The sequence below is a fragment of the Centropristis striata genome, chromosome 3 (genome assembly GCF_030273125.1).
Source record: "Centropristis striata isolate RG_2023a ecotype Rhode Island chromosome 3, C.striata_1.0, whole genome shotgun sequence".
Taxonomy (NCBI): Eukaryota; Metazoa; Chordata; class Actinopteri; order Perciformes; family Serranidae; genus Centropristis; species Centropristis striata.
The window spans coordinates 16,868,178-16,993,770 of record NC_081519.1 but is presented as its reverse complement, the minus strand read 5'-3'; the positions used below and the strand labels follow the sequence as shown (position 1 = coordinate 16,993,770).

Below are 125,593 nucleotides of genomic sequence, written 5' to 3'. Positions count from 1 at the left end.
GCAGTTTAGCAGTACAGTGATAATGAATACAGTGTAAATATAGATACACTATGTGTGAGATAATAAATAATAATCATTCTTTTAATAATTATTGCTAATAATGAATAATTCTTCTCAAAATATATACATTTATATATTCAAAATGAAAATGACAACAGGGCGGATTGCGTTTCATTTAAAATATACATCACAGATAAGATCTCTGGAGTAAACGCATCTTGTCAGGACAAGCTGAGATGGTGCTTAGCATATTACAAAATAAATCCGTTTGACAGTTTTGTGATGCATTCTACTGTAAAAACCATTATGTAGTGCAGTGATATGTAGTAGGCGGATCACAAAAGACATAGAAATCTCCCCTTTTACAATATGAAGATTTTAGTTCATGGGAATATATATCTGAGGAGGAGGTAATGCATGTTAGTGAATTATGTTCAGCATTATATGAATTAAGCTTCATTGAGTGTCATAAAAATGTCACACAAACTAAACTCTATCATCTGAAAACCTAAGTGTATCACAGCTGATTTATGGCAATGGCTTGACACCTACTTAGCCAACATCTTTAAGATTTAAGTGTGGTGGTTAGTGTGTTGGCAGTTATTCTTTGATTTGATTTCTCTTTTAATTAAACCCTTAAAGCAAGTATAAGAGCTAAAATCACTGCTTGTCAAGTGATGTGTTTTGCTAAGTATTATGGTCTTGCAAATATTTTCTTTTCCATTTTTTTCTAATTCTGTGAACATCTGTGGAAGCAATTATAGCCTTTTTAGATGAGATAAAATAAAGATATAGGGAATATTAACTTCTTTTTAAAGTGCCTATTGAAATCCAAAATGTGTCATGAATTTAAGATGGTTAGTAAACAAAGAATAAGAGCACTAGTTGCTTTGTATTCTAGGAGAATAATGACATGATTGCTATCACTGCAGACAAAAACACAGTTTTTGTTCTGCGAGACAGGACAACATCTCAAATGAGAAAAGTTGAATTGCATTAGTAAGGGCCATTGATATTCTGACAGTCCTGTCTGAATATCAATTCCCTCGAGAGCAGAAAATGTCCCTGGTGAGACAAAGAAAAAAAGAAACATAAGCCTGAAAATGTTCAAGTGAATCATCTTTTAGTCATTCTGCTTGTCTTTGGCTCTTAGTGAATTTTTAGACTTTAAGTTGAGCGCTCCTCTTCCCTGACACAAAGAGACAGGACAGCCGTTTTATGTATTCAGAAGGATTTGTTGACACGCCCAAATATTATGCCAGTGCAGCACTTTTCACTTCATTTGTGCTCTTAACCGTCAAAGAATATTTCACTGTGTGGAATATGGATCACTGACTATCAAAAGCTCTCACCCAAAAAGAAAGGGGTTAAGAGCCAAAATATCAAATAAACATGAGATAGATTCCCTCCCAGTTGACGTTAAAGTGGTTTACATTTGCACATTTTAAAAGTTTGCCACAGTTTTACAATGTAGATTCAGTTTTTTGACCATAACAGGGCTTTAAAAAAAAGGATCTCCTGGTTGTAGCTGTTCATCATCATCTCCTCCCCTCTGTCTTGTCCTCCCGAGCTTGCTGACACTGATGGTTTCTAAGTGAGTATCTCATCCCTCTCTCTCTCCCTCTGTCATAATCACTGCTCTTTATGATCGGTTTGCCCTCTCTGCCCTTTCAAGATGCAGCATGTAATGAGGGCTCTGGAGGGCTGTGTGAGTGGGCTATTTAGCTATTCAGACAAGATCAGCTCACACATCCCACGCTCTCTAACTCGACTCCCTACCAATACGTCTCAGCTGAGCACGGTGATTGTTTGTCCCGCTCACAAGGTCACATGCTGGATAAAGCTGGAGCGGTTCAGATATTCAAAATTAATGCCGAGCCTTTTAGTGTGTGCTCAGATCTATCACATGATTATAATGAATCATTTGATTATTAAACTCTGGCCCATTGGAAAATATAGAGATTTATTCTGACTGTTTTACTGAGTTGGCCACAAAGACAACTTAAGTATTTTTCCAACTTACAAAATGATCTTTTTTCTAAAAAAAATTACAGGCTTCTCTTTTAAATTAATGGATGAGCTACTATTTAAAAAACAAAACAGATAATACTTTTTTCAAGTGAGATGGGTCATTTATATGAAACATTAATCATTTCCTTAGTAATATGTTTTTATAAATATATTAATACGTAATAATTGTATAACTACAAAGAGATAACAACACAAAAGCACATTATTCATTCTTGTGCAGCACAGCCTGAATTTGAGATTAAGACATTGTGAATTTTTTATTGGACTGAGTGAACTGCTATTTTCCCACTTTAAGTATAGAGTATACTGTCATTAATATGGACACATTCATATAAATGGGAGCATTATGCACACATAATTGTATCCATCTTATATGGATTTATTCAGAAACATTAATCAACATCAAACCCAAATTACTATATGTATACCCATCAACATCGTACAGCACAACTTCTAAGAAAAACATATTGGTCTCATTAATGTTTAAACAGAAAACATATTAATCCAAAAGATCTTTACATTGGTATTCAAATAAATACATACAAACATCTTGACATGACTCCAACAAGACCAAACCAAAACATACAAAAAGCAAAGCCTATGTTTGCCAGTTAATCTTAGTTATTATTTACATATACATTATGGTATATACATACCTATTAGGGTATAAGAATAATTCATGTCATACACAAGTACGATTATAACCCTCTTAAATTATGAATCATTTATTTGTTATAATTCAGTTCATCCTCTAGTTCCAAGCTTCAGAGCCTTCAGTGGAAAATAAAATGATTTATTGTAATCATGTCTGTTCATTGTCCCGAGTAATCAGGACATTTTCTCTGGAAGAACACACTGTTGTTGGGTTTTCAAATGCCATTTTCAAATAACAAAATTTAATCAGACAGACATTTTCTTTATTAATTAAATTGTTTAAATGCACTTTCTGCCAATTTCCATCTCCCTTAATATTGCTTTAAAGTGTTTTCCACAGTGTTAAAAATATTCAATTTGTGCTTTTGGTCTAATACAGACAAATGTAAGAATTTCATTACAACCAGGCTTTAAAGACTGCCTACGTATGTTTGAAATGGCTGTAATTCATACATAGGAATATGACCTAGATGAACCCTGCAGGAGAGGGCTTTTCTTTTTAATTTGGATGAATAATGAATAATGATAATGAAAAAAAATCCTTATGAAATATAAAATAAAACAATTGAACATTTAAAAAAATAAGAAACTGACTAAATTGACTTTTCTAAGAGAACTCGATAGTTTCAATAAATATGAAGCTTTTTAGAACTTATTTACTTACCATAGGTGACTGAGAACAAATGACACATAGACTGACCACTTTACATACATAGCCTACTGTATATACATACTAACATACTTTTCATGCCAATTGCATTCTGTATGCATACTAACAAACTTTACATGCATACTACATACTGTACATGCATAGTAAAATACATGCATGCTACACTGTAAGCAAGGATAAGTTGAGTTTACTTCAATATTTTGAGAAAACTGCAAAAATGGATGCCGAATTATTTGTGCTTAAAGTCTGCAGTAAAACCAACTCCTCATCAACTTAGCATTTTCAGTTATAACGACTTAATATAATATCTGTAATTTAGTTTTCTTTATTATTCACTTTAGTCTTATATTTAACTTGAGTGTCCTGTTCGATAAAAAAAATAAACACACACACAGTGCACTGGATTTTCTATTCAAAATGATCTATGAGCAATAATACAGGGTTTATTGTTGACCTATACATACAAAATTAATGCCTACGTGCTTATTAACATGTACATGTATGCTCAAATGCTGTTTATTGTATGTTTCATATGTCTGCATTTTCAGCAATAATCAGTTCAGCTGTCAGCATTCAATAATCATCATAGTAATTATCTAGCTTTATTTCAGTCTCTGCTGCTGTGCACTTTAACTGCAGTAACTGTACAGCTCTTCAATATCGTCACACTGTCAAAATAATCGCCTATGTCATTTTTTGGTCAAAATTGTTTTTTTTGCCTCAATCATCTCCTCATGACGCCGGCCACCTATGGTAAAATCGCTTACATCCTCAGTTGATCAGATCATGTGATTTTACCCCTTTAAGATAATGGCCTATGTCAAGTGTGTGACTTAAGCGGATTTATTATGCCCACGTCAAAATAAAATGTGACTTAGGGAATTTTTGAACATGCCTTTGTGACTTAAGCAAGATATGGTAACACTTTATTTTGAAGGTGTCTACATAAGAGTGACATGAGCGTGTCATAAACATGACATGGGATGTGTCATGAACATTAATGACACTTTGAAGTAACATTAATGCTCATGATACTTGTCATGTCATGTTTCTGACAGGCTTGTGTGACTCTTATGTAGACACCTTCAAAATAAAGTGCTACCATATTTTGCTTTAGTCACAAAGGCATGTTCAAAAAATTGCCTAAGTCATTTATTTCTCTTGAGTTACATAATCTACACACAGTGTTATTACTATGCCAATAGCCATCCTTTGTTATATCCTTTTTGAGTGAATTGATCAATAAATGTCATATGTTACACTTTTGGTGAAGTTTTTTTTGTTTGCTGCAAAACTTGAACAAATTAGTTAGGTGAGTGTTTTAACAGGGTGACATATGACTGCACACTCACTGAACTTGGGACTTGGTGCACATTAGAGCTGTTGATTAATGAACGGCTCTGGTGCACATGTGTGCCTCCTTCGTTCGGAAGCCCCGCCTCTCTCTCCCGGTTGACCTATGAACGGCTCCCGTTTAACTCGCACATGCTCCCGACGTCATCTCTCTTTGGTCTTCCGTGTCAACATGGCGGCATCCATGGCATCCCAGGCTGCAGCAAGAGGACTGAGGACAGCAACCTCAAAGCACATACTTTTGGACAAACTCAAGGTACTATAACAGCTTACGTTACTGACAGTGCGGTGTACAGCACGTGCGGGTGGGCTCTGCTGTCGTGTGTCTGTTGTCATGGTCTCAGGGAGCTGTTAGTGGAGCTACGTGGCTAGCTGGTTAGCATGCCTGAGCAGAGGCAGCTTTGACACATCGAACTTGAAGAGTTTGACAGCCTGCTGCAACACTCTCTTAACTGCGACTAAACCTTTTTAATAATGTAATGGTACAGGTTGTGTATTGACGGTTGTTCTTTAAAATGACAGGAAGTTGTTTCTGAGGGAAACTTAACTAAACTATTTACTAATATCTGTTGCAAAATACTGATTTGCTAGTTACAGAGACTATTCGTCACTTTAACATTGACCTGTTACGTACGTACGTACGTACGTATAGGTGTGTGTTTCTGTATATACTACACAATTTTAAAAGGCTGTTACATAAGCACATAATTGAATAATTTTCTATCTTTCTATATTCTCTGTCTTTACAATAATTTCTTAAGTTTTAGCGCTTATACAGTGGGTTGCGTGAGCACCGGATTCATTATTAACAGCACATAGGGCACATAGGGCACATGTTCACAGCTTAGCTATAAAGCCATCATACCTGAACACTGCTAGCATGACATAGCTTACAGCAGCCACGTTTAAGATAAGAGCAGTGAAAAGGTTAACTCTCGCACTTTGATCCTCCTGTGTGTTTGAGTTGTGATCAATTCCTGGAATCTGTCCGGTTACGTTTGTCTACATGCACAATGGCAAATCACCACAGTTACATTGTTATCTGTTTTGTAAACAAAGCTTTAATCCTAATGATTAAAAACGAAATTAAACAAAATGCAAGGCCAGTTCTCAGAGATATAGCTTTGTATGACTAACAAACAAATGCACTCTTCAGAGAAGCATGCAGAGTTGTGTTTTCGTAATAAAGCTTCAGGAGAACTGGAGGAATATATCAGCATGTTTAACTACAAGCAGCGCCTCTGTTTAATATTTTTCTTCTCTGTCAGCATCAGAGATCCGGTCTTTATTTAAATTGTGTCCAAATATTTGTGCAGATATCCTAACTGAAAGGACAAAGCAGGACGTGTTGATACTGTAAACACAGGTCCAGTCAAGTTGGTGTTTGCAGTACAGTTCAGTCTCATGTTATATTTGTATTCATGTAGCTTTTGCTGTCTTCCCTTGATATATTTTGGTCTTGATGAAAGACTTATAGCCTACTTGAAACAAGTTCTAAATTGAGTAGAATAGAGTGTTTTTTTTAATGGCTGGGTATGCTGGGGTTTACGATAGGATTTAAAAGTGGCATGTGCTTTATATTGTGAATATCAATACATTTAAAACATTTTTTCATCCTGATTCTCCAGATTAGCATGGGATATCCCACGCAAAAAGGCTACAGTATCATGATGCAACCTTGAGCTTCTATTGATTATTTTGGTTATTGATAAATGTTTTTATCATTCTGACCATTAATCAATCACATTTTTTAAATTTTTTAAATTTTAGAAAAAAATGACTTGATAAAATGAATGATTATAGGAACTTCCAGGACGCTGTACTGGGTACTAACAAATTAAGAACAAAATGTGGATATGAAAGAAAATAAGTTTGTATTTTTCTGTATACTGCTTCCTGTATGTGGCCCATTGCCACATTCAAACAGAAGTAAACCATTATAACTGAAGTAAATAATAATAAACACATAAGCATATCATATTTTTGTGATATCAGGCATGGGGAAAATATCAGTTCAAGTCTGGCATATTTCAATTTCTCGATTAATTATGTCTCCATTCATAATTAAAATAATTCCCTCTAAGCTGCATGCTTTACAGCTGCGAAAAAGTTTTAGAAGTAAAACGATATGAGTCAGATATAGATTGCTGTTTTTTGTTTGCTTTCAAAGAGTTTTTATTCACTTGCTGGGCTCATTTTCTCCATTCTGAGGCAACGCAACCGGGTCTATAGATCTGTTTTCAAAGGCCCGAGGTGCAGTAGACTCACAGCTCCTGCCATGAGATTTAAAGCAGCCCCTGTTCTAACCTCAAAGTTGGCCGTGGACTGTCAACCAGGGCTGACTCTTTTGTGGGCCAGCCTTTTTTGTGTCATCACTTTTCATGTGTTTACAGGAGCACAAGGGTCTTCATAGATCTAGCCTTACTGTATCCTGTATTTATTTTTGAAATTGCGTTTATATGCATGTGATCTCGTTTGACTGGACTTATTTTATTTGGAATATATTATATAAGCAATACTCCTACCTTTCAGTTAAAAAAAATAGTATATATTTTTTTTTTTTAATAAATTATCTATCTATCTATCTATCTATCTATCTATCTATCTATCTATCTATCTATCTATCTATCTATCTATCTATCTATCTATCTATCTATCTATCTATCTATCTATCTATCTATCTATCGTTTTTAAGCTCAATAAACAGGATAATATTTGACTATAATTACTCAAATTTTTATTGACAGTAAAATCTTCCAGGACACGTTGACCAATACCAATTTTTGGGAAATGGAAACCTTGTGTCTAAGATGTAATTCTCAATTTTTCTTTGCTTACTTACTCTGTTCAATGTTTATATACATCACCTACATACATGCAATAAATGAAATTGCAGGAATTTGGAGCGCCGGTGTTTTACTCAGTGGTGTATCTCTCTCTGTCTCAGGCCAGGTGATAAGAGTAATGATCAGAGGTTCTCTCTGGTCTGTATCACAGTATGAGAGCCTGAACTGATTGACAGCCAGATATCTGTACTATAGAATCAGCTTTGGCAGTATGTCAGCTAAGCTGAGGAATTCAATTTGCGATGATTTGTCAACAACAGTGCAAAGGACATAACAATATTCAGATGGTTGGGCTCCAGTATACTCTTAAAGGGGGAGTGGGATGTTGTCTCTCTCTCTCTCTCTCTCTCTCTCACATAAATCAAATCTCCTGAATTCTTGTCTGCACAGCGAGATAATCCTCAGGCTGTTTTTCACTGTCGCTGCACAGTGGTGAATTTGTAAACGTTTGCTAAGTTTTTATTTTTTGTAAGGTGTTCCTGCTTAGCAATAACCCAACAGTTTCGAAGCCCAGCATGGTTTGAAGGGAACACTGGGAAGAGAGGTGGCTCAATGAGACTTGGTCCTGAATATTTTACAGAGGGGGGTGGAGAGCCCTCTGCTTGCAACGACTTCTTTTGCTGGAACTTCAAACGACGGGCGGCTTCCCCATCTGTCTCAGCAAGAACACATTTACATTTCCTCCCCGCAAGGAATACTGGAGGACGAAGTTAGCTCTAACTGGATTTGAATATCGCTTCACCAAGGTTAATAGCCATTTCTGTAGCTGGTGAGGTGCTTAAGCTTTTTCAATAATTTAGAAGGGCTGCAGTCATTAGGAAATGTTGGCAGCCTCTGAAATGGGGGAATGCAATGAGTGAATGCACTCCTATTAGCTTAACTTCTGCTGTTGTTCCAGTGTAGATAATGAGGAAGAAGTGGGAGTGATGCTGAAAATTAGTTGAGAAAACAATGTCAGTGATTGCTGACAGCTGTAATTCATTAAAAGTGCAGTATGTTGAAGATTATGTTTGGCTACCATACTAGCTTATCCATCATCTTTGAAATGAGACCTTCAAACATATCGTAAGTGTGATTTGGATATCATAATTGAGTTTGCCACTCCCTATAATTTTTTTTTAAGATGTGAAGACCCTAGTTGCCCTTATCAGTGTAGTATGTTTTTTTTCAGTGTCAGTATAGTGGCAATAAAGACACCAATAAAGAAGATACCCTAAAAGTTGTAAATTGTCTCCACACAACTGGCAGCAGGCAGACAGCCCCAGACGCTTTGGCTGGATGTCAAAATTTGACCAGCTCGTTTGTTTGTCCTAGAAACAGATGCCATGATAATTGTTAAAGTGGTGCAAACATATTACGTCAAACTTTGTTTGATGTTTTGATGGATCCAACCTTAACCAGTCAGGGCACGTGATAAAATCCGATGGTCACTCTTGTAATGCAAGGTTATTAAATAAAGTCTCAGACAGGTTCCCTGACCCCATGGGAGTTGGGGGCAACGGATCAGAAAATTCACGGTTCAGATCAGTGTCACGGTTTTGATTCATGGATTGGATCATTTTTTGGATCAGCAAAAGAAAAATACAAAAATAAAATATATCTTTGCTTTAATGTATTTGATCAAAATAAAAAACTCATAATGTCCATCCAGTGTTTGAATTAAAGTATATAAAAAACAAATTAAAGTGCAATAAAAACATGGACAATAAATGAAGAAAATAGCCAGTGTACATACTTTTAAAATACTGTAAAAGAGAAAAAAGAATGAAAGAAAGCACAACAGAACTTGGATAATAGTTTTAAATTATTATTCAGAAAGATAGGGATGTCTGCATTCTCTAGGGAGAGTGTAGACCTCAGTATGTCGTCTACTGTGAAGAACACTCTCTCGCTAGGAACAGAAGAGCCAGGCACAGCAACTCAGCATCTGTAACAGCAGCAGTAAAACTGTATTCAAATTTTTGCAATTGATCCGCGGTTCACATGCTTGCTGAACCGTGGGGGGTGATCTGTGTGTTGCACCCCTAATGGGAGCTATTGGATATGATACGTGGGTAAAGTAACTAAGAGATGGTTAAGGTTAGGCATTGACCTTGAGTGGTTAAGGTTAGGGGGCTTACCTTGTGTGGTTTAGGTTAGACATTGACCTCAAATGGTTGAGGTAAGGGATTGACCTTGAATGCTCAAGGTTAGGGGGTTTACCTCATGTGGTTGAGGTTCTGCATTGACCTCAAATGGTTGAGGTAAAGGATTGACCTAGAGTGGTAAAGGTTAGGATAGGTCGTTGGGCATGAAGTCTTGCAAGAGTATTTGCCAATTTTTGCAAATCAAGAGTAACCCTCTTGATAGGACCATGATTCATAAATGTGGCTCCAGGTTATATTCCTGCAACCTAGTGCATGCATGGTCGGATGCATATGGGGGTGAACTTTGCCACAGTTGCGCATCCTTGCATTGCCTTCTCCTCATTACTCCGTTATCTTCCCCTTTGACTCGACACCTTTGAATATGACTCTGTACACCCTCTCTTATTAACTATGCTAATTACTGAAATCCCTATCTGTAGAGACACAACAGTCAGGTTTTCCTTTCTTAAGCCTGTCTGCAGGAGATTAGACCTGCCATGCCTAAAGACCTGCCAATGATGCAAATCTCACTGATCTAAATCCTGGAGCCATGCTCTACTGCTCCCGCCTCTGTCTCTGCTCTACTGTTCTATTCCCGGCTCTCTAACAGACAGATGTCATTTTTCTCTCCATACTCTAATTGTCTGGGCACAACCTCGGCTTTAAAGAGGCAAGGACATGGGAAGCTACAAGTGGGTGGTAGCAGTAATAAGAGCAAAAAGTACATTTTTTGCCACATACATTCCACCATAAATAATTTGCCTCTTCTTTTTCTTTGCAGCTGAAAGGTCAACGGGATTTTTGATATCATGAAAAATATCCTGGGCATTATGAGGTTTACAAAGAAGTGTACTAGAAATTAAAATACCTTCTTGTAGCAGCTTAAATGGAAAGTAAAAGCTAATGATTGTGAATGCCAAGATGTACTTAACAGTGTAAATGCAGTCGATTAACATGCAGTGTTATGTTTGTGGGGATGAGTCATTATGTTTTTGTTAAACCTAATGGTTTTACCAGTATTAAAACCCTGGTGTCTTTGCCATTACTCCTCATCCAAATCTATGGAGGCGGTGCCAAAGCTGAGGACAGAGAGAGGAACTTCTGCCATCAATACTCAAGTACTTTAGTAATTAAAGGAGACCAGGCTAGATGGCTTTCTAAATTAGCCCCCTAATGCTTCATGAGGCATGCTCTTGTTACATGGCCGACTTTAAGTGGAAATTTGCCTGTGATTCACACTGGCCTGTTTATGCAGAAAATCCACATCAGCTCTGCTTCTTTGCCTCCTCCATTTCCTTTACTGTGTGTGTTGCTTCTCTCACAGCCTTCTACATAGTGCTTGTCTAACTGCAAGACAGCCTCTATTTATGAGTTGCAACTAAGTAGCAAACTGCCACCTCATTAGCAGAAAAACATTCTACTGCAATCAGTATGGCAATGATTTTGATAGTCGCTCAGAGTACTGCTCTCTCTGATTCAGCCTGTGCTTATGGAAGTGGACACTATAAAGTTCCCCTTTAAATTTTTCCCGGATGGTTAGCTTAATGGATGGGGAAAAGAGACGAGTTCATAACCTGAATGGGAACAAATCAATTACATAGAATTGGTGAACTGGCAATCTGTTAATTTCTTAAACATTTGATAATGCCCCTTAAGGAGCATTCTGGTTAATTAACTCTGCAGTCATTTGTCGTCACTAATAAGGCAGTGTCATTTCAAAGGGGGGTAGGGTCTGGCCATGACAAGTAATGAGGATTTTAACCTCACCAGACATCTGGGGATACCACTGTATAATATGAGATACTCAGTGCCTCTGAAAGCTCCAGTGGTCCACTCGCTGTGGTAAGCAGTACGGAACAAAATGTTCTGTTTTATGCTGCCTCTACTATCCGATCAATTGTTCCATTGTTCCCTATTTCGTGGCAATCTATGTAGTATCAGTAGTGATATTTCACTTAAAACTACAAATATAAAACGACAATGAAAAGGTAAATTTCTCTCAACGTCTCATTTCCAATGTTTGGCTTTACTCAACTCGACTCAAATCATATTGGAACCAGTTCTTTTTCTCTATTTTGTTTTCCACTGCTGACAGAACCCCCACAGTGTAGGTGTTATTCTCTGCCGTAGCGATGCTGTGTGAAACTGCTGTGACATCCTCTTCAACGTGACACACGCTGAATGCTTTCATCGGCAACCAAACAGAGTAACGTCTTCAACTTCTTTTGCTTATGGAAAACCAAAACAGAGTGAGTTGAGGTGAGCCGTGCTGTAAGAAAGCTGTTTTAAATGCAACATAAATGTCCTGGAAATCCATCCACATAGAAGTTGAGATATTTCAGTGGACCCATAAATGCACCGACATCCCGTACAATCCTCAAGCAAGAGACTCAATTGTCACTGATGGGCTTTTACAGTGCAAAAGACCCACATCAGGTTTTAAGTTTGCTAAAAGGTCAGCTTTGTCTTGGTCTTACTCTTACTTTGATTTTCATGCTGCACTATTTTCTGTGATGCTTGTCCTTTCCACCCCCCATTTTTCCCCCTTGCAATTGAGGAAAAAACTCACAAAGGGGAGCCATCTCAGGTTTTTGATAGGAGAGCCAAACCCTGTGGTCATTAGAAGGACAGTCACTCGGAGGACGTTCAGAATCCTAAAACAGTCTCAAAGACCACTTTGAACCCCTCGCTGATTGGACTCCCGTAATCTTCTTTTCCTGCTTCTAAAAGGAGTGTTATGTGGGCCACATCAATACAGATTTGCAATTTCCTCATGAATATGCCTGCTTAAAATTATGCCTTAGCCTCAGTAGCTACAAAAGCAACAGCCTTTTGTTATTTTTGCATGGACTCTCTTAAGAAATGACCCTGGATTGACATATTGAGAGTTTCCTCTAATGGAGCTGCACTTTGTCTGGCCGCTGAGACTTGTTAATGATGATAGCCTCTGCATGAGTGAAATGGTGTCTTGTGCTCAAGGTATATTTTGAGTCCCTGCTGTTATTTACTACCTCAATGCAGCTCTTCATAGTGCTATATATATATATATATATATATATATATATATATATATATATATATATATTCATAATTTATAAGCTGTTGGAAAAAAAACTCATTATAATAATTCACTTTTTTTTTTTTTTTTTTTTTTTACTTCTGAGGGGTGGTGAGCGATGAAGGCTGTTGTTCAGGTGTCCTATAAGGTATTGATTGGCTCATGCAGCAGCAACCACTTTGCATGTGTCTTCCACATCATCAATCAACGCAGTCTTTCCAACATGTCCACTGCTGTACATGTGTACTGTAGGTTCTAAACCTAGAATACGCAGCCTGATGAAGCACAGGCTTGGCATGTATTCAGAGAGATAAAAATTGACAGCATGAACACAGTGTACAGTTTATTGTAGTAAATTTGGAGTTCAAAATATTTGGCAGATCCTACATTCCAATCAAGTACAGCAAACACTTTTTTCTTGTAAATTCAGAGTTGATTCAACAGTACAGTTAGAATCACAAATGTTATGGTTTTATAGTTTTTGCAGGTCTGTTTTATTTGTCGACATACATGTTAATTACCTTGACGGTGGCTGGGGGCTTTCAATATCACAACATTATGCGGGCATTTCGGGATCACATGATCGCAAAACCATCTTGTCAGGCTTCAGGTGTTCAAACAACCAGAGGCACTGATGGCATGGAGAGGTGACTGTTCAAAACAACAATGGCGACTTCTAAAGAGGTCAGCATATTTGAGGCTGTTATATCAGATGTGGACAGTATTTCTTCATTGAAAGAAGAGAAAAGAATGGCACTGAAGGCTTTCGCTTTCCTCCCGACTTTGGCACAGACATTGTGTGACAGTGATCGATAGATGGTTGATCCAATCACCTGCCTTTTGAATTTTTTTTTTTTTTTCTACAGTGCCTGACCTTTTCCAAACTGTTTCCAATGACAGATAGTTCTGTGTAACAAACCATTTGGCAGCATCGGATTTGGCAGCATAACATGTCGATAGAGCTTCAACTAATAATTATTTTCATTATGGATGGATCTGCTAATTATTTTCGTGGTTAATCAAATAATTGCTGTCTATAAAATAACAGCAAATAGTGATAAATGCCCAGAGCCCATAATGACATATTCAAATGTCTTGTTTTGTCCCAAACCACAAAAAATATTCCATTTACTATGATAAAAGAAACCAAAAATCATTATCATTCCAGTTCTACATTTAGGTGTAACACCATGTAACATAGTTGAAATTAAGATCACAGGCTTTATTTTATTAAACATATCTATGGCAAAGTGCCTTTATATATCAATATTCACATGCTGAGTAATCAAATTAATCATACTTGAAATCGTATGATTAGATGTATTCATAATGAATTACTATTGAAAATTAACATAATCATGTATGAATTTTATGGCAACACTAAAAGATAGGGTGGGCTGGTTGTTGAACCACAGTGCTGACGTCCTGTGTTAGATAAATAGCCTGTGTTCACAGATAATGTTCCCTTAGTGTTACCAACTGCCAGGGCAGAATCACACCTTCACTCACTATTGGCTGGATCCTGTCTGGCTTCACTTTCATTCAAGAAACAAATGCGTTTTTTGACCTGGGATGTCAACCCTTTGAATTTTTGAGTGACAGATTAACGAGCAGCGCAGCATTGACTGGCTGCTGTTTATGGGCCTGATCAAAGGTGATTGCCTGCTTTGTAACCTTCCCCTGTAAATTAAGGCTTATGGCGCTAATAAATTTCCAAGGGAGCCAGAACTAGTCTGTCAGATGGTGACTTTTTGACATTGTTCCACTCTCTCATAGTGATAAAGACAACTGCTTTAAATTAGCCCTAGGATATTGACTCCTTAAGTTTAACGGAAGGGCAAACGACAAAGTAGTGGCATATCTTGAAATGACTTTGGAAAGTGCCATGATGAGACATCCCCTCGTTGTGATGACACTTCTCACAACAAGTGCAGTTTGACATTGTGCATGCTCCTCTCAACCAAACATGAGACTGCACAATTTTGTGCCTCTTAGGAGAAGTCCTGATGTTGTATGATGCTGAGCTGAATACCATATGGACCAGCGGAAGAAGTGTTTGGGGAGTTGCTTTGACTATACCAAGATTTTGTCCTTCAGTGCCACTCGTGGATCAGTACAGCTGCGACAAGGACTTTACAATCTGATGCAGCTGCTGCCGTAGCACTGTCTGTCCTCTCTGTGCCTTTGTGTGAGGGCACAGCCACTCTTGAGTGCTGTGTGAAGACGAGGACGTATGGTGACATAGTATATTCAGCACATTTCACTGTTCCATTCCTTTGTTCTTTTCTCTTTTACTTATGTCAACACAATTTAGTTTTACCAATTGTCTTGGTAGTTGTCTTTAGGTTTGCTACTTTTTACTTTTCAACATTCCACCACAGTTTGTGGACAAATTATGTTAATTTGCATGATTGTTTTTAATGTTTTTTGTTAACATTTTTGCAGAAGGCCCTGCACAAGGGACATTAATTGGTGCCTTTTTTCTTTTCTGAAATGTTTTTGTTGTGTCAAAAGTTCACCTCAACAGAGTTCTGAATTTTACTAAGACACTTCCCAGGGCTACATTAGTGTGTGATTTAAACACAATTTAGCATACTAAATGTGTAATTTTAAAGCTGGTTCACCTTTCAATGGCATTATTGCCTTCTTCTAAAGCAGTGCTAAAGAACACCAGGAGCAAATGCAAGGAATACGTTTTCATCCAACAAAATTATGACTGGTGTTTTAACTGTGTACCAAATTAATCAGAGCACACAAGGCCAAATTGCCTCCTAAGTTACCGTATGATTGGTTGCTCACAAGCAATGTAGCATTTCAAAAGTTTTTTTTCAAAAGAGTCTGGTTCAGTGCTTACTAGGGATGGCCATCGATTTTGGAATATTTGAATAGTCAATAAATCATAAAAAATCGAATAGTTCCTCATATCCTCATTTCTCATATTACTGGTGCCTTCTGCACGGGGGCAGCGTAGCATTTGATGTTACACAGTGTGGCGGGCTAGATGCCAAGCTGTAGAAGAAGAAACCAACAGAAGTGTAGTGTAGAACAAAAGTTGCCACCAGGAAAGTCTCAGGCCACACTCTCTCAAAAGTCCGCTCACTCTGCGTGTCTCCATTACAAGTTACCCCGCAGAGGGATTTACGAGATGACGTATGGTTTTCGCCGTCGCTAACTGTGCACAACGTCAGCAGCTGAAATAAACCTAGTGATTGTGAATTAACCGGCATCGCTAACTGTGCACAGTGTCCGGTGCTTGTTGTAAACAAACGGAGATCGCTAAGTGTACACCTCCTGTAGCAGCAGCACATACATACTGTACTGCTACAGAGCTAACTGTAGCTAACTGCAGCTAACGGCGGCTCGGGGGGGTGTTATTATCAAATATTCAAATATTAATCGAATAGTACCCCACGACTGTCGAATAGTACTTTTGCCTGAAATGCACATTCCTAGTGCTTACTCCACATAAAACACACTGGCGCTACTGCAGAACAGGTTCTGTTGTAACTGAATATTCTCTGAAGCCATTAGTTTGATATTAACTACCGGGCCTTTTTGTAACCAGCAGGCTACCAACAGTTATATTTATTTCACCTGTTTAATTGAGTTCAGTTGTTCAGTTTACGTAACAGATACTCAGCTGTCCTGCTGTCATTTCATTCATTCATTTCCTTTTTTTTTTTGGCCTGGTGGGGCTTCCCTTTGGTGTGGTGGCCAACCAGGCCTGTACAGTTATAGGGGAAACACTTGAATCAGACTACAAAAAATAGATCGCTTGAATTATAGAAAAAATTTTTGAAAATATTTTTGCATGTCTTTGGATCTAAGACATTGTTTCATAATCCATATTTGTAAGCCGCTAACTGTTAAAGTGTTGCCAAAGTTAAACACTTTGATCTGTATAAGATCTGAATGAAAGTAGGACTTTTGCTTTTTGGCTTTAACTAAAAAGCCCCTCTTCTAAAAAAAGAAAAAAAAAAGTTAGTATCCACCTCAGCTACAGTGTATTTCCGTGACATTTTGTGATCACTTGCTGAATGTCAAGACTCTTGCTGCAAGCCTGCTGAAAGCAAAATTCTTTCAGGGAATAAGTGTTTCCTCAGCTTCTTTCTCCTCTTCCTAATTTGAATGTTGTAGTAAAGCTTTTTGCTGTGCGCTTGCATCAAATGTGAGATGCAGTTGCAGCGTAAAACACAATGGAGACGGCAATGCTATCGGAGCAGTGTCACGTTAATACTGCATGTCTTCATGGGTTTAGTGTTGGCATGTCTTTACCCCCTGGAAATGAATGTGTCCCTGACCTAAAAGGAAAGGCAGGTACATGTTTTGTTAGCCTTTTTAGAAACTGCCTCTGGTGTTTTAATGGTGGGCCAAGTATTTTGTCAGAATGGCTGATTTTAACGAAAACTAAAAAGTGAAAGGAGACAGGGCTTTGCTTATTGAATTATTACTAATGTGAACACTTGCATTTCCAATTCACGCCTCACTTTTTTTTCCTATTTGTGTTCTGTGGCATTAGTGCTACTGAGAAATCATGTCTTTTTTGATTTGCAGAATGAACGCTACCTGTTCCTTAAGTGTCTTTTTGCCTTGTTTCTCATCATCTCCATATATTAAAAGAGAATATGGATGTTTATCATTGTCACCATTCACCACTCTCTCCTGCCACTGTGTCCCACTTTTCGCCACTTGGATGCACTCATGACAAAGATCTTGAGTGCTTTTGTGTGTTAGAGGAGTTTGCTGTGAATATTTATGCCATCCAGGGCCCATATAAGAGCATACGATTTGTTTGTGCCATAGTGTGTCTTCACCAGTGCGCACAGCACATCCCCTGTGCGTGTGTGTTTAAGAATAAGTACAACAGTAGCTGGGTAGAAGGACTGGGTAGGATTTTCTCTAGAGTGCTGCTGATGATAATTACTGTAGAGAGAGTGTCTCATGGGAGTGCAGGCCAGCTGCCTGCCTTGCTGCCATACTGCCATTCACCACTTACTGTGCTGTTTTCTTTCAGGGCGGAAATGTAACAGATATGGATGTTCTTTAGCCAATAACCGATAATCACCTACTTTTCATTTTTGTATTTTAAAATGAAGTTATAACTAGGGATGGGTACCGAATTCGGTACTTTTATAGGTACCGACCGAATTCCGTCGGTACTACCGAGTACCGATTCATGTAAAATCAAACGGTACCATGTTTCGGTACCTAAACGGCGTTAACTTTAAACTGATCATTGATTTCAACCCGTTTTCATTTGACGTCTTTGATTAACAAGCGTGCTGACGATCGCACTATTTTTTTAAATGTATTTACCTCCTCGTCTGGTCCTGTCTGCTCACCGCGTCCGCTAACTGCTGCCCTGTTCCACCGCGGTACAGAGACCAACAGCCGGCTCTAGGTCTTCTAGCCGCCAGCTACTATCTCTCCAATGTCTCTACCCGGGCTTGGCCTTCGTCTGCCTCCAGATTAGACCTTCCTTACTCCGTTTGCTCTCTCCATTCATCCGTAGACTTTTCATTAGCAGCTAGAAGCTAGCTGCTGCATCTCTGGTCCTCCGCTAATACTCCGCTCTTCAACTCAGGAATATTACCTGCCACTTTACTCCAAACTGCCTCGCTGAAATTAAATCCCTCGGACTCCTGCGTCATCCTCGATATGTGCACAGAGCAGCCCGACTCAACTTTGTTTATTCCATCATGCTATGCCCACAATACTGTCTGACCGGTGCTGCGCCGCACAGCTACGACGTCATCACAACAAATCACACGTGCACTTGCAACTTTTTTTTTTTCTCCTCCGTGCTTTGCCACCTGAGAGCGCTCCTCTGCATTCTTTGATAAGACTGCAACCTTCATGTTACAAAATGTACGTTCACTCAACAATAAAGCACTGCTCATCCTGGATTTTATATTGTTTTGATATATTTTTTAAAGTTTATATTTTGAGAAATAAATATGTTACGCAAAAGTACCGAAAATTGGTACCGTTGAGTACCGGTACCGATTCCCAGGTACCGGGTATCGGTACCGTATCGATTCAAATGTGAAAGGTACCCATCCCTAGTTATAACCTGTACTTTATGCTCACCTGAGCCTCATCTCTTTGCATAACATAGTGTTTTTCCTGCATGCACATTGTACACACACACATACACATACACACACATTGTAAAGCGTTCGACAGCCAATCACCAGCATTGTTAGTTCTTGGTACAGACATGCTGCATGCTTATAGCTCATGAGATTTGCTCCTTAGATATTGAAATTACTTATTGAATGACAAAGCATATTTCAATGCTATGGAGGCAATTCATTCGGTGCCTAAAAGTATCAAAGTTCGATACCCAACCCTATCAATAAAGAATAAATTGAATAGATCCATTACAATTAGAATGCTGAATCAAGCTACATCCCACATGACACCAGCAGGAGGTGTTAACTGTGTACTTTGCTTTAGGCAGTAACCTGCTGGGTAATAAAAAAATGATACAAATCTAAAATAAATTCATTCCAGTAAGTAAGCAAGCATGCAGTCCTTTGGCTCAGACAGTGCAGAGGTGTTGGGCTGCACATGTGTGGGGAGAATGCACTGTGTATGCAGAAGGATGCTGACAAATGAACTACCGTATTCCCTCAATTTAAAGCCGGGCCCCTATTAATGACCGGACTCATTTAGTAACCGGGTGTAAAAACAATTTTTAGTAAATAAAAGCCGGCCTCTTATAAGCCGGGTGTCTTACCGGTGTTATGTCAAAGTCTGTTCCCCCGTCGATATGTGTACCTCTTACCTTAACCTGCACCAACCTGACCCCTGACCCCAACCAGTCGTCCTTTAAGTCGCTTAACATGACCCCAAGTTTACCTTAACCCCAAACAGTTATCTCTACAAGGCCTAACCTTAAACTTAAATCCTAACTCCAACCGCAGAGGTGATGCTACGGAGAACACCATTCAGGAAACATCCTTTGACGGGGTAACAGATTTCGACAAAACACCTGTATTTTGAAGTCTCACCACACGAGTTAGGACTGTAGGTAAATATGGTTGTTTCTCCCGCTGTCCTAGTCATTCTCTGTAAATTCGAGCCGTTTACGCACATTCTTCTCAGCTTTTTGGTAGTTTAGACATTTTAAATCCTGCTTCAAATGAACATTTAGCGTGCTTTTCATTGTTTGTTTACATCCGAGTACTTCCAATATGGCTGACATACAGGTAACTGGCTACAATGCGCTGTGTAAAACACTCTAAAAAGTGCCGGTCAGAGCTGCTCTGATTTTATTTTTTTTAATAAAAGCCTCCTTTAAATAATAGCCTGCCCCAATTATTAGACGGGTCCCAAACTGATTTTTTATTAATAGAAGCCCCGGCTACTATTTGAGGAAATACGGTATACATGCCAGGAAGGAGTGCATACTGTGCAACTAAAATATGTGCAAGGGCTGGTTGAACATTTTCCAACCCTTTGCCACCCTAGAGGGGAGCGATGCAGGTAAAGTCCCCAGCCAGAATGGAAGCCAAGGATGTGGTGATTAGTACTGAATGTGTCCCAACCAATTACCCATCATAAAGACCTCTCAGAACTAGAGATTTTCTAACAGAGTTGTTCCTCAATTTTACTGATTATTTCACTTCAGCTGCCAGAAAAAGACTTTTCCTTTTGACACCTGGAAACCTGAAAAAAAATCCTTACGCTTTGCAACTTTATTGTAATCTAAACATTTCTGTACTTTTCGTGTTATTTTACGGAAGATTTATTTTAATTAACGAAGTGTCGTGTTGCTGAGTTTACAGATAATGAGAAGATCTCTAAGAGAGTGTGTTGGCAGGTAAAGCAACAGATTGCCTCCTGTTTACTTACACAGTGTTTACCTCTGGATGGTGTCAAGCCAGATGTGCATGCATGCAGGTCGCATTACAGCATAGCTTGACTTTGCAATGACAGATTTCACAAACAGCTGCAGTAACACCAAGCCTCTTTTTAATTATGAATTCAAGCAGTCAAGAATTTGTGCACGTCAAAAAGTCAAAGCACAACAAGAAAGTAGTTAACAATAGAAGGATAGACTCGCTGTTGCAGCTCACCGCTCGTTAATAACTGTGACTTTGGCTTCAGGCCATCGTCAGAGCGTAATGAAGAATGCAACATTCACACAGCGGTCATGACTCATAAAGTTCAAAAAGTTCATTAATACAACTCCTCAGTCATGTCTTATCTGTCAGATCATCAATAATGGCAACCAGTTAAGAAACAACCTCAACGTCATCCTTTGAGTCTCTAATATCAGTCAACAGCTACAGTGTTTACAATAAAGCTCACAAAATCACTTATTATAGTAAATCACAGTAACTTGATAAGTCATCACTTATGAATATCACTTTATCAATCATGTATGTGTGATGAGTGAATATGTCAGCCAAATGCTATTTTATGCACTTTGAACATAGTAAAAAAACAAAACAACAATTACATGTCTGTAATATGCTGACTAAAATATTAAGGAGTTATTGTGGCATGTTAAAAATCATTAAGTGAAAGATTGCATTTTGTTACTGATAAAGCTAAATCCCCCAGTGAATTCTCATTGCAGCTGCTAGCCTAGTGTGGCAGGTTTGCTATAGTTGGTTAGTCGGGGGAGCTCAGTTGTCCACAATGTGGAAAATTGTCTTCAGCTTCAGTGCTCACATTATAAATTAAAAACTTGGAAATATTAGAAAATCTAACACCATTAAAACATGGTGATATTAAGAACTCAGCGGCTAATAATAATTAAAGAGGTTTCTATAAAATATAGCAGACCAAAGTTACAGTTTATTTCTGAGCCAATAATATTACTAATTGAATTTGGCAGAGTCTCATACATGTTATTCTTTATATTTAATGCATTACTTGCTTGGCTGCCAGTGGCTTCTCCATATTTCTGTACTAATGATAAACACAAAGTGGTAGATTGGAGATGATGGCACGAAACAAAAGTTGTGTGTTTGTCGCAAGTAAACAACTCCCCGGGGGTGGCGGGGTTTTTTAGGGGAGTGCAAAAGCCCCCTACATGTCAAGTACAACAAGTACTACATCTGTCAAGTATGTTTGAAGAAATCCATAGAATAACGGCTGAAATAATTTACCAGTTGTTGGCAATGACACCAGATTGTGTTAAATGTTTTCTCTTTGCTGCAAATTTCTCCCAAATTCACTTTTCTTATTTTACTATAAAGTACTTGGTTACTGTGTTTAGAAGTTTGCTGTTTAAGTAAAGTTCATGATTATCAATATATTACATCCTACTAGCGACTTCATAGATAAGACATCAGCAGACAGCTTTAAAGGAAAAATGGTTCACTGGATGACTGGTTCCATGCAGGCTGCATTAGGAGGTAAATTGTTGTTAGAATGCCATCTTTGATACAAAATGACTATGGGTCTGGTACATACTGAAAAGTGCCCTAGGTACCTTTCCATTCTCTGGTGTTTTGCCCAAGGAAACTGTCAGTGCCTGGAGGGACACCTCCAGCCTCACTTGACTTCTCTGGTAAGCAGCAGCTGTTATTTTGGGAAGTCTGTAGCTCTTTTTCTTCATTCTTCCCTTTTCTGGGTGATAGGGGAGCCACTTTAATTGATATTTGTTTGATTGTCCTAGTTAGCTGGTTGGATGGGAATGCTAATAGCACATTTACAGGATTGCTATATCTTTACCTACAAAGGTATGCCCTAATTTTTGCAGGAACTGGTATTTTAGATGTTTCCTGTCCTTTTAGAGTATGACAATGGCTTTCAGGTCACATTACTGTCATCTACCAGTTTTTGGATATGTTCCTGTGTTTTTTTTGGTTTGTATACAGAAACTATGTTCCTCTATCGGAGAGGCAGTAAAGGTTTTCTGTATTCTCAACCTTACTCCTTTCCTGTATTGGCTAAAATGTTTTCCCTTCTTTATGTGATGGATCTTATAATATCAAAGGAAATGGGATTACCAAACTATTGTACTTATTTCATTTTAACTCTGTGTTTAGATCACATTTCCAAGAAATGTTATTAATAATTGTTGGACAAAATTAGGAATGCATGAACTTGTGGTGCTGGAGCCTGCAGACAGCAGGGGATTAATGCTGCTGAAGTTATATTGAATTTCTCTCAAGTGTCTCTAAAAATTAAGCCAAAAGTGATAATTATGTCTTGCCACAGATTGTTGTTCTTTATCAAGAAGTTGCTTTATGAGTTTCTTATTGCAAAGCTTCTACTAGAATTGCTGATATAACCACCAGTGTCTCTGTATTGAGCTAAGAGTGTTATTGTCCAAACCTTGCCAACATGTTATTGCAATGCCAGCTTGATCATATTTTAATGTGTTTTGGGTTCAAAATCTGATCCCAGTGGTTAGACCTTTTGGTTAATATGTTTGTGTGATCTAATGATCCTTCCTGCTGAAAGTAGGTGTGCTGTGACAGGCTCTCTCATCTGTCACTTTTTTAGGCAAATGGAGACCAAAAGATAAACTGACAGATGGAGACATGCACCCAGGCAGCAGGGCTGATCCTCCCAAGGCAAACCGTTTGAATGGCAAGGGAAGTGTATCTTTTAAGAGAGGAGGCCCTGCGGGTACCTGACAGCAGTCAAATGAGTCCACAAAACAGAGAAAAGTTGTTCTGCAGCTAGGCTTGTTAAGGCTGTTGGGATATGTTCCGCTAAAGTGGACATGCAGGAATGAGCAACAGGCAGAAAGACAGAACGTTTAAAGTCATACACACACCAGGTTTGATGACAGGTGGACATAGACTTATGTATTTCTATCCAAATCTATTTTCCTGAATTATGTAAGTTTGTACCATTGTTTTCTTTTGCTGTACATTATTACAATGTAGATCTTTACGCATTTCTGCGGTTAATTTCTTGCCCTGCCTTTGAACCCCTCCAGACTCCTCTGAGAGTCGCATCATCAATACTGGCTGCGTAGAGTGCTGTGGGGAATAGACTTTAAAGCATAGTTCCGCATGCACATATATAAACTGCAATAACTGAAATATATGAATAGTATGGTACTGTAGACGAGACTGCAGAGGTGACCTGCCGATGCCCCTCATTACTGTATTCAGTTATGCGAGAGAAGAGGCCAGTATGGATCAACATGTACTGTTCTTCTAGAAAACAACTCATTTTGGCTCTAATGAAGTCTCCCGACAGGCTCTCCCGAGAGTTGGAATGGAAAAAGCATGCTAATACAGTGTGCTGTGGCAGAGAGAGCGTTGGTTTTGGCATGAATTGTGAATTACCAGTCGTTTTTCAGTTGAGCCGGATGGATAATTGTGCTTCGTTCAAGATTGAAAAAAGGTTTGGCTTGCCTGTGCCTTATCAGAGTGACCATGTCAAGCTCGTTTGCTTTTAATCTCTAACAACCATTAAGGGTTTGTTCGGGTTACATTAAGATTTCTCTGTCACTTAACGGTTAAGGTTAAGAGGTGTTGAACAAATACACTCCATTACAGCCCCCCCGCCCCCCCACCTCCTGATATTTTCCCTCATGAATGCAGTGACTGATGAGAAGGCACAGAGTAGCCTTGTCATGCCCCATGCATCACTACATCATATCACAGCCTAAAATGCACACATGTCCACAAAAAATATCTTGATTGACAGTTTTTGTTACTTCTGTATATAGTCTCAAAAAAGCTGCTTTGTTTGGATCAGCTCCTCCATCTTGAATCCATCCCTCTTTAATCTTTTATTACTTCTGCCAGGAAGTTTTCGGTTGGGTCTGGTTTGTTTGTTTGTCAGGAGGATTATGGAAAAAACTACTTGACCAACTTTCATGAAACGTGTTGGAAGAGTGCAGCATGGGCCATGGAAGAACCCAGTACATTTTCGGGTTAGTCTTGCTGGAGGTTTGCTCCTCAGAGTGCCATTCTTGTTTTATACGCAGTGGTTTTAAAGGTAAAGTTTCCACTGCTCACAAACATTTTTTCGGTTATCTTGGGGCATATCAATTCTGAATTAATAAAACTGCATGACAACACATTTTTTTCTTAAGCCCAAAAGCCTAAAAAGTGTTATATGCAACAAAAAATTACACATATTGGATTTTGGAAACAGAAGAGAAACAGATAGGAATGGTTAACCAGATGGGTGCATTATGTCAATTATACATTGAAAATGAAATAAAATAAGTAAATATCAAAATCAAAAGCAGCACCCTGGATTTATATAAATTATTTAAATTGACAATATATCTCTAGTGTGGTACACTGGCAGCCTGAAGTTTAAAATATGAAAACCAACAATCTGCTGATCTCTACGAATCAAGACTTGGTAGTCTAACAATGAGATAGCCATCAGTGATGAGAAAAAAATGTTTTAATCAAAATTGAATCTTGACCCAATTGAAACAATTGAAAGTCTAATCAAATTATAGATTTTGAGAATCGTGACAGCCTTAGTCAACTGTGAGCCCAGATGATTTAATTTAAGCTTATATATGAAGCTGTTAGCAGTCAAATTACTTTCCATAAAACCAGTTAGTCATCCATGGAACATGCTTTGCTATACAGGCATTAATAAACAGAATCCAAAATGAAAGGAGTCCAATGTTTCCTCTAGGAGTTTTTTCAGCAGCGGGGGTAAAGGGTTATTTTTATTAAAAAAATTACACTTCACAGCAAAACAAGCTTTACAACCGGTGTTCCAGGTGTTTCCCACAGGATTTTATGGGACTATGATGGGGGACCCAAAGCAACTTGCCTCTCGCACATTCTAATGCCACTATTCCATCAGATACGCTGATTTTAATCATTGCATATTTTAATGTATTATTTTAAAGGAGAATAAGGGTTCTTCTTTGTTTCATTTAAGGCATCATATTTTGACAGTCGTCTTGTAAATTCTGTGGTGGATTCCGACAGTAAGTCATTCTTACGGTTAGCGAGTAACGCTAACCGTGTACAGAGTTTTGATTTTTGGGATTAAAATGTGCACGTCTTTCTTTTGTTTTTTTCTTAACAACTAGTCGACTTCACATCTTGCAGCTGTATTGCTGAGAGAACCCAAGAAAGTGCAGTGTTGAGTGCAATCTCCCGAGATCTATGGGACATATTTATTAGTAGTGTGTTATGTACCAAACCATCCGGAAGCAAAATCTCCTTGGCAGAGGTCATAACTCTTTAATATTGTAAATAACACTTTTTCTCATAGCAATAATGACAATTACTTTTGGCTTTGTGTCCCAAAACACCCACTGTAGTCCAAACGACCCACCTGAGACACTATTTTATGTGTGACAGTTCTTGAGTTATAAATACTAGTGCAGTGCCCATATAGACTTACAGATGAGATGAGTCAGGCGTGGAAATCCAGAGCGAATTGTGTTACTGACCAGGTGTAGGCCTATCACACAATGGGGCAGAGCTCCCCTAAAAGGCGTCCGATCGGAAACAGTGCAATGCCGCAACATGTCCTACGTAAATAATGATATTTTGAAAAATGAATTCAAAAATCTTCAAAATCGAGGATGCACACCTCCCTGCCGTGCGCAAGCCACATACGAAATCTTAGGTCAGTCTGACTAACGGTCAGAGAGATATGCCCTAGACACACACACACATACACATACACATACACAGACAGGCGCTTCTTGCTTTTATAGATGGATATTTTTTTAGAAAACTTCTATTTGTATTTTATATCACAATACTCTAGATACTACTAAGGTTATCTTAATATTCACACTACAGTTATTTTTCATCTTGTAACATGTTGATGTCGGCTGGTCCATTTTTGTCCACTCTTTCAAAAATGATTTCACTTGACTGCCATATTTTTATATATATATTTTAGAAGTACGCAGATTCAATTTCGAGGTGTGGTGTGCTGCTTGATGCTATTGCCATATTTTAGGTGGTGTGTTTTTCCAAGTGTTATTAAGCTCAGACCCCACCTGGTGCATTTGGCTACTTCCTGTAAAAACGAATGATTGTTGTTAAAAACAGAATATCGACTGTGCAGACTTGAGCACAGTTGGTGTGATGGAGCTTTTGATGTTGCTGCATTGATGCAGTATTGACAATTACTAACAGTATTCAGGTGGTACGTATAATACAATAAAATACTGTGCCTTGTGTTCATGCAGTTCTCCTCAAATAAAAGAGTAATAGTGGATACCACGTTAGGTCGGTTTGACTTAGTTACCAACATAATGCAGTGCAAGGGCAATCCGAATGTTGTTATCATGTTAGTTTAATCTTCACTGGCTAAGGCAATACACACGCTGAAGAATCATTTATATGCTGTGCCATAATTTACCTCACAATCCTTGTTTTCCTTTTACTTTAATGGCCTTTCTCTTTTTAACGACTCCCTGAAGACTTTCCTGTGAAAACATTTGCATGCACGCACACTTTCCCATATGTGCACTCATACACACAACCATGCACATAGTAGTGTTTGCTGCTGTGGAGGGATTGTAACTCTAATACAGCCTGTGTCTCTCCGTCACATTAAAAAGCCAATTTCCTTTTAATAGCAACAACAGCTGGAGCTGACACGGCCTGTGTCTGCTGATGGAGCAAACAGCTCCAGAGCTGTCCTGCAGCTTAGGCCCGGGTGCCGGCCTCATTACAGGAATAGGAGGGAGAGAGAAATGTTAGGAGGGGGGAGATGGGATGGAGGGGAGAGAATGGATGGAGCCCGAGCATGCAAAGACAGGTGTTGAAAATGTTTGTGATTTTGGAGACATGTAGAGCTGAAGAGGAAATATTGTTAATATTAGGCATAATGTAACACTGGAAATGGGTACCTTTCATAACACTACAGCAATGTGTTAACTATCTTACAACTCACCCTCACTCATTCTTCCTCCCTCCTTCCCTCCTTTTCCTCCAGTGCACCTGGTTGAGTCCCAGGAGATGGCTGAATCTGCAAGAGTACCAGAGCAAGAAGCTGATGCAAGAGAGTGGCGTGGCTGTCCAGCGCTTCTTTGTGGCTGACACCGCTTCTGATGCTCTGGAGGCTGCAAAAAAACTCAGTGAGTAGAGGGGACGTTCTCAAACAAACCACTGTATTATAGCTGGGTTTATTTGACATTATCTATGTGATAACTAACCAGCATGCTAACGATTGTTTCTATTTTGGGCTCAACTGCATGACATTTATTTCAAAATATTCTGAAATGGCCTGTTTAGGCCTGAATACCACGTTTGTTGGACGATATATTGTCCCAGATGTAATTGCAATGAACAATATTATTCTCTTTTAAGACAATTTAATGTCATTGCTATAATGGTTAGATAATCACAGAAAATGTACATGTACATTTTGTGATTCCTTTAAAATATTCAATGTCTTTAAAAAAAATAAAAGTACACAATTAACACAGACTAAAAGTTCTGGGCTTAAGAAGGAGATACAGTGAATATATTCATATGGAACTTCTACTGTATTTTAATATTTCTGCATAATGGGTCCCTAAATGGTGTTGGAATTGCATAAATTGGGTATTGCTGGACAGCTGAGACTCTTAAATGTTAGTCCCTGTAGTAGCCATTTCATTGCAGTGAGAGCATTTCTTTGAAACCTGACCTCACTGTACAAAATTACCTGCTGTGACCTCTAGAATAATCACAGCCTCATGAAACTTTACAACCTCAAACTAGAGGAGTCATGTCTTTTGATGACATGATAATGTCATTGAAAATAAGTAGAAGTGTTTTCATTATTTTGTGATGCACTTTACTCCAGAAACATACAGAGCTTGTTAAAATGTACTCCAGGTGGCCACAATATTGCTTGCTAAGTATTTTCATGTTGTTATATAGATTTAGACATAGGATAATTCTATATTACTTAGTGTCCATAATGAGATAGTCTTTGGGTTTTGTAAACTGTGATTTGGTTGCAATTACTGTGTAATTTTACGGCTGTACACTGTGAAACCCTAACAGTCCTATTTGTGCTGCATGGCTCTGCAGACCTGCTACAGGACGTGCAAATAGCCGTGGTTAATCAGGGTTGAAGTTTTATCAAGTTTAATCTCGTCTTTATGCTGTTTGCTTATGTGCGGAAGCCTGTGTTTTTTGAGCTTAGTGGTTGTGCCTGCTCGGTTTTTCATCACACACTCATCTGGGCTAATTTGTTTCACAACCTCTCGTGTTCAGTTTCTCCCATTCTGCATATTCTGCTTTTTTATGTATTTATTTTAATCCTTGGTTACAATTTGGATTATTGCCCATATAGACTCACACAAATCCATGCAAGGAAGTGACTGAAACTTGCATTTTATTCTTGTAACAAACATCTTCACAAATACATTATACTTGCATGAACAAAGGTAGTTTAACACACATTTGTATGCACCCACACAAAGCTCGCTCTTCTATCCCATACCTTCCCTGTTCCACTTTTCTTCCTACACACCAAACTGCCCACCACATACAGCGCATATTTCCACCCTTGGCATTATATTTTATTCAGCGTCCTCTCCAACTACAGCAGTGGCTTTCAGATAATGCATCCAGGTTGGTTGTCAGCCAGTGAGGTGCCACTCTTGCTGCCTTTGGGCTCCAGTGCCTGGGGCGCTGCTTTTACAGTGGCCCTGGTTACAATGCAGACAAAGATAAACTGAATAGGAGGAAGAGGACATATATTTTCATGACAGTACCCATATTGCTTGGTATGGGAAGAAATAGAGAGACAGAAAAGTCAGGACGAAGGAGTTAGAGGGGAACAGACAGCTTAATAAAACCCAGGCCATACTCGAAGATTGATTTACTTATAACTCTTTGCCGTGCTTTTTTTAGATGCTAACAAGTCAGACAGCATTTGTCCCAAGTTATGACATAATTATGGAGCTGCTTTGAAGTTTTCTCAAGGCAACTAAAAAATGGCAAAATTGCATTTCTAGGTTATTATAAAACATGTTTTAGGACATTTCTATGTTGAACTGCAAACTGTTCTATGTACAGAGGGACAGGAACTTCATCCAAATGGTGGCTGGAAGAGATTTATCACTGCTGATTGTCCACAGCAGTAGAGGTAATTGCATGACTGCAGTTCAGAAATGTTTTTATTGGTTTCTTCAACCAATATTTCAAGCTCAGAAGCAGGGAGCTTCTACTTTCTTTTGCACTTTACTAATTTTCAGAACGGGACGAAACATATGTTAAATAGCCCGGCATCAGTTCTTAATTAGCACGAGTGCACTCAAATGAAGTTGACTGTGGGTGTGACCACTCACATCATGAGTGTTAGTAAATTCACAGCTAAATTGAAAACATGCACCAACGCAAAATATAGCAGCACTGGCAGTAATTTTCGGTTGGCTTATCGAATCAACCCCTACATTCCCACGGCATACTTCAGAGCTGCTTTATCTTCTCATCTCTATCATGCACTAAGCTTTGGTCAATGTCCTAGAACACGTGTGTGTGTGTGTGTGTGTGTGTGTTGTGTGTGTGTGTCACACTTTGTGTATCCTGTGACTGTTGCTGGCTACCTATTAAAGCACACAAGCGAGCATCTACTGACGCTTCATTTCTTCAGATACACACTGTCACTGTGCCTTTTAATGCTCTCACATGGCTGTGTACGGCTCACTCCGGGGCCATGTTAGGCCATACATGAATGCGATGGAGAATGAGAGAAATGGGGAGATCAGTTACCTCTTTGGTTGAGATCTGTTGGGCAGAAATGCAAAAAGAGACTACGAAGGGATGAGCGGGAGGCAGGGTTTTGAAGCCAGCCCTGGACGGAGCTCTGTTTCATGGCTATCCACTGTAGAGACATGGGATATGGCTCTGTACAGGGGATATGGATGGTTTGGGTATCTGAGCTGACCAGGAGCGACTCAAATGGATTTCTGTGTGGTGCTGATATCCTGCTGTGAGCCCCTGGTTCCTCGCATACACAAAAGAATGAGCCAGTCAAGCATGGAAGCACATCCGCAGATGAATGACATGCGTAGGGTAAGCTTGCCCATATGCAACCCACAGTCACTCACCCACACATTCACACCAACCAGCATTCTCCTCTCCGCTACACTCACTTAACCATGAAGTGGTTAAGTTGACAGTTCAATTGCAGCTATGCTATATAGAAACTCTTCTCACTCCTCTCGTGTACTGTAGAGTGGGCCCAACTCTCCTAAAGTGGACACAGATTGATTTGTTCTATTACCACTGAGGACAAATAGCTTAAAATCTTTCTCCTTCTCCATCAAAACATAAAAAAAAAATATCCGACATGGACCATTGATTCCCTTTTACTTGAATGACAACTCAGGGGAGAGTTTACATTGTGGCAGATGGGTGACTCACAACCAGCTAATGGCTCATGGAAAGTAGGGCCCCATACTGGGGGATCCGTGCAGGGAGTTATCAGAAAGTCCAAAGTTTCTGTAATGTGTGCTCCACTGGGACGCTGGGAGAATGGCATTCTAACTCTTGTTGTCTGTCCGAAACCAATGACCCAGAGCCATGAGTTTCATACACAAGCTTTTAATTTTTGTGGTGTATGCGTGTATATGTGTGTGTCTGTGTGACAGCCCAAGGACCAAGCTGTGTTTTTTCAAAAATAAACTTTTGGACCTTGGAGTTCCATAACTTTAATATCTAAATATTTGGATCAAATGTGTTAAATATACTTGTGCTTTCTGTTAAGTTGTCACATTTGTCTCTCAAATGGTATCCATTCCCTTTGTCTGGCTATACAGAGACAATACTAATTTATGTCTGCAAAAAAAGGGCTATGCCTTCAGAAGTTAATGTCTCTCTTGCAGAATCAGTAATTGATGCTTGTAATGCGATGCTACTATGACATGTTGCAGTTAACTTTTTATTCCCATGCTTCCTAAAATGTGACCTAAAAGATGTCTCCAGAAAATATTTCACTCAGTGCTTTATCAGGCTCCAGAAACAACCAAGGACTTTAGTAAGAGAGCACTTAAGTAAGAGTACCTAAGTTTATACACTTATTATTAATAGTAGCCATTAGGTGAATTACCAACATAATTTGAAGGCACATAAATCCCTCCCAATGAGACAACAAATATTAAGCCCTTTGTGTAGCAATACATGCACATCTGTTGATGCAGGTTTGGGGTGCTTATTTGGACCTTTTTTATTTTTGACCGATAGCCAATTTACTTCTTTAGCATTTACTCACTGTGATCTTGTTTGTCATTGCTGTATACAATTCCTGCATGGAAACAGCTCAATCATAGCTAGAAGAAAGGGGAACTCCTTAAAAATGTCATTTGTGCATTATAACACACTTAAAATGTCATAAATCAAATATATATTTTTTAATCTATATATATATATATCCTGTTGTTTTCAGTGGGATCTGGCTAGTGCAAGTGGTTTATTTTTAGGAAAATGGTAAATGAGACCTGTAGAATGAAGTGATTTGGATTAAAGTATTTTTTTTGGTTAGTTTTTCTGAAAGAAGTGTTCGTCACACAACAGCTGTTCAAGGACTGTCAGAAAGTTGCAAATTTAACAATGGCTATTATTACAGTTTCTCAATGATGAACTATGCATTTTAAATATTTTATTTTGGTTTAAAAGCCGCCATCAAGTTTTGAGCTGCAGAAAATAACCCTTAAATGAGAAGCATGTGACTGAATCCCACTTCACCTGTCTGAGACAGTTCAGGCTCGAACTTCCTTTCCACAGACGGCAGCAGACAAGTGCTGGTCCCACAGCCATGATGTTGCATGATGTTCCTTATTGATATTGTGGCATATGCATTTTAAGCTAACACAGCTAAATTATGCCCGCCGCTACTTCAGAATATGGGATTGTTTTATTTTTTAAATTCTGTAGCAGTGACCACAGCAAGAGTTTTCGCGCAACAGTCTTCCGCTCTCGCTGCAGGGACGAGTGAGTGGAACACTGCCGTCAAACACTTGAGATGTCATGACAATGGTAACGGCGCGAGCACTCTGTTAGCATTACTGGAGTTTCTGAGTGAGGTTAGACTGCCTGATAGAGCAGATGGCTAGCTAACGTTACTGAAAGAGAACACAGCACACTTCAGCCAGTCAGCCTCCACTTGTTTTCCCGGTGTTTGTATTTAGTAAGAGCATTTACTTTAAATAATGTTTTAATGGTAGTTTCAATCGGTCAAAATTCATATTGTCAGTTAAATTATTAATTATTAACATCCATTATGCAAGTGTATACCTACCTTGAGGCGTTCAAGATGGTATTGTACTGGTTAGGAGATGTAGCTAGTACCTCTTCCAGTAAATCAGCTGAAAGAGTCACTTCATACATGACTAGTACTTGCTGACACTATTCAAATAATCCCATCTTTGAATACCATCGATAATGGTATATGGCTTCAGTCAATGCAAGACTGAATTGCCTTCCTTTTATAGATATGTGAGCACACTCTTATATACACACACATATATAACATGTTTTTCACAAAGACCTGGTTGCTATCTAGCCGTTTCGGGATATCAAAGCAAGTCCTGTAATGAATATAGATTTCGTCTTTGCTTTCGAAGCACATATGCACGGCCGTGCATACGCACACAAGTATACACATACCTGTGCTCTGCTACAGCCAAAGAGAATGCGATTATGCAGTCCACTTTGTGTGTCGCCACTCGCTTGACAGATGCATCTGTTGAGCAAATCTTGATGGATTTTCAGTCTGAATTTTAAATCAAAACCACATTTTCCCTCCCTTTCCTTGCTGCAAGAGCCCTTCATGTCTGTCATGCCTCCTGCCTCCCCCAGCAATCATTCATTGACAAAGCGGCGATGGAAGAAAACATTGGTTTGGATTCTTATCTTCACCGCATGTTGAGCTTGTGTGATGAATGGGAGCAACATATATGTGTACACCTCATATCAGGTGACTTCGGAATATGTTGTCTTTCTTTACCATTGTCATCTTGCTGACTTTTACTTTGACAAATTGTGTTGAGATTACACTTTCTGTTTTTTCCTCTTCTTTCTCTCTGTTCAGTTTGTAAAGTTACCTTAATATCTCTCACTCCTCATTCACCTCAGTCTACCTCTGCTTCCCGTTTTCACTTTGTGCTTAGCACAGCCTCACTGCCAGAATGACGATTAACAGAGGTGGGAAGCATTTTAATTTATTTCACTCTGCCATGAATATTCAGTGTAAACAGAGCAGTTTTTATGCACGGCTGTCAAATCTCATGTGTGCTTATTAGAGGGATAGTTAGTTTGATATGTCAGCTTACTGAATAATAGCGAGCTACCTCGACATGAGCCAACTCATTGATGAAGCAGGTGTGTGTATGAAGGCGTGTTTTTTTTTTTTTGGTGGTGTATGAGGAAGAGGGGGGAAAAAAGATCTACAGGATTTACTCATCTGACAAATGCATCTCCCATCAGTTTCAATCTGCCACGCATTACTGTCTCAAGTCAGCATGCTTACTCAAAATGTAGTTGGCTGAGGTAAACATCTGTTTCTGCATTGAAAACATAAAACATGTTGTTAGCCATGCTATATATAGTAGTTTATCTTTTCCAAAAAAAGATAAGAGCTTCTTTTTGGCTACTGGGGATCTTCAAGAGCCCTTAAAATCAAGTCAATGAGGCTCACACTGTGCCTCCGATGGTGTGTAAATAAAAGTAGCTCAAGGCCAAGGACACTGTTGTGTGTTTCTTAAAGTGATTGTTTTCAGTCTGCTCATTTAGTTGTCTGCTCTCTGTGGCAGCTCAGACCCCCTCAATGCCTCTGGCCTGTGATCAGCAAATTGAGAAGGATCTCATTGTAAACCAGGAGCAAACATCTTTCTACACAATACTGGCTTAAAGTGCATTGTGCCACGTCTGCTGTTGGTGTTCGTTCCAGGCTTCAGCATTAAGTGGTTAGTTTTAGACGGCACATGAAAAAAATAAAAATAAAAAAAGGCCCATTCAGATGATGTATCGATGAAAGTATTTTGTATGTCATGGCAGCCAGACAGGGAGCTGAGCTGAGTCTCCCTTTATTTCTGATAGACACCATGGTGGAATTTCCGCCTGCATGCATAAGGCTTGGGAGCAGATTCCAAGCCAGTTTGGGCACCACCTAAGCCGAATAATGTAAAATCAATGTTGAGACTACTAAACTAACTATAGGACTTTTTCCATATATATATATATATATATATATATATATATATATATATATATATATATATATATATATATATATATATATATATAACATTGTACTGATAAGTATTCCACAAACTCAGAGCCCTTTTCTCTCTGCTCCGCACCACTTAAAAATGATACTGACTCTGCCAGAGACCAGAAAAATACATGGATAACAATAAACTCTGGCTGTCAGGATGAATGATATAGAACCAGAGTTTTGAATGCATCGTAGGTCCTATAATTGCTAGACTGACAGAGATCATTGTCATCCAGGTATTTCATAGCCTCTGGTGGTCGTGAAGAATTAAATGGCATTTACTGTATTTATTTTTCCCCCTGAAATAAATTGAGCATCGAGAATCCCACTGTACATTTAATAAAAAAAACGACATAGGATCTTCGTCTAAAAAGAAATTATCAAAAGGTGCTGCGTCATCCAGTTTCGAGATAAACGATGCACGGTGAACTGTATCTACTCAGAGAAAAGCATGAGGAGATTGCAACAAACAAACCTGAGACCGAACTGCAGAGGAGTGGAAGCTTGCAGCAGCAGACCTAGGGATGGGTGAGATAATATGATCTCTCCTTTCATAGAATCCAGTAGCATGGGTTTCCCATTGTGCACTGAGGTGCAGAGGAGACTCCCTGCACAGCAGCCTCTGCTGTATGGGCTCCCAGATACATCTGCTGCGTTTCCCCATCACTAACAGTGTGAAGAGACTCGGGATATACCAGACACAGAGCCAAGGGCATGTTGGAAGGACTCAGTGGTGTACAGGGCCAGGGCAGCTGTAACTGTGACAGCAACTGGGAGGACAGGCAGGAAGTACCCTGCAATAAAATCATGTATCTGTCTGCTTTGGTGTGTTGGGGAAGGCTTTTTTTTTCTTTACTTACTTCAGGTAGAGTGAAGTTCACATACAGTGTCAGCTGTAAACATTAATGTACTGCAGTTGCAGTTCTCTTTTAACCACACCTGTATGGAGATAATCCACCAAGCACAAATATATGGTCAAACTGCATTCAAAGTGTATTAAAAGGCAAACGATGCACATCAGTAACTTTCTGCAGTGGCGAAAAGGGTAGATTACAGTTTGTTGAACACTTTCTGACTGGTCAATTATGGCATTGTACAGTCTGTAATTAATAAAGAGCAGATTATTGCTAATGACGAAGGTCAGATCATGACCTCTGGTGGACCAAAAAAAGGTTTCTGTTACTCCTTCAGAAAACATTATAAAAATGTTTCAAACTCTTATGCCATTTAACCTCTGATCCATTGTTTATGGCTAAACTGTCTCCTGCAAAGAGAAGAGAGAGAGAAGAAAAACAAGGTAAACATTGTTAAAAAGACACAAAGAACTGTACGACACAGTAATTGACAAAACTACAGGAAAAAGTGCTGTGGTCATTTTATGCATCTGTTCAAAATGAGAAGGTATTTTCCAATGACAACTGTAGAATCCAGGGGATTATTTTTAAGGTGAAGCAATTTAACCATTGTAAAAGAATAAATACACTCTAAATTAATATTCTGTGTTGATTAAATTCCCCTGTAAGTAATCATAGGCTTACAATGTAAGCAAAAGAGTCATTATTGCATAAAGGACCCCAACAAGGTGATTCAAATCCTGCATCAACCTGTTAGCAGTACATTATCCCTCACCTATCTTGTATGCATGTTATGGTGAATGTGACTGATGCTACTGTGTATATATAAAAAAAAAAAAAATGTTTTTGATCCACTATTTTATGTTGTGTTTGCTTCTATTTATAAAGAGCTGATACATTAGAGTGGTTTATTAAAGTCTCATAAGAAACAGCCAACCACACGATGCTCTCACTTGTAGTGCCACTGCATTTATTTTGCTGGTGATATCAACGGCTCTGCTGTCTCTGGCAGGGTGCTGAGAAGCATTTACACCTCCGACTGGGCCTGGTGCTGGTTTATGAGATCATCTAGAGAGTACCATATGCTTCTTCACTAACCCAGCAACACACTGTCTAGCCTGTGCCATCTGTCATAGAAACGCTCCTCCCCCACACGGGCATCGCCACAAGCCACTCGGAGGACTTCCTTATGCATGCATGACCTCCCTCACACAGTACACCCCTCTCCCCCAACATGACCAGCCTATGTGTCAGTGGAGATGCTGTGTTTGGCTTTCACATTTTTATTCAGTCAGCACTCCACCAGTTTGTTGTTGTGGGTGGAGACATTTTTAAACACTGACGTCTATGACTATTTCATGGTAGAGTTGTTACGGATTTGTTATAGAGCTGCTACTTTTAAAATGAAAGTTACCATTTGAACATGGGAAAACCCTATTAGATGAGGTGGTGGTCACTCAAATAAACAGAAATGACCACTTGCTCAATTTAGTGCCCACTTTACTTCCTGTCCAGTACACAGTAATGTTAGCTAATGTTGGCAAAAGAGTGTTCTACTTCCATTTAAAGTTGGTTTCTTCATTTTTTACATTTTGTGTCATCGCGAGTAATACGTGGCCAATATAGTCAATGTATCAACCTTCACTTGCTCCGTAGTGCTCCGTTTCAGGCGCGTCACGTCATAAAAGGTATGAAACAACAATAAACACAAGTTAAATCACACAAAGCCTACTTACCCATGGTAGAAGAGCAAATATCAATGAAAACAATCAAATCAGCAAGTTGACACTGTCGGACAAAAGGTAAACACTGTCGTACGTGAGGTAAACACTGTGGCGCACGCAAGATGGCCGCTTTTTAAACGCTCCAGGTGGTTGTGGACGCTGTGTGGAGGACGGACCAAATACGCGATGCTCAAGCAACGCGCCGCCGACGGGCCCGGTGGATTTTCAGTGTAAGATAACCATGAGCAACGATAGCTAATCATTCAGTGTAGCACCAATGTTAGCCTTATTTTCACAGCTTAGCTAACATTAGGTTATTCTGTCTCAGCATCAGCTGGAAAGGATTGAAAACTCACAAGGAGAAATAAAAGCTGACTGATGAAAAGCAAAGAGGGACCTAGCTAAATTCAGTATTTTAAGTCACAGAGGTGACTATAAAAATAATCTAAAATGATAAAAAATGCGTGATATCAAATAAACAGTATAGACTATATGTATAAAGGTAACTGAAAAGTGAAGTAACAAACTTAAGGATAAAAAGCACTGTAGTGATCACTGGATGGTTGGATAATTTCACTGTATACTGGACAGGTAATACACAGGACAGGAAGTTAAGTATTGTCAATCTCTACCAGAGGTCTCATTTTTGCTGTCGCACATTAAAAAAAATCATATTGCCAAACTCCAGTAGAAGGTCTTCACATGTTTTCTGAAGCCCTGTTGTGAGCATCGTTACTGCGTCGCATTAGCATCATTCATGCTTCACTTCCTTTTTTATGCCTTTTCGTCCCAACACTTGTTCAGTGATAGAGCCATTATCTGGATAATACTGGCCCTAAATTGCATGTTTTATTAAGGCTATTCCATCCTTCATTGAGCAGTGAATTTGTAAGAAGCAATACAGTGATATTTTTTTCTTATTGCTTTCTCTCTCTCTCTGCCGTTTCTTTGTATGCACTCAGGTTATATTCCAATTTTTGCCTACCTGGATTTGGATAACGGTGTTGTACAAGGCCTAGGTCTTTTGTCATCAAATTCTATTATGCTCAGCTCTCTTTGTGCAATGCAATCCCATCTCACCATTCAGTAAAAAAAATGTTTGGACATTTATATAATGTGTTGTGTGAGAACAAATGAACGCCATAGCTGTACTATACACCTTATGGAAACAAGGGACCCACTTCCTTTTCAACCAGGGACAGAAAAATATATCTCGCTGTCAAACATGTTTAAAACATGGAACATGGTCAGACCTCTCCTAGCTGCACATCCCCTCCCTTCTCATTCACAGTCCCCACTAGGGCCGCCTCATGCACTTCAACACTTCAAGCGCCTTTTAAGACCACTTTCATCTTCCCCCTTCAGAAAATGAGGCAGAGTCTCTGGTGAAAAGCGCTGACAGTAGCAGTTAGCGCTGAGTAGAGTTGGCTCAACCATGGCCCTTTCACTTCTGTCTTTGTCTGAAGAAGTGTGGGATAAGACGACCCTCTTAAAGCTTTGTGCGTTTCTGCGCTATGGACACCAGCTGGAACCAGTGTCGTGTCCTCTTCTTGTTTGCCTACCGGACATAGGCCACTGTAGCAGCTGCTCAGCTATTGATCATACAATGGGTTCTTGAACTTCAAAAGAATATGCAGCCTCTGTCCTACAGGATATTGCACTTGAACTGTTGCCACTTGTCATTTAATTTCCCTCAGTGAATGCATACGATTGCCACTTCTGCTGTTTCCAAGGTGAACACGGGCTGCAATGGCAACAATGACCAGGAGAAAGAGGTTCTGTTTAATGATGTCCGTTTCTAATGGGTGAACTCATGAGCGATTGTGGGAGGGGAAGTTGACGGAGAACCTGAGGCCCAATGGACTTTTGTGTATTACTGAGTTATACAACTATGCGAGACAGGATAAGTTAGCAAGCTCTTTTTATAATGAGGTAACCTGCAACAGTTTCAGTCATTGTGTCAGAGAAAGATAAGGAAGTGAAAGTGCAACTTTATAATAAAAAGGTGCTTGCAAACTTCTGTTCCAAATCCAGCTGGCTCTATGATTCAGTGGACGTCTTAAATGCAAAACACCGCAACAATGTCCTCATGCCTCCTGCGATGCTGCTAGAAATCATCAACAGACTTGTCCAGCATTTGGAGCTTAGGACATCATAAGTAAATTTTGAGTGCTCATTATTACACAACTGAAACATCATCTCCTAAGTAACAGTTTGTCAGCCAGTTTTCCTTCATATTATCTTAATAATGCCAGGGTGGAGGGTCATGAATATCTGGAATTTATTATTGCTCAACAACACAATTTTCTCTTTCCATTATGACAGCTCTAAGATCTTAGATGTGCTCTCATTTGACCAGAGATGTCAAGATACAGCAGTAGGAATGTAGCAGTTAAAGGGTCAAGAAAACAATTAGCATCTACTGGCATCAACGCTGGAAATTTTGACAGTGATATCGGCAATGCTCTCTGTGCTAGAGTTTTTGTGAAAAGCTCAGAATCCATTTATTTATTTATTTTTTTAATGTATTTTTTTGGGCTTTTTCATGCCTTTAATGGACAGGATAGTTGAAGAGAGACAGGAAACAGGGGGCAGAGAGAGGGGAATGACATGCAGTAAAGGGCCGTCTGGTGCGGGACTCGAACCGGGGCCAGCTGCAGCGAGGACTGTAGCCTCTACACATGGGGGCCGGCGTAACCCACTACGCTACCGACCACCCCTCCATTTATTAGTTGACAGGTATTTTGAAATTGACTATTACGTGTTGTTATTATAAGCCATTTATAAAAAAAAAATACTTAAATGTAAAGTCTTACAAAATGGCACAATCTTGGCAAATCTTGAAGTACTGTTTTAACAAACAAAAAAACACAATCGTTTTCACTCAAGTTAAATCCTAGTGAATCTTAAAACATTGATGATCACATTTAAAAGTAAAATAAATATACATAAATAAAAAAGTGGCCAAGGGGTAAAACCAGGGGCACAGATGGGATTTTTGAACTGGGCGGGAAGAAGCTGTTGGCAAATTATTTCAACTCAATTAGTTATTTTTCCACTCCATTCCTTAACCCAAATATGTTTAATTTAAAAATAAATAAATAAATGAACTGTAGTGTAAACAACAACCAACATATTACATAAATAAAAAAATAAAAAGAAGTTTGTACATGAAATTCCCAGTGCAGCCAAACAAATTTACTGACTTGAAGCTGAGGACCCAAAACATCTCTAATCATTTCATTACCCTGAACATACTGCTGGGCAATTCTGTCAAGTCTTTAGAACCTGTGTTTCCCCCAGGATTTTCTGAGCCTATGATGGGGGGAGTCAAACAAAGTAGGGGGGTTCAGGGGCATCCTCCAACATTTTTGCCCAAAAAGCCTCTGGTGTCTCTTGCACTTTCTAATGTCACTATTCCATCTTAATCATTGCATATTTTAATGAATTATTGTAAAGGACAATAAGGATCATTCTATGTTTTATTTAAGGCATCATATTTTGACAGTCTTCTTGTAAATTCTGTGGTGGACTCTGCTAACACATCCATGTCCTCTTATTTTGAAAGCTACATGTGTTTGATTTATTTTTAAGGCGGGTCTAACACGTTCTTATCGTATCGCCTTATGGTGTGTTTAATTTACCCTGAAAGACTGTGCTTGGAGCTCGGAATAACGTCTAAAATTCTGACATTCGTGTAGACCTTGAACGCACCATTAGCTGCCTCTCTGTGTGCGCGGCAATGTAAATAATCTAACTAACGGAACATTAAATAACCATCCGCTAAATTTGAGGTCAGCTAACCATTATGGATTCGCTGGTTCGATGTTTACCATCGCGGCTCGCAGTGGGCTGCTCCGACAACGTGCTAGCATCCGTGCTAACTCGCGCTGGCTCTGCCTCATCATCGAGCCGCGACTCGGTCAGCTCGCCGGGGATGCACTCCCTGGCCTGGGGGTGAACGAGCGGGCTCATCGTCTCCTCCAGTGCTCCACCGACTTCGAAAAAATAAAGTGTAAACGTTTTTGACCCTTTCTCCGTGACATGTCGCGTAAAAGTTGTTAGCGTGTAGACAGGGCGGCCTGTCTACCCTGATGCATATCTGTGCCAATACTTCCTCTACCATGCGCTGGTCATTGATTTTGGTCAGATTACCAATTTAAGGTGTGAGCTGCAGTTGTGAGATGACTAATAAAAAGCTAAAATCACTGTTAGTGGATGGGTTCAAAATTACATTTCGGTCAATTCCATTTTTGGTCTCTGTATAGACCGTTTACCTGCATGCAAACAAAGCCCACTCAAAGGTGATAAGTCAATACTACTCAAACTACAAACAGAAATGAGAACGCTTCAGATACCAAAATCTTGTCCTGTTGCCTACATATTCTGCATACATATACAGATGTCAGTCTGGTTAGTTTTAGCAAAATAAATACTTTTAAATACTAATATTTTAATTTTATCTCTTAGCAACATGTGAGAACATTGCAGCACACAAGCCTCCCTGTGGAAGAGGTGTTACTGAGGTGTTGATTAGTTTATATCGTGAGTCTTTTGCTTCCACTTACATTGAGATTTTTTTTTTTTTACATTACTGACATTTGACCATTTTGTGTTCGACCACTTTCCACTCCGTACATATTAAGTACTTTGTGTCTTTGAGTCAACTGTACACTGCAAATGTGCAATTTGCAAAAGACCAAAATGACATAATTATAGAATAATAGATTGTTTGAATTCACATTGCTGTTCCGTGTTCATTTGTGTGGAATATTTGTTAATTATACTACTTATGTACACTTATGAGCCTGATCTGGTCTGTGCACACTAATAAAAGAAAATCACTTGACAAATATGCAACCATTACCCATGCTGCTGCTGCTGTTCATCTGGCCAGAGTTTGAAACAAATATTATGTTAATAACTTCCACGTAAATAGGTTGAGGTCCATTTACATAGCTATTAACTGGTAATGTCAAGCCAAAACAACATTGCTCTTTCTTCTGCATTTTACCCACACATTCTGACCTTTCTCTTCTCCCTCCCGCCCTTCTCTTTTTAGCCCTCTTGTCTTTTATCTCTTCTCTACTCCCTCGGATTTGTTCTTTCACTCACTTTTTTTGTTTTTCATTCTCCCATACTTCAGTCTGTTGTTGCTCTCTTTTACTTACCCGATGTGTCGCTCTGTTTCTGTCTATAGTGTCTAACGCCCCGCAATTTATGCCGCACCCTCCTGTAAGATGAACGTACCACTATAGCAGTAACTCGGTGTCCTCGTTTGCCACTTTGATCACATTGTAGGGGAACTAAATGAGTGCAGGGAGTTAGCTGGAGTGAGCTGCAGGTATATCTGCTTCGCCACCCCATTCCCTGCGGGGCTGCCGTTGATGGACGGAACAGCTCTCGTCCCTTCAGAGGGCCGGCCTGTCACACAGGAAGACAGATGTTAGTCTGCAGTTTTCCTGTCTCTAGTACCTGCCAAGATAACACACACACACGGTGAGGAGCGAGGATGGGGAGGGGCTGGTTTGAAACATAAGGTTATTAACACGTGCACATCGGCCTACGGACGGACACTTCACCAGCTTTATTCAGAGACACGTTTTCAGAATCTGCAAAAACACATTAGAGCACATAGACAACAGTCGAACACAGACACAAATCAGGCTGGCCTCTCCAAGGACCTGTTGTCATCCCATACATTAGCTGGCTCTTCGTTCTCTCCTTCAGTAAGAAAAAGCCATGCATCTGAAATTGTCTTAACAGCTGTAAATAGGCTTTGCAGGGTAAAGCGGCCTGTCTCTCAAAGAGCTGATTTCTGTAAGCAGCTTAGTGTTTCCACCTCCTCATTACGCACCCTAACCTATTCATGTTGTGGGTGAGACGTGGAATTATTTCTCACACATCCCCTCTATCGTATTAGGATGATACTAATGTGCCAGTGGAAGTGAACATGTCGCCTATTATTTGTTGGCAGGGTGCTTTGCATAAATGTGGGCTACCTAGTCGTGTTGGTATTAGTTGGAGCTAAGTCAGGTTCAGAAATAGGAATTGTACTAGTGGAGTAGAACTGTACAAAACATCATTATGCTTTGTTGTAGGGACCTCCAACCATTAGGCAAGCTTCATTACTCGTCAATGGAAATGGCATAGCAAGCAGTGCTGTTGCCATCAGTGCATTAGCATCAGCAGCAGATGTTGGTAGCTTTTAAAATGGTTTTATCTGCTATTGTTCATGCTGAACTGATGAAAAATGTTGAGTCAATAATGAGAAGTGAGCAGCTCATGTCCGCGCAGACTCTTGGTCGCTTATTTAAAATATTTGTATGGAGATTTCCTAGAACACTGTTTTGTTGTCTGCAACCAAGAGTTAGTATTTCGCTAGTTTACTGTCATGATGCGGCTTGATCCGACTCGTTGTGAAACAAAGTGATTCTCCCTGCTGAGATCCCTGTGGTCATTTAGCACCCATCGTTCCACAACACCATTATCATTACCGTCACCCCCTCTGGTTGTATGGTGGTGAAAAACTCTCAGCCGGGGATTTGAACTGCACCTCTCTGTCGCTGAGAGGATACCAGGGCCATCTCAGGATGTCATTAGATGTGCTGTCTATGTCTGAAAGCCAGGTGGACTTGTCCTCTAATGAGGACTCGGCCGTCATGCAAGCGGTGACTGGAGGAGGTGTCACACAGAGGTGCCACTGTCGGTCCGGGACGCTGATATTCTCCTCCACTGAGATAGCATCATTAGAGGCAGAGACGGACACAGGGACGGTGGGCTTAACCAGACAAGACAGTGAGATGGTAATGATATATTTAGTTGTAGCGAACAAAGAGGTCAAATTGTTATCTTTTACTTTTTTTGTGTGTCTAAATCTTTGTTTGTCCCTTGTTATACAAGTCCAAACATTTGGTCTCACAGACATGCCAGTAGCAACATGATTTTGTAGAGCGCGTTTGGGATTTATGAATGTTTGTTGACTTTTCAACCCCAACTGAACAGGAATACATATTTAGCTTTCCAAGGCCATTATTTGTCAAGGAAGATGAAAAACTGAAGGATTTATTTTCTTATCTTTCCTTTTGGTTCATCTGTCATCAGTGCATGAATGGAGAGCCATATTCCGTTTGACATTTTCACAGTCTGGCAGAATTTAAAACAGTAAAAGTTTATGGAAAGATGAACTGGTCCAAGGCGATGCCAACATTACCACTGTGGTTAAAGGAAATCATCACTCAAGGACTCTAAACATTGAGCACAACCTATTCCATTTATTGGCCCTGCTGGTGCCAAAGTGTAATTAAAACATAATGTGTTGGCATGGCTATTACACTGAACACGGTAAAGCAAGAAGTGTAAGTTGGCCTTTTTAAACACTTTATATGCACATATTCAGTTTTCTGCTTGTGCAAGCAGTAAAGCTAATCAGATCGTTGCCCTGTTTATGCCATTAATATCCTGCATTGCCTATGGTACACTTTGCTATAGTGGGTTATGAGTTCATTGTTCCTAATATCAGTGAGCCATGGATGTGACACAGCAAAGAGCCCTATGGCGAAGTGAGTCAAAAGCCAGAGCCGCTCCAGTAGCTCTCTGTAGCTATCAATATGCAGTTGACAACATAATTGAAGTTATTTAAAGATGTGCCATGTGCCACTAGATGGAAGCAAATGGAAGCACAGATTGTTGTTCTTTCTACTTATAGAGCTGGAATACTCCTGAATTATGAATTATATTTCAGCTGCTTCGAATTTATTCCAAAAAAGACTAGGAAAAGAATAATTACATCTCCATTATTTGTTTCAACGATGTTGTGGACTGACATTTCCGACCTTTGCTTTTTGTAAAGACAAAATTTGGCAGCAATCAACACTCTCCTGCATCATAACCAGGAGGTGCACTGCCATGATGAGGACAGATGCTGAAGGTTAAGAAGTCTTTTTTTCCCTCTAGTGTTAATGGCATTTATCCGTAAGAAGGCTGGGGCCCTCTGTATTCTTTGATTGTAGCTGTGTGCGCTCGTGTTTGTTTTCTCCTCTCTCCCAAGAGTTTGATTAGTCTCCTCCATTTAGCCGCCACATTACTTTCATTACAGCACACATGCACGCTGGGGAGGGCCGTCCTGATCCTTTTCTCCCTCCATGCAGATGGTAGCCACATCTTACTCTCTCTGGATTGGCTCACAGCCTACATCTGTCCCTTACCAGCCAGCATCCCCCTCATGGCACAGCCCTCGAAGGCTTAATTAAATATCAGACCAAAGCTAACGCTGCTGCTGGCCACCCATGGGCTACATGGAAAGGGAGGAGGGTGGAAGAGAATAGGCCTTTCAAAAGTGCACAGAAAAGAACGAGGGCGAAAGAGACACTGATTGTAGGAGTAGCATCCTCTTTGCCAGCTGCTGTCACTGGCAAGCAGACTGGGAGTTGATTTGCACTCATTACTGGGAAATGAGTAAGGCCTGAGGATGATGACCGCATTACTCCGATTGCATGTGATGTGATTGGAGATGTTGTGCGATGTTAATCTCCTCCCCGTGTGTCCCCAAGATATTGAAAATAAATGGAGATGAAAATCTTACTCTGCATCTTCACAGTGGGCCATGTATGATACAAATGGAAGTGGAGAACTGATTATGCAACCGTGGTCCCTTCCCCCCAAGGAAAGGGCTTTCATTCAACCAATAATATAATAACCAAAACACTTTCTGCAGGAGGTATTTCTAATTACTGCGGCTGCAACAAGTAAAGAAATGATTTATAGTGCCTATACACTCTGCACAATTACAGTAATGAAAACACACTTTCAAGGAAGCAACTTGGACAGAATGTATAATATAAATATATATATATTGTCTGATAGGACATAATCAGAATGCGATGTGCATCACCTTTCATTAGTGTGACCTCTCAGTATACAGATTTAATGCTGCATTTTCTCACTGCATGAACACCTTGAAGCTCTGACTCTTTAACAGTGCTAGCTGGTGTCTTTGCTGATTTACCTCAGACATGTGCTCTTTTTCCCCCTTGCACACTGCAGTGTGTGGGTTCAACATATAAAGGCATGACTTCTCTCAGATTTTACATGCTACTACTCCTTTTCCTTCCACATTCTGATCTGCACTCATTAGGGGCCAACCTTTGTCTGAGTGTTAGAGGCCACCTCATGTCTGTCATACTACCAGATAATGGCCGCCCTGCTCTTTACCATGCACCATGTTCACTGTGATCTTTGAGGACATCGTTATCCTCTCCCTGTGTTCCATCAGAGTGTGATGTTTCAAAGTCAACCAGAGAATTCTGTATGATTCAACAGAGATGTTTTTTTCTGGTAGAATGGTATAATTTTTTTTATCTTCAGTGCATTTCAGCAGTGGTAGACTCCACTTTTGCTTCGTAAATGCTGCATAATCTGGAGGCAAAGTAAGGCACAAGGAGCAAAGGGGTTGATTTTAGTCTCATATTTAGTCAGAGATCTGCTTAACGTGAATTAAACCAATCAGAGTGTCATCTCCCATTTCGTTTAAAAGCCAGTTGTGCATGTACCTGGAGAGTTGCTATTTGTATGGCAGATTCTGTACACTTGAGAAGTGAGCAGTTTTCTGCTAAGTGAACTAATCTGCTTGTGCAGGAATAGGTGACTTGGACGGCAACTTGGAGTACATAGGAACGGCTGCCATTAGACTCCAAATCTTTTGACAGGAGAATACAGTCTGTTATTGTTCGGCAGGATAACCAAGTTTACAGCAGCATTCTTCTTCATTGACGGGTATGAGGTCCTTTGTCGGTGGAACCTCTAGGTCAGCAAACTCGTCGGAAACCCAAAATGGCACACTGAGTCAATTCGCACCAGGCTTGGAACATTTTTTATTCTTTGTAGACTGGGCTTGGGCTGGACATTTATGCAAATAGTACAGCAGCTTAATTTCATTGATTTTCAAATCTCCAGACACAGACAGTATCTGTCGGGATCTATTGTTAATTAAAGTTCTGTGTTCTTCTACACATCCAAAAAGTGACACACACTGTGTCCAGGTTCATACCGTGAGGCGTGTGTGTATTTTTGCTTGTATAGAGCGCACATCAGAAAGAGAGTGCATTGGATTGATTTATCTGAATAATACTGCCTTAAAAATAGCAGAGCATTTCTGCGCCATTGACTTTAGACCAGGCTTTTGCAAAGCAATATGCCAACACTGTGCCTGGCCACTCATTGTTTTAAATAAGATTGTGCCAATCTCTGCATGTGTTGGTCTTAAAATTATGTGGGTGCTGGGTGTGAAAATGACCACTGTGTCAGTCTGAAACTAGAAAGAGATAGATGTGCTGTGCTGTGTGCTGCTTTGTGAGGGATGTAAGGTAGTGCCCACTATCTCACAGCAACATTTTTATCTTGTGTTCTTCTTGTGTTGTCTCTTCTTTAATAAAATGTCCTCTTATTTTTAGCATATTGCTCTTTCAGTGCCCATTCGTAATTGCTGATATTGCTACATATCTTGTTGTGTGCCACATAATAAGCAGGTTTGCTGTCAAGTACTAGTGCAGCAGGAATGAACACCTGCCTCGTTCTCACTCCATTACCTTCCCTGGCACATTACATGCCTTTTTAATATATTTAAAATATCTTCACTTTTTAAAACCATATCTTGGCTTTTTTGAGGTCCTCATCAATATGTCAATACTCTTACCTTTCGTCACACGTTAGACAATGCAATCTCCCTATTGGGCTAGATCTTTGTTCTTCCACTTGTTTCTTTTTTTTCTATGAAGCAAAAGTCATTTCCTCTGTGCCGTCCCTCTCTGCTGCACATGCCCACAGGACACTCTATTTCATCTTGCTTTGAACTCTTTTTAATTTTGCGCAGTAGCAGTTTTTTATTAACATATTTATTCATTTATGACTCCTCTCAAAGCCCTTTGCATATGAGCATACCTTTATTCTCTCATTCTCCCTTTTTCTTTCTCCCCTCTCAGCTCTCTTCTCTCCACAGAGAACGGTCCTCACTAATGCAGTGTTGGTTTAATCCCTGCCATCCTGTCAGAGGCTATTTTCTCTGGTTCTCTTTCTCACTACAGCAGCACTGAGCACGCTCAGAGTTTTCAGGCTCTCTCTGCTCAGCAGCTCCTGTCCAGACATTTTCAACCCTGCTAGTGGAGTTTAGTTTTTTTTTCACGCAGTCCAGGGAGGAACCTGTCTCCAGCCTTCAAGGTCAAGGTGTCTTTCTAGCCATTGCACGGCAGATCTTCCCCTTCCACTCTCCCTAACACCCACTTCCCACCCTGATGGCAGCCACCTGTCAATGGCTGAACTCTCCTACCTAGATAATAATAACCTCGCCGGAAACCATCTTTCATCAAGTGTCCTCGCTCCATTTGAATAGAGGGAGATTCTGGGCAGGATGCTGAACAGACAGCTGAGGGGCGTCCTCCTGATGTGCGAGTTCTTGCAAGGTGGCAGTGACAGCGAAGGGGATGCAGCGTGGTTGTATAATTGGAGCAAGGTCATGTGAAAGTTTTCAACAGTTGTGCCAATGCTTATTTCTCCTCTTGCACTGTGATTGTAGTCAGCATAGCCAGACCTATCACCTATCACCTATCCCAGGATGCAGTGTCCGTGCCACTGCTAAATAGAAAGGGAAAGTGGATGGGGAGGAAAAATGCCCATTGAAAACATTGCCTATGCCAGGCTTATACCCAGAGTCTACATCTAATCATTTTTGGTGATCCCCAACTTTTCACGTTATGCCACAAGCAGGCCAAAGTTTCCTCTTCAATATCTCTACAAACAATTTTCTACATTGGCTAGATGGACTGGCACCAAATTTATCAATCGATCAATTTCAATCAATTTCATTTGTCAAAAGAAATCGTACAAGGTGCAATTGCAGTGAAATACTATCCCGCCAGGTTCAACTTTTGCATTGTTCAGCATAATAAAAGCTTTCAGATACCAAAATAATAGGGCTAATAATAGACTTTAATTTTGATGAGTTTATAGGAACTAAAATGTATCTGTCACGGAATTAGTGGAGCTTTTTTAGCAGCTATTTTTCAGTAGACAAATCTATTTAGACTGCAGAGATGAAGAGTACAAGCAGAAACAACCACGGAGAAAAGTTAGATAAAGAGCTGTAGACAACAGGGGACTTTTATGTGAATAATTTTCGGAAATGAAATGTGTTTGTCCACTGTTTTGCAGTCGCTCCACCAGTCAGTTAAAGACGCACCTTCAAGCAGGTAGCCCTGTTGTATAGAGGTGTAGGTTATGTTTGATATATCATCTGTACTATGGCCACAAGCTGTCAACACGTAGATCCAAACTCAATTTGAGCCGGTCTGGCCGATCAGATCTAAATGCAAGCACCATCCATTCATGGAGCATTTCAGACAGTAAATGCATCCTGGTATGATCAGATGACAAAAGTCTTAGTGAAAAGACAAGTGTAACCTTGGGTAGAGTTCTTGATTTTCTCTACCCATCTGCATTCATATATTGAGAAGATATTGTATGTGCATATACCATGGATGCATAAAGAGGACTGGATGACATGTTGGATGCTTGGCTCTCTTAATTCCCTAGGATAGTTGCCCATGAAGTCAAAAAAGTCTGACATCCGTACATTAAAAATACCCCAATCTTCCACTGCTCTTCCACATCTATTGGGCCCATGGAACATCAGGGCTGAAGACTTCCACTGACCGAGCCAGTTCGGCGTTCCACAAACTTGAATGTAGATAAAGTGATTTAATCTGCCAATTCTTCCAGGCTTTGCAAATGGTTCTAACTAAATGGATCCAATTCTGACAGTGAGGCGGGTCATTTTGCGTGGGTTGTGAAAAAAAATGATCTAATGATTTACATTGACATTTCTTTACAAATGTAAGTCTATTAGAAAAGTCTCTTTGGGCCCAATGGTATCACATGACGGATCCAGAAATTGTAATTCCATCGTTTCACCACTATGTCAAATTGGCGTCAAAGCCCAGTGCTCTTTCTGGGGATTTGGCACAGACATTCGAAAAGCTTCAGAAAATATCATCCTATTTCAAGAATCAAGCATTCGTCTTGTTTAAATGATATTTCATGTCCATTTCAATATGGGTACAGTAATTCCTGTATTAATTGTAATAACTAGTGCTCAGGTTTTTAATTCCTTTCTTTGCACGTATCACACTCATCCCTTTATCCACCTCTTCCCCTGCTTCCTTCAATCAGATGGAGAGATAAGTGGCAAACCCAAGGGGGCATTCAAGTTGCTGATCCTATATCTTAAATTCTTTCTGTCTCTCTTTCTCTCTCCATCTCTCACTGTCTTTCAGATGCCAAGGAGATCGTGTTGAAAGCTCAGATTCTGGCCGGTGGCAGAGGCAAGGGTGTGTTTGACAGTGGCCTTAAAGGTGGAGTGCACTTAACAAAGGAGTAAGTGCCCCTTTCTACATTTCCCACTGTTAGTTACTGTAGGAGATAGATTCATATTATTTCTCCTGTGACAGAGACTTGTAGAGTGAGGAGGCTTAAAGAGCTCTCTGAAGATGCTCCCTAGGCACAAAGACACAGTCAGGATTACTTGTGCTGAAAATAAACAGTTTTTCTCCCTTCAAGTGTCTCGTTTTCCAACAACTACCCTCAATTAAATGTTGAAAAAGTGATTCTAAGGTCGGCAGAAGTGTTTTGCACCCCATACTGAGTTTCCCTTCTCAGGTTGATTGGGTTTTGTGCCGCTGCTGAGGTTTATTTTGTTCTAGGTTAGAAATACAAAGTGAGTGCCAATGAAGGCTCACTCTGAAATCTTGTGCATTTTTCAAAAGGCTAAACAACAACTTGAAAGAGTTTTTGTTCACCTAGGCACTGCATTTCCCTCTGCCAAGTCTCCATGTACTAAAGCTGTGCTATCGTTTTAGTAAAGGCGCCTAACACTAACTGCCACCTTAAAGGCAAAAAAGGTGATTTATGACGATTGTCCCAGATATGTATCATCGTCACCCTACTTCAGGGTTCGGAATGGCCGGAAACTTTTTCAAAGTGAGATACGCTGAAGTTCATTGTCCCCAGATAGTGACATGAGTGCACAGTTCACCTTCCTCTCATCTATCAAAGGATGAGTACAACTCCAGCTTCATTTTTATTCACCAACAAAACCAGAGCAGGCTGCCATGTAGGCTTCGTTTAAATAGAGAATATAAATGGAGGTTCATTCACAGCGGTGTGAATATGAAGCAAAGTGTGTTCAAAAACTGCACTTTTTCAGAAATATTACATAAAAGAATAAAAAGTGCTGAGGCACATCTCTCTTGAACTGAATACAACTCTGGGGAGATAAAGAAATAGTTATGTATCTCTCACTTCACCTGATTTTCTCATCTTTCATTTCACAGGTGTATGCTTTTTGTTGATTTCTGTATTGAAATTAATTGTTTAAAAAAGGATTCTGACTCACTAGTGACAATTCTCCTCCAGCCCTGCTGTGGTCGGTGAACTGGCCAATAAGATGCTTGGTTTTAACCTGACTACAAAGCAGACACCGAAAGATGGAGTGAAAGTGAAAACGGTGAGAAAGATGTACTTCTGTTTTTTTTTTCTGACCTCATTTCAAGGCATTTGAGTCCAGTAATGCAGTTCTGTAAAATTAATGACTGTGAAGGCAGACTGGCTCTATGTTTTTTGTTTTTTCTTCCACTAGGTTTAAATAGTAGCCCTTCACTGTTGTTTACTGTGGGTTTGCGCTGGCTGGTGCTATGGCTCATTGCATAAATTGAACCGAGCCCACTGTGAATTTAAAGTGTTTGGTAAACAACTGTTTCTATGTGCCACTAACAAGCAGGAATATCATTTTCTCTACTTGCATGCTGCATGCAGTACCTCCTCAAAACAGACATTTCCAGGTGATGAAGCCTTCTCAGCCTGTGGCTTGTGTGTGGGTCCTGCTTTCTTTCTTTGTCTCTTCCCGTCTCTGTTTACCTGCTCTCCCTTATTCCATCCAACGTCTGCTCCTACTCCTACTGCAGAGTTTAGGTGGAGTCAAATGAGTGTCACACTTGTCATTTTTATAGAAAACACCTGCGGGCTAGGAAGTTCACAAGCTCAGAATTAACTTCATGTCTCAGAGGCAGAGGGAAAGGTAAACAAACAACAAAAACTTGAATTAGATGTGAGTAAGAAGACATCTGACGTCAATCAGCTATCTAATTGTTGTACCAAGAACATCCTCTTCTGCCTCAGGCTATGCAATCAGACCAGACAAGAGCAGACTCTGACTGACCTGAAGGATCGAGTACTGTAATGGTGTAGTCACAACCTGGTCTGTCAGGTGACAGCCAGAGCTGAGCTGTCAACCTGCCAATGGAGCTCCATCAACACCCAACCTGTATGGCACCACAGAGCAAAGAACACCACAGGAAAAGGGGACAGCACTTCTGCAACTACAATGATTTGCTGTCATTGCTCTGATAGAGGGATGAGGAGGGAAGATAAGGGAAGATGAGACAGGAGGTGTAAAATAGGGTGTGAAAGAAGACCGCAGGACTTTAAAAGGTTTTAACAGGAAAGAATATGTCAGTTTCAGAATACAGGGCTTGAAATATCACATGCCTATGCACATTAGTGCAAGTAAAAGCTGTACATGCAAATCAATTCATTACACATTAAAAAAACAAAGATTTTCTGTCAACATGACTTAAAATTGTGATTATAAAATTATTCTAAATAGATTTTTTTTACTACTGCTGTGTAGTATATTTTTAATAGAAAATGATGGCAGTTTTTTTTCAATTATCATTAACTCAAATTTAACACCAATGTGTCACTACACTGGGCACAAAGGATACACGTCTTCATATCGGATTTTAGTGCCTGTTTTATAGAATTATATTAAATTTGTATGACGTTTTTTTAAATTTATTTCCAACATTTCCATGCAATGCGTCCCAGTCTCTCATATTATTACTAAAATCAATCGCTACACAGCTCACACCTTCACATGGGATTTTAATGCATTTTCTCAATCCTTTAACCATATAGAAAAATGGTGCAGGCAATTTTAATCCTATACACCAGTACAAGTATACAGAAAAAAAAATGTGAGCTTTGGAGTAGAATGTTAAGTCTAAGTGAAGAATCCGTCTACAAGTTGAACAACAGGTAACCTAAGAGAAGGTTTGAGTGACTGGAGACGACAACATTTGGACAAGGAGACAGGGGCGCTGTCTGTGAACATGGAGGGTAGAGAAGGCCATCCATCCTCATTTGCTGGGCGATAGTGTGGAAGCAGAACATAAGGGCTGCGCATGTTCAAACAAACACTTCATCTGAAAGCCTGCAGCCCATTAAGCACCACACAACTGATAGTTTCCTATCTGTTTTTTTTCTCTCTCTCTCTTTCTCTTTTCAAATGAGTGTCTTGCTTGCTTCCTCTCTCTGCCTATGTGTTGGACTCTCAGCAATAGGTTCCTCTCCATTTGTCTGCTCTCCTCTCATTTACAGCACATGAGATATTCTCACAGCTATGCTTCATAGAGTTGGCCAGTCTATGGACCCTGCTTATTTGCCTGTGCTTGTTCTGTGTTCTAGGGCTTTTGCCAATGTCTACTCTTTTTTTTTTTTTTTTAAAGCTTATATTGAGGTTTTTTTAAACAGGGCTTCAGATGTCATCATAATGTGGAGTGGTGCATTAACCATTTGCAAACTCTCTGCTTTTTTAGTCTAATAAATAAACAAAATTAACTCACAAAGTAAGGAAACATTTCTACACCTGTTTTCCTTATTAAACATAAAAATACAACCTTGTGTGCTTTCTGAATTCAGAGACTTGCTTAATTACCTAAAATAAAACTCACCCAAACAATCTTTGTTAGTCTTTTCACTGTTCCAATAATCACCAACACTGGTTTGGTCAAAGTAAACTTAATTCAATGAGCTAGATGTAAAAAATAAGCTAGCTCTACATGCCGTTTTACCCCACTGTTTAGCTCTGGCCTCTTTGTGTTAATCAGTGAGAGTCATGGATTTTCGAAATATAATTTTCCAGGCCTGGAAATGTAAAGGTATTAGTTAAATCCTTGAACATTCTTGAATAGTCATGGAATTTTGTTGTGTATCGTGAAATGAATTAATAAATTCCTCTGGATAACATTCCATGCAATATAACATAACAGAAATGTTTTTTCTGTAGCTGCTGATGTAAGTTAACATAGCTCAGCTCTAAAATGTGTTTAACGTTTACAGTCACATATTTAGCGTTCTTTTTCCTGCATTCTGTCTCTCTCCTTTTTCAGTTGACATGCATCAGGAATTAATGTATCTGATGCTTGAAAAAAAATGTTGAAATACTTTTAGTCTGAGTTCAAGCCTACATACATATTTTGACACATTGTTTTTGAAGACTGTGTCAACTCTAATGGAAATCTTATTTATTTGAAAAGTCATGGAAAAGTTTTGGAATTTTATAAATGATGTGTGGGAACCCTGTGATTGAGAAGTGTCAACTTTACGAATGAAGCTTTGAATTATACAATATAGCCACTATGTGCAGTCTACTATTGAATATTGGGAACAAGTTTAAATGTATAAAGAAAGATTTGACAAATACTATGAGAAACTCAAGAAAAACAAATGAGATTTTATTAAGTAGACCCCCTTTATGTCATCATGAATTCACATTCCTCCATTAGCCAATGTTTCTCTGCTGTGGTTATCCAGGTGATGGTTGCTGAGGCCCTGGACATAACCAGGGAGACCTACTTTGCCATCCTGATGGACCGCGCCTGTAACGGTCCTGTCATGGTAGGCAGCCCCCAGGGAGGTATGGATATTGAGGAGGTAGCCGAAAACACCCCAGAACTCATCTTTAAGGTAAATGATTTGTAGCTTATACCTAATACTACAATATCAAAGGAGAAGAATAAGAAAATTAAATGTATCTGCTTTAAAAACACCACAGAAATTGAATTTGATTGATCTTCGGCACAGTGGAGCAACAAAAGTTTTATTTAAAATCATATCAGGTCTGGATAGCCCAGTGGGATCTACAGATGGAAGAGATGTGCAATATTTTTCTGCAAATTCGATTAAATATATGGTTGTGTCTGCATGTGCACTGCATCAACAACATGATGCACACATACAGCAATACACGAAGCTAACCATGAACAAATGCAGAGCCTTCTGTGTTTTATATTCAAATTAATAAGACACCATTTGCCAAACTTAATCCCCTGTCATCACTTGCCGACTTGGCAACAAGTCCCTGTCGTTGTTAACAGATGTACAGTTTAAGCATTACAGATGGAGTTTGCCTCCATTTTCTGTTGTTGTATATCTTTCTTTTGCTATCGTCTACAGATGTTCGAGCAGATTGTAAAGATCCAGCTGAGATTTATGTCATTATTTCCACCGTAGATTTCAGATTGTATGTGCGGAACACAGCTGTAGTGTTGCTATCTAACACACGATAGCCCTTCTCACATCTCATTAAAATCTATATGGTCCAGACCTGGTTTATTCAGAATTGTTTTTCACCAGCTAACGACAGCTGCAGCCCTACGCTTTATTTTTCTCACCACTGTGCACTCTGAAACCACTCTGAAATCCTTCATCCATTTTTATAACTTTGAAAAAAGTTGATAAGCGAGCGTCTCTTGATCTGAAAGTCAAAGATACGAGGGTCTGGTGATCATAAATCAGCCCCAAGTCACCCTTTTCTCCATGTCTGGCAGCTTGCTACTACTTAATTATGATGTCGGCAGTTTAATATGAACATCCACTTTGTGTCAAATTATAGCCCTGTGTTCTAGCCTCTTATTCTCTCTCTCTCTCATTCCCTTTCTCCATTTGTTTTCCTCCCTTTCTCCTTCCACTTTCACTGCAAATCTTACAGGAAGTCATAGATATATTTGAAGGCGTGCGAGACGACCAGGCACTGCACATGGCAGCTAATTTGGGTTTCAAAGGACCTCTGCAAAGACAGGTAATTGGTTGCACTGAAGGCTTTAAAGACAATGCAAAGAAGAGGCAGAAAGATGCACACACACACATATGCACATACAGATGTATCCTCATTGGCATACAGGCCAAACTTAGGCTATTATTAGTTTTCCAGAGACAAGTTGTGAAGTGTCATTACACTAGACTCCCTTGCCAGGTGGTCTATTGTCATCTGGCAGTGATGCTCAGCATTGTGCCAAGCTGAGGAAGCTGACATCACTCACAGAACCATTATTTCATAGAGCAGGCCGCACATTGATTTTGTGAGCGAATCAAGCGGGAAGAGACAAAACTCATCACAACGCGCAGCCTATAATTTTGAGGACAGTGAAACAAACATTTTTTTCTTGTCACCTCCGTTTTACACATCTCGCTCAGGCAGCGTTGGCGAGTAAAATGAGGCCAAGGAAGAACAGTCCAGAAACACCCAAAGTTCACATTCAGAACAAGTGTGTGTGCTTGGATATATAGTTTATTTCAAAGCCGTGCGTCTCTTGGCATCAGATCACTAATTTGTTTTCTTTTCCACAGGCAATGTGGCATGAGAAATCAAATTAGCTCTGAATCTTACCACATGGAATTCGTATAAATCAGCCAAGTGAATGTGCTTCTGAGGAGCGCACAGAGAGTCAAGGATGTTTTGAGCTTTGGTTGCATCGAATTGTATGCAACCCTTTTTTCCGCAGGATACTGAATGGGCATTGATTTTAAACAGTCAAGGAGAGAAATAGAAAGTGATTGGTTAAGTTTCTGCATTGTCAGTATGCTTTTCCTTGGTTGCTTTGAGTCAGCTGCCAGACTGTTTAATTCAGCGATAATTACAGCTCGTCTTCGAAAATACCTTTAGTGTATTGAATGAGCGATGGGATGACAGGATCTTTGTGTAGATGCAAGTGTGTGTGTGTGTGTGTGTTTATACCGGTAGCTGTGTACTGTGTCTGGAACTCTGCATTCAGAAGTTTTTCAATGCCATGTCAAACTGTCTTCATTACCAAACAACAGAACAGTTTTTAGCAATAGAGAGATCAACTGAAATGCTTTTTAAAACGAGGATCTTGACAGTGATGATTTAAGTGTCATGGCATTTCAATGTTATATTCACTGTCTGTATTCATCTTCTGCCCATACACTTTATAAACATCCATTGAAAAAGCTGCAGCAAAGTGGAATCTATAGAAAAGTTCAATCAAATGTTACATATGTATATAAAGGACATTAGTATGGGCTGTAATCTCTGTCCTATTTGCCAGTTGTTACACCATTTGAAAAACATTTCCCTTTCCCACAGAGAAACATACATATTCATGCAAAACAAACTCAGACAGCGTGATGTCGAAGGTGATTTTCCATGTTTAATGTAGCCTGTGTGGGAAGCTGAGCAGCCTTGGCGGGGCCGGCTGCTCAGAGCCGAACCATCAGGTAATTACTGTCCTATGTGTACCGTGCAGGCAGCAGATCAGATTAAGAGGCTCTATGATCTGTTCCTGAAAGTCGACGCCACTCAAGTCGAAGTCAATCCTCTCGGAGAGACTCCCGAAGGACAAGGTAACGTGTATCATGGAGAGTGCCTGTGTGTCGACTTGTCCCATCTTTGTGTGAGTCTGTTTATGGTCTGCTTGTGTGCGTATTTTCCTGTCAATAAATGTCCCTAAATCATATTAAACATCTGCAGTATTTCTAAGATTTCAAACGAGGAGTATTTTTGCATGAACATGCAGCCACCTATTAATCACCGACTGTGGCATACAGGCACATTTATCTCCTCGGGTCTGAATGCATTTAAGAATGTGAAGTGTAATTGCAACACATTGACGTCAGTTTCTTGTCAGCATGACTTTGTCTGGATCAAAATCCAAATGGCTTCAGGGAGCAGAGATTTCCATATTCATAGCATGTTGATGTTTGTTGATGAGTCCTAGTTGCTAATGATTAACTAAAGGCGTAGAGTCTATCATCAACTAGTAATGAGGGACTGCAATGAGGAATTACAGCTGCAGCAACATCCTTCATTTACTTGATGATCGTCAAAGAGGAACCACTCAGGGATAGTCTTTGAATATGTAAAAAAAAAAATTTAATAAGCAGAATTTTGAAATTAATTTTGCTTACATTTGAATTGGTTTTAATGTAGTTAAAATATACGTATTTTTCTTAGAATTGGTTCAACTCTTCAGAGCAAAGTTAATGTAAAAAGAATTGATAGCTTGTAAAACCTTAAGCTTTTTGCTTAACCTCTATTCTAAAAGGTGCATTATGTAACATTTTGCATTGAAATATCTCAAATTGACGAGACCTATTTTGTTGAGTCGTGTACTTACATTATCCCAAATGTTTCTAACAACATACCCGGATAAACCTGTACATTTTTATTTATTAATTTCTCTATAATTATGCATGATATCTGGTTACCTGTTACCAGCGTCATGTCCCCTTTACGCCCGCTAGTTGACACCAGATGATTCATTAAAGAGTAACTGAAAATCGTACAGTGTCACAGAAATATACTCAATTACAGTTTTACAGCATTTCTTTCTTCCACAAAGCATCATTTTTCATTAATTGCATGCCATTTTGCAACACAATAATCCAGTGGAGACTTATTTTATTTATTTCATTATCAATCCAGCTGTGTTATTACGACAAGTGGCTCATGCCAGCCACCAAACTAAATTAAAGTAAACAGCAACGTTATAATAATAGTAATAATGTTACAGCAAAGAAATAAATTGCATATCTTGAATAAAAGTAACTAAACCTATGGTGAATAAAACTTTATTTCTGCCCAAGTCACATCAGACAGATTTTCATCAGCAATGGTTGTTAAACACTGAAGACAACAACTCCCATTATCCCTCTGAAGTCTATAGATTCTAGTTTTGACCGACACCCCCTGGTCACATGCTATACATCTAAACTTATTTGCTGCAACTGTTTGAAAATTAGCTGTTCTAGTTCTAGATAAACCCAGCTATTCTATCTTTAAAAAAATAAATCTGGTAAATCCTAGTACTACCCTGTTTAAAAGTCAATCTTTGATCAAGGTATCATACTTTTACCTTACATTGTTCTGTCCAAAAGGAACTGTTTTCTCAACTCTTCTTCCCCCTCTGATAATTCACAATGAACTGAACCAAAGAAAACTTGGATACACTAACCTCTTCTGTAAGTGAATTGAGGATCGTCATTTCTTAACCTCTTAATTGATTTTCTCTGTCCTGTCTTTAACATTGGCACACGCCTATTACATGGTCAACCTACTGAATTTAACTTAAGTAATTAGATTCATGACAGATTTATTGTGCATTGGAGCAATAAATAATGTCTCTTTTGTAAGTCAAGTCTTAGTACTTCAAATAGAAATTGTCACCATGAGACTGAAGTCTAAATTCAGACCTTGAGCTTGCTGCTGTTATGCTGTTAAGGCTCTGCAGAGTAGTGTTGGAATGTAAGATTAATGAGGTATAAATCGATGGTTGGCCTTTCTCAACAAGTGATAGTCTCTCAGTTGCACTGCATTAAAAACAATCACAGAATTGCCCCTTTTCTTGTCAACGTGAGCTGTCCCACATTATTTGGTCAAAACAAATTATCATATTGTTATTGCATTTGCTTTCCGAAATCATCTTCATTTCTGCAATGGCTTCTACTGTGTCAAATGATAGTTTGCATAGAGATTTGGATCAGTGTTCACCACAGCTAAAGTTCCAGCTTCATTTCACACTCAAAGGCTGCCTCGGTCCAGTTTCTATAGTCACTGCATGTGTTTCTCTCTCTTCCTGTCTTAAGTGTTCCCTGATAGATGAAAACACTTGTATTTCCAAAGAAAAATGTGTAAATTTCAGTCCCTCGTTGTCACTTAACACAATAAATTGCACAACATGACACGAATGGAGGTTAGCAGGTAAACATTTCAAGTGCTCATCATTCAGATGAGAAATACATTATACATAGTCACGAAGCATATTCTAGCTGTTGTGTTGCTGCTTTCATTGAACTTGTGTTGAACTTTGTTTTCCTCGCAAAGAAATAAGAGTGATTGTCTTGCCTGTGAACACAGATTGACTGTGATGTGTCCTATCGAGACGCATTACAACACGCTGAAGATGCATCACTTCTTTGATGTTATTTAGTCTGCCCAAAAACAGATTCTTGTTCAAAGTATGCTTTATCAAAGATTGACAAGAGAAGTTTGTTGTTTCATGATATCTTATGAATATTAATGAATAAAATGACTCCTTTCAAACGGTGAATTTTCTCTGAGAGGTATGAGTTTCCTTTTCTACCAGCAAGAAGAAGCAGTGGCTGTGATTGAGGCAGGCTTTGTAGACAAGCTTCACATTAAAATCAACTCATTCTTTGGTTTCGATTTGTTCACATGTCACAAGGGAGCGCTGCTATTTTCCGGCAGGCATTCTGCAGACATCTATTGGATAGGAAAATTTCTCAAGGATGGAAAATTTGTATTTTTTTGTCTCATTTGGTAATAGCTGAATTCATTTTGTAGATGGACTGCAATAACGGATGTGTCAAAACAAAAACAATGGGAATCGTGTAGTGGGAGTGCAACTTTACCTGGAGGACACAGTAGTATGTCTGCTCCTCAGTCCCAGGAGAGTGTGTCTGCTGCATGCTCTGCGTGTCTACGCACGTGTTCTGTTTTTGTTTCTCTTTGTATTTATGTCAATCCTAAGGCCAATCCCCATGTCTACATATTTTGTTTCCCTTTCCTCACTGTTACATCTGGGTTATCTGGCTGTCTGTTTACCTGCAATGTGCTATTCCTTAGACAGTTGATGCTGAAGGTCCATAGGGAAATACATAATGATTTCTTAAAACCACAACAGTTTTTTATTGTTGAAGGTTTATCAGATTGCTGATGTCTAAAACAGAACTCAGTCACTCAAACTTCTTTGAAACAATGGCCACTTTATTTCACAAAGTGGTAGATTTTATCAGCTCTATGTAGCTAGTTAATTTAATTCTTCACAACCAGACTTGGAATTGCCCCCTGCTGGCCTAATATGCCTTGTCCAGGTAGAGTGATTTCCTGAAGTCTCTTCTGGTTGCCTGGCAATCTCACAGCATGACGAGATGAACATTCAACTGTTTGTTCCCACAAATTAAACCAATGCGATATGAAACATAAGTAAGATCGCTTTAAAGATGCTGTTAGGCTGATTTTCTTACCTTTCTACAGATCTAAGGTCGGTGTGTCTTTATCCTAAGCTAAAGGGACATTCACCTGAGCTGTTCGGTCCATTTGAAACGAACCCTGGTGTGTTTTGTCAGGTAGTCCAATTTGTTTTTGAACTCTGGTGTGGATCAACAAACTGAACTATGGGGTCTCTGTTCACTACCAATTCACAGCATTCTGGGTTGAATTTGGGCAAATTTGAGAATCAACATGCAGCAAGGTAGTAACAGGCTTAAAAAATGTCTCGTGGACAGATTTGGTCCACTGAAGTAAAAGCCCTTATCCAAATATGGTCAGATGATCACAGAACACGGAAAAAAAGAATTCTTCAAATTATTTAGCAACAGAATGGTGGCTAATGGATTCAATAGCACAGTGGACCAATGCCGCAGAAGAGTGAAAAAACTCCAACAATAGTAAAAAGTGTCAGCTGTGTCCCTCACACTTTCTGTCCAATAGACAAAGGACATCCCCATCAGTGTGCTATTTGACAGTGGTATCAATCTTCTAATGTAAATGTACTTTCCCAAAATGTCACAGTCGCATACTATAAGTGTTGTTGTGCATACTGAAAGCCCTTCGACGATGCGATTACATTTTTTCTAGGGCTATTTTTGCAGGTGACTTCATGAATGTGGTCTCTTTGAAATACACTCTCTTTGAAGTGTAAAGGAAATGTCCATTTACTATAATGTGCTACCCCTCAGAGGCGGTGTCAAAAACACATGCCTTAGTGAGCCAACCTCTGAAATAATTAAGACCAGTATGCCGAGGGGAGACCCCCTCAGTTCATTAATTTCAGGTTTCAGAAATAATAATTAGTTGGCTTTTTATGTCCTCATTCTCTCCTTCTCCCCTTGCCTGCCATCTCCCGCTTCTCATTTGTGTGCTTCCTCTGTTGTTCTCTTTATTCCTAACTCTGTCTTTGTCATCTCCTCATTCCTCCAGTGGTTTGCTTTGATGCTAAGATCAACTTTGATGACAATGCTGAGTTCCGTCAGAAAGCCGTGTTTGCGATGGACGACATGACTGAGAGCGACCCCACGGAGACGGAGGCAGCCAAATGGGACCTCAAATATATCGGACTGGAGGGGAATATTGCCTGCTTTGGTATGGAAACAAAACACTGCAACAGAACTCATTCCTGCACACACACACTCACACAAAAACCATTAAATGAATTCTTCCATAAGCGAACCCCTCCTGGCATAAGCCTTTAATGCGTCTCTCAAGTCACATAAGTGAAAAGCTCGGACACAGTTAAAACTTAGTCAAAGTAAAGGCAGCCTGGGCTCTCCTCCAGTCCACATTACAAGCAGCTTTCTGAGGACTCCAGAAGGAATGCTGCCGTAACCAATGCGTTCTAATTAGCTATAATCCGCCCAGAAAGTCTCCAGTGAGCCAGATTGTTAGCATTCTCATTAAAGGCCCCCTCTCTTGTCATAAATCAAAGCTTTTACAGTGTACAGCAGCACTAACAGGTGCTCTCGCGTCTTACCCCGTAGCCTCATAAACACATTGGATGTCTGTTAGCGCTACCCTCACCCCCCCACCCCACACGCACATGCACACACACATACACACCTATTCTGCATCCCCAGCTCCCAGCCTCTCTTAAAGTAACAACAGCTTTTAAGGCCCTGCAGCTTCCTTGAGAGCTCTGTAAGCCACCAAAGTGACAGCTGTTAAAGCGAATTTCCCTTTTATTGAGACGTCGTTCGGGGAGCTTGCCAGGACACAAGTTCAGCTTGGCTAAACCAAATGAGGTAAGACATTTTTGTGCACTTGGCTCCCGCACAACTCAGCAGGGTAGCCGCGCTGGCAGTCGGCTAAATGATAACACAGGCCGAAAAAAAAAAAAAAAAAGCGTAGCAGAACCTCTTTTAATCAACGCTCTTTTCTCTGAAGTCGAGTCATAATCAAATTTTTTCTGTGTTGCTCGTCTTGAAGCATTGAATATTCCTGATTAGAAGATTTCCAACCAATTCACTTTTCAAGTGTGACATTTTTTCAGCTGTTTGTTCTTCCTTGGGTGATAATTTACTGCTGGGTTCCTTTTGTGAGTGTTCGAACAGTAAGTCTTTCCTTCAGCAGCAGTAATGTTATTTTTAATTAACTCACTGCTGCTGGCGTCACACCTTCCACTCAGGGACTTTTATTTCAATTTCTGGACTTTAGCCTGGAGCTAATGGTCAGATTTAACTTCATTACACTTAATACATACATATGGTTATTATGACCCTTTATTACTCACTCAACATAAAATGGGTACACCTGACACCATAAATCTGACTGTGAACAGGCATTTTCCCATTACCTAAATATGTTTTTGATTTTTAATTATCCTCTATAATGCTTTATAAACATACTTATAATGCATTATTGGCTTATCATACTGTAAAGTTATATTTAAAAGCACTAATAAATATTTGTAATGCCTTATCACAATAACCATAGTACATTATATAAAGACTTATAAAGTCAACTATCATAATACTCTATAACTGCTGACAACTCACTGACATTGTATTGGCAAGCTGATTATAATAAAGTGTAAACTTACTTGTAATGTGTTATCGGGAAAGAATTACCCTAACCTTATAATCATATTTTGGATTTTATAACAGTGATTATAATGTAATATTAACATATTATGTATTACAACTATGAAAATTCTAATAAACTATGATCCTCGCAAAAAAATGTTAGTGAGTGACCAGCAATTATGAAGTATTATGATACTTTCTTTTTAAAATTCTTCATAATGTGTTATGATTATTATTATTATAAAGCTTCTGAATATTTGCAAGCACCTATAATAGAGCCTGACTGATGATGGATTTTTGGATATAAGGGAATAAGAAATTCTGATTTTGATATATTGGCCAATATTCGTGTCCAGCCCTGATTTCCAAAAAAAAAAAAAAAAAAAAAAATATATATATATATATATATATATATATATATATATATATATATAGTCAGAAACAGATATTTCTGTAATAAGCCAATAGATATCACCTGATAAAATATGCCATGCTATATATCCATTGGGCTTTACCTATAACTATAATGATTGAGCAAAAGTAAGCAAAAAAAATGCATTAAAACCTGACCAATATGGGATTTATCAGACCGGGGAAAATTAATCTTTTTTTTTTAATGTGGATTGTGCACTGATTTTTAACTACTCTGAAAAGCTACCCAGAGAGCTACTTTACTTAATAATAATTAACATTGTTAATTAACAAACAATGTTACATTGTCAGCCAATTGAATGATAAATGATAACTTAGGAAAGAAAGAATAAATCGTATTAAAATAGATAAATACACATCTTTACAGTTCAATGTATGTACAATTTCTGACTATTAAAAAATAAAAATAAAAAAAGGAGCGAACACCATTTCCTAATCACACCAAGCCACATTTTCCGCATTATCTATATTATATTACATAAAAGTTGTCATAATGGCACATATCTCACAGCATATACACCGATACTGCCTTAGATATATCGGTTTACTCATATTATTGGTTAGGGTAGATGGTTAGGCTTATCAGTCGGGCTCTATAATACATTATTAGAATGTTTATAATGCATTATATACATGAGTGTCACAGAAATCCATTTAGGCATATATATATATTGAATAACTGATGCAGGACATTTTTTTAAATTTATTTTTTAACAGTCAATGGGGCCGGTTTGGCCATGGCCACATGTGACATCATTGACTTGCATGGTGGAAAGCCAGCTAACTTCCTGGACCTGGGGGGAGGAGTCAAAGAGAGGCAGGTGTACGAGGCCTTTAAGCTGCTGACTGCTGACCCGAAGGTAGGAATCTGACTGTGTGCTTTTGTTTCTCACAAGCTTTGATTATAACAATTTCACACATGTGCCAAAATGGTTCTAAAATGCTGAATTTAAAGAACTACCTTCAAAGGAAAAGTCAGATAAAAAAAAAACCTGTTGAATCGTCTTTGATATTGCAGTCATGTATCTTGTCATAGCACATTCATAAAGCCCTGTCTGTCTGGTTAGCTCTTTGTCACTGAGACAACAGCGCTCATTAGACTAGGGACCTTGGCATATGTCCATGTTTCACTGAGGGAAACACAATCTGGGAGGCTGTATGATTATATGCCATCATTTTCAATTGCAGTGGCATTATTAATTGCTGCTCTGCACCCTGCAATAAAACCGTGCTTTTAAATACTCGTTATCACATGTGCATCCACACACATGTACACATGCTAATTAACATATAGTACGGGCTCATGCACAACTCAAACTGAATGCAAATTTAACTCATTCTTCTGAATGTCTTGCAGCTCGGGCTGAGTGGCAGCTTGGGGTGTTTTACAAGTGATTCTGCTCTATGTTCGGAAAGCTAATAACTCCAAACTAAACAATATGAGCCTTGTAACGATACCGCAGTGCAGACTGTGTGTTGACAGTCATCACACCGCTAATTCCCCCGCTGCTGTCACTCCCACATCCTTGGACTGATCTCCGGTTGCGTCTATGTTAGCATCTCTGGCAAGGCGTGGTTGTAATACAGAGAGCATTTGATATCAATTCAGTCTCCTGCCCCCCTTCTTTAACCCTGTTTACACATGCTGATTTGACTCAGCAGGATATGCTTCAACTGTCATCCTACAGACTGGGTATCCACAGAACCCAGAGGTGTACTTTTTGTCATCATTCTAAAGACACATTTAATTCAAACTTAACAAAATAGAACTAACAAAAACAGTCTTGATTAGTCATTCTTTCCCCTAATCCAACTCTGGTTCAATGAAAATAAATCCTTAATTCACAGAGGGAGATGTGACAGTATGCTTGCTTTACTGCTGTTTTTCCCCGCTGTCACTCTGTCGTTGCCTTTTTGTGCCACTAGCTCCTTGAATGAGATTCTGTAATTTAGCACTCTCACATAGCCAGACCTATCTCCACTACAGACTGTACAGATACATCTCAATATATTAGAATATCATGGAAAAGTTCATTTCCAGTAGTTCAAGTCAAATAGCTTCAACCAAGTATTGAGGGCATATAGACTGACATACTTTTCAGAGGCCAACATTTCCATATTAAACAGACTTTTTAAAAATGGTCTTTTGTAATATAACATTTTTTTGAGACATTGAATTTTAGGTCTTGATTAAATATAAGCCACAATCATTTTCATTAGAAGAAATTAAATAAATTAAGACATGAAATGTTTCATTCTGTGTGTAATGGATCTAAACCGTGTGTTATTTCCACTTTTTGGATTGAATTACTGACATAAATAAACTTTTCTATGGTATTCTATTTTATTGAGATGCACCTGTATATATACAGTTGAAACCAGAAGTTTACATACACTATATAAAAAGACACATATGCTTTTTTTTCTCACTGTCTGACATTAAATCAGACAATCACTTTTCCTGTTTTAGGTCTGTTAGTCTGTTTTAAGTCCGTTAGTCCGTAAGAAACATAAAACAGCCAGATAACAGTTTCAAATGCACACAGGGACAAAGACCTTAATTTTTGGAGACATGTCCTGTGGTCTAACAAAACTGTAATCTGGCTGTTTTATGTTTCTTTTGGAGTAATGGCTTCTTCCTGGCAGAGTGGCCTTTCAGCCCATGTCGGTACAGGACTCGTTTCACTGTGGATAATGACACACTCTTACCAGCTTCAGCCAGCATCTTCACAAGGTCTTTTGCTTTTGTTCTTGGGTTGATATGCACATTTTGGACCAAAGCACGTTCATCTCTGGGACACAGAGTCCGTCTCCTTCCTGAGCGGTATGATGGCTGGACGTTCCCATGGTGTTTATACTTGGGTATAATTATTTGAACAGATGAATGTGGCACCTTCAGGCATCTGGAAATTGCACCCAAGGATGAACCAGACTTGTGCAAGTCCACAATTCTCTTCCTGATATCTTGGCTGATTTCTTTTGAAAGAAAGTAATAGTAAAAGTAATAAAGAATTGTCTAAAAAATCCTTCTCTCATTATTCTGGCATTTAGCAAATAGAAATAATTTTGTTGATCCTAACGGACCTAAAATAGGAAAAGTGATTCTCTGACTTCATGTCAGACAGTGAGAAAAAAAAAGCATGTGTCTTTTTATATAGTGTATGTAAACCTCTGGTTTCAACTGTACAGTCTATGATCTCGACACTTGCACAACTGCCCACTGAGCAGCGGCTCACCCTGGATTCCACGGTGTGTTGTGTTCAGGTGCCACTCTGGCGCTAGAGTTCTCTTGGCTGTTCTTCAGAGGCAGACCATTAAATTAGCAAAATAAAAGAGAAGAAATCGTCCCAAAAATCGACCACATAAATAACAACCACAAAATTCCGCCAACGTATATAGCCGAGTTACGTATTTGTCCCATTGTTCAACCCCAGCCTGAGTAGCTCTTAAATATGTTTGTAGGATGAAGGTTAAAAAGGTATTTCCCAGTCAGTTCAAAAGAGATTTGCACACCTGTGAGTTTCCATATTCAACTACTGCTTTCCACTACAAGATAAAATATTAATGTACTGAGAGTTGGCATCTCACAGCTCTCACACGTACTCTTTTTTTTCTATGGTACTAGAATAATGCCAGCTTTCTTGAATTAAACATCCAGAAACCATGAAGATGCTATGAATGCAGGTACCATCTACTCTTAAAACAGATGTTCTGTCACTATTAAACCGCAAGAAAACTCTGTACCTTCTAAACCCAACACTCAGTTGTGCAGATTTTCATACAAGTCAGTGTAAGTGCTGTGGGTCTGGATGTGGTAGCTTTTCTAAAGAGTTCTTCTTCATATTTATGGCACAGCAGTGAAAACACCAGTGTTGCACACCTTTTTATAGATGAATGTTAAAAACCAACCAACTTCAACACCACAGCAGGTGATACATTGCCTCACTCAGATTTCCACTGTGTGTAGATTCTATTTGGTCTCATGTGAATACAACTCATCAATGGTTTGTAGAGGGGAAAGTAAAAATGAATATGGTGGATAAAAAGAATCACAATCAATAGAGGAGAGGGAGCACTACAAAGACTTGTCACTCTCTCCTGGTACGGGGCCATCTACTGTTGTTATTGAACCCTTTAAAAGGTGGAATTCTGCAGAAAAGAAATCGGATTTTAAAGTTTTCATTCATTGCACCCCCCACCCAAAAAAAAACATTCCCGCATGGACAAGAGGAACCTCCTCCACCCTCCTCCTGTTCCTCCTTCTCTTTCTGTTTTGGGCTGAATCCCTAGATCCAGATGGGGGAGTAAGCCTGCTGTCTGTCCCTCCTGCTGCTGTGTATGGAAATAGAGACAGGGAGCTCCTCCCTAACAGGGAAAAAAGTAGAAAAGGATTGACATTAAACTGGGTTGGAAGCACCATTAGCATTTCAACCAGGGGAGCTGAGAAACCTGCTCTGATCTGTGGAGGGAATGTTAATCATTTCACAATAAGAGCGCAAGAGAGAGAGAAGCTCATTTGCATTTTTTTTCCTTCTTTTTTTTCACAAATTACCAACTCCCAAACTCAAAAATATGAGCAGAATTTGAAATTAATATGGTTCCCTAGCATAGGTGAGGGCAAAATATTGATTCCATGTGTCAATAAGTTATGGAGAGAGTATTGTTCTTCTTTTTTGTCCTTAAACATCAAGGCAATCAGTGCGTATGGTCTGCATATATGGAACCCTTTGTTGAGAATTTATTCATTGAATACCCAGACGGACTGGTTCACTTGTATCATTATTTCTCCACCTTTTTAAAACATTTCTTCTTCTTTCAGCTAATAGTTTTGACAGCATATATTACGAGGATGCTTATGTTCACGGGTACTGCATAAAAAGGGCTTGATGGAGGCTGTAGGGAAGGCCATTAATGTTCTGCTGCATACATGAATATATGCTATGTGCTGTGACTTTTGCCTGGGAAGATTAAAATGGTTTATATGCAGTGGAAGTGCATTCTGCAGGTACACAGGCGGTATAGCAGGAAGTATCCAGCTGTAATGACGCCATACATTTTGACAAAAACAGGTATTTTGTTGTCCTTTTTTTCCAGTACTTTCTCCCTCAGTCGCTCCTACGCTTTTGTTTCCCTCCCTCCGTCTCTCCCGCTCTCTCCCTCTTATTCTCCGGCTTTGATGTCTCAGGCTCATTGTGCTGAGAGAAGTGGAAGTGATGTGAGTGTACTGCTGGCACTGAATAGCAGAGACGGAGTTTGAGATGACAAAAGCCTCCTTTTTCTTGTTTGCTCACTTCCACAGTATCTACCCTCACAGCATTCATTACCTTAAACATTATTATTCTTTGAAAGAGAAAGGAAAAGAAAACAGATGAAATGGGGATACTGTATGAGAAGTGAGAACAATGTAGAGGGGAAAAAAAAGACGAAATGAAAAGATTGAGAGGGGGAAAAAAAGAAGAATCAGAGCAGTGTGTAGCCCAGTGTGTGTGTGTGTGTGTGTGTGTGTGTGTGTGTGTGTGTTAAATATGTGAGATGTTATGTAGCTCAGCTGGGTGTACTAGACCATTCAGCTTTGTTTGAATTTCGGCCCCCGGCTTTTTAAGCGGGGACGTATTTATTTTTCATGCTAAAATAAATAGCTCCACTTTCTTCATATCCACGTATAGAACAGTCTGTTGACAGAATGGCTGAATTTATTGAGGTTTCTCTCACATCACCTGTAGGCACGAAGCAGGAGCAGGCAGCAAATACCAACAGCCAAATAACCTCGTTATTGCCTTGTGCCCGCACCATAAAGAAAGTGGCAGATGGATGTTTTGTCCAACTCGACAATCCATTTTGTTCTCAAGGCTTTAGGCACTTTCCTGTAATTTTTATGGTCTAGAGTCAGTGATAGCATTTTTGTTGTAGGTGTATATGGGACACCACTATATTAATCTATTAGTTTTTTTTTTTTTTTAAACCCATTATATTACAATAATATCGCTAAAATAATTAAAAAAATGATCTTGTTCTAACATTTTTATTTTGATAATTCAAAATCACATCCTCCATCTTCAATGCAAATTAATATTCATATGAATATACACTTTTTAGGGCTATATGGTGGTGTAGTGGTTAGCACTCTTGCCTCACAGCAAGAGGGTCGTCGGTTCCACTCTGGCCTGTAGCTCTTCTATGTGGAGTTTGCATGTTCTCCCTGTGTCAGCGTGAGTTCCCCCCACCGGGTCCTCTGGCTTCCTCTCTATGTGTCGACCCTGCGATAGTCTGGCGACCTGTCCAGGGTGTACCCCGCCTCTCACCCAATGTCAGCTGGGATCGGCTCCAGTGAGTGTGGATAGGCGGTTAAGGACAATGAATGAATGAATGAATACACTTTTTATTTAAGGTAATTAGATTTTTAGATGCAGTGTCATTACATAGACATTTTCTCTATTGATAACCACATATGGGGGACGAGCCTTTTAGAAATATCTAATTGTCATAATTTTGACTTGAAATTTTATTGAGTTCAGGATATGATTCACGATATTGGAGAGAATGCTTATCTTTGCATAATAATTCTTAATTTTTTGTCTCTCCCAAACATCATTTTTGTTCATCATTATGTTTCATAAAAAGCAGTAGGTATTCTGTAGTCCTACTGACAAACAGCCAGAAACATGACCTTCTTTGAGTAGGTGACTAAAGCTATAGTGGTACAAATTAATCGTGTTATGTTACAGAGTAGTTGTCTGACTATGGAGATCAATTATGAGGTTAGCTGTGTCTGCTCACTATCAGCTTTGTGTTTCTTTCCACATTATTCCAAATATACTGAGTGAGCTATTTTTGAGGGAAAAGTCTTTCCCTCTCAGAATAACATTTTGTTCTACTGACGCTGTTGGCAGAGAGCCAGAGCCACATTTACGTCATTCTGAGTTGTGAACGTTGTGTGGCGCGCTCAGTGTTTGTGTGTGTCTGAGTGCAAGAAGTAAGGCAAGAGGGAGGAAGAACAGAATCATACAGTAAGAAACAAAAGGGCAGATAAAGAGAGTTTTAAAAGTCGAGTGACAGCTGTGCATCTGTTCATCATTTCCTGATATTATCATAGTTATGTGGCATAATGTGACACTCTTTCTTTGTGTGCATACATACAATACAGTATGTGATTGTGTGTAAAAGTCTTCAGGAAAGCGTGTTTGTTTTCTTGCTTGTTACCTGCGGGCTTGTTGCACGCAGCTGTAGTTCGCCGTGCCGCTGCGCTGTTTAAGGCGAAGCAAGCGTGCAAAGTGAGGAGGTGAAAGAGGCACAGATTGGCACATTAGCATTAGTTCAGCTGGGTGACCCACCTCCCGGGCAGATATAGAGGTGTGTTCATATGCATGTGTTAATGTTGTTGCATAATCACACTGTTGATCATGAAACATCTTTTCAGCTCCCGCTGGCGTGTGTGTCTGTGTGTGATCTTAATTTGGAATGTGGAGTCTCACCTGCGTGTGTGTGTGTGTGTGTGTGTGTGCACGTGGGCACGTGCGTGTAATCTTTAGTTTTTTCCCTGAATTATCCCTGCACCTTTCACCCCCTTTGGTTGTGTGGGATTATTATGCATGTCCCCTAGTGCTTCAGCCCCCATTGCCCTCGAGCAAAACTCCATACTATTTTCCTTCTTTCCAGCTCAGTGACTCCGCTTTAGCTCACCTTTGGTCCCACTTAAACCACTTTCCTCCTTAACCACTCCTGAGCCTGGCCAGCTCCAAATCCCATCTCCCACTCTACAAGGGTCGGACGGCTATTACTACCTTTCCAACACTGTCTTCTGTTTTCTATCAAAGTGTGTTATTGATATTATGCAGCACTACATACGTGGTGATATGTACCTGAACATTTGGTTCACTGGTGCCCCAGTGTGTCATCTCACTATTTCCTCTTTCTTACTATTTCCTCCTCTTTCCATTTCTTCTTGTTCTTTCTTTCAGTCTTTTTGCTTCTTTGCATTGCTCTCTTGCCCTGTAGCCTTTCATCTAGCTAAATCCTGTTAAAGTCAATGTGAGGAGCTCCCCTCAGTTTCATGCCTGCCAGCTAAATCCCACAGGAGCCCAGGCACTGCCGTTTTTCGTCCCCGTATGGGGATGTCTGAGTCCATGTCTAATGTGCTTCAACATGTAAGGAGTCAGAGAAAGGCAGTGGCTCTGGTCCAGGCCAGGTGAGCCACAGAAATGTGTTGTGAAAAGTAGGCATGGGGCGATATAAAGGTTTTGTCATGATTACCCTGGCCAAAACAATTGGGATTCACATGAAATAAGCAGAATCTGCTTCATTTCAATTGTTATGTATGGGCTGTGGCCAAGAGAATGTTATGGCTGGAGGAACAACTGTTGTAAACTGCATTCAATCCACCAGAGACAGCAGCTGAGACCAAAGCGGTCAGAACAGAAAGGGACAGGATAGGAAGAGCAAGGTAGCACCACACAGTGCTAATGTTATAAAAATGTATGACAATTAAAAAAAGAACATGCAGGAATTCAATATAGTACAGTACATTAGCGAGCTAGATCGTTTTCATGTCACTCATAACGATATTCCCAATATTCCCGATAATAGAAATTCACCAAGATATGTGTTTGTTTGTTGTTTTTTACCTGCAACTGAAATCCAAAATGATCCCATTCCTAATGAAAAGTGTCCCTTGTGGTTGCATACTGGCCTTTCACCAATTTATGGTATTGGTAAATGCCGTTCGATATGTGCTGATATGAAAACTTTTTTCTGACAAAATATAATGCAGAAAAAGACGCTTGGGTTATTTAGAAATGTTGTCATCACATAGTTTGTCCTAAAAAGCTGCTCTCAGTGATGTCAGCCCTATAATGTCATTCAACCCAGGTGACAAGAGGGCCAAGTCACGACAGCAAAATACGTCTGACATCACCAAATGCAAAAGCCACCTCACTAATCAGTCACTAATTAGCCCATTCTGCCTAAGTTATTACATGAATAGGGCTGTAACTATAACCATATATGTATGTATAACAGCCAATATATCGGCATGAGATTTTTTATTTTTTTTAACTCTGTATCAGTATAGGCATTTGCCAGAAAAAATCCAGCATCCAGGGTCCTGAGGATGTCACAGCGTATGGCTGTGATGGAAATCACACAGCTCATTCAGTTTCTCTGCAGAAATGCAAATTGGTGCAAATAGACATTGTTTTGTCACACCCATGTCGTAACCACCTCTGCACATATGCAGCCCTCCAGGGGACCCCAACAACTTTTAATCACGAGAGTCACCTGTGAAGCAAGAGCCCTCATGGTGTGTTTTTTTAGAGGGAAAGAAATCACCTTTCTGCCTGAAGCCGAGGGCCTGTGGGAGTTGCCGGCTCCATGTGTTATAAACACAAACACTGCAAAGCCGTCGAGAAAAGGAGAGGAAGGAGAAAACAAGCTACCACGGTAATGGAGTTCATTCCCAGCGCGCGGAATATTACACAAGTACTAAATAGGGGGCCAGCCATGGAGGGACGAGTACTTAGTCCAGCCGACACACTGGGGCTGCCATATTGAGGCCAGGCCACAGAAAGAGTGAGCGTTGCTTGTTCCAGGAAGACGGCGATGGGGGTTTGTGTGCTTTAAGGTAGAAGTGGCTCTCCAGGTGATGAATTCCTTTTTTTTATTTTTTTGTTATGCTATGCTGGGTCATTGTATTGGTTAGCCATTATATGAGGTAGAAAGCCTCTACCTCATGTAATGGTTTTCCTGCAGATTTGCTTACACTGCATTAACAGCCTGCGTTAGTGACACATATAGGGTTGGGTTTTTTTTGCACTGCAAGACCTCTTTTGCTCTAGTACATTGAAAATGACTGCAACAATATGGGATGCTATTGGCTAAATGCAGAGAGCACTGACCCCATGTCCCTGAAATGTATTCATCATGAGCAAGATGTAATGTAACAATGTGTCTGTATGCGCGCACACATGGATACAGACTGCAGCTTTATGTATTAAAGTGTGGTGTTTTTTTTCCTGTTTCAGCACATAGCTCGCGTGTGTGGTTGTGTTTAAGATTTCAAGGCTGTCCATTGAAAGTCTTCAGGGCAAAAGCTCAAAACTCCTTAGCAGCCATAGCGAAGCACATCTATGCACTGATGCAGGGTGGGTGGACTCACTTTACTCAGTGAACTCAGAAACCCCTGTATCAGATAAACATTTTTATTTATTTTTTTAGCAAAGTACAACTTTGATGAACAAACTGCCCGGTATTTTTCATTCGTGCTATCAGTGGTAGAAGCAACAGTTTTAGATTTAGAGGCATTTATCTTCTTTTCCATATATTGTGTTAACAAGCCTGTAGAGGCCACGTAAATAAGTGGTTATACCTTGAAGTGACAGCAGGTGCATGTCTGTTGTGTTGAAGTGTTGATTGGTAGAGCAATCGAGAGGGTAGTCCCTAAAGAAAATGTAAACTTGAAAATAACAGCATGTAAAATATCCATAAACTATGTTGAAAGTACATGAAGCACGCTCCATATCTTTCATGTTTCATGGGCAGACAAAGAAATTTTAAAAAGTAACGTTAGAGTTGGTGGACTTCTGTATCATGTTACAGCATATTTGCATAATTGCAATATGATTGATCAGATGTAATTTAATAATTGTTCTTATTGTGTACAATAGATGTAATGCATGAAAATGTTCCCTCACATTTTATTTTAATTGCTTTGCTCTCTAGTCTTTTTTACATTATTGGCTGGCAGCTCCCTTAGGTTTGATTAATAAAGCATTGCATATGAATGCCCAATTAATTAATTCTTCTTGACTCTGTCTATTTAATAATGCTCTTGACTTGAGACCCACTTGCTGTTTCTTCCTCTTTCAAAGTGTTTTCTTTGCTGCCACTCATCTCAATCAACATTTAATTGCAGTCATGGCAGTCCAAAACAAGTCACTTCTGGCTTATCTGGTAAGTGTGCCACACCACCAGGATTTTAGCCAGCTGAGCATTTTAGTTCTTCAGCAAGATAACAAACCAAAACACACCTCAACACAATATCCTTTCATAAAGAGTGACTGTGAAGGTCGCCTCAAACTGGCTTAACATGGCTTGAATCAAAAGCACATACAAGTGCACTTATCCTTGGAAATGGCTGCATAAGAGCCAGAAAGACATGTCAAGTGATTTCTTGTTAAAAGCAGAATGCCTAGTGAGGCAGTAATAATGTAATGAGTGGTGATTTGTGATGCTACTCACAAAAAAGTTGCTTTGATACTTTTGGTTGGTTTATTATAATACACTTTCATTTTCACTGTCATCAAACCTTTGACTCAAAATTATTTCAGTTATTAAGTAGGTTTATTAACTTTTGACTGCACTCTACATATAAATATATATTTCAGTAAGTGTGCAAAATAGCCAAAATGATTACACTACAATTTAATAACATTGTCATTATTACATTTTTCAGTCCCGATAGTTTTATGTATGTGGAAGCATCAGGCTTCACTTAGATATTGATTTGAACTTTGTAAAGCAAAAATTTAACAAATAAATACATAGACGTACACTTACTGAATTTTTATTTTATTATTTAAAATATGTAAATTGTGTGTGCTCCAGCAACTTGATAAAAATAAATTTAAATTGTCATTCATATGCAACAACAAAGCTGGTTCCAACTTAAACAGAATTTAAATTCTTAAGAACTGACTTTAATAGATCAGCCCGATTGTCATCAGTACCTGATGTAGTAATAGCCGTACGCAAGTTTATTGTCTTCTGTACCTTTTCAAAACACCAGCGTTTCCATTGATGAGTAAGGGCAAAGCTGCTTGTGACCCGGCTTGAATGTGGGTTGGACACAGCTGTCTCAGTGGACAGAGGTTCCTCAAAGGCCACACAATGGTTCCACATAAAGAGAAAGAAAGCATGCGAGAGCAAGGGACAGACACACAGAGCGCACAAGTGGGCGAGCAGGAATAATTCTGCTGCAGAATTAAAACTGCTGCAAGTTGTCTAGTGAGACGGAGTGATCACATGTGAAAGGACAGCAGCTTACGATCTTTCACATGTCGCTGCTCTCTTCCACTGACATGTATACACACTTTCCCTATTGCCTGAACTCTGAGACATAGGGATGAGTACCTTTCACATTTGAACCGATACCCGGTATCTGGGAATCGGTATCGGTACTCAACGGTACCAATTTTCGGTACATTTGCGTTTATGTGGTAATAAATGTTAATTTGTTCAATAATATCTAAATTTTTCAATTCAACATATTTATGTCTCAAAATATAAACCTATATCAAAACAACTTATAACTCATTTATATCAAAACAATATAACATCCAGGATGAGCAGTGCTTTATTGTTGAGTGAATGTGCATTTTGTAACATGAAGGTTGCCGGAACAGAGGTTGGGAGGTGGATGATGCTGTCAACACAGAGGAGTGCTCTCAGATGGCAAGTGCACGGAGAAAAAAAAAAAAAAGTTGCAAGTGGACGTGTGATTTGTTGTGATGACGTCGTAGCTGTGTGGCGGAGCAACGGTCAGACAGTATTGAGGGCATGGCATGGTTGGAATAAACAAAGTTGAGTCGGGCTGCTCTGTGCACATATCGAGGATGACGCAGGAGTCCGAGGGATTTAATGTCAGTGAGGCAGTTGGAGTAAAGTGGCAGGTAATATTCCTGAGTTGAAGAGCCGAGTATTAGCGGAGGACCAGGGATGCAGCAGCTAGCTGCTAGCTGTTAATGACTGGTCTACAGAAGAATTGAGAGAGCAAACAGAGTAAGGAAGGTCCAATCTGGAGGCAGACGAAGGCCAAGCCCGGGTAGAGACATTGGAGAGATAGCAGCTTGCGGCTAGCAGGCCTAGAGCCAGGCTGTTCGTCTCTGCGCCGGGGTCAAATGAAAACAGGTTGAAATCAATGATCAGTTTAAAGTTAACGCCGTTTAGGTACCGATACATGGTACCGTTTGATTTTACATGAATCGGTACTCGGTAGTACCGACGGAATTCGGTCGGTACCTATAAAATTACCGAATTCGATACCCATCCCTACTGAGATATTATATGTGCACATATATCTATAAAAGCAAGAAGCGTTTGTCTGTGTGTGGATGTGTGTCTAGGGCATATCTCGCTGACCGTTAGTCAGACTGACCTAAGGTTTCCTATGTGGCTTGCGCATGGCACGAAGGTGTGCATCCTCGATTTTGAAGATTTTTTAATTCATTTTTCAAAATGAAAAAATGGCTGTTTTTCGGCTGTTCCTAGGCTGTTGACATTGGACTGTTTCCAATCGGACGCCTTTTAGGGGAGCTCTGCCCCACCTGGTCAGTAATCCAATTCGCTCTTCATTTCCATGCCTGACTCATCTCATCTGAGATCTACACATTCCACAACACACCTAACAACCCTTACTCACATTATTCACATCCATCTGTTTGTGCTGCATGTAAACTTATTCCCTCCTATATCTGTGTCTGTATATATGTCTAACCATGTTGAATGATTAAGTTTCTTTTTCTTAAAATAACTATATCTGTGTCTCTTAATATCTCAATGTACATCCATGTATTATCTAATATACACATTGTATAATAACACTACGTAAGAGTATTACACCTCATTATACATCCCACTTTCACACACAACCTCATTGGGCCATAATTGAAAAATCTACTTAATCTCCCACTATACGAATAAATACTTCCTACGTCACTGCACTAGTATTATGAATTTGGGCAAAAAGGTGCACTCCACACCCTATCTGCAACCTCCAAAGCTTAGAAGAAGCCAATGCAAAGTGCCAAAACCTTGAATTTTTTGACTTGCCACTTGAGGTTGGCTCCAAATGGGAGGCAATCCTTAAAGACAACCATATTAAGTCTCCAACTTTACAGCAGAAATAAATATGTTTACAGACTGGTACAAAAGATGGTTTTGATATCTATAGCTGATTTCGCCCTTCTGAGCAACTGGGAGGATGTGACTATTTTACTCAAGTATGGTCTGTTTCAATCAAACTCTGGTGCGTTAAATCCTTGTTATGGTTCGTTTGTTTGGTTGCGTGTCAGCGCTCCAATTGTACTCTGGTGTGGACCAAAACAACCGGTCCCAGAACACTTGCAAGAGAGGATCTCGGTCCGTTTCCAAAGAACCCTAGTGAGGTTTGATGGCACTGTGAAAGTAATCCGACCACATTACAGGAAATGTAGCAAAACACAGCGGATTGTTGGCTAGCTGTGCAGGCATTTTGTGAGGTGTACACAGAGCAACAGATACAAAATGACTTGGAGAGGACTGACTTGGACTTCTGCTGAAGTCTGGTGTTATAATAAAAGGTACTTGGGGTGCATTTAGTTCCATGTTACTTTGGCTCTTGAAAATATAAACACAGAAATAAACAAACACTTTCCAAACAATAAGAAATAATACTGCGAGTATATTTTCCAGCCCTCTGCAACTTTTTTTTAAAATTTGGTCCACTTACATTTATGCACTGAATTTAAACCAGAATAAATACAAATGAAACCAAAAGTATCAATTTCACTCACTCAGCTCACCTCCACTTCATCATTTTGCCACTTTTTTGGAATAGACAGAAGACTAAGATTAATTTTGGCTCTTCAGAAACCTGTGGGTGACGTCATGGACACTGCTTCCATACTTTATACCGTCTGTTGTTACCTAAGGAGGGTGGTTCCAGCCATAGGCAAAGGATGGAGGTGGTTGTCAGACTCCATACATCCTCTTGTGAAGGTTAATTTGAGGAAGTGAAGGAATTGTCCAGAGATGCACCATGGAGCTGATGACTTGTCAGATTGATTTGCCCTTCAGGGAACTAATGCCTTGTCTGTCTCCATCTCCATGTGATCTGGGTTGGGACGGCACAGCATGCTTTTAAAGACTCATGTCATTTTCCACTGCCCTACCAGTAGACAACACTATTACTTAACCATCATGTATGCATAAAGACTATAGATTACTAATGTATTCAGCTCATCCCAGCGCCTCGTCTTGGCACCAATTCGTCCCCTGTTGATTCTCAGACACACACACACACACACACACACACACACACACACACACACACACACACACATAGAGACAGGTCCCATGGGCATGTCTGATTGAGCTTTCTCCTGTCTGCCATTCCTCATCCGTGGGAAATCAATAGAGGATCTGGGATTGGAGCTCGAGCTAATTGAGCTCTGCTCTCTCTGTTCTCTTATTGCTGCCAGGAGCGATTTGTCATCGCAGCACCTGGTTCACACCATGGGGCCAGGGGGAGCCAGCCAGCGATCAGATAGGGCCTTTGGATGCCACAGGGAGGGGAGCCGCGTGTGATTGAGCGACCTTGTGAAGTTGAGCACTCAGAGGAAGGGCATAGCAAAGAAGGGCTTCATTTATTCTCATGTGCCTCTATAAGAGCTTCTTGGTGGTGCGTCCTCTTTACCTGATGACAGAGAAAATAGAAATGGAAGTCACAATCGTTACAGTAGTGATTATCACTCTGTGCTTCATGGAACTTTAACTCTCTTAAATCTTTTACTTGCTGCAGTGAGCAGGTCCTTGGTAAAACACTGGTCATGCATCTATTTGCATGTATTTTTACATCCCACTGCTAACCAAGAGACATCCAGAGAATAAATCAAAATGAACTTAAACCATTGTTCTTGGCAGTATCACTAACTGACAATTTTCTCCAGCTATAAATATCATGCCATGAGAGCAGCTCTTCTTCTGTGTTTACACTTCACACATGGTTTCAACATATTCATGGATCAGTAACCCACAATAATGCCTCATACTAAATGTGGCATGCTGTTGCTAGCCAGTGTTGTCCTTAAAGACTGCTTTTCTATTATTCTCTGTATTATAAATGGAGATTTCTTCCATCCAAACCATCTGCTGCTATCGCTCCACCCTTTGCCACCATTCCAGTTCTCCATCTCTCCATCTGTCCATGTTCCAAGACTTGGGGGAGTATAACCATCACACACAGTCATGTCCAGTGCTGAAAGACACTGCAGCAGAAGTGTGACTGCTAGACCCTCCCTCATTTCATGCTCCCCTGGCGCTTATGTGTGCACATGCTGGGAGATTATGTGAGGCCACTCAAACACCCAGTTGATGAGATCCTTTGTGCTCTCTGAGCCATGTACTGACACCACAAACACCGTGCCCTTTCCTGTCCTCCAGGGTTATTCATGTGGGCAATATTTTTAAAGCTATTTGTCAAGGTTACACCTGCATCATTGAAACACAATTAATTGCAATGAGCTGTTGAATGTTGTTGTAAATTAATTACCGGGTTCAAAATAAACGCCAACAATCTAACAACATGCCGAAGCCTTGAGAATGTACTTTTTCCTTTCTTTTTGACTGGAGGTGGTTAAAGGCCACCTCACATCATTAACTGAAGTGTGAGTCACTGTAGGGCACACAATGCAGGTATACCAACATTCATTCCGCAGATACTTTGTTGAATACACTGATTACAATCTGTCATGTTGTGAGGCTCTTAATTCTAGAGGCTTATATATTACATGTTTCTGTAAAGAACGGGAATTAAATGGCATAAATGGCTGTCACACTGTGGAAAACAGAGAATCAGTGTGAAACCGAAGCACAGATATACTTGCTCTCTAGTCTTTCATCAACAGCTGATATGCATCATATCAGCTGTTGAGGATTAAAGGGATAATTAATAATAACTGATGTCCTTGCCAACTTTCTTGCAAATTCGGGCTGCAGCAATTTTAGTTTTGTACTTCCATAAACTTTAAGCCTGGAATAGCATTTTGCTTTTTGCGGTGCAAAATGCCCCTGAATAGACCTACAAACAATTGGAGCAATGATAAGTGCCTTGAACCAAGCTGAGCAACAAATCATGTGATGTAGCACTGAGTAGGGCTGGGCTATATATTGATATAAAAAATATATTGATATATTTTTAAATGTCATGGAATTAGACCATATCGCATATATCGATACAGTTCTCTTTTTTTTCTTCCTTTATATATAAATGCTGCCCTTACTAGGGTTTGTCATATTTAGTTCTTTTGTAATGTTAATTATTCTTTTCTTATATGAATATATTTATTTCAGAAAAAGATTGGCCTATTTTATTTCATAGGCTATTTTTATTTAAGATTTTTTTTATTTAAATGTGCACTTTATGGAGCTTTGATTTTTTTTTTTTTTTTTAAATGAACCTTTTAAAATTACAGCCAAACAATACACTACAATGCATTTTTGAAGGCAAAAAAGAGGCAACACAGTACACGAATATTCATTCATATTTGATGAGCGCTGGCGTTTGACAGTTTGAGTTGATTTCCGTCAGATGCGCAGTCAGTCATATCAGTCATCCTATCAAATAAATAGTTGTAATAAGCCCACGGAGGGCCACGCTGGATGACCGGACACATCTGCCAGAGCAAATTAAACATGAGCTTGGCAGATTCAACTACTTTCCAGGCTAATCAACATTGGTAACTCATAAAAGCATCAGCAAAGCATCACAGGCTAAGAACTTTTTCAAGTTTTGGAAAGCTCCCCCAGAGCCACAGAAAATATTATTCAACTTTTTCCCAGTCCGAGTAGCACTTCACATGCAAGTAAACTGTTCTTTATGTGTAAATTCAGTTGTATGAAAATGTTAATATCATTTTAATTGGTTAATATTGGCAAATCCCAATAAAACAGCACAACAATCATTGGCAGTGGAAATATCTTACTGCTTACAGCACAGAACAAACCTAATTGTAACCATACCCAGACAAATTATACAAATCCTTTTGATTTTGTTTTTAATGGAAGATGATGAAAAACAGATTGTGTTAAGGGAGCTCTATGTCCTCACACTTATTGCAGATCTCTCCTATTTAACTGAAAACTTGGAATCCAAAACACTAAAATTGAATGCAAATATTGTAAACGTCAAAATCACAATAACTTAAGCACAAGCAACACTAAAGTTAGATGGGACATTTGAAGATTGTGAGATTGTTTTTCTGTGTGTGTTTATCTGTAGCTGCTATTTAACATATATAAGCTGCATCACTTAGTATGAATCCATTTGTTTGTTGTAGATTTTGTGCTTGTGCCCAGGCTCCCAAAGCTCGTGTTTGTTCCAACAAGGCCTGAGGCTCCTAACAACTCACATTAACCTTCTGACTTCTGAAATCCAACAGCCCTTCTGCCCTCTCTCTTGTTGCAGCCCCCTGGGGGTTTTTTGGGCAGGGTCATGGGTTGAGACACCGGCTCCTCTCCACCAGCTCCTCTTTGCTTTCCACCTCCGTAACACCCTCAGTATGACCCTTGCAAGGGCAGCTGTAGGGTTTCACTACATTCAGTGGTTTTAACACCCTTGCCCACGCTTAAAAAATGGATTTTCTCACTTGAATTAGCAGAATCTTCATAAATATCCAATAAACAACTGACCAAAGTCTCCAAATTCCATATACACTGGCTTCTTAATTTAGTTGTCCTCTCTACCAACTGTGTAGCCTAATGAGCAAGCATTCCCAAATATGCTTTGTCTCTTTAAATGTCCTGTCTCTCTCAGTGCCCCTCCTCCCCTCTCGTTGTGTTTCAGGTATTTGTTGCTCTGTACGGCGAGACATGCCGGCAGCAGTACAGCGAGAGATTATTGTCAGTGTAATTGGCTTTTCCAGGCCTGATTTGATACGATCCTCTTGTCTGATCCGCACACTTCTTTATTATCGAGCGTAATGGAAAGACGTTGAGGCTCACATGAAATGTTCACCTCATCACATCTCCAAAGAAATCACCTCTTTCATTTCGTTCCCCTGCTCAGGGTCGGGATAGAAACTCACAGCATAACCATGTAAACAGAAACAGACAAATATTGGTGTTACACATATGCTGCAAACAAAATAAAAATAGTCTTGAAATTGAAAACAAAACACAAAATACGTCATTAGCGGCCTGTATATTACAGTCTATGCATTTAAACAGTCATGGATATGCAAGGATTATATCCATTATACCCCACCTCACATTTCCCTGATCCAGATCTTATTGTCCCAGCATTCCTGACAGCTGACAGCCGATGGGAAGAAGCGGTATCAGATCGTATGATCCGGTTCAGTCCCGAATATGCTGTCCAAGTTGACATGACTGTCTGCTGCTGCCTTGTTCACCCAGAAGCAGTAGCAATGTAGAACACGGCTCTCCTACACTGTTATCTCAGTCAATATCTGCTACTGCCAGCGGAGGATACAGATGGACAAGAGATTTGCAGTGGAAAAACAGTACTATAAGGTAAGGGAGAAGACTGATTTGCAGCAGAAGTAGTAAGTAGAATCAGTCTTTTTGTGAGACATTTTACATATTGACAAAATCTGTTTGTAACACTATAAAAACGTACAGGTTACATTTGCTGCTACAAAATTGCAAAAAGGAAATCAAAAAAAGAAGCCATTCTGTTCTTTCATTTCTTAAATAGTCCTTCATTAAAGGCCAACTCTATTGGAAGTTTTTTTTTTCCAGGTTTTTTAAATGGAAATGCCCACTTAGCCTTTGCTTTATTTTTGTCAATGGTGTCTGGTGTCTTTGAAGAAAGCATAGATAACATCTTCAGTTACCCGTTGGAAAGGGCTGTCTGATAGCAAGTTAAAGCGGTAAAAAATATTCTCAATAAAGTGTACACTTAACGTGATATTGACTTTTTTTTTCAATATCAAATTGACTTTTGATATTGACTGAGCTCTTCATAGGCACCAGATTCCTTTGACAAAATCATTGTACCTCACACAGAACAAGAGTTGTTGGAAAACTAATGCCTAGATCTGTGTGTGTGTGTGTATATATATATATATATATATATATATATATATACAGGTCTTTTTCCACACACGACCTGACGTAGGTTTCTGGACAATTTTGTATATATATATGAACGCACCATTGACGCACCATTGACAAAATGTGAATGTTTTGATATAATTGCATTTTACAGAATGTCCTGTCATTTCATACCATGATATGACATTTGCTTCATAGAGGTTTGCAAGACAACAATGTAAGAGACAGCCTTTTACACGATATCAGCTCGGAATTATCAGTAAAGTGTTGCTAAAGGTAAATGGCTGCCTGTGACTTGTGAAGATCAAACTGTTGACTAGTGCATCCACTATAAAATGTTCTCTCACCTTAATGGATTCTGGTTGCTTGCTTTGTTAAATAATTTCAAGTTTCTATTTGATGCCCGCTTCTGTCCTTTATTGCAGCATCTACCACTCAGCGTCTCTTTCATACAGTTTGATGTAATTACCAGGGAACAGAAAACTTTCAGATTGAGGGCAGGGCAGCTTCAGAATGAATCTGGTCTTAGAGGCTTGCTACCCTGACTGCAGGGAAATCATTTCCCCTACTTACATATATGGAAATATAATAAATTGAATATAAATGATTTGGCAGAGAACAGCAAGTAACTAATAAACAGCATGTTGGTGTTATTCGAGGCATACAAATGGAGTTGGATAATAAGACAGGATTTGTCTGCAAATGTAGGAGCAAAGGTTTCCCTGATACCCGTAGTACTATTTGTCAATCTAGACTGTTTTAGTGTGAGTTGCAGAGTGATGGAGATATCAACCGCAGAGAAGTCTACCCAAATATAATGGAAGTACATGGTTTGTGGTCCTCAAAGTAGTTTGGTAGAGAGAAAATAAAAATACTCACAACAAGGTTTGTGAATTATCTTGAGTGATCAGGTCATGTTTTCTGGATAAAAACATTGCTGTTGAGTTTTTACAATGTGTTTTTGGTACTTTGAGCACTGCAAACTAGTGGCATTTAATTCTATTATATTCAAGAGAGGCAGATATATCATCAGTCTTTATCTCCACACTCAAGAACACACACCAAAACAATCTAGATGTATATATGGCACTACAAATAAGAGGAAAAGTATGTATTTTCGATTAAGGGTTAAAAGTAGCTTAGAACTCAAGTCTAAGTAGGGCTGGGCGATATGGACCATAAGTCATATTGTGATATATTTAGGCTGAATATCGATATACATGGATGGATGGATTGAAGTAGTTTTATTGAAACTTTATATTTAAGTGAACATAAATACTGTATAATAACAGGAGTACCTTTTTTTCAAATTAAAGCTCCATAAAGTACACATTTAAATAAAAAAATATCTTAAGTAAAAATAGCCTATTAAAAAAAATAGGCCAATCTTTTTCCGAAATAAATATATTTATATGAGAAAAGAATAGCGAACATTAAAAAAGAACTTAATATGACGAACCCTAGTAAGGGCAGCATTTATATATAAAGAAAAAAGAATTGAACTATATCGATATATGTGATATGGTCTAATTTCATATGACATTTAAAAATATATCAATGTATCGCCCAGCCCTAAGTCTAAGCTTCCTCTGCTTTCTTACAAAAGTTTTTTTTTTTTTGTTGCCATGAATGTCCAAATAGTTGTAAGATTCAGTCTTTAAAGCGCAGCAGCTTGATTTGTGTTCTCTCTGTCTCTTTTTCTTCCTTTTCTCCCAATACTTTACTTTTGTACTGTGTTTGATTGTTTTCTTATTCCTACAACTGGTTGTATCATTTTTAACATGACACTCCTCTGCCAGTCTTCTTCTTCTTCTTCTTTTTTTTTTTACTTGTAGCAAGCATAGGAACGGCAGAAATAGTGTGTCGAGATGAGTAGAAGAGCAGTGACGGAGAGAGAGTGAGTGAGAGAGTTGTGTTGAAAAGAGTGATAAAGAGAGGAAAATGAGAGAGAGTGCACAGGGTGAGGGGAGGAGGGAGGAAACGGGTGTAGAGAGCTGTAAAATGGGTGGAGGAGTGGGAGTGGGAGGGGGTTCTAGCTGTGATTACATTGTCCATCAGGCCACAGGACGGCCTGCATCAGCCCACAGGATTGATGTTTGACAGAATAATTAGAAAACTGTCTCAGCCTGTAATCACTGGAGCTCATCTTGCCGGAGAAGACTTCCATTCGCTCTGCCACACATGCACCCACACACGCACACACACAAACAGGCTAGTCCAAGCCATCCGTGGTTGACTGGTATATGGGACAGTGGGTTGATAGAGTGGTAAGATGGGGGTGTTCCTGTTTATTCTTAAGGAACTGAAAGAGTTTATCTGCAGAGGTGGGAATTGGAGGCGAGTGTGGCACTCACTGGTTCACTGACGGCAGGAGTGGAGAACACGCTGGTGATTTTAAAGGTGCTGGAGGTAGAGTTTATGGACTGGAAAAAAATGAATTAAGTGCAGTTTTACTACAGCGGATGGCAGAACGAATGAGATGTGGGACTGAAGACCCCCCTGACCCTACTTTGACTCTTTCAGTGCTATTGTGTGTGCTCGAGGACTAAGAGGACTGTATAGATGTGGTGGGTTGGAATGCAAGTCAAAGTCATTGTTGAAATGTTAAGCCACATAGGACACTTGCCAATATAGTGAAAAGCAACATGCTCCCCTAAAGCAGTGAATAACCCTGCATGTCCATCACACACATTTCACAATTCAGTTTTGACATATCTGCAGCAAGGTAATAATGTCCACTGGAAGTTTTTACAGTGTTTACAGCGTTTCTGGCTAGATTTTCTGAAGTGGTATAGGAGTAAGTCTTGAGAATTGAGACTGAAAGTTCATTTTTGACCTTGTGGAAATAATATCTGATGTAACGGTTTCACCACACAGTCCATTTAGTGGTAGCTCTGGAGCTTTCAATCATATCAAAGAAAGTATCAAAGAAAATGAACAAATGGATTATATATATCTATCTATATATATATATATATATATATATATATATATATATATATATATATATATATATATATATATATATGTGGAAACAGGCTAGATATCAGCTCTTAAATTAAACTCTGTATATATTCAATTGAAAACTGTACATGACAATACATTAAAAGTTAATGATAAACTTTATTGTTTAATGTAAATATACATTAATTGTGAATACAATGCCTTTAACATGTTCAAAAAAGTTTTTGTGTTACATCATTGTTTCTTTTAAATATACTAAGTAAGCGATAATAAACTGACGACACACTTTGATACACAAATCAGTTGCTCAACAGTCCGAGGTCTCCATTGTCTTATGTTGCGCATCATAATGTTCCACACATTTCCCAAGGGAGACAAGTCTGGACTGTAGGCAGGCCAGTAGTACCCACACTCTTTTCCTTCGAAGCCTTACTGTTGTAACAAGTGCCTAATGTTGCTTGTTATACAACAACAAGCTGGGTTTATTGACCACGCTTGTATTCCTGAGCCAATGTACCAATGTCCTTTATAAAATGATGGTATTTAATGCAGTGCCACCTGCGGGACCGAAGGACACAGGCATCCAAATGAATTTTAGATGGTGTTTTTTGCCCTAAACCTATGTCAGTGGTTTTATAATATAAATCCACAGAAACTGCAGCCTTTTTTTTACAACCCCGGACCGTACGTGTGTGCTATTTTTAGATCATTGTTGCCGTTGTGCCATTGTAGCGCGAGCCGCGAGCCAGCCCCGCCGCGATATGTACATATGTGCCCTGAAACGCAAGCCGCGATACGTGCCCACGTGCCGTAATTTGTGGTACTGACACACAACCTCTTTTGCCGTTTCTGTTGGAGAACTTGTACACACTGTATGATGTCCAAAAATAGGCCGTAAGAATGAAGGCGTTGAAGAATGTGTGAAGAAGTAACTGAACTTGATGACACAGAAAAATGGCCCATATTGTATCTGCCATACATGAGCTTGAGGGTACGGTATGTGTCTAAACTATTTTTGGTAGCCACCAGCTGGAAGAAGACAAATGTCATATTTTTTTTCTCCGTTGTTTAGTGCATGTGGTGGACTCAGTAAGCAAACAGTCTTTCTTTGTTCTGGCAAGATTTTAATATGGTATTATTTATTTTTTTTAAATCAATAGTATATAAATAACTCAAGTTGCAGGGGTTTTCAGGCTGTAATTGTATTGAAAGCAGAGCCAGAACATTAGTAATGATGCATTTCACATCAGCACACTTTTTAGCACATCCACACATTTTTCCCTACCAACTGCATCCTATTTTGTCCAATTAACATAAGTTTAGTCACTATTTACTCAAAAGGGCAAAAAAGTGTGAATTTTAATTTGCAATACACAACCAGTGAAGTCATTGGTTGGGATTTATTTTAAGACTTTAAGACAGATTTTGCTGTGCTGTCTAAATGTATAATCTTGACGGGAATTAAACAACTCAAAAATGGAAATATGGATTATTTTTCTGACTGGGACTAACCTGGATCAGGGTATACATATAGGCCATTGTTACCAGCTGGAACGTACAGCAGAAAATCAGGAAGAGTTAAATTCCTGAAGGTCTGTGGTTGTCATTAGGATAATAGCCTCAGCCTGCACCTGCAGTTCAAAGGTCTCATTATTTGTCTGCCTCATATGTCCTTTCTGACATGGAGCAAGCACCTAGATGAGACCTCCATCGATCTAAAATCTACTCAGCCTCTTTCTTTTCCTCCTGAGGCTTTTATTGGTTTCTCTGATCCCTCTAATACCTGAGCAAACCCTTAATGGCTAATTGATATGCTGCTCTCTTCTCCAGAGCTCCATCAAAAGTCTGCAGGGCCAAATGTCAGCCTTGGAGCCATTTGGTCGCGCCCCCCCCCCCCACCCCCCCCCCCACCCCCCCAGCCTAAAAGACAACTAAAAATCCTTCACATTTGCATATCAGAGCAGACCACCTCTCCATTTGATGAGACTTGAGGACATGGGAAAATTTACTGCTCCCACTGCATCAAGAAAGTATGGGGCGAGCGCATGCCCCCATCGGTGAATGTGACCATGATCTGCCTTTTGAAAATAAGACCCTGATTGTGCCCATCTGTTTAAACCAGGTTTGGCAATGTAGCGCCCACTTGCCCGGACCTCTCAGGACACACAGGGGGTCAATGCAAGGGATGGAGAGAAACCTTGAGTGGAGAGCGATATGTCGATTTTTATTCAATTTTAAATGGCTATTCTAACTGGAGATGAGTCCTCTCAAAAAAGTTGTCATTGCCTTTCAAAACTGTCAGGATTTGTTTATTGACGAGGTTGACAATGCCACATGATAATATCATCCCATTAATCAGAACAGCTTTCTTTGGTGATTCCACTACTGCTAAAATTGTCCCTCAAGCTAAACATATAGTTGCAGTTGCAAGAAAATATTACATCTTCCTGTTCTTCCTTTATCTATTTATTTGTCATCACAACCCCGATCATTAAGGGAAACTGCAGCAATATAAAACAAGAAAATAAAGTTATTCGTTGATGTTCGAGGCCATACAAATAAAGATGTTCAAGGCCATCTTGAAATACCCGGATCATCCGCTACACAAAACCTTTATGGACCGAAAATACAGCAGTGGACGGCTCCTTTAAAATCTCCTTTAAAATCTTTAAAAGATCCTTCGCTTCTACAACCATCAGGCTGTGTCATTCTTCAATAATTTACAGAATACCTAACAGATTAACTGACTTTCCTCTCAAGGATAAATAAAGTAATTTTTATTTATTTATTTATTTTTATTTGTTACAAAGGAACTTAGATTATTCTTAGAACTAAAATGGGTGATGTAGGCTCCAAAATAACAAGGGCCTGTGGGTGCAAATCAAGGAAATGAGTACAACTAAATGACGACTCTTAAAAATAACAGCTACTTTTATCTTTTCCTAAAAGAAACCAAAACGGAAATAATCACCTCACTATCTAACTTTTTGCTTCCTACTTCGATCCTGCACAGCAAGCTCTGATTGCGCAGGCAGCACAATATTCTCCCATTCCGCCAATTGTTCAATAACTAGGGCTTTAAACTACTACTTAGTCAAATAACATTTGAAGTATATGATGCTGAAGTAGTTTGCTAAATCATCTTCACTGCAGCTGTTGAAGACTATTGGAGGGACTGCCCAATACATATCCACACAGCAACATGTCCAATTATTCCTCCAAATAACCCAGCTGCACTAAAAAAACATTTTTTCTCTTTTCCTTTTACGAACAAGCCAACCTCCAAGCTATGACTAACTTTAACTGCAGGACTCTTTGAGATATCCCGGACGAGCCTCCATTTAAGTCGTGCCCAGCTCATTAAGGGAAAGGGAAGCAAAATAAAACCAGGTCTTTGGTTAAATAAAGGTTATTTTTTTAAAGGCTCAGATTACTGTTAATGGGTGAGGTAGACTGCGAAGAAAGAAGGGCCTTTGGGTACCATCAACTTTTCCTGAAAAACAACAACAATGGAAATAGAAACCAAACTAACTAAGCATACTAAACGGTCAGGGGTGCAGTTAAGACAGCACCCCTGCACCTAGTGTAACTAAACAAATGAATTTGCCTGCAGGGGACCACACATCCCACTCAGCATATACAGAAAACTACAAGGATGGTTAAACACACAGAGGGTGTTGGCTGAGGCTGGAACATTTGTGTTATATCATCCTCCCTCTCTCTCTTTTTGGTGTTTATAATGGCACCAGTGGTCAATCTCTTACTTTGGTGTTTCTACAAATTCCACCACAATTCCGTGACATTACCTCAGCTCAAGACTCACTTAGCCTTTTCTGTTTGACCTTGCCATCCTAATATTTGCTCTGTTTGTTGTTTTTATGTAGCTGATTGTGTTTTTGTTTTTATCTAGTGTTTTTTGCTCTGTTTGTAAGGTGACCTTGTGTGACGTGAAAGGCGCCCATAAATGAAATGTATTATCATTATTATTATTTTTAGTATGTTTGTTTTCTCTGTGGTTAACCATTAGATATTTAACCTTTATTATTGCTACTGTGTGGTTGATTTCACACTAGACCATTATCATCTTCTTGTTCTTCTTGGTAGCTTTGAAGAGACCCTAAAGTGCTTTATGTATTCTTAAAACTGTTGCAGCGTTGTCATAACCCCGCCCTTAAGGCTCCAGCAAAGTTGTAGACGCTATTTCAAAGACAAAAAGAAGTTATTTACTTCATGAAAGTTACTTAATTAAGCAACAAAAAAAGAATGGGGTGTGTCAGTTGTGCCGGGTGTTAATGGGGCTTGAGAATGGTGTGTGAATGTTGTGATGTGCATAAAATAAACATAAGGAAACTGAGGAGGAAATAACAAATGTCACATAACCGAAGGGCTGCCTGCAGGGAGCGTGGGAGTATCATCGACAGAGCCTAGATTTCATTTCAGGTTGGGAACAGGTGTTAACTGGTGTTAACATTTTCAGGTATGCCAATTATTATGAGAGGAGGGAATTGGTGTTCAGAAGTATTACCTCTGTAAACAAAAATAGCGTTCAACTTGTCAAAGAACAATTAGTGCCAAAGAGCAAAACAAATGATAACTTTTTAATCGGTATGATTTCTCTCAGTTTGATTTGTTTATTTAACTTTCAAACAATGACATGATTTTGTGCTCACTTCAGTAGAATCACAAGGAAATATTTCCCTTTTGTCAAACTATCATTCAGAGGCTGTTTTTGTCACAGTTGACCATGGAGCCACCGACTGTATACAGGATCTTGTTCTGTGGCCTGACTCCTCCTACACAAGTTAAATGCTAAGTTGTTTATCCATTAGTGGAATGCACTTCGCTAAAGGTGAGCGGATGGCCTGCACATTTAGACATGCAAATGGTAAGGAGGTGACAAAAAAAAGAGGGCTGGGGCGATGATTTGCCTTGCAAAGCACACCCATCTGCCCTTTCGATGGCTCATTGGCTCCCAAGATCAGGTGCAATCTGAACTGGAATCATTTGGATAATTGACCTTCTGTGTGCATACATTAGAATAAATTAATTTTGATTGGCCGTGCAGCATTAGGAACAAAGCGGGAAATGTTGGCTCTTTTATATTCAGCTGCTGGTTTGTTGTACCCAGTCTCTGAGGTGATTATGTATGCCATTCCCCAACTATTATGCATTTCCTCAGTTAAATAAAATAATTCTTCCTTTGAGTAGAGGAGAGCACAACACAGCAAGACACAGAACCATACTCAACTTTTTACTTTTTAGGTAGAGGCTCAGTCTGTGTGGGTGCACTGGAATGTAAATGTGTATGTATATTTCAGGTGTGTGGGTGGGATTTTGTCTATAAATCTATGTAACTGTGCCCATGTAAACATGCTGAAACAGAGTATTCGTGACTGCCTCATGTGGCTTCCTGTCCTCCGTGGTTTCCCCCCATCTCCATAAGTGACCTTGCTATTCCAATGAAAGTGCCCATACTGTGTGTGTCTACACCAGGCTCATGCAAGCCTGTATGTCTCATTGCTGCCTGATGGACAGCCATTAACCCTTGGTGAAGAGGTTGAGGAATATTTATGTCTTCCTGTCAGCAGTGACACGACACCCTCTGGGGATGAATAATATGCCTGCCCTACACTGGCTTCAATTGTTGAGTCCAATTCACAGCAAAGTGGTTTGTGTGTGTGTGTGTGTGTGTGTGTGTGTGTGTGTGTGTGTCTGCTGATAGGGCAGTGTGGGAGTTGGTTCGTGTACAGTACACTGTGTGTGTGTGAGTTCTGGGGCATTCTGATACCCTGAGGTGAGCAGCAGGAGACAAATTCTACATCCCTCACTGACATCTGACAAACCTCCCGCTCACCGCAGAGGTCGGTGTCTCTCCTTCTCATTCTGCATCATGCATGAGATCTGAGATCAGTGTAGTTGTTGTGGGCTGGTTTCAGAATTCATTGTGGTAATTGGCCATTTTACCCTACATGGTTAGAAGATCCCTACCAGTCCCTATTTTATTTACCACTATTATCAAGTGGCAACCCTTGGGAACTGATACAGTTAAGTCGCCTTCATTTATTATCAGGCTCTCGCAGCGAAAAGCTCTAGGAGCAGCAGCAAGTGCTTTTTGCTTTTTCGTTAGAAATAACCCCTTGAGTTCGTTTTCACAATTTATTAGCACTGACACTTCCTCGTAGGTGGTGGATTGGTTGGACGAAATGATCTTTTCACCTTTTTTATTAGACAGTGACAGAGAATAGAAGGGGGAGACGGCAAAGGAACCTTGGGCCGGATTCGAATCTGGGCCTCAGTGGTTTGTGCTTTACCAGTGGTTCACCGGGACACCCCAGGTCAATAAGCTCTTGTCCAACCACATTTTTATTCTGCAATTCTACAATTGCTGGTTGCTCTGGCTGCGATGCAGCTCAGGTAGGGAAACGGGACAAACCCCAGACAGTCTTTGTGTCCAGCAGCATTAATTTCTCCTCCCTCGTTATTGTTGTTCAGCACCATGTGTGACCGTCACTCTTTGAATTATTTGTCCCGTCCCTCCTCACCCCTCCTGATAGACCAGCTGGGTGACAGAGCATCAGCGCCAGTTTAACCCAAATTTGAACCATGTGCTGCTGTTTGTCGCATAGTGTAAATACACCACTCACAAAAGGTGCAAACACAATGCTAACAGGTAGCATGCTCTCGCTGCATTATGTCTGATTTAGTTAATCTGGTGATAACGTCCACATTTTTCCCCCATTGACCAATCAGTGTAGTTTTTTTGTTGTACAAAGATTTTTTTTTCAGTTTTTGTTTTAGTACAGCTGTAAAGACAAAATTATTATCAGCGAAACGAATGTGGTAGTGACTGCGCATTGAAAATACAACAATTTTTTATAGAATTCCTGTTTTTATTTTTTTTTTTAAACCATTATGATTAAAATCAAATCCGATTCATCCTAATGTATATTTTAAATGTCTGACCCCAAATGAAACCAAACCTACACCCTTAAATTGATATTAAGATTTAATATGATGGTACATTTTTACTGTTTTACTGTTTCTACAGTTTCACAGCTTATAACGGCCAGTTAGGTAACAGAGTGAAGCAGTGTTTTGTGTATTATGTACAGCTGTGTTTTTTTCTTCAGAAGTACTCCTCAGGTGCTCTGGGAACTCGTCAGCGTCTCCACCAGCTCTCCCAGTTGGTTAAAAGCTATTATTTGGTGACAGAAATGAATGTGGACAAGAGCACAAGGAAGCAAATTTTTTGTTTTCTCTTAAGTCAACATATTACAAACACACCAAAAAAACAAGAACACATTAAGGAAGGAGAGAAGTGAGGTACAAACAGTACAATTGATGGGATAATATTGTAAAGGAAACAAGGAATCCCTGCTCCCACAACCAACAATGGTTAGGACAATTGTTCCAATTTTTGAACCTCTAATGGGAGTAATATAAACTCTGTACACTATTTTATTCTGAATTACCTTATATCTTACACATTTTGAAGACCCCATCACCATTTTCCATATATTTTTCCAGCCTGTATTATTAAAAGAGGTATTCAAACCCTGGAATTGGAATAAGACATAAAGACTAAAGACAAGTTTGTTCTTAATCATCTATGATAATTAAGCAATAGCTCACGACAGGCTGTGGTATGTTGGGATAATATCACGGCTAAGGGGCGTTGTTCAGCCAGACGCCAAGCGGAGGTTGTTGTCCCCACTAATCTCCTGCAGCATGAACTGTGCCTCGGTCTGAACAAACCAAGCTGAAGCAGACGATTCCCAGAACTCCAGGGGCTTTAGAGAAACAACGTTCTTTATGTCTCTGGAATGCGTCCAGTAGAAAAACGTCAGGGTCAGTGTGGAAATTGCGATAAATTAAGTTTCAGAGCCGATTCCTCACTTCGACAGCGCATCAGCATTACCTTTATTAATTTATTTCCCACACGTGTGAACACCCGAAATATAAACAATGAAGGTGCACTACTTTAAAGAGACAGCATTCGTATAACATAGCATCAGAGACTAAGCATATATAGCTGAGTAAATTACACAGTATGGTGAATTATGTCCAGTGTCACTACAATTTGTACCATGTGATCATATAAGGTGCGATGGCGAGTTGGTGCTGCTCTGCGATGTCCGCAGTGCTGACCTGGGTGATGGCCAAGACTCTGACAGCGGAGATTTCTCTCCCTCTTAAGAACATTCACTTATACACAAACAAAGACTGAAAGGATATACATTTCAGAGGGTCTCTCTCTATTTATTTAGTCCATAGTTTGGCCACCACGGAGGTCGAAGTTGACCATTTGACTTTCCATTTCGTACGCTAGAATTCCAGTTTGATACTAATGGGAGATCAAAGAGACTGCCACACAAGCTGTTTTGGTTGTTTAGTAATAGCAGGAGGTTCCAAGCACCTCGTATAAAAATATGAAGGCCGAGTGCTATAGAATTGTGACAAGGAATTGGACGTCATAGCCGTGGTATACAGGATTTATACAACGACTAACAACCAATCAGATTGCTCTATTCGAGCCATCCGTTTTATAATTGTATATAATCTATGGCATGCATAGGCCCTCAAACCCTACAACTTGATGATGCCCTACTGTACCCCCAAGTCAACCCTACCTCCATCTCCATGACAAAGAAAGACGTGAGGTGCAACAAAGTATATTATTTAGTCTGGACCTTCAAGTTCACCTTCCAGGCTTGCAGGCACCACAGGTGCATAAAAGCACACATATACAAACTGTCAATGATACTTGAAAAGTATCTATCTAATCTATCTTTTCATTTTCGTGAAATATCTGTTTATATACATTATAGAAATTGCACTTTAACTAACTGTCAAGTTTTTCATAACTTTCTTCACTCTATCAGACTAAAGTATGATAAAATACTAGAATTTAAATGGTAAGGCAGCAGTAGAGACAAGATGAACTATATTACCAAACATATCTTCTCAGACATATTCAGTTTGCCCCGAGGCAACAAACAGTTGGTCCTGAATTCAAACTGTCTCAAGATGAAAGCTTGCTTTTTATATGTGAGTCATGATAATGTCAATGATGACTGTATGTCTGCACAGTATGTTTTGGTAAAAATTTGCTCATGGAGACTGCACTGTTTGTCAACTCCTTGTCATGTCGTGTCTGATTAGTTGCTCGACTCTCACTTGAATGTGTCATTTAAAGCCGCTGTGTGTTCCAAAAACTCCACACAAATGAACCATATATCAAAAATCTGAAGGCAGCTGAATGTGATGTGTAAATCCTATGAAGGCGTATGGATAGGGTTGAGAATATCGAACAAGAACACCATGACAGTTATGATCATTAATCTCTAAGAACAAGGACAGAGCTACATTCGCACATGATGATGATGGAAATGCCACCTGGCTTGTTGACATGTGGATGGCAGGTTAAACAGCATGAATCCACTGAAGCTTCGTGCTTGGTGTCAGCAGTGTGCAGTGGTGGTGTTGTCATACAAGGAAAGTTTGCCTGGCACCCTTTCATTTTAACACAAAAGCAAACATTGGTGTCATGCATCCATTTTTGGCCACTTTAAACTTCAAATTCATCCAGGAAGATAATTATCTATGTTATAAAGCACAGATGGCTTCAGCACTCAAAGTCAAACTCAGTTGACTTCCGTTAACTATTGGCATTTGTCCAACAAGTTTGGAATACCCATGCAGAGCGATGCATGCAGTGAGTAACTGCAACCAGAGCTTGTGATGTGCTCACAGTGGGATTTTTCCACACGGCAGGATGTAACAGTAAAAGGTGTTATTTACCTTTATGGTGTGTTGGAGCTGCTTCACACAAACTGCCAAGTGCCTGGCACCTACAGCTCCTCATCTAACGAGTTCACTGTTTTTTGTTGTTTTACTAATGTGGTGGATGCCATTGAATTTCCTGTAACTTTTCCACAATAAAAGCCTTCCTGTGGTTCTGCTTCCTCACAGGAAGGCTGCTACATGTTGGATGAAAGTAAGTGCAGAAATACAGAAGTGTAACAGAACTCCAAACCACGGTTACTTACACAGGAGCTACAAAAATACTGCAATCTTAAACATAGCAATGGTGCTTTTTCTCCAGCCACCTTCACACATGTTGAGCTAATGAGTATTACACAAGACATTTCATGTTTACAAGAAGGGACTGTTACAGTTTGGTCCTGATCCTGTAGCAAAAAATTCACATCTCCATGAACTGGGAAGCCATGGCTTCCTAGTAAATGGTATGCTAGGCCTTTGAAATATGGTCTTATTTGGTGTTTTGAATCCTCCAAATATAGATAAGAAGGAAAAGGGTGTTTTCACCATCATTTTTCAGCCAGGATTATTGCCTGGAATTGTGTAAAACATCTAAAGTAACTGGCTGTATTACACAGAGGTTTGCAGAAAAACATCTGCAATCATCCGTCGTCAGATGTGCTCCAAACATAAAACTGGGAACAGGTCTTGAGGTTTTTGAGTCATGTTGTATAAAGACTAGTAACCTCACACACAACAACTCATTTCCACCAACATTCACAGATATTTTTAGTCTAGACAGCCAAAAAGAAGCACATATTGAACAACAAAATAAAATTCAGTGACAAACAAACTTGAACTGCAAGTAGACGGTGATTAAAACGTGTCACTAGGCAACCCCCAAACTCCCATGGGAACAAATATTGTTGCATGACTGCAGCAAAACCAGCAAAAATGGAGAGTCATCAAAAGCTGTTTCACTTGCTCATTTTATGCTGCAGTTTCAAAGAAAAACCAACAAAGAAAGTTAAAAGCAGAAAAAAGGCCAGTTTGGGTGAAAATAGGGAGGAATAGGGGGAATTATATAGTAATACTTTCAGTCATGACACATTGCACTGTTTTTATGCTTGCTCGCCTTTTTAGACAGTTTTTGTTTAATTAGTGTTATTTGTGCTGCTCACACCTGTCAAACATGTTTTGGATAATCTTAATGGGAATGCCTGGCAGTGACTGGATCAGAAGGCAAACGATTACAATCATTAAACACCACATGCTGTATTATTCTTTCTCCTTACTGTCAACACCAACTGGCCCAGGCTGAAATGGAATTGATCCCATTTGATCAGTCATTACACCCAAATCATAAATATTAGTGGCCCAAAAACTATAATGACTGTTTACCCTCTTAAGTGATTTTTTATGTATTGGCAGTCAGATTTTTAGCTTCAAAGTGATTAAATCTCTGGCCAAAAATAGGAAAATCTTCTCCCTTGGACTGTGTTATAAGACAGCTGGCCTGTTCCAACCAGCTGCCCAACCTGACCTCATCTAAGCTGCCCTATGATATGTCTCTTCCCTCCAGCTCACCTGACATCTTGGACTTGTCTGTAAATGGGAAGATGTGAAGAACTGTAGCTCTTGTAAGCCTGTCAAGCCCATTGAGTCACTGCATGTGATCTTGGGCTATACAAATAAACTTGACTTGACTCGTACAGAACCCCACTGTGCAATGACTGATTGATTGAAAAGCCGTGCAACAATACTGCTGTATTTCTATGTCAGAAGCTAGGAGCAGAATGGTTGATTACACACAGCCTCAAGCCGGCTGTCATGGCCCATGACCCCCCTGCTCACTCACAAGGGATGGCAAACCTTAAGGCTGTAATGGCCATCTCCAGGACCCATTCTCTGGTCACCTTGGTCCCGTCGGATCTCACTTTTTCTCATTTCCCTCCCCCCTTTCCTCACCCACCCATACCATCGCACAACCCTCTTTTGGCTGGAAGCAAAGCAATTCCTGCATTGATTGGTTTCTATTCTTTGGCCTGCAGGAAAAAATTGAGTCAGAGGGGCCTGGAGGTCGGGGGTGGCTCATAAAGAACTCTTGGCCAGGGCTGATGTGCACAGACTCAATGAGGTAGATGAATGTGAGCGATGCGGAGTATGGTTCACATGGTTAAATGGTACTGCTCCCCTTTCAGGAAATTAGGGCTGAAGAGTAGTTTGAGTTTGGCCGTGGTTAAACAAAATTAGATTAAGGACAAATTATTAGTTAAAAAATATTCCTTTTTTTCTCCAACAAATATCTACAAAATTGGTTATCAATTTTTTTTTTCTGAGGTCTGATAGAATCTGTGCAAAACAATGCATTTTTTTCCTTTTTTTAAGGAAAGTTAAAAGTAAAACTTAAGATATAGTTTGTCATAAATAACAAAAAAATCAATTAAACATGAAATCTATTCAAATAGTTCAACTTGGCCTGTGTTTCTAGCTTGAAATTTACATTTGGTTTGGTTACATTTTGGATTACATTATTTTATTTATTCACGTTTGTAATTTTCAGACTTTTCCACCAGGCATAGTTGTGCCGCACTCAGGCTTCAATTCCGCCACCGGAACTGATTCACTGCACAATAAGGCTTGTGATTCCACCACATGCCGCAGCACATTTAAGAAGCGTCTCCACGCTCTTCTCAGCTAATATGGAAACCAAAGTGCTTCTGCCACACACCTCCTTGAACCAAGACAGTGCCTCCTCAATGTCAACAAATTAATCTGCGGTCATTGTGTGCAGCTTCTGGTGCGAGTGACGTAGGTCATCAAGGAAGTGAAGTCAAAAGTAGATATCGCCCTCTGCTTTCTAAAGAAGGAGAATCACAATTCATTTTTCATTTCACCTCTTTGAATCATCGAAATTTGAAATCGCAAATGAACTGTCTTGCGAAGTATCATTTCATTCATTTCATTCAATAATTTTCAGAAGAAAGCCCTGTGATAACTTTCCAGAGCAGCTACAGTGTATTATAAGCTGGTTCCATATTTCAGTCCTTTTCAGAAGATGAAATCAGTCCTTTGAAGTGTCAATGTACATGTAAACAAGAACTAATATAAGGTATTGTGAATGATAGACTGAGCTCAGTGATTACATCTTCATGTCCTCCAGATAAAAGCTTGTCTCACCTACCATCGATCAGGCAGGTAACTCGCTACATGTTGCGATGTTTTTTTTTAACCGTCAAGTGAAACTTCAGATGCCACTGTCTGTCAAGAGGTGTCTCCACCGGTGACATGGCCAATCTTTGACATAATGCTCAGTCTGTCTCTCCGCAGTCCCAAGAAGGGGCTGTCATGCTTCAGCAGGCCGGATAATTATTTCCCTCTTATCCCTCCTTGCCAGGGCCAATCCTAGCCTTCAATAGAAGCCAGGAACCGCACCACTTCCCATCACCTCTCTCCGTCTCTTTTCTTCTCCATCTCTCTTCTTCCATCTGTTTCACTTCGCCTCACTCTCTGACTTCAAGACCCTCTTTCCCCCTCAGTCTGTCTTTGTGTCATTCTCTCTCTCTTGTTCTGTATCCTCTCCAAGAATAGATATGCACAGGCAAAATAGCTCCCAAGTTTGACAAAATTGATGCTCAAAGTAGTAAATGTAGCAAAAAAGATTGCTATATGAACATCTTGCCTGAGTCATTTGATGCTCCCCACACATATGACAAAGAACACATGCAATATTGCTCTTCCTTTCATCCGCACAGCTTTATCTTTCTGTTGTGACATAAAGCACGTTTACACAGTGTGAGCAATTTCAAGGAATTAGATGATTCTGTTGTCTGTGTCTAAAGTCTGAACGCTATGTTGTGACAGTACTTACCTTTATCTCTTGTAACAAGGCAGGATGTTGCTTTTTTGTGTGGACAAGGCTTTATTTGTTTCATTTTTGTCATCTTTATTCAAACACGTATCAACCATGCTGCGCCGAGATAATTTGATACCGCAATTTTTGCTTTGTGTGGAGAAAAATGCTCTGTTTTTACTTGTATGTATCTAGCTCTTACGTCGCTTTCGGCTGTACCATCATCAGTAAAAGGTGGGCTGCTAAGCTCAGAACTTTCTGGTTCAGAGGGAACTTGACAGGTTGACACTGTGGCATCAAGTCCCAATTAAAGATATGCAAAGAAACCCTAAACACATTGACCGTGTGAGGCAATTTAGTCCTATCTGTCTCTAAATACAGGAACCGAATAATCGTTTCTCACCAACAGCCTTCCCATCATTCCAAGATGTGTGATTAGAGCCAGCAAGCCTGCCTTGGTTTTGGAAGCCATGCATGTTAACCTGTGGCCCCAGGGCCGAGCGCTGGGCTCTCAGCAGATCGAAAACAAATAAACAAGGCCTGCCAGAGCGGGCGGTGACAGTACAGGCTGTCTCCAGTAGATAAGACAGAACAATTGCCCTTAATAGGCCACAGAGAGACACACACCCATCTCCAGCCCTGCCTTTTTCTACTCCTATCTGCTTGCTGGTAACAAAGGAAACAAGATGCTTTCCCTTTTCTTTCTTTCCTGCAGAGAGATTAGCAGCGCTTAACAGGGGTACGGGCATGAAAATGTGTATTTGAGTGATAATTCAGCAACGCACGCGTAACACGTGACAAGGAGCCGTGCCAAAAGAGAGGGAATACAATGCTTTTATTCCCCCCTGGGTTGAAACTTGGAGGAGTGCATCATGTTTGTTTGCTGTTTATCAGTCTGAGGAAGGAATATGAAGACTTTCTGAACATGCTTTCCAGAGTTGTCTTCATATTTTAGTTTTTGCACATGAGCATTGATGTATAATATGATAGTTTTATAATAAGGCAAGCCTTTGTCTACAATAACAACACGCACATTTCGTCAAACACGCTTCCAAGACACATTGCATAAAACACACAGACGGGGAGAGTACAATAGAGTGCCACATGAGCATGTCAAATTGTCCAGGTTACATTTCTCACTTGTCCTGAATGCACTTAGTCGGGCGTAAAATAGCAGGCAGAAAAGCCTGTTTCCCCTGTGAAGGCCCTTTTTTCGACTTTGACACAGAAAAAGCCTTAGCAGAGTATCGGAATGCCAGCAGCAATGATCCTATTTTGTAAAATTTGAATCATTCCACCGGCACCCAGGTAGACGGCACAGGCTCTTGCCGTAACACTGCCTGAAAGAACACACAAAGATCCTCTAAAAAGAGCGAGCTGGCACATTATACCTGATGCCTTATGCTGAGCTCTGATGAAAGAAATCCACCCCGCTGCCAAGTTAGCTCACCTGAAATGAATGCCTTTAAGGAAAGAGGCAGTACTCGGCACTGTGACAGGAGGTAAAATGCTATAGAGTGTGATGCTGGAGATTTTCGATGGATTGGAGTATGCAATGTGCCATTTTATACCTTAAGCCTTAGTCACTGTGAGCTGAACGGAGCAGAGCAGTAGACTTTTGATTGGAGAGGGAATCAAACCAAAGTGATTGAACCAAATTTTGGCTCCAATTCGTACTACAGGGGGCATCATTGTGGCATTTTAACCCCATACAGACCTGTACCTTGCTAAAAGAAGCAATATATGTGATGCTTAATGTGCAGTCTACCACAATTGGGCCAATATGCTTGACTAAAGTATATATTGCATGTTAAAAACTGTCCTCAGACATGAACATGATTAGAGAGATGAATAAAATGCACACATTTTTGCATTTTCTGCTCTTTTACCTCCAGTGTCGCTGCATATTTTCAATTCAAGGCTGTGTTGCCTCAGGGCACACAGTATTTAACCGCATTATCTCACTTCAGATTATAGTGAGGTGGCTGCGTGTGGTGTTGTAGCACTGGATCTTTAATCTTAACTTGGAAAAGGCTCAAGTGGTGGAACTCTTGCATCCAGTGTTTGATGTCAGTTTGTACAGGGAAAGTACTGTTCCTCATGCTGTACATTTGCTTGTAAACCTAAACCCAGAGAAACGACATGAGGGTAAAAAAACAAGAAACTTCGAGCAAAGTGCAACTCAGTCCTCACCACATCCATATTTCTATAAACAGCATTTACTTCTTTGCCAAGCGGCATAAATCATGTCTTATGTATCATTAATATACATGGGTGTCAATAGGAGACGCATGAATGGAAGAAAAATGGTTCTTCCCAATAGAGACAGAGTTGAAAAATGGGCTGCAAATAGGGCGAGAATAGAGTCTTCTCTAGTGAGGCTGCAAAAAGGCATCTAAATCTCTGCTGCCCCCCAGTGGGAGCAGGATAATGCTCTGTGTGTGCGTGTTTGTGTGTGTGTGTGTGAGTGTGACAGACGCTGAGTCAAACCCTGTGATACAGTGTGTGAAGTCTCACCAACCAAAACCCTACGTTGTTTATTCACTGTTATCAAAGTGTGAACGTTCTATCTATCTATCTAACATGTCATATTAGTTACATTATTTTACAATTTATTTTGTAAAAAAAACGTGGGTGTGTGTGTGTGTGTGTGTGTGTGTGTGTGTGTGTGTGTGTGTGTGTGTGTGTGTATGTGTGTGTGTGGGGTACAAACTTCCTATTATAACAAAGCTGGCCCATTAAATGAACTAGACACAACCCTTAACTGTCGGTTATGTTTCAGTTTTTCCCGAAACATGACCGGGTGTATGCTCATTGCCACCTGTGTGGGGTTACTTTTGTGTCTTTATTATGCATGTAGATTTGGGAGATACTGCAATCCAAAAATGTTTTTCTTTCTTTTGCAAATAAAGTCAATTTGTGAATTAAAATGCATCATCGCAGATCAGGAACTTTCGTTAGTAGATCTAAAAGTTTTGCTTGCTCTTTGGTTGAATCTTATAGACAAGATCTACGCTAAAAGATGTAACATCTCTCCATTGGCCAGTCTCAAATGGAGTCACAATGTTTTGCAAATAAAGCAGTTTTTGCATTGCTATTAGTTATTAGCTCTTAAACAACAATCACTCTTTACCTTCAGTTCATCTAAGTAGGGTTTCTTCCCTAGAGCTTTGTTTAAAACTCTTTTGTTTTATTGTTTGAATCAATTAAAATGTAATTTAGATCACTGGTGGTCAGATTAAAAGATGGACAGTACATACACAGAGTCAAGCACAGGAATTTGGTCAGTAATATTTAGTGCCACACTTCTGTTTTGTCTCTTCTATGTTGGCTATCAAATTCAGGCCACACCTGCACAGGGCAGTGGGCAACACACACTCTCACATGTGCCCTAAGGCAGCAGAGAACATTGACACATGCACACATACACTGTGAACTGCAGATCACACCTAACAGGCTGTCAGAAAAACTGTTTGATATACGTCTGAGGTTTGAGAACCAGCAAGCCGGCATCCTATCACACCTCTTGTCTTGATGTCCGCTTTTCTCTCACTGCTCAATTCTTTTGCAGTCTCCTCATGCCTGCCACTCTTCATACCTGCCATTTAGCATATATTTCTAATATTGGTGTTTTCTTCAAAAGGTGTATGAATGTAGCTTCTTTCAAGTGTGAGTAAGTACATCTTGCAGTGCACCTGGAAGCAATGATTATCCACATTTGTGCCTGCAGGGTTTGCCAGTCAACACATGGGCGTCATACACATCAGTGTGAGGTAAACGTGACAAACAGTGGTGGAGAATCAGTCCGAGAGATGAAATGAAAAACATGATTACCTTGAGGATTGACTTGTCCTTTACATATGATGGCTAACATACAGGTTCCTTCTGTCAGCTTTACATCACCAGTGGCTCTTTCCAAGGTTTTCTGCAGTAAATAACCCGGATATGGCATCAGGGTTATCATGAATTGGGTTTATTATTTTAAATTTTTAACAGAAAGTGGACTTTTAAAGATATAAATCTCTATAAACCGAACCTTTAGGCAATGCTTTTGTGATTTTTTTTCACTCAGTAGTATATTCTAATCACGTTTGAACAGGCTTAGGTTGAATGCATGTTAACAGTCCGTGTGTAGAGAAATGTATATTTCAGAAATGTAAACACATATACAGGAATGAATCTGGTTAAAACCATACCAATTAATTCATTTCAATAATCGTATAAACTCAGTTTCAGAGGGTCTGTGTAGGATTTCTTGTGAACATTCCATAAGTACAGGATGTCATTTAATAGTGACCCTCAAGTGAATGAATGGTGTCCCATTTCCCAAATAAGGATAGAAAAAAATCAACGTGAAATAACATTTTGGTATGGATCTACAGAAATCAATTAATTTAAAAAAAAACTCTTTCGCAAAAGAGATTGCATTTCCCTGAAAAATGACTCTCATATTATGAAAAGAAAATACAATAATTAGAAATGTACTTGTTCAAGGCTTTTGTTATTGTCTGAATAAGCAAAGAACATTATAAGTGCAAGTAACCACAGTGAAGCTAACTCACTGATGAAATGACCCGTCCTAGTTTAAACTGAATACAACAAAAGCTAACAAAATGGATAATCATTTGAAAACACCCTACCTACTGTGCTCTAGAAAAAATGGACTGGCATTCTTCGCCTCCACCTCATCCATTATTTAAATATATTAGAACACCTCATCATGTATTATTACAGGAGTAATTTGGAAGTCATGATTCATTTTGTTTTTCCTTGTTCTTCATTTGAACATCTGGGTCGTGTTCATTTGCAGTTTGGGGCTAATGTTTGCCTGCCTTTTCCACTTGTTTTTTTGCATTCCTGGTCACATCCCTGTGTGATATCCTTAATCAGCATGAAACAGTCCTCTGCGTTGACCTAACAGCTTGCTCAATTTCTTTGCGTGGCGTCTCAGTCTTTATGTTTCTGTCTACATCTGTGTTTGTTTTGGAGCTCTCCCCTGGTCTTGTGTCACTCTCTGCTGTTTATAAGGAGATGCTCATTTGGATAGCACATAGAGGACAATGCCGTGACTGTTACTCTGATAGCAATCCAAGTCCTTGATCTCTTCTCCCTATAAACATCATTACCACACACTGAAAACATACACATGCACAACAGGCACACACACACACACCCACGAGCTGCTCATCCAAATCGGCGCTAACAGATTAGCAGTGATTATAAACAAACATGGAGGATTAATCCTGTGTGCTCTCAGTCTACTTTTCCACTGAGCTAGCCAGGGTAATTACCAAGTGCTAGATTGTTAGTGTAATCGCACAAACACACACACACACACACACACACACACACACAGACAAGCTGCCTTGCTTCACTACTTGGTGATATCAGTTTCGTGCTCATTTTGTAAGAAAGTTGAAGATATCTTTTGAAGAAACTGCAAGACAGCAGAAGTGAGCATGGTATAGACTGTGGTTTTGCTTGGCACAGCTTCCTAATAGAAACATGAATGATAAAAGCAAAGGATAGCTTAACATTTGTGAATGATAGCTATTGAATTTGAATTGAGTCACTAGCATTGTGGAAACTTTCGGTTGGATCTGGTAACCGCTATGTGTGTTTATGATCCTATTTCATACTTTTGCCAGCCAGTCTGTTTTTTTTCTTTACACCACATAGTTTTACAGTCTAAATGTGATACATGGCTCAGCCACATTGGAAGGTTTGAAAACCAGCCAGGTGTGTAGGCTGTTTTATTTGTCATGTCACCACTTCCCATTGAAATATTGCTTTATTATTTGGCCCCAGTGTTGCCTTTCCCACCTGCTGCTGCCCTCTTAACTTCAACAATACATTACTTTATTCCGCCTCCATTGTGACAGTGTTGTATAGCCTCGGGGTGCATCGCCTCTGGGTGCACGACCTATTGTACACAGAGTCGCTGCTGAGGCTGCTCCACTGAAGGTTTTCCTTAGAAGTGAGATTTCAGTCTTGAAACAATTAGTTTGGACTGATTTGTTTCCAGCTGTACTGAACAAGTGGGAGTGTCGATAGTAAGAACTTTGTAAAGGATTTGTCCAGTTTTTCGCTTCAATTTGGTCAAAGTTTGCTACCCATCATAAAGAATCTTTCGTGTATATTTTTGTACAATACTACTTTCCTTTTTGAATAATCTTTTTTATAGCTCTCAAATTAGAGATTTAATGGAACAAATTAATGTAACTTGATACAAACCATTAATGATTATAGTAAGCCATAGTTGCAACAATATTATCCAAATAATGTTTATAAACTGTTTACAAACCAATTGTTCCATTAATAAAGTGTTACAAGTATCTGGTCAGTCTTTCTACATCATGTTAAATGTTTCATAAACAATTACAAATAATAATAATTTGGTAATCATTAATCAAACAAATACTAAATATTATATAAAATGTTATAATGTGTGCAGTAATTAACTCCAAGAAGAACATAAATTATTGCATTAGTAATTGTTTACTAAGTAAACATTCTGAATTATGATTTCAATGTTTGGTGATAGAAAATTATCCAACAATTACTCAACTCAAAATACCCATTAATCAATTTCCCCTTCATTTATGATGGTATTATAAAGTGTTACTTCCTTTTGTTCACGTGTTTGTCTCCACCACTGGATTTTACCATTTATTTATTGTCTTGTTTCACAGGTGGAGGCCATCCTGGTCAACATCTTCGGTGGGATCGTCAACTGTGCCATCATCGCCAACGGCATCACCAAGGCCTGTCGAGAGCTGGAGCTCAAGGTGCCGCTGGTGGTCAGGCTTGAAGGTAGGAATGCTCACGCACACACACACACACACACACGCACACACACACACACACACACACACACACACAATCAAGTCCCCCGCTGACACTCACACAATACACAGCACAAACATGGACTATTGATCTCCATAGCCTGGATTGAAAACACTTGACCTTAATAAGGATTTGATGACGTTGGATAATGACACTGGCCTTAAAGGTACAGTTTAAAACCAAATTCACACCTCCAACACAATCTTGATTATCTGTTTGCCTTTACATGGCATACATCTTGAGGCCAGCATTGTGCAAACAGACTGTGCTTCAGCCATACATTTAAAAAAAAACAGTGCTTTTGTTTACCATTCTTGTTCTTGTTAGCACTGTGACCTTCCTGACCGCTAGCCCCATAGACACAACCCATATGGCCACTAGCTTCAACAGACACTGATAATGGCTGATTATGTAGCCAGTTACATCTCATTTTAAATGTATTTATATAATATTTTCGAGTGGCAAATGTGTATATTATCATTGTATAGTGTTATTGGTAAACGGCACAAGTGCAGCAGGATTTAAATCACCACTTTCCCACCTTCAACTTTGGAGCCATTGTATTATTGCTCGGTGGCTCTCTGGAGCCTATCCATCTTCATTGTGGTCCAGTGTCCCAGTAAGAACAGCAGCGCATTGCTCAAACGTGTCACATTTTGCCGCACCAGTCATTAGTGCCAGCCAGAATAACAGTAGAGATGGCACTGATTGGCTCACCTTTCACCTGTGTATGCTAATGGACCTGTTCAGTATTATGTATGTGTGTGTGTGTGGGATGGCAGCAGTGACTCCCGGAGGCGCGGGGGCCAGTTGGTGGTTAGCTTAATTGTCAAGATCCTGCTGAGTGGTGTGTCCATTGTGTGTGTGTGTGTGTGTGTGTGTGTGCAAAATGCAGTGTGGATTTTCTTTGTTGTCATATTAACATCTTGGGGTGTAACGGTTCTGAAACCAAGACCAGAAACGTTGCGGTTCCATCTTTTGTTACACTGTCACTATGTGCTTCAGAGTCACGGCTGCACAGATATATTCCCGACACAGACATGACCATTACTGTCTTTTGGATGGTAAGGGTGGAAAGAGAGGGGGTCTATAAACAAAAGGTGGTGTAACGCCAGGTACATTAACATTAAATAAATGCACATCTAAACCGGATACCCAACTGTTCGTCATAAATTTGAGTGATGCTGCCCTGTCTGTCATCAGTTAACTACAGACTCAACAGCCCAATACTTTTAAGTAAAAGTTCCCCCTTGGATTGATAATATCTGTTTGTCTTTCTGGTTGTTCTACAGAGGAGAGAATATGCAGGTATTGCCTTGGTCAGGGACACAAATGGACAAAGTCAGTTGTCAGTAATATGGAGACTGGTCCTTTTTATTTAGTTAATATATAGACCTTAGTGTTCTTATAATTCTTCAAGGGTTCTGTTGTTCACTGAATAAAACCCAGAAAAAAAGTTGTTCTTTCTTATTCGCCCGCCACCTGAAAAAAAACTAGGTGTGAACCAAACCATAGCTCAGAAATCGAGGTCTGAAACTAACCATGCATTTGGATAAGTTTTTAATCAAATGAGGCCTGAACCAAAGCTTAAGGAGTAACAAGGGCCAATGTGTGACTTAAACCTAAATCCCACAAATTACCACTGCACTCAAGGCTAACACAGAAACAGCAACCCCAGTTAAAATGCTCAAGGTTCAGAATATGCACATGTCTAATTTATATCCACAGTCTGTCTTCACGTTGTGGCTGAAGAGTGAGTTCAAAACTCCTGAAATGTGTCGCCACAGCAGTGACCGAATTGGCAATCAAACCAGACCCCTAATTAGTCGGCACACATATCTCATACAAGGCCATGTAATTCAACCTGACTCACAAACCGGCCGAGTCCAGAAGGTCACTGCTGGCGGTTGGTCCAACTCACGTTTCCCTGGCCCGGGCCTAATCCAAGCTTTAGCTGTGGGTCATTACATCCTGGGCCGCAGTCTTGTGGAGAAGATTGGTTCAGAATCAATCAGCTCAGCTTGCTAGGCTGACCGCAGGGCAGCGAGAACGGCCCAGCGCTCTTCAACAGGATCAGAATGGATTAACTGGCACACTTTTAATTGGGAAGGCTCTTTTAAAAGGCCTGGGTTGATTACATTGGTGGTGAGTTATGTTTTCCCATATGTGGAGCAGAAGGGCCATGTTGTCTAGATGCTGATATGGTTGAATTAGTTGATAGGGTTGCTTGTATTGTGTGCTGATAGAGTCCAACTAAAACGCACCCAGTATGTGGGCTTCAATGTTCGCACTTATATTCATATATTGCAAATTTATGCAACACATTCAGCACAGAATGGACAAGCATATATGTAAGGATTGATGATGGGAGAGGGAGAGATGCATGAGGAAGTACTGCACTGCCCCCTTTGGCCACAGTGTGAACATATTGCTCTGTGAGGATGCTGTCTGCCACTATGGAAAAAATTCCCCTTGAATAGCCCTCAGGGTCCAGGAAAAAAAAGGTGACTGCATTCGCTTAACTCCGTTCTCTGGCCTATTGATTTACCGAGCCATTCCCCAACTGTCTGTCAAACAGTGGTGGCTGTTTTCCCCTTAAAAGGAGATCTGGCCATTTTTCTCCCACTTAATTAAAAAGAGATGCGAGGCCCAACAGTAAGGCTGAGATTGCCCTTTCATTCCTGACAGTGTGATCATAGCTTAAATAGCCCAGTCCATTGTTTGTCTGGCCTTTTAAACCAATACATTTACAAAATATTTGTTGTAAATATTAAAAAATGTAATTTTTTCACTTGAATATATTATACATATTATTCTTCCTCTTCCCTTTCAAATAGAACCCAATAACAGCAGACTAGATTGTGAGAATGCTGTTTACTTGCTTCACAAAAACTGAGTACAGTGATGTTATTTGTTAAAACAATGAGGTTCTTTATCAAAGTTGACATGGATGAAAACCTGAATGACTAGATGTCAGCAATGTTTTTAAATCTAATACACTTAGTATAATGTCTGTGTCTCTCTTAAACAAGAGTCTAGACAACATAAGAAACATTAAAACTTTGATTAATGACTGGCTAGCACATCAAAGGCAAAGCGTCGGCACCGTTCAGGAGTATCTCCGCTGCGTTCAAATGAGAAGCATTTGATGTTTGACACACAGGGTGAAGTGGGGAGGAGCAAGCCTCATCCATTTTTCGTTGTGAAGGGAAAAACTCTGTGTTTGGTACTGATTATTATGAGGATTAACAATCAAAGTCAGAACAAGTATGATGACATTCAGTGAAGACAATGTTTTACAGCAGTTATTCAAGGTAAGTGGGTTAGCGAGACACCAAGGCAATGGGGTTTCCTGTCATGCTCACTGTGACATGAATCCTGTAGATAAATTGTCTGTGGTCTTTAATATCCAGTGATATTATGCACTGTTTCCCCCTAATATATACAGTGTATTGGATATATCAATTGTCCACAGTTTATTAGACTAGTCTGGTGTCAATCATGTCAAAAAATATGGAAAATATCTGACAGAATTCTCCTACTGTTTCTAGCTACAGTAATAAAATGTAACACAAAATTCAAAAACCATAAATTACACCAATTTAAATTGTCCAAAAACTGATTTTAAAAAAATGAAGCTAAGTAAAAGGCTACCATACTGAATTAAAAAAAAAAAAATCTACATGGAATCCCATTTCTGCCAGTTACAGAAATATAATAAGACAATTGTCTTTACAATCAGAAACTTTCTCAAAATATTAAGTCAGCATGTTAAAATAATGGGAAAAATGTGGTTAAAGCAGATACAAAGATATAATTAGATGAAAAATTTCATCACCCAGCATGAATGACTTATCCAACAACAGACAGACCTGACAAAGCGTGAATTTAGACTTCACACATTGGCATTTACTAGATATATTTTATTACCTTTTTTCTTGTATGTGATTATGTAATGTGATTGCACAGTTAAATCTCAAAATAATGAGAAACTTTTTTACTAACTTTAATATTTTGAGCTACCAAGTAATTTTAAGGTTTGTTATTATGTTGCCATACTAAGTCTTTACTTTTTTCCATCACAATGGTGGAAATGGGCTTCTATACCTTTATTGTGTTCTCCGAAACCTTCAGCTATAGTTTGCTAACAATGGCCACCACTCGTCATTCCACACCAAGTAATGCTGTGTCAGTGTAATGTCAGTGTACTGAATCAACCAAAGGGTGTGTTTTATTACTTTATGAATTGAACTTTTCATCTGGAAAAGGTAGATGTTGTTATTTGTTGTACAAAAAGTTGCACAGCCTCACTTTATTGAAAACAAAGTTCACAGCAATGTATCAAGCCAACTTCACAGCCGCAGAGGCAGATTTAGATACGTTATCAAGCTTCACATCATTTCTTTTCTTATCTTTACCTTATACAAGAACAGACTCTTTGTCTTCCCTGTGATAAATAAGGAACAATGAGAAGTACAGAGTTACTCTGTAGGTCCGAGACTATGGCGGTCTACTTCTCTCATCAGAATGTCTCTGGACTCAGTTTGTTAAGATAGAATTAGTCATAAATGTAGGCGGCAGCACTGCAGCATCAACAGAACTTCTCTGGCACAAGCCTTTGGCACAGCCCCAAGCCTTATTATCTTGTTGAAATATGGTGGCCTGTAATTGACTCACACATTAAAGTGACATTTTCACAATAGTCACAAGTAAGCTTGCTCATTAGTGCGGAGATCCAACAGGAATGTGCTGTGAAGTGGCAATATATCACATGGTAAATACTTATCGTTGCTTGGTGTTTTAGTGTGTTGAATTGAACATTGTGTTTAAAGGCTTGTAGCTGAGCTGTCCTGTGAGGATGGTCAGCTAATCCATTGTCCAGCTTTTTTGACAGCAGTCAGAGTTGTGGATAAATGGTGTAATTGCAGTTAAAGTTACAATATTGAAGATATTTGGCAGAAAGAGATGTGTTTACAGATCCCACTTTCACTTGTTTGTAGATTTATTATCGGTAGTCATCACTCTTTTCTTTGTTTCTTCGGGCATAGTAACCATTTACTCACGACATCAGCACAGACCAGAAAATAATGGGTTCTCCCCAGCCGCCCAACAGTGGCTGGTTGTGTACTGCTTTTGGTTTTACATGGGAATGTTGCCACAGACACCCAGTTCATATGTTGGCGTAACACTCTAAATTCAAGAGCTTTCATCAGTGGACCATAGGCTGAATCATGATGATGCTACCCCATCAGGATGCAGTAAAATTGACAGGTGACGTACGCATCCTGTTCCCCTGACGCATTAAAATACATGCTACAGAGATAACAGCTGATTTCCACCAGATGCAGCTGCAACACCTTCCACTGCATGCTGCTCAGTTTTTTCCTTAATTACACACCCAGAGTGCTTCACAAGCAGGGCGTTTGCCTGCTCGATGTTTCCTTGATATTTTTGCTAATAGCGCTAACAGAGCTAACTGCTAAGGCAGCTACACACACAGCAGGACTGAGGGTTTCTGTTTAGAAGCACACCAAGCATTAAAGACCTTCAGTTTAATAAGACAACACATTTAGAGCAAATAATGCACTGATGCACTTCAGCTGAGCACAGTTTGGAGGTAAAATACTTTGCGTTTGAAGATACAGACATTTAACCAAACTTCTGTCCACAGAGATGAAAGTAACCACATTTGCTCCTGTTCTGAAGTACACTGCTGCTCATTGTCCACCGTTATTGATAATAACAGGAAAAAAATATATGACAATATGAAATAGGGATGGGCGTTTGGAAGAAACCTGCCAACTCGAGCATCTATAACGTTAACGTTCAATTTAAAAACATATAGGGGCAAAATAATATACAGTACTACGCAAATAATGCTCAAATAATACTCTTTCTGTGTGTTTTATCATTGTTATTGCAACTTTCAGTTTGCAAACTGCAGCTTTATCCAACTTAATTCTCAGATCATTTGCTTATTCATGTACAGCCGCAGAACTGAACGCTCAGCCATGTTTCAGGTCAGTGAGTACTGAAATTAAACAACACACATATCGATTAAAAATTCCACGTGATAGACTAAATTCTTAAAGACCATTAATCAATCAATTAATTATTCCCATCCCTAATATTAAACAACAGTTAACTCAGATATTATCTGGATTTTTGTAAAATCAACCATTTCGGTGTGATTTTAAAAAAAGATTTTTTACAGTTTACAGACAATGTTTCAGTTTTGTTTTTAAAACCCATTTATTTGAATGGATCAAAAAATATTTATAGGTATTAACTTCCCCAATATTCTAATGGTGTAGTTTTATACCATTAACAAACAACTATAGATGATAATAACAAAGTAAAGAAACAATATTTTGGGTTAGGGTTAGGGGTCTGCTCCGGGCGCTGCGTTGTGATAAGCTAGACTTCTGACATCTCATCACATTGATACATATGAATGTGTGTTCATTAAAAAAAAATGTCAACCGAAATGAAAACATTAAATTCCATTTCCCAGTGATAGTGACTTAACAGACATTTATTCGAATGAAAATCCTTAAGATTATTTAATTTCCAATAGATGCTTGTTTGAAAATAAAGTTTAGAATGGTAAGCGACGTTTAGAAGCCAAGAATCTCTCATCATTAATAGTCATTGGTAGTGTTGAATAACCCCATAAAACCCTGGAGATGGTGTATATTGTGATCATTCTCCGCTGTGGGACAGTAAAAATCTTTTTTTGCCCTTTTTTTAAGGTCATTCTTTACAGTTAATCTCATGGTATTTCATTTTGAAATGAAAGCCTTTCTTTGTGTCAGCGCATTATATTACCATATGGGTCTGGAGCCAGGCTGTGAGTAGGTCTCTGGCAGCACCTAGTGGCTGCAGGTGAACACACACATTCATATACTAAGCATACTCCCCACACACACACACACACACTTTCACACACACCTAGTGGTGCTGAGCCCCGCTGAGTTCTGTCCTTGCCTCTGCTGCTGTGAGCTATCAGTGCTCCCTACTGCTCACAGTGGAACTGCACTCTAACACACACACACACACACAAACACGTATGCAGAAAAAGTCTCTTCTTTCTCACTCCCGCAGATGTGTGATCCCCCCTCACACATTACATGGATAACACAGGTAGCACTGATGCAGTGTCATGAATATTTATGGAATGAAAAAATAGCAGAAAAGCATGCGTTGTTTACTTTATTTCAGCGCTATATACACTTTCCATAGGCATATTTGTCTTTGCAGAGTATCTCTTGCATTATGTATTTGCTGTGGGCACATATGGCTGCTCCTCCTGGAGTTTTATCTTCTGTTTGTTGTGCTCCAACTTTGTTTTAATCATTGACAGAGAAGCCGACAGTATGATAATATGGATCCGTCAATCCAAACAAAGTTCACGGGTCAGAATGTAAAGCACACAGTTCCGGCCGACCTCGCCTCCGCAGTATGAGCGACAGCATTTAGACTATACTGTTTCCATGCAACAGTGTTTGATGAGAAAATGACTTGGGACACCCAATCCCCTGTTTATGGGCCAGACCAAGGTCTCTTCCTGCTCTTATTCTAATTAATTACATTGCAGAATTGATTGTTTGGAGTGTGAGCCTGCAGAAAATGTGTTTGGAATGACTTATTATCTGGCTGGACAAAAGAGATGAAATATTAGGCGTTAAGTGGCGCTGGTAATAGAATTCCTCATGAAAGGTCTATTGATCAGGGTGGTCGGGCCTCCGGAGAATTCACATATCATGCAGTCTTAATTACACGCCAGCCAGGAGAGCTAAGGTCAACCTGTAAGCGTCTGAGCATGCACACACACACACACACCGCTCCACATCACAGGTTTGTCCACAGTAAATGCAGAGAGACAGCAATGCGCACAAGCAATTATTACATCCAACACTTTTAATTATACACATGCATAACATTCTGTACATGTACAGTTGTTTCATAATAGATTCATCTGCAGATTACTTCTCTACTTGTCATAATTTGGTGAAAGTGTGAAATGTTTTGTCCAACCAACAGAAAACACAAACACAAAACTAAAGATATTCAGTTTACGGTTATAGAAGATAAATACTCCCCTTAGAGTAGTTGAAACCAGTGAGATTTTCCCATTTTTACTAAAAGAAATGTTTTGTACAATTGTACGAAGTGCCTATCAAACTTAGGTAGGGTATAATATTAGGGTATAACATATTTGAACAGATACATAAAACAGCACCTTAGTTTAGGATTGTCAAAGTCTGTAAACAGAGCCACAGCCCACACTGTGTTCTGTTTGGTGTTTACTCACGTCTGCCTTCTCGATTTTTGTTGATTTCTTTGTCATTCAGGTCTTTATGTCTCTTAAACTCTCTTGCTTTCTGTTTTTTCCTGCCCTCTTCTTCTTTATTTACTGGGGAAAGTTCAGCCATATAATAAATTGAAAAGTTCTGTGCTCTGCAAACAGTCATTGAAAAACTTATTAGACCATTGTTTTCTTCAATTTCTTGTTTATTTTAATGCCTGGTACAACTAAAGGTATATTTGTTTGGACAAATATAATGATAACAACAAAAATAGCTCAAAGGAGTTTAATTTAAGAGCTGATATCTAGCCATTTTCCATGGTTTTCTCCATAATAACTAAAATAATTATCAAGAAAACCATGGAAAATGACTAGATATCAGCTCTTAAATTAAACCCTCATGAGCTATTTTTGGTGTTATCATTATATTTGTCCAAACATATATACCTTTAGTTTTACCAGGCATTAAGTGAACAAGAAAGCAAGGAGAAAACAAGGGTGGTCTAATAATTTTTTCCATGACTGTATATTAAAATCAATATTAGACAAATCCTCAAAGGTGTTGATGGATTAACTCTTTTTTTGCCCAATCTGTTATATATTCAAACTTCTCTCTGCAACTGCCTGTTGCTATGTATAGCAATGCCCTGATCATAGATTGCAGCAATTGACCAATCAGAATTTAGTATTGAACAAAATCATGTAATATTGCCTATTCATTTTCCGCTGATCCAGTTAGAGCGATAAATGTAGAGCAGAACGTATGTAAATGAGCACCTTACGAGGTTGTTGTTGTGAAAAGAGGTGCTTATTTGGTGGCTTTCAAAAACAGAAGAACAGAAGAAAAGTGGTGTAGAATATAAACATAGCATAAAGTAATCAGATTACACAATTCAGTTTGACTTTTTCATTGGTATATGATGGCCCAGTGATGATAAGAGAAGACTTTGTTCACCCCAGGAGGGAAATTCAGGTGTTGCAGTACAATAAATACAAATAATTAATTACAGATGAATACAGTAAAAGTAAGAAATTGGCAAATACGAAGTAAAATAATATAAAAAATAGTAAGACAAAAGTAAAAAAAATAAGAATTGATGACATCGGATCAGGCAGACTGTGTACTGGCCTTTTCTTTGGTCACATGTCTTCATGTGTGAAATCAGTAAATGCCACATAAACAGCTGCTTTTTGTTGTTTTAGCAGCGTGGGCGATTCTGCCTCATTTGACCTATTGCTCCATCGCCCTCTCATTCACTCCCTCTCTCCACCGTCGTCCTCTCCCTCTCCGTGTCCTTCCGTCCACTGCGGCGCCCCCTGCCCTGTGTTGTGACAGGCTTGTCAGGCTCGTGTTTGGCTGCACAGTGTGCGGCGCTGGGAGGCAGCCAGTTCAGCGTGTAGCGCCTCGGGGGCTGCAGAGAGCGTCTCCTGGTGTCTCTTTCTCTCTCCTTCTCTGGTTGGTTGGGGTCTACCGGGGCATGGATGACACCGTATCACCCAGCACCTGCTGCCCCTGACCTCACTGCAGCCAGGGGAACACACACAAATTGCCCTTTTGCCTCACTGACATTGTTCACAGAAAAAAATCTGCCACCGTTCACCCATAACTCCATCCATCTGTCATGAGGTGCATTGATTCCTCCAAAGGAGCTCTTTGTCTTTCACACAGTGTGGTTTTTACATCGGTGCAGATGGCACATCAGGTTCAACCTTGTTAAGACACTTTTTGTCATTTTTGTTGTTCCCTGTTGTAACAGTGTTTTGCTGTGTCTTCCAGGGACAAACGTCCACGAGGCCAAGAGGATTCTGAGTGAGAGCGGCCTGCCCATCACATCAGCTGACAACCTGGATGACGCCGCTAAGAAAGCAGTGGCCGCCATCAGGAAGTAGAAGACCCTCAGAGTAACCTCACCACACTCTGTCTACCCTCCACCAACATCTATACAGTCTCAGATCATCACCATCAGCCTTTTCTCTTACACGTGACCTCCAAGACTCACCTGCCTTTATTTCTTTTTTTTAGATTCACAATAATTATGTCATTGCCAACTCTATATCTATATCACAGCTTATGAGGTGCTGTATCATCGCACCCAATTTAAATTTTACACTTGCCTCACAAATGCAGTGTAAATTACCTTCTTTTCTTTAAAAAAAAATCTATATTAAATGCTTATTAATTGGAATAAGTCACGTTGTAATTCTCAGGCCTGAGACATCATAAAGCTCCTCTGTCAGAAATTAGAAGGAGGTCCAACACTTCTTGCGTTCCATTTTCCAATGGTGTGGTTTTCTCTGCATATTGTGACATTTTGTCGAATATTATTTAAGAGATATTTTCACTTCAATGCAGTACAGTATGTATGAAAACAGCCCCAATCATTCAATGGTACATACAGCTAAAACAAAAGGTGAGCAGTTAACTTTGGCTTGTTTTCGTTGTGACAACAACTCCAGTAATCCTTCCAATGCCTTATCTGTGTGTCATTGAGGTGGATGGAGTAGCCCGCTGTGAATTTTCTTCATCATGTCTTAATTGTGAAGTGCTCTGTGGCAAACAGTGTGTTAACTGCTTGAAGCAGTGCCTATTTCATGATGGCCAAAGGGTTTTATAAACTATCCTGCCAACTGGTTTAGTACCAGCTGTAGTTTCATACAGAGGTGTTGAGAAAACAAAATCTAAATTACAATTGTACTTAACTGTAGCTTTTTTATAATCATGAATGTACATTGATAGAATATCTTGAATACAGTGTCAAACTGTGTATATAATTTGAGAGATTAAAAAATATTTCAAGAAAACTTTCTTGTTTGTTGTTCACTTCACATCGTGTGGAAAAGACAGAAGCAGATGGAAAGAAAGAAAGGAAGACATGGAAAGAGAAAAACTACTAATTCTACTCACTATTTCAAGAGAGAGCTAGTTTGCAGAGCAAATGTAATGTCAGTGGGGGAAAGCAGACACTCAGCAGTTTGTACAGTTGTATGCCTTTGAGCCAACACCACTGACTACCTGAGCAAAGAAACAGTCCAGCCTTGAGATAGCCTTTGAATACACAGCATGTGCTTATTGCAAATAATTCAAATTCACTGTGCTTTAATGCCAAGGTTTTCTTTTAAATCAACTTATTTTTTGTTAAGTCTGGCATATTCTCATGTGTTTACTTTAAAACCACAGCTGGATCAACATCAGTTCCACATTTTCATTATAAAGAAGGATGACTTTAATTTGAGGTAAAGTTTATGTTGATGGGTCAGCCAGAAAAAATGGTTTTAAAGATCACTTCAGATGGTGACTGGCATCCTGAGCGAGGGGAGGGGCAGCAAAGCAGACTACAGCAATGACAATAACTTTCAGACCAGATTCAGACCCAGACTATTACATTTCTGCTGCTAAAAGTAATCATTTATCATGCCCAAGGTTTAAGCTCTCAAATGGTTCTATTTAATTTTTCTATCTGCTTCTGAGGCTGAGAAATAAAGGTTTTGGTGTTGGAAATTCGGTCCAGTTTCTCATAAAACCCCCATACAATGCTTGGGTTTTATAATGCTTTGTTAGAGAACACCTCAGGTCGAAATGGGTTTTAATCAAAGATAATGCAAGGACGACGAAAATACTTTAATCTTCCTGTTTATTATATTGTTTTAAATGAAAAGATTTGGATTAATCTGCAGTGGTGTAAAAGGTTTAACAGTGAGCTTCCAAAAACTCGCTCATCTTTTTGCATATTGCGTCTTTTTGCACACACACACACACACACACACATATATACACAGACACGTAAACTCCTCAAATCACACACCTTCAGTCCTCTAATGAAACTCAAGTGTATGTCGTCCCAAGAGAGAATCGAGAGGAGAGACTGTCCTTCATCGGCCCTGTGTGAGCAGAACAGAGAGACAGAGAGTTGACTGAGACCTATTCCTGTCAGACACACTGACTGTGTGATGGATTATCTGTCAGGCAATCTGAGAGGACGCCCAGACACACAGGATCGACTGCCACCTCCATGAAAGACACACACACACAAAGCATCCCCCCCTCCTCCTGTATGCACCGAGAGCTTTTCTCTGAGTGTTTCTCTGACAGGAACACTCGCAGAGTCTCCGTCTCAAACTGAAGCTTGTATTTTAAACACTAGCAACTTGTTTTTTTATTGGAGGACTCCAGATGGGCCCATGCTGCTCTTTGTTTTTGTTTTTATAAAGTCAGAAGTGACATGCTCTGTATTAACTACCAACCTTGACACAAGGTAGAGGGATATATAAGTGAAACTGTTGTTTTACCACTATTATTTATTTATTTATTAATTTAAGTGTCCCTATCGCTACGAGTCATCTCGACACACAAATTCAGCAGTCTGTGGCTCTGCGCTGCACCGTGCCAGCCAGCCAAGCCGTAGAAATGGGCTGAAGGGTTCAATAATTGCCTTATTTCATGCTCTTCCCTCCGTGTGTCAGAAATATCCCTGCTGATGGATTGGACGGAGGAATTTAAGGCTTGTTAAAGCGGGCTTCTCGGGCCCTGATATTGTTTAATTCAGTGTCAAGCTGGAGGTCACAACGAAATGTGCACACTGATTTACTTGGCAAAATTAGTGCCGCTCCTTCATATAAATATAGATGAGGGGGGGGAGCTTTGGAGGTCAGCCTGGAGACTTCTATCATGTAGCCTGCTGCTTTTAACTCAGCTAATACCTCTGGAGGTGAGAGAGAAAAAGAGGAGGGGGGTGTTTTAAACGACCCGTTGGGCGGGCTGCTCCTTCAATTAAGCTGAATTATTATGCCTTTGGAGTTTTATTTTTCACCCTTGGTGGCTCGCTTTATTTGTCTCTGTAATTGTCCATTTTGCTTCCTCAAAACGCGGCAGTTTTTTTACGCGGTTCTGTATTGATGTCAAAACGGTAATTGCCACTTTATGAAGCTGCCTTCAGTGTTTAAGCGTGTTGGGAGAGCCCGGGCTTGTGAAAAGCATTCTTTCAGACAACAGGGTCAAGGCCGTCTCTCAGGAAGTATTGGATATTTATTGAGTCATTCGGAAGCAACAGCTATGAACATATTAGTTCATAATAAACCAATAGCGGTATAAATTGCCTCCAGCTATTGTACTTCATCTTTCAGGGACAAGAGGTTGCTCAATATTTACAATTTTCTGCCTGTGCATCTGTCGACCAGCAGCCAGCAGATAAGGGGCCAGGGTCTGTGTGTGTGGTTGATTCTGTCCTGTGTGTCTGTCAGCATATTGATATTTCCATCCTTGTGTGGAGTGTGAACATATGCTTGTGCCTGAGTTCTTGAGAGCTCTGTATAAAGACTGCACTATGGGATCATCTGAACATGTTTGTTTTCCTCTTCTTATTCACAGAAATCTCATATGTGAGAGAAGGTCCAGCCTTACTGCTCTATAGCCGTTATTGTCTCACCAACAGCCTGAAATCATAAAAAATAGTTGCTGACAGGTTTTATGGGGGAGAAACAGCACCGTGTGGGAGAGAGTAAAAATGTCAAGAGTGAAGGAGGAGTCGAGGCTGTCGGCAGCGCTGCCGTTGAGGTCCTCAGATTTGGCCTTGGTTCGCAGATGAGCAAAAAAATCCATTTCCCTCTCTCCAAACTGTTGTCAGTGTGTCTGTAATTGAAGGACTTGGAATCGATTTAAATTACCTTGGCTGTCTCGAGAAATTGAGCGAAGAGGAGGCAGATTTAAAAAGTTGCAATGAGCAACATAGCTCCTGAATCTTCCTTTTTCCATGACAGTGTCTTGTTTTCAGAAGTGTCTGCGAGCTTCTCTCACAATCAATAAAAATTTGAGGGTCTCTTTTAGTTTCAAGTGCAAAGTTTGAACACACAAGGTTAGTGAAGAGGAATCTTTGGGATGTTTCCAGTACAGCTGCTCTGCCGAGCTGTTAGCCTTCCCATCATGCTTCGCTTTCCTTCCATCAATTAAAGCTTAATTTGTCCCTCTTTTTTGTACTAACGTAATCCATCTATCCTTCCAACGTTGCATTTTCCTCTCCTCCTTCCTTTATTTATTATCTGTCCTTATCCTGTTCTCATTCATTATTTATTTTCTATGCCTGTCATTTCTTTGCACTGTTCCTAAACCACATCCTGCTTCCATCGATCCCATTTCCTCATCATGCTTCCTTTTTTTACCCTGTATAACACTGTAGGAACACAACAGTTTCCCAAAAGGCAACAGGTCATAATAGGTCCTAAAACTGAAAAGGATCCTCGAAAACAGAAAATAAAAAAAAAAAATAGTATAATACAAAGTAAATGGGGAGGAGTGTTTCAGTTAGTTCTGCTTTTGTGTCTAAAGGCTAAAGATTTTATGCCCACGATTCCCAGTTGGGCAAAGTCTGCACCAATTTGCACTAGTTTGGGACAGTCGGCATGTAGTTGGCACAAAAATCTGTTTGTGTGTAAGGGGAACAGACTCGACCTCAGTTGCAGTCAATCAAACCTGTTTTAATTTTTTGAGCCACATCTGGGCGCAATCGGGTAGTGTGAACTGATTCCCGACCCAACTGAAAACATGTGTTGCAGCCAATGAAAAAGAGACGTGGGACACAGGAAATATCATCAGAAGACGACGGGAAGTAGCCGGAAAACCCATTTTTTCTCTTGAGGTTTTTTTCCAAGCAGATACAGTAGTGTTCAAAATAAGAGCAGTCCAATGTGACTAACCAGATTAATCCAGGTTTTTATTTTTATTGCTACATGGCAAACAAGGTACCAGTAGGTGCAGTAGAGCACACCCCTTTCAACTAATTGCCCAATTGCACAGCCTTAAGAGCGTGCATATCACGAATGCTGGGTCTTGTTGGTTTTCTGAGAATCTACTGCACCCACTGGTACCTTGTTTGCCATGTAGCAATAAAAATATACTAAAAACCTGGATTCATCTGGTTAGTCACATTGGACTGCTAGTATTTTGAACACTACTGTAGCTGCACAGGCAACAGCAAGCCGATTGTCATCCATGTTTGTTTACTTTTTCCTCCTCTTCTTCTTCTTAAAGTTTTATTGTTAAGTGTGTCTTACAGTTGTTATTTTCAAATTCTGTAAAGTCTTTTTAAAACTGTAAAGACTGTAAAAAGTTGTGGAGTGTGTTCCCAGCTTTACAATGTTGGATGTGTTTCCATCACTTGTTCTTCTGTGGTGGACAAGCACCAACGCACCGTCCTCGTCTTATACACGACTCTCTCTGTTGCTGTTGTAGCTTAACAGAAACCTGCAAGCGAGTTTTCCAACTTTCCGACTCATGAGTCGCGATTCTGCCACTTTCAGAATGGTGAACGGATAAAAGATTCGCTCATTCTTGTGAATTTCGTTTGTGAAAATGTTTGCTTTTGTACACGGAGTTCTTATTTGTCTACAAACATTGACAATGCAAAGAAACAGGCAGCCAAAAAGAACACTGTCAAAACTAGCTAGAAAAAAAGACTACTTTCTTACTGTACTGTTGAATTGCTGTCTCAATATTATAACAACTTGTCACTCTGGAGTAGGCAAGTATAAAAAAATGAACATGTAAATGTATAAAGTAATAATGTAATGTAACTATATGGTATATAAGTGGCCACTGCACAACACCACATGTTCAAAACAGATGAACTCTTTCTGTGATTAAAATGTTCTCATGTATTTAAGCCTACTCCTGATTCCTTCTGCGACCAACGTGCTTGAGCAATCATTTGTGATGCGGGAGTGACGTGATAAGGGTTCTGGACCCATGTTAATCTAACTTTTTTCCCTATTTCTGCGTGGCTCCAGAGATGGCAGTGTTGGTAGGTCTGTCAGTCGGTCCTTCACTTTGGACCAGACAACAACTACTGAATCGATTGCTATGACCAGACATTCATGCTCCCCAGTGGATGAATCCTAGTTACTTTAATGATCCCCTGAATTTTCCTGTGGTGACATCACAGGTCAAAGATTTCAACAACTTTTACTTTGATGCACTTTTTCCTCATCCCTTCCTTCCTGCCTTCCTTCCCGCTTGTCTCACCTCATTCCTTAGTACTTTTTAACTTGGAGCTAGCAGGTAATGACTTCTTTTCTATTAAAAAACAGCTAACAGAGGGGGTAAAAACAGTGAAAAGGAAAGCAGAGCTGAATACATCCAACAGTTTGTCTTCTGGAGTCTATCTATCCTGCCTCTATCCATCCCATCTCTATCACACTTCTTTTCCATTGTTCTCCTCTTTCCCTCTGCCTCTGCCCTTTCTGTCCATCATTCAGACATTTATTCGTTCATCTTTTGGTAATTCATGTTCTCCATTCACCCTGCCGTTATGCTTCCTTCTTCTCATTTCTGTCTCTGTCACACCCTCATTCAACTCCACAGTGCCTTCTTGCCGTTTTTAATCTCTTGCTGCCAAGCAACCATCTTTCCATCCTTCCTTACGTTAACCCTTCTAAACTCCTTTCCTTTCATATTCTTATACCCGTCTCCTTCTTTAGTAACTTTCCATTACCCTTTGAGTAAGCTAATAGGAATGAATATACATAAACATTCCTTTGTTTCCATATGCATGATAAACTTTCTTCCTACTACGTTGTTGTTTTTGGCGAGCTGCCCGTGATCCAGCCATCTATAAAGCAGCATCAGTAGAGCTGTCTTCACTAAGGAAAGAAATCTTCTCGTGGAATGACAGTAGTTAAAAGCTCATTTGGTGTGACCTCTGAAAGCAAACGCCCCCTAATTAAAACAGTGGCAGAGGCAACAGAATGCTTGATAATTAGGCTCCTACATGAGTTATCCTGGTGGAGCGCTCGGCAGGTGTTCAGCTGACACGCTCAGACACTCCATTGTCCCACAATGCCGCGCTTTAATGCCGTCTGCTGGGTAAAAATAAAGGTGAGACTCGATCCTGAGGGGCCGATGGTATGGTGCAGTGATGACAACATGGTGCAGAAATACAGGGAGACGCTTTCGTCGTCAGTTGTTTTTTTACTACGTCCAATCTTTTTTTCCACATAGATTCACTCCATCACGACTTTATCCATCAACTTCCAGAATCACGCTAGTTGCAGCATACGAATGTGTTCGTATGTGTGTTCTGTGCCTCCAGGTGAAGGTGACTTTGACAGTTAATAGCGATAACGGTAGCTTTTCACTGCCTTCTTTTCTCCCTCTGCCGTCTCACACTCGGGCTGAATACATGAAACCTGTGTGTGTCGGGTGCTATCGCTGTCAAATGACTCTGTCCGCAGCGCTCGCTGAGAGAAGGGTTTGTACCGAGCGCCCTGGAAAAGTGGCCTGTCACCTGTGATTTTGGCAACAATATAAAGCGGAGCGGTAATGGCAAGATGAAGCCTGCTGCCGCGCTGAAACACTCGCACACATCCAGCTATAAACAGACACAGTAAACAAGGTGATGAAGTTTAGCATGCGCGCTAAGATCTGCCTTGTTCA

General features: G+C 39.7%; 1 protein-coding gene across 1 annotated transcript; it reads left to right on the top strand.

Moving 5' to 3' along the window:
* Window positions 1-4,835: 4,835 nt before the first annotated feature.
* suclg2 (succinate-CoA ligase GDP-forming subunit beta) lies at window positions 4,836-118,974 on the top strand. The gene is made up of 11 exons (XM_059329465.1): window positions 4,836-4,964; window positions 27,604-27,745; window positions 50,785-50,884; window positions 51,923-52,013; window positions 55,160-55,312; window positions 56,337-56,426; window positions 57,892-57,988; window positions 62,586-62,747; window positions 65,333-65,475; window positions 107,711-107,831; window positions 117,950-118,974. Exons 1-11 carry the CDS (start codon window positions 4,881-4,883, stop codon window positions 118,060-118,062), a joined length of 1,296 nt encoding a protein of 431 aa, XP_059185448.1. The 5' UTR covers window positions 4,836-4,880; the 3' UTR covers window positions 118,063-118,974.
* The last annotated feature ends 6,619 nt before the right edge of the window (window positions 118,975-125,593 follow it).

Coding starts and splice junctions, on each gene's coding strand:
- suclg2 (XM_059329465.1), top strand. CDS start 4,881: ATGGCGGCATCCATGGCATCCCAGGCTGCAGCAAGAGGACTGAGGACA. Junction 27,746..50,784: donor GGAGGCTGCAAAAAAACTCA/GTGAGTAGAGGG, acceptor ACTGTCTTTCAG/ATGCCAAGGAGATCGTGTTG. Junction 65,476..107,710: donor TGCTGACTGCTGACCCGAAG/GTAGGAATCTGA, acceptor CTTGTTTCACAG/GTGGAGGCCATCCTGGTCAA.